This window comes from Perognathus longimembris, chromosome 8 (genome assembly GCF_023159225.1).
Source record: "Perognathus longimembris pacificus isolate PPM17 chromosome 8, ASM2315922v1, whole genome shotgun sequence".
Lineage (NCBI taxonomy): Eukaryota > Metazoa > Chordata > Mammalia > Rodentia > Heteromyidae > Perognathus > Perognathus longimembris.
Window position 1 is genome coordinate 9,265,568 of NC_063168.1, and position 144,179 is coordinate 9,409,746.

The window sequence follows — 144,179 nt, forward strand, 5'->3', positions numbered from 1 at the left end:
TGCTGACTTACACATTGATTTCTACAATTAAAGTAGAATTCCGATGTGGAGGGCTCTGTGAACTCATGAAATACATCTTGGGAAATACTGGTTGTAATTCTAATTTTAAAGATAAAGGACTGAGAGAGGTAAGTGGTTTATCAATAGATCTATTAATATTCCAAACCTTTAGTATGACTTCATTTTGTCATATAAGAACAAAACAATTTACAAGGCTTGAGATATTGGAAACTATCTATGTTTGCCACCAAAGGGGAAATGGCGGTAGAGGTGGGACAAAAATGAGAGAGGGGGTAACAAGTTTGACAAGAAATGTACTCACTACCTTATGTATGTAACTGTAACCCCTCTGTATATCACCTTGACAATAAAATTAAATTTAGAAAAAGATAATGTCATCATCTTAAATTTATATTTCAGAAATGATGGTTTGAGACAACTTAATGACATCGTGCTATATTTGTGCCTGAGGTGGCATTTTGGACAAGTATATATTTAGGAACAATAAAGTCAGAGTGAAATAAAAAGTGTAATGAAGAAGAAAATCTACCAATGCCTTTTTATGATGCCATCTTTCTCTTTTGTTCTCCTTTTCTACTTGTTTCCTTCTCCACCTCATTTTTCTTCTTTCTTCTCTTCTCGTGATTTTTATTTCTCCATTTGTTTTTCCTTATCGCTTCCAATGTTTGCGTGGGAATGTTATGATATTGGAAAAGAAACTAGAGACTCTGACTAAATGATTTCTCACTGTAGCATTCAGGACTTGGGAAGCTTCATTGGTAGGCACAGTGCTGGGGTGGTGGGTTCTATGGAAGGGTTTAGGAAAAGAGTACCACAGAGACAAGGTTCATGCTTCATCTAGAGATCCCAGACTAGTTTAATTTGTGCAAGGAAACGATACCAAGAGTAGACTAGCACCAAAAGGGCAGCACCACGTGAAGTACTGTAAAGTGATATAAAGGAGTAAACTGTGGCTAGGGTAGGCATTCAAGCAGGGAGTGGTCCCCAGTTCCTGGGCTGTGACTTGCTCTTATGTGATGAAAATGGAGCTGCCTATTTTTAGCACAGTTCTGAGGAACCAAGTTGCTAAGTCTGTTCTATCTGAATGCACAGAAGGCAGAAACCTCTTCGTTTGCTTAAAGCCAATAAAATAGTGAGAAGTAGTTATGCTTACAAGTAGATGTTAAATCTAAGGCACATTCTCGCCAAAAAACATAGGGCAGTTGGCAAGCTCAAGCTAGGGCCATTAAACATGAGAGCCTATTAGTGAGTATTTACGGTCAGTGCCGTTCACGAAATGGCATAATTTGAGTGTCCTTCAACAGTTTATGGCAGGTATTTCTGCACCAATCAGGAGCACACGGGTAAGTTTCGGCAACAAGGAAGTCAGCACTATTTTGAACTGACTGATTTTCATGTTCTGCCAGTTGCATGTGTATGCATTCCAAATGAGCGTAGAGCAGTATGGATTGCATAAGAATACTATTTTTTTTCCAACTTCAAGTAGTTTTACCTGGAATTAGCTTTTTCCTTTGAGGAATGTTCTACTTCTCTTTTTATTGGGCAGTAAGATAAACAATTAATCCTAGAAATAGGCCTCTTAACCATTTTTAGCTGTTCAGTTCTGTATTGTTGCGTAATCCATTCATATTGTGTGCAGACAGTCTTCAGAATGCTTGCTATACCATTTAAACAATAGCTTTCAGTTTCCAATCCCAGCCCAGGGAAGCCACCATTCCACTTCTGTGGCTTTGACTGCTCTGAGTAGTTCATGCAAGTAGATTCAGGCAGCTTCTGTCTTTCTGTTAACTGGCAAGTTTCACTTACCATAATTCTTTCAAGGCATATCCCTGTTATGGAATGCAAAGGACTCACATTCTTAATATTGTAAGACATATATGAATGCACACACAACACAATTTGCTTTTTCATGTATTCATCATTGGACATTTAGATTGCTTCTAACTCTGAGCAATTGTGAATAATGCTATTATGACTAGGATCTGAGAAGATCTCTTTGCAATTCTGATTTCAATTTCTTTGAACACACAGAATGAGATTGCTGGATTGTATGGTCATTGCATTTTGGGGGAACTACCATGTGGTAGTTATGGACCAATTATGGACTAATTATGGAAAATTGGTATAACATTCATATTGCCACTAACAGTGCATAAGAGTTTCAGTTTCCCTACATCTCCATCAACATTTGTTGTTGTCGGGATATGTTTTTTTGACATTGATAATCTTAATAGATAGAAGTTGTTGTAGAACTGTGGTTTTTATTTGCATTTCTATACTTAAATAGTGATGTTGAACATCTCAAAAGTGTATTTGATAATGGACATTCTTACTTGACGAACACATGATGTGTAGTGAACTTCATGTTATGGAAACAAGTGGTATATCATTGTTGTAATTATTTTCAACATGCCATGTGAAACAGTACCCGTTTTTCCCCCTTCTTTTCTCTCTTGTATTCCCTTCCCGTGGTTTTACCCCTGCTATCACTGTATTTCATTTTAGTACCCTGGATACTGTATATACGTGTATTAGAACTAGGGAAGGGAAAGGGAATGCCAAAATCAAAACGCAAAGGATAAGAAGACAAACCATTGGCAAAGCAACACTGATAAAACCATTGGGTGTAAACAACTGTACAACTCATGGGGGGGGAGAGGGAGGAGAGGGGGGAAGGGGAGAAGGGGGGAAATGAGGGAGGATGTAATAAGTTGGATAAGAAATGTCCTCACTGCCTTACATATGAAACTGTAACCCCTCTGTACTTCACTTTGACAATAAAATTTTTAAAAAGTGTATTTGAAACTGGTATATTGTCCCTGGAATACTGTCTCTTCAAGTCCCTTATCTAAATTTTAGTCTTTTCATTTTTTCCTGTTTTTGATGATGTTTTGTTTTTTACTTGTTAGACCTAATCTTGCTATGTAGTTTAAACTGGCCTTGAACAAAGCATGTTCATCCTGCCAAAGCCTACAGTGTGCTGGGATTACAGGTGTGTGCCACTCTATTTGGCTTTTTGTTTGTTGTAGAGTTGAAAAATTCTTGTATCTTTTGGCTACTAACCCATTATTAGATATATGACTTGATAACACTTTCTCCATTCTGTAGGTTGTCTTTGCTCTGCTGATCTCTTCTTTCAGCACACAGATGTTTTGAGGTGTGTGCTTTCCTTTCTTAGTCCTTTCCTACACTGTGTGTTTCATTGAGGCCCTAGCTATGTTAGTAGAGCCCTGTGCTTGGCATAAAGCTGTGCTATAACTATCTTGAACTTTGTAATGATGTTTGAACTGTGTGCCTTTCTGGTTTGTACTGGACTCCACAGATTAGGCCACCTGCCCTTCCTCCCACCATTTCGCCTGCATTCTTTACCATCTTCATGCTCTCTGGTGCTCTTGGTGGCTTCTATTTTTTAAGTCTCTACCCTTTCCTTGGATAGCTGCCAACCTTAGATGATTTTTTTAACCTTCTGATAAAGTTATCTGAGCACAGTATTTAATTCAGTTAAATCACTTTGGCTAATTTGTCATCAATGTGGTGATCATAACATTTAAACCTGTGAGGATGACAACAGGGATAATACAGATTTCAGTCTTCATCACAGATATCAGGAAATCATTCTGAAGTGTGAGACTATGCCTCCTATTTGGTTGCATTGTGGTTGAATTATACTCAGATACTATTTTGAGTCCTTTAAGCACATTAAGTACAGCTGGTGAAGCAGCCCTGCTCCGTTCAGGTTGCCTGCATATTGCATTTGCTATTGAGTGAACTGTCAAGTTAGTTTTGCTAGAAAATTAGCTCTTTTGTTCCTAGAACACAGGTAAAAAAATAAATGATAACGAAGCAAAGGGAATTGCTGAAGGGAGCAAGGAAACTGGATATTTTTTTTTGTGCTGCTTTCTTCTAACACTGTAATTTCCCCTAATTGTAGTGTGCAAGATTCTCTGGAGGAAAAGAGAAACAGAGAATATGTCAAGCTGTGTAACTTTTCTCAAATAAATAGCCAATGCTGTCACTGTCCACATTGAAGACAAAGTGCCAGGGAATACTAATGGCCAGGAGATTCGCATCATTGATCTTCATCAAGCAAGTGTATTACTTTTAGTGAAGTGTTTCTGTGCCTCCGCCTCTCTCTCTCTACACCCCGCTGCTTCCTCTTTCTCCTGCCTACAACTTTCATTTTAACCTTTAAGTCATTAATCAAGGGAGTGACCTTGAGTAGGAAAGTCTAAATTTGGTGGGTAAATGGAATGGAAATCTAAAGATGCACAGTCCCCCAGAAACAGGAGCCTGTACATGATTTCCTGCAGAGCTCTGAGAAGGAGCCCGAAAAGAGTAATAGGTACCATTTAGAGCAAGCTTCCTACACCTGTCAGAGCAAGAAGTTTTATGCTGCCTCCCAAGGATGGAGTTTAGAAAATTAGTGATAATTGTAAATGCCTTCTATTACCCTTATTTTAAGAAAAAAATGGTGATAGAATCTACAGATGAGCTTTTACATAAAAATGGTACATGACTGTCTTGTTTTCGTTGGTAATAGCAGATTTCTGCTTTACAAATTGCATGGATTTTGCATTCAGCCAGATATGGATTATAATCACAAGGATGCTGACAGGGACCAGGTGCTGTTGGATGGGGAAGAACTTGACTTTCTACTTTTGTCCTAATCTTGTAGGAAGTTGTTCCAAATGAAGAAACAGCAAGAATCCGTTTGCTATGTAAACATGACTTCTCAATAAATCTCTGACCTAACCTTCAACAAAATCACCCCCTAGCACCGTCTCATAGGGAAAGTCAGGAACCACCAGTAAAACAAACTCAATTTTTAACTCAACTAGGTTTCAATTTAACTTCTATAAATCTAGGGTCCGAAATTCCTATCTTAAGTATCCTGTGAAGATTAAATATAGGACATTCACATATGTGCTTGTACAATAACTGAGACAAGTGGAACACTATTTTCTATGTAATAAACTGGTTGTCAAGAAGCCAGGCACGCAAATGCTATGAAACCCTGTTATCTGGAACTGGTGTCCTTCTGAATGGGTGAATATTCTGTATAATCCACCATTATTCCTCTCTGCACCTAAAGATATTTTTAGGAAACTATTTTAAAGGTTTAACATATAGTTCTTGCCCCAGAAAAATACAGAGTGGAATGAATTGCCTCTGTGTAGTATGTGTTGAAGTACATGTGTTTGTGTGTCCAATATGACTCACGTGGGTGGCAGGATAAAATGTTCCAGCCTCCCAGTTACCCTGAAATATTCAGGAGCTTGAGATTCACAGGTGAAAATCACTTCAAGATGTCTCACAAAGTCTCACAAAGTTGGTATTTTAACAGGATTTATTTTTGTATAACAGGAGACATGGAAAAAGAGGGAGAAACATTGTCTGCTCCCCAAAAGAGGAAATGTGAGTAGAGGATGTAAAATGATGGCTATTCTCTTTGACTTTCATACTCTGAGCTTGGAGAATATACTGTGATCTTTAGACAATAGTTTGGGGATAAATAAACTAGATGTTGCTTAATATTCCTAAATGTGGCAATGTGTTACAGACCTTGAGGACAATGGAAGATTTTAAGACTTCCCTCTGTGAGACTTATTTTTCAATTCTCTGACTTGTTTTGGTATCCTGGGTATTAGGTAACACATTTATCCAAAATAGGGAAGGGAAGGGGAACATCAAAATGGAGAGACGAAGGATAAAAGGTGAACCAATGCAATAGCAATACTTACAAAACTATATGCTGTACAACTCAGTGGGAATTGGGGAAGGTAGGAGAAAAATGAGGGAGGAGGTAACAAGTTGGATAAGAAATATACTCACTGCCTTATATATGAAACTGTAAGCCCTCTGTATATCACCTTGACAATAAATAAATCAATTTAAAAAAAAAGTATGGCAGGATCACGGGTTCAATACCAGGCTAAGGAAAAAGAAGTTTTCGTGAGTCTATTGCTACCAGTGTGGGCATGGTGAATTGTGTCTTCTCTCCTAGCTAAATGGGAAGGACAGTGACTGGGAACACCAATACATTGTTCCTGTCTTGTCCATTGACAAGAGGAAGAATTTTTTGCTCAGTAGACCTCAGACTGTGTTCATTCTACTTCTACTTCCTGTGTACATGGAATTCCAGACATGCATCAGTATGCTTGGTCTTTCTTTGTGGGTTTATTTTGTATTTCTCAGATGGTCAGTGGCTTGAGAATAGATGCTTTTGAACACATGTATGTCATCTTTGAAAATTGTCTACTCAAAGGTTTGCCCAATTAAAATCAGAATAATATATATCTATGTATATATATATGTGTGTATATATGTATGTACATATTTATATATGTATATGTATGTAAAATATATATATATACATATATATGTTGCCACTCCTGGGGCTTGGACCCAAGCCCTGAGCACTGTCCCTGGCTTCTTTTTGTTCAAGGCTAGCATTCTACTTCTTGTGCCACCGCGCCACTTCCAACCTTTTCTGTGTATGTTGTACTGAGGAATCAAACCCAGGGCTTCGTGCATGCTAGGCAAGCACTCTGCCACTAAGCCACATTCCCAGCCCAGAGTATTTATTTTTTAACTTGTCACTTTTAAGGAGTAGTAATTTTCTATATATTCAGGATATTAATCTATAGGAAATATTGTTTGTAAATATTTTTCCATGGTATAGGTTTTCTTTTCTTTTATTGTTTCCTTTACCATACAGAATGTTAAGTTTGAAGCGGTTTCACCCATTTCTTTTTATTTCCATTGTCTTTGGTTATAGAATCATATCCAAGAAATCACTGCCAAAACCGTGAGGGATGTAGTTTATGTTTCCTTTGAGAATTTTCTAGTTTTGGGTTTTATGTTTAATTTTTTTATTGTCTCTTGAATTAATTTTAATATGTGATAGAAGGATCCACACCCATTCTCCTTTTGTGGAGAATTTTTCCAATGGCCTCTGTTGAAGAGACTATCATTCCATTGGTGGAAGAGTCTTTGACCATATATGTGAGGTGTTTTTACTGAGCCATCTATTCTGTTCTGAGTATATTTTTATGAGAATACCACATTATTTTGATTCTTTAGAAGTAAAAACACAGTGTAATAATCTTTTCATATTTGTTAATATTTTAATAATATTTAACATTTTTTATTCTTTTGAGATGCAGTTAAATTTTAGGGTATATTTCAATTATTCGAGAAAAAATACCATGGTGATTTTGATAGACTCTCACTTTAAATCTGTAGGTCATTTTGAATCCTATGGCTATTTTAACAATATCAACTTTTCTAATCCATGCTTACAGAATATCTTCTTTAATTTTTAGCAATATTTTGTAGTTCTTGATGTGTAAGTTACTGTGATTAAAGTTATTCCTTGGTATTTTCCTAAGTATTTTGTTCTTGTTGACACTACTTTTTGTTGTGCTCTTCCTTCTCCTTCTCCAGGGGCTTGAACTTGAACTTGAGGTTTTTTTGTTTGTTTGTTTGTTTTCTCAAGGCTGGTGCTCTAACACTGGATTTCTTTCCTAAATTAGAGATAAGAGTTTTACAGACATTACTGCCCAGGCTGGTGTTGAACCATAATCCTTAGACCTCAGCCTCTGGAATAGCTAGGATTACAGGTATGAGCTACTAGTGCCCAGCTTTCAGAAGTTCTTACTTACTTTTCTAAGTCATTCACTGTTAATGTGTAGAAACACAAGTAATTGCTCATGTAGATTTTGTATCTTGCTGCCTTGCTGAATTTGTTTAATGGTGTGGCAATATTTTCTGGAACATTTAGGATTTTTCTAGGTATAAAATCATTTTTTTCAGCACAATGATTTGATTTTTTTCCTTTGAAGTTTAGATGGCTCCTTTTTTTTCCATGCCCAATTGCTTTGCTAGAACATCTAGCACTATGTAAAACAAATGTAGCAAAAGGCAGCATGCTGAGGGGTGGGAAGAGCTCAGTGGTAGAGTACTTTTATGGGATGTTTGAGACCCTAGGAGTCCCAGCACTAGTTGAAGAAAGAAGAGTCATAATTTTCTTATTCCTGGTCATAAAGGAAGAGCTTTGAAGTCTTCACTATTGAGTACAACATTAGCTGTGGGCTTTTCACATACAGTTTGTGTGAGTCATGTCCTTGCTTCCTAGTTTATTAAGTATTATATGTCATAAAAGATGTTGAGTTTTTTCAGATAGTTTTATCTGTTTCATTTTTAGATAGCCATGGTGTATTGTATTGACTGCTTTTTGAACACTGAGCCATATTTTCATTTGAGGGTTTGATCTCATTTGGTCATGAGATCATGAGGTCATTTTATTCTTTAAGTATATCGAATTTGGTTTATTAGTATATTGTTGAGGATTTCTTCACTAATATTTATCTTTTGATTCTCATGGTGTCTTTGCTTGGTTCTGATGCTCAAGTAATGCTGACCTCCTACAATGGGTTTGCGTGTGCCCTCTTCTTTTTAACATTTTGGAGGAGACTGTTATAAGTTGGTGTTAATTCTTTTTAAAATGTTTGGCATAATTTTACAATGGAATCATCTGGTCCTGGCTTTTCTTTGTTGAAAATTTGTTAATGTTTTATTCAATCTCTTTTCCAAGTATGGGTCTGAATAGAACTTTTGTTTCGTCATGATTCAATCTTGGTGTTTCCTTGACTCTTGATAGCTGTAGACTATTTTATTTCAGCATTTAATCTGTTGTTTTTTTCTAGTTCTGGCTGCAAAGTTCATTAAATTATATAGGTGAGACAGGATCTCATTAGAAACTGCATCAAAAACAATATTTCCTGGTATAATGTAGCAGGCTGAGATTTAAATTCAATCTGTTTTTAATGATTGAGTTGTAAAAAAAAAAACCTTGAAAAGAAATGGCCTAAACATTCTAACTGTTCAATACTTACAATTATAATCATTCATTTTCACTTAATTGAGGGGAAACAAAAATAAGCAGACATAATATGGTATGGATCTAACATAACTTTTCTACTTTCAGATTGCAGAATGATTCAACAAAGTGGAGGTTTACCAAAGCCATAATCTATTGTTTTTAACACCCTTCATGATATTTCAGGCTCCAGTTTTCTTCACTGACATTGTGTGTGTGTGTGTGTGTGTGTGTGTGTGTGTGTGTGTGTGACAAAGAAAGAGAGAGAGCAAGGGAGAGAGGGAGGTAGAGAGGGAGTGAGAAAGGAGAGAGAGAGACAGAGAGAGAGAGAGTCTCGAGGCTTGAGCTCAGGACCTGGATTCTAAAGGTTCTTAAGGTTTTTAACTCAAGACTAGTGCTCTACCACTTGAGACACAGCTACAGTTTCAGCGTTATGGTGGTTAATTGGAGGTAACAGTCTTATGACCTGTGCGGGCTGGCTTCAAATCATTATCCTCAGATCTCAGCCTCCTGAGTAGCTAGGATTACATACATGAGCCAATGGCACCAGCTTTTCACTGACTTTGCTGTAATTCTGGAATCTACTCCACATTCATATATCACAGTAAATACTAGGGAGATCTTTATACGAGGGAGATTCTTTACCATTCTCACAAGTTATGTATGACTATTCTAACCACAAATCTCAAACTTATATGAATGTAAACTTGGTGTTTAAATAGACTAACCTGATTCTCAATTCCCCCCTCAGCACTGTTTTAAGCCTTAGTCACACTGAGATCACATATGTATGTCCTCAAAGGCCCGTAACACACAATAGCAAGACATATGCAAACAGCTCTCACCATCCACCGTAGCCACCGCAAATGACCTTTCTCGTACTCCTTCATTCTGGCATTTTGCAACTATCTGAAACTGTCTGACTCTTATCATACCACAGATAGTTGCAAAACTCCTAGAATGGTCCCAAGAACAGATCATGTTACTTCGCTAGTATCAGAATTTTGAAGACTGACAGAAACAGCTATGTCTGAGAATGTCAACATTAACATTGAAGATTAAATAATGCAACATGGATTCCTAATCAAGAACTTATCAATCCTTAAGTGTGTCTTGATATCATCTAATCTCATTCAAGCAAAACCCATAAGTCTTTAGAAGGTTGTTGTTTGGATTCTTTATCTGTTTCCACCAAACCCTTTTGTTGGGAGTATTCTCCTGAGAGATCCTATCCATTCATCACAGCTTCAGTTTATCTTCCTCCTGACCATATATGAGTTCTTATGTACCTGTCTTACCAGCTCTTTTGCAGATAATTAGCAACTAAGATGTCCATGTAAAGCATCACCCAAATTGAAGAAACATCTGAGGGTAAGACAGGTCACTATTAATAAAGAAGGCATGATGACAGATAAAATCCTGAGCTATTCTAAGCAAATGGAGACATATGGCCATTCTATACAAGATGAAGACTGATTATAGCCAAGGATTTATACACTTAAATTTTAACACCTTGTCTTCTAGTACATTTCCAATGGTGATGCATACAGGGAAAGGTCAAGGGTTATGACTATGTGAGCCAGGAGAATATTTCTGAACACTCCTTCAACCACACCAAATAGGCAATTACCAACCCCATTTGGGTTTACAACATTTTTCTTCCTTCCTTCCTCTCCATGTCTTTCTACCACATCTGGTAAAGGCTAGGCTTCTACTTGAAGCACTCAAGGACTCAAGAACCGGTACTTACAGAGGTACACAGCTTTTCAGCTCTGCTGCTCTTGTATGTGGTTTTCTGGATATAGGAATGAGAGGAGTGGATCACTCTATATGTCTTCACGTATACTTGTGTCTGATCTCTGTGATTGGAATCAAAGGGAAATTAAGCAGAGATCATAGAGAAGATGGATTAGTCTGGGATAGACCTGACATCCTGACAGTTTCTTCTCTTGACAACTACACTGTGAGTTTCTCAAGACTCATTAATCTCTTTTCAATTCTGAAAATCTCCTTAAAAATTTATTCTTCAACCAGATGATCATGGCTCACACCTATAATCCTAGCTACTCAGGAGGCTGAAATATAAGGACTATGATTTGAAGTCATTCTGGGCAGGAAAGTCCAAGAGAATCTTATCAAAACTAATCACACAATAATCCATAGTACTAGGACACACACACACACACACACACACACACACACACACACACACACAAAGCAACAAGTCACAAAACTTTATTCTCAGTCTCTCATCAAAATAAGTAAACATGTTCCTAAAACAGTAGATACTCAATAGATGATACCCAATGGTGATAGATCATTCCTATCTGACTAACCAAGCTTCTGATTTACCTAGACTTATCAACAGCCAATATACTAACTATGATAGTAGAAACAAAGCCTGCTTATTTCAAAGGTGATTTCCTTACACTGAGAAATGGCTTTGGAGGTGTCCTTTCTCTTGTTTTTTTATGTGCATTTAGAAACCATTATGACTAAAGATTAGTGTGTGTTTGTGGGCCTTTAAGACTGGATCGGAGAGAGGATAAAGCACTGGTTTCCTTGGTTTTTTTGAGTTTGCACAAAAGAAATCCTACCCAATAGGCACCTTCCCTCCTCCCCACCCAGTGGAGTGGACAGGGTTGGGGGGGGGCGGGGACAATGTCAATTGAAGGGGAGAGAGGGACTGTTTTGTTCCTGTGCCCTAGCTGCTGTCCTGTCACTTTTGGTTTTTACCGCCAAAGTTTAACCCAGTATATTTGTAACTTCCAGAGTGGGGTCACTGTGTCCCCAGTCCACGCCTCTCCCCTTTGGTGCTACCATTCAGAGGACTCTAAAGGCAAGGAAACCTCTCACAACATGAGGTTGGGTTTGGTTCCCAACCCATGCTTTCTCATGAGAGGCTTTTGACATTGGAACATGCTTAATCAGAGTGTCCATGCACATGCACACTCATCACACACACACACAGATAATCTATTGATTAACTGTAGATCCTTGTACTAATCATTGTTAGAGACTCTGAGCATTTTATGTGCTTCATAATGGTGCCTTTGTACCATTTATGTTTTGCATATGAGGAAACTGAGGCTCAGATGTGCCCAAGCTGCCTCAACTGGCTGCAATACCAGCTAAGGTGCCCACCCAAGTCTCTTGGCCTCTGGAGAATGTGTTCACAGCTACCAACCATTCATTACCTGTGGAATCTTTCTGAACATGTTGTTGTTTGTTTTTTAGGTACTCCACAGTTGGGAAAGAATCTAACTCACCCAGATGGAAGGAATCCCCAAAATCATGCAGAAGAAACTTTTAGAGTGTTGGAAACTCTTCTGATACAAGAAATTCAAAGTCATTGCATCTCAAGATATTGCGCTCACTTATTCACTTATTAGGCACCTACATTCACAGATTCTTTCAGTAGTCAATACATATCTTCTTCTTCTTTTGGTGGGGTAGTGTGTGTGTGTGTGTGTGTGTGTGTGTGTGTGTGTGTGTGTGAAATGTCCTAGACTTGCCCTCCTAAATAACACCACATCCTATTCTGCAGTGCTTTCTCCATAGTAGAGCTTCTCAACAGCTCTTGTATTTGGAATATATATTTTGAATGCATGCATTAAAACATTCTGTTCAATAACAACAGCAGTGAAGATGTCAGCTAAGATTGAGTGTGTATGTGTGTGCCAAGATCTGCTAATCATCTTTCATGCACTGACCACTTGAGTCCTTAACACACCTGTCTGATGACCTGACCACCGAGTGTGGGCTCTGTCATTGATGTCTCACACGTCAGTAGAGGTGAGGAAGAGTCAGTAAAGAATAGGGTCCATCCTCGCTAGTGCTGAACTCTAGAACTGGTCGCCCAACTAGGGACACACTGGCCTTCTTAAAGGCTTGTGCATACAATATGCATGCCTCCAGAAGCCAGTTTCTGCCCCACTCTCTGGCCAAGGGCATTTATTTGCAAGCACTGCACTGTGCTAACAGTACTTTCCATGTATTTTTACAAGTTTTAATTGAACAAATACATTTTTTAAAGACTCAGGAAAATGAAGGGCATAATTCAAGTTGATGGCCAGTTTCCTATGGCTGACAGCTGTAATTCTAGCTGCTCTAAAGGTTTTGGTTCAATACCAGCCCAGATAGAGAAGTTTGTAAGACTTTTTATCTTCAATTAACCAACCAACCAAACAAACAAACATAAAACAGAAGTAGAGCTGTGGCTCAAGTAGTAGTGTTGGAAGACAAGCAAGAGCAAGAGATCACAGTTCAAGCCCCAGTACTGATGCACAAATCCACATTTGTGTTTGTATGTGCGCTCATACACACACACACACACACACACACACACACACACACACTTAAGCTGATATAACTGGAAATAAATGAAAGTTTGACCTACCAGTCAGTCTAAAGAGCTTACCTCCTTCTCTGCTTAACATCAAGCTGTCAGGCTTAATAATGATATGCCTTTACTGGTGGTCTCACCATTTCCCGGATGCAGACATCTCTATAGACTCTCAAAGACTAATTTCCTCTCCTTGAAGAAAGTTCTTAAGATACATTCTGTTGTGTTACCCATAATCAACACAATGGTGACATGACACAAGGGCCCAAGAAACTTGTGTGGATTGGAGCTAAGGACATAGCACCCTGTCCAGCATTCTTTCATTGTTGGTACAGAGGAAAGATGTGGCTTCAACCTCTAGCTCCGAAATTCCTGCTCAGAGGAACAAAGTAAAATTTTTAACTAATTATTATTATGGGTCACTTTCTTCAGATTATGAGTGGCCTCTTTTTTTTCTGGTATTAATTGCTTGCTAGAATTTTAGAAGAAAAGAGAGGTGCTAATGAGGCACTAATCACCCCCACACATACCCTTTTAAGCAACTAATTATGACTAACAACTATGAATCTATATCAGTTTTAAAAACCTAATGAATTCAACCTTAAAAAGAGAAATGATTAATGAATGTGGTCTGTACGTAGCTTGACAAGAAAAGGTCGTGGTGACTATTGAGAGTAAGATGTTGAAAATGTTGCAAATTGCAGAAGGGTTCTATCCTAATCTGTTATTTGAAAGAAGGGAAGTCTGCCTGAAAGAAGGGAAGTCTGGAGACTGGGCCACACTCTTAACTCCTGGGGTCATGGGAGCCTTTGAAATTTTAAATAGTATCTCCTGGGAATGGTGAGTGGAAGACTTTTTCTCTTTGTGAGATTGGTACCTAATTTGCAAACTTTGAGAGAGCTTTGCCAGCTCAGGGGACTTGGGACTCCAGGGCAGTCATGAACCAGGCTCTCATACCCTGGTTCCCTCAAGATCTGGCTGCTGACAATCTGTGCCTGCTAACTGTCCTTTACTGTGACAAACAGCACACTTGCCCTGTGGCAAAGTATTCACTGCTTTTTCTACCTTACAATAAATATCTTCTAGTGTCAGCTGCAAACTTCTGTTTAAGTTTTTATGAGGTTCTTGAATGATAGCCTTAACAGAATACAAATATTAATAGAAAATTATCTCTTAAGAATTGAATGAAGAAGGTTGTTCTAATTTTAAGCCACGAGTTTTCTGATAGCTCTTCAATAATGCTAGTCTTGAGTGAAAATCCACCCAGTTAATACACATCGGTGCTCATGGCTTCCAACACAGAATATGTCCATTTTCTACCTCTCATCCAACCTAAAGCAATTTGAATTCCTCTTTATCTGTGACTAATGTTTATTCTCTTCCCTTCTCCCAGAGTGCTGGGTGACTTCATAGCGAGGTTCTTCTGGAAGTACAGCCCAGTGTGCCCAGAGATACGTGCTTTCCAGATCACACCTGAAGGGCTCAAGATGGCTCAGCGGTGCAGTTGCGTAGTCAATGGCTTCTGCTGGCATGGAAGACAACATCTCTGCTCTTGTGTGGCACTCTCTTGGGTGACTACAAAACCATCTTTCTTGGATCCCAATGTTATAAATATTTCCAAGTTTCTTTTCCTTTTGACTTACGTCCTCCTCACCCAAAGTTCTAAAAATAGAATCACAAAGTCGAATCAGGAGGGGCATAGTGAGACCAACATGGGAGAGAATGCAGTCAAGAATTCAGTATATGGCCTACGAAATTAAGGAAAGTGAGAGAAGGGGGTGGGATTGAAGGAATGGGTGAGAATGTTGAAAAGGGTGACATTGATCAAGGTATCTTATATTCAGAAACTGGCTTGTTACATGGAAACTCCTTTGTACAACTACTTAAAGACAATAAAATAAAATAAAAAGAGATGACTAGGTCTCTTCTAATGGTAATACCAGAGCTTTCCATGCTTGGATCTTCCTCTAAGTAAAGGAAGAGGGCATGCTGCACCAATAAAGCTAAGTTTGGCCTCAAACTGGCCACTCTTTCTTCTACCTTGTGAGTGCTAGGAATGCAAATGTGATTGTCTCTGTCCACGAGAGTTCCATGGGCACTCAGGGCACAAGCCTTAAGCTAATCTTATTATATCCCAGCGAAGAAGTTCTCATTAAAAATAATTCCCTTGGTAATTATGAAATCAACTCCAAATTCCACAATCTAATGGTATTAGCCATGTTTGAAAAATATCTTTTGCAGTCTTCAAAATCTGGTGGCTTTACTATATTTATAATAATAGGCTACTTCTACTTCATTTGTTTTGCTCACTCGTCTGGGAGAATTTATGAATGATTTGCCTATACTTAATATCTGGTCATCATTTAAACACACACCATGGCCAGTATTTATGTAAATATTGTCTTCATGGAGGCTAAATGTATTTTATGCAATTATGTTTCTTCTATCAGTATCATTGATGTCTACATTATGTGGATGTCTGAAATAACCAGCAAGTCTGGGAACTAATAATTTTGGACACTTTGCTAGATGTACTTTAATTGAGTGGGTGCTCATTATGTGTGCAATGTAAATTCAACATACCTTGTTTATGCAGTTATGGCATATCTTTTACCTCCAGGTTTTTTTTTTTTTGGCCAGTCCTGGGCCTTGGACTCAGGGGCCTGAGCACCGTCCCTGGCTTCTTCCCGCTCAAGGCTAGCACTCTGCCACTTGAGCCACAGCGCCGCTTCTGGCCGTTTTCCGTATATGTGGTGCTGGGGAATCGAACCTAGGGCCTCGTGTATCCGAGGCAGGCACTCTTACCACTAGGCTATATCCCCAGCCCTTACCTCCAGGTTTGAAATGTAGCTCTCTATAGTATTGTTAGACCCTTGAGGGTAGAAACTATTTGGAACCCTTTCAAATCTCTTCCCATATCACCCATTTCCCTGCTAGTACTAGAGACTGTTGTATAAAAAAGCTATCAGGTGACTTGTTTGGCTATCAAGTTACTAAACTATAATTTTGAAAAAAAATTCATTATGGCTTGAGCAAGGATATTTAAATCTATTATGAAAGCCATATCAACTGCATGGCCTTGAGAAAGGTCCAGTACCTCTTTGTGCTTCTATTTTCTCCTTTGTAAAATGAGGTAATAAAATTTTTTTATCAGAATTATAAAGATTGCATGAATGAAGTCAACATTTACACAGTATGCAGTTCAGTGTTTATATAAAATGAGCTCAGAAACGTAAGGTTTTATGGGCATATAGATGCATCCCTGTAATTTGATCTACATGGTAGGCAGAGGTAGGAGGATCACAAGGTCAAGACCAGCCAGGCAAAATTGGCGAGACTCTTTTTAAAAACAAACCATAAACAAAAGGATTGGGAGGTGTTGGATCAAGTGGTAGAGTGCACAAGGCCCTAGGTTCAATACTCATCAGTAACACACACACACACACACACACACACACACACACACAAAGTTGGCATCAGATTATTAGTCTCACTTTCTTGTGTTGCTCATTTCAAGAGAATTGTTTTTTTGTTTTGTTTTGTTGGTTTCAGAAATCAGAGTTCAATGTTCCACACATTTATTTTATTTTTAATTTATTTATTTTATTACATTTAATTTTATGTATTTACTTATTTATTTTATTGTTTATTTTAGTAAATAAATATGAAAAATAAGAAACATTGAACCAGCCTGGTGCCACTGGTTCATATCTGTATTCCTGGCTACTCAGGAGGCTGAGATCTGAGGATTGTGGTTCAAAGCCAACCCAAGCAGGAAAGTCCCTGAGACTCTAATCTCCAATTAACTACCAAAAAGCCAGAAGTGGAACTGTGGCTCAAGTGGAAGAGTGCTAGCTTTGAGCAAAAAAGCTGAGGGACACAGGCTTTGAGTTCAAGCCCCAGGACTTGTACACACACACATACACACACACACACACACACACACACACACACACACACACACACCCCAAAAAAGAAAAAAGATGAAAAAGGAATAGAAAAAAGAAACATTGAACAAAGCATGGGGAAGTACAATAGTAATGAGAAATCAGTATAACATCATAAATTAAGCAGCATGACCAAAAATTATAACACTGAATTAAGGATTTTCTATGATATTCCTGATTTCAGGTATTTTCACCACGCATTTCTGTTGTAAATAATCTTCAAAGTGTGTTCCCAAGAGTTCCTGCTACAAAACATTGCAAAGTCAACTGATCAACAGGAGCAGGAATTTTACTTAAGTAGACTACAATAAAGATGTCATATAATCCATTCCCTTAAAGTATTATAACTCTTCCAAGTCAACAGGAGGACACTGGCAGGTTGTGGTCAGTCCAATAGAGTTCTCTTTTCATCAGCCAGGTAGTTGCAAGGCAGCAAGTCACGTTCACTTTACTTGTCAAAAGTGGGACATTTATAAACCAGAGGGACCCTAACAGGCACACACGGATTGCCTCTTCCCTGCTAGAAATGATCCCACTGCTTCCTCGTATCTTATTAACATACATATTCTAGAAAATAAACATTGTAACAAACAAAAAACTTCAGCAGCCTAGCCAAGTGTGGCGGCTCACACCTACAGTCGCAACTACTGGAGAGGCAGAGATTGGGAGAACAGTGCTCGAGGCCAGCCCAGGTAAAAAGTTAATGAGATCCCTATCATGATATAAATAAAGGCACAGGGGTACATACCTGAAATTCTATCTACATAGCAGGCATAGGTAGGAGGATTGTTGTCTGTGATGGTACGACTCAAGCGGCAAAGCACCTGGCTAGCAAGTGTGATACCCTCATTTCAAGCACCAGCATAGCCAGAAACTAAAACTAAAAACTCCTGTGTATTTTCAAGTTAAAAACTGCCCTTCTTAATCTTGTAATTTATCAGGCAAAGAATGTTAGCTGTTTTCTTTCTACAATGTGCATTTTGCATCTGAGTCACTAATCTATAGGCCCGAAAGTCTGGGGGCGGAAAAAAAACTATTTTGATATGAGAAGATTAAAATAATCAACTTCTTTGGGAACAAAATCAGTGGAATGCAGGTTAATGCCTATTTTACATCTCAGCTTAATCTATCTACTGACATAAACCTTTAATCCTCAGTCTTCCTTTCTGGGTTTATGGAAAGTCATCCAGTCAGGATTATGCAGCCCAAAGTTAACAGCAGTTGGTGGATTCAAAGAAATGAGCTATTTGTATCATGAGGGAACTAGGCTTCACTAAATATTCAGTAAGTGAGCTTAGGGATGGGGCCACATGATTGGGGTGTTAGGCAGAAGATCAGTTCTCCCATTACTTGGAAGCTCCACTGGCAATTGTTTCAAAAAAGCTTTTATCTTCTGAGAATAAGCCTAACACTGTACAATATTTCAGGGTTTAACACTTCATCTTTCCACATTAAAGCAAATCATTAGGAGAGGCTCAGACTCGTGAACGTGCTGAGTTTCATAAGGTAGATGGATGTATCCACTGAGAGACCAAACTCAACACCTTCTCATTTCCCATCAATAGGAAGAGCTAATTTCACTGCACAGATTTGAATTGGTTTGGGCTCCTTTGTTTGGGATAATTCATCATGGAACATCTGGCCCATTTATAGGAGCTTTGCAGTTTCAAAGAACTTTCCAACCTAAATTGCTCTGGATGTATAAAAATTCCTTTCCATCATTAGTAGTATAGACAAGTTTTGGATTGTTCAGTGTCAATATTAGAGAGGTATTACAAAGGAAATTTGTTTGTAACCCTTCTCATGTTGCACACGAGTGAGGGGCTCTCTTCTCCTTAGGGCTGAATTTCCCTTTTTGGTGTACATGTCAAAGTGAATGTCTGGTCTTCATGATTGTGGAGACTGAGTGGAATTAACCAGCTCTTCACAGGGTTGTTTCAGGGTTGTTTTTTTCTTTTTCTTTTTTTATTTGAATGTTGGTTTCCATATATGTTATTGTTACTATTATTGTCCAGCCATAAAAATGGAATTTTGTGGTTGATTTCAGTTCAATAGAAAAGCAATAGATTTGAAATGCACCAATTTTGACATAATTTGATAAGCAAATCAATCTTCCATGAAGAAATGAGCTCTGCAGTTTGGGGACTGGCATCTATCAGAACGTAACCCACAAAGCTTATAAAAACATGCTTGATGTGGAATTTCCAAATGGTAAAAAGTACTTTGTTTCTTACAGATTTACCCACACTCTCAAAACTTTAGAGTCATTTAAAAGAACATTAAATTAGGATATTGAAATTGGAATATAGTGTGGGGAAATGAAGAAACCTAGAAAAGAAAATAAAGCACTTTGACTGCAATTATTAAACAGTATGTAGATTTGAGCAAAACTAATTTGGTCCCTTAAGCTAACTGAAAATCAGTAAAAGAGCACATATGGTTTCCTTTTTTCCCTCCTCCTCTTCCTCCTCTCTCTCCCCTTCCTCTCCCCCCTCCTTTGTCGAAATAATTTGGCCTCGAACTCTGGATTCTCCTGTCTCTCTCTACCTCTGGAATGCTGAGCCTATACACAATGCGCTACCACACTCACTGGGGCTTTCTTAATGGGACAAGTTTCCTTTTTCTAACTGAAAAAGAAATGGCTATTGGTATTCTTTTCTTGTTCCACACATTTAATGTTTCAACTATGACACAATTGAAAGCCTTAGCACTAGAGAATATCAGGTAAAGCAAAGCAAGCCAAGTTCTGAAGGACAAAGGTCAAATATGTTTTCTTTTATATGTGAGTGTCAGATATAAAAGATAAATGTATAGATAAACACACAGGATTCATTACACATATGATAGATATGATAAATATACATACTTATACATATATAGGTACATATAACGTACTCCCTTTCTCATGTATATATAATATACATCATATGTCATTTATATGCCAGTTGTTTAAAGGAGTTTCACACATATACGTACAGTGCTTTAGTCATATTGACTTCTTCCTTTCGACGTACTTTCTGCATCCTCACCAACACCTATTATCAACAGACTTCAGTGAGTTTCATTTTACTATCTTTATTTTACTATGGTCATCTATATCTATCTATCTCTCTTACTATATATCTACATGTGTATGTATGTATTTATCTATAAATCTATCTACCTCTCTATGTGAGGTAAAAATGTTAGAAAGTCAGCAATATTTTAATGTATTGCATTTATAGAAGATAATAAAAGGAAACTCACTGAAATCTGTTGATAATAGGGGCTTGGCAAGGATAGGGAAAGTAAAAGTAAGGAAGGGAGTTAGCATTATTAATGTACTTCTTATGTATTCATGAAGTACCACAGCTAAACCTCTTTGAACAATTGGTATATGCGAAAGCCACTCAATGACAGGATTGTAGAATTGGACCTGTCTAGAGTGTAGGTACCAGAGGAATGAGGAAGAGGGGGATAAGGAGAGTGAGTATTGTCAAAATACTGCATGGAGATGTGTGAAAACAAAGCAATGAAGCTTGCTGAAATTGATTTGGGAAAGGGAAGGAGGGATGATTGAGAATGATGGAGAGGATGAGTCTCATTGAAATATACCTTATGTATATATGCAGATGTCAGAACGAAATCCCCTATTACAGCTAATTGTTGGCAAAAATCTGTGGAAAATGGCTTTGCAGCCATTGAAATTTTAAAATATACACAAAGACATATACTTAACAAAGACATACACTTGTTGTAAATATGTGTATGTGATTCACATTTTCAGATTTATCCCTCAAACAATGATTGCCTCAACTGCAAATAGCAGTGCAGAGCCCAAGGTGCTTCTGAAGAACTAATTGAAAGAAATTGGCATATGATGTTTTGTTTCTGATCTTCCTTATGAGTTAAGTAGTAAGGGCTGTTAGTTATAACATCACCATCTAATTAAGACACACATGTTGTACAGTCATTATAATAAATATGTAAATATAATAACAATTGCAGCTCTAAGATCAGGTCATAAATGTAAGTATAAATTTATAGGGTGTGCCTAGAATAATTCACAGGAAAGTACCTCGATCAGATCTGAAGATGGCCATCGTTACTGAGACTTATTAATCTTTTTCATCATACATCAAAATGTGTAAGTCATAAACAATCTTTCATAGGTTAGACTAACCACCAACTCCAGTCTCACTTAAAAGAACAAATCAAGATTCCTGTCCCAAGGTCATCTTAACCCTTTCTCACCTGTGGATATCCCAAAATGTTGACCTCTCAGTTGGTTTGGCTTAGTGAGAATAGAAAGGGATTCATGAAGAAAATGTGGAGAGATTGAGTTTGTCCTTTTGGATTCTTTTGATTGACATGATTTTTTTTTTACCTCTGGTCATAGTTTCCATCAGGCTTTTGAGAGCTGAAAAAGAACTGAGCAAGATAATCGGCGTCAAGTCCTCTCTCCTGTAGAGATTCTACATTACTCATCGTAGCCTTGAGCAGTTCTATGTACAGGGCCCTAGGCTTCACACCACCCTGTCTGTGGGATGTCACACATGCGCGTCCCCATCCATCACATCATGGCTCAGAGCTTCTTGAAAGCTTGCACAATGGGATAAATCTACCCCCAAAGTATTGGGCTAGAATGTATATCCAGTCTAAAGGGCTAAACAAAGCACAGATAACTTGTGGAAGCTACATGGAGCCTCTGATTGGGTCTGAGGACTGATACGGTCCACTGGATGTTTGATAATAAGGTGTCTCTTAGACATACCTCAGTAACTGTCGCACAACCCAACTTGGGTAATGCCTTCCCTTGTGATCCTTGTTGCCTAGTGGGGACTCTGCTTTTCTTTTGTTTCTTGTTGTTGTTGTGTTTTAATAAATCTTTGCCATTTTCTTCTTCCTCTGTGTCTGTGAACTCATTCCTTGAGACCATAGAAACAAAGGGCCTGCTCCAGGTATCGTGGTTTTATAGTATCACTGTTCTCTCAAAGTATCTACTGGCTTCCTTTTCTTTTTTTTCCATTTAACTCATTTAATAATTTTACAAAGAAACTCTCCTGTAAACAATGTTTTCATAGGAACTCGGTATACAAGTACAGTTGAATACAGGCTTACACAAATACTTCCCCTATACAGGTGAAAGAAGTTTCCAATATACACACACAAAGCTACAACCTAACCACCTAGAGATAATTCTGTTGTATTTCGTTTTTCTCTTGTATCTGTACATGTAAAGTGGACAAAATAATAGTTTTGGTTATAATATTTTCATCCATGCATATAATGGACTTGGATGATAGTCACCCCTATATCTTTTCCCATCCCTTTACATTGATTCACATTCACTTTCATGCCCTTATTTTTTGATAAAAATATCAAAATTATCCATGTGAGAGAAAACATCTAATATTTATCTTTCTGAGTCTGGCTTATTTCACTTGACCTACAGTTTCATTCATTTTTCTGAAAAATATATTTCCTTCTCTTTTGTGGTTGAATAATGGTTCTCCATTGTATATCTAAGGTGTGTATTCTTTCTTGGAAAAAATTATACTAAGTGAAGTGAGCCAGACCCAAAGAAACATGGACTCTATGGTCTCCCTTATTGGGAATAATTAGCACAGGTTTACGCAAGTCATAGCAGAGGATCACAAGATGATGCTAAGTGAAATGAACTCCGTGTTATGGAAACAATTGTTATATCACTGTTGTAACTACTGTCAATGTGCTATCTGTAACCTAGCTTCTATTATTGATGATCTTCTTGTATCACCTTCCTGTGGTTGTATCTGCACTATCTCTGTATCTCATCTGAGTACATTGGAAACCGTGTATACTGGTATTAGAACTAGGAAACTGAAAGCAATACCAAAATGGAGAGATTCAGGGTAAAAAAAAAAGACAAACTACTACAAAAGCAATATTTGCAAAACTGTTTGGTGTAAATGAACTGAACAACTCATGGGGGGGAAGGGAAAGGGGGAGGGGGAGGGGGGAATGAGGGAGGAGGTAACAAACAGTACAAGAAATGTATCCAATGCCTAACATATGAAACTGTAACCTCTCTGTACATCAGTTTGTCAATAAAAATTTTAAAAGATAAATAAATAAAACACCACACACACACACACACACACAAAACTGTCTGAACAAATATGAGCGACAAAGCCACACAAAAGATACTGCTCCCCCATGCTTAGATATACACCGAAGGAATTCTGCATACAGCAAAGCTACCTGCACGCTCATCTTTATTAGATCACTGTTCCCCAATAGCTAAGTTTTGAAATCAGCCTACTGGCTTCCTTTTCTACCTGTCCCTCTCCTCATTCCTCGAGGTCTTGGGTCATGGCTCATGATTAATGCTAATCTTAGGGTCCTAAATGACTGTTGTTACTCTACACTTGGCTAATTTTGTACTAGATGTTATTAAATTCTTCTCCAATCGCCATCAACTTGAGTTACGAGATTTTTGTTCGTTTGTGTCTAGCTAGGATTCTGAATAAGGAAAGTTACTATTAACTATAGCTTTCATTTCCTGTTGAAATTGTCAGAAAATCTGAATTTTGCAAAGATGACTAAGATAATAAAAAAAAAATCAAAGAAATGATGAAGGTCACAAAGATTTCAGAAACATAAACCAGGTACTGTGCTGAGGACTTTACAGTCTTTTGCTGTAAACCTCGACAAGATCCTTCAAAGTATTCAGTGCTCTTATCGTCAGGAGCTCACTCCACTTAAGGGAGCTCACAAAGCCATGAGGAGTAAAGATGTACAGTAGACCCTTCATCTGCAGGATGGAGTGCACATGCTTACGCAGGAGAGAAAAGCAGTACCGGTGCCGGAAGACAGGCTGGCAAGAAGATGAAAAGGGAGGTGAAAGGTAAGAAGCACCCACAAGAAGCAATCATAGAGGAAAGGTTTTCTAAACAGAAGGTGCAGACAGAATGGATAAGAAATTAGACAGTGGAAAGCAAAAATGTCTGTGCTACCGAAAAAGCTAGAAGAGAGAAAATACCCGCAAGAGGTAAGTGTCATGCACCAAAGTTACTGAGGCTGGAACTCAGGGCCTGTGTTGTGACTTTTCCTTTTTTTTTTTTTTTTTTTTTTTTTTTTGCTCAGGACTAGCAATCTACCACTTGAGCAATAGCTTCACTTCCAGCTAGTTAATGGTTAATTGGGGATAAATGTCTCACAGACTGTCCTGACTGGGCTGGCTTTGAGCCAGGAATTTCAGATTACAACTCCTGAGTAGCTAGGATTACTGCTATGAACCACCGGTGCCAGCCACAGGGCTATTTTTCTTTTTTGTAATGGAAACATGCCAATTATTTAGTATCAGCTATGCCCTGAATATGAAATAATCTCCTACAGGTTTGTGTTTTGAACGCTTGGTCACAAGCTGGGAGGCTATGCTGTGAAAATATGGAAACCCTGGGAGGTGGAACCAAGCTGGAGGAGACAGGTCACTTGGGCCTTCACTTTGAAGGTTATCCCTCATTCTTAGCCTTTGCAATTCTCTGAAGAAAAAATAAGAAGCTTTTCCACTAGACATTAGTGGTCCCAAGGGAGGGAGGAGCCTGGGACAGATTGTGCAGGAATTAATTAGGTGTCTCTAGGAATCTGCTCTGTGACACTCAAGATTACTGGGTAGCCTAGAGGCCACATCAGTGCCCAGACCCGATCAGGCATGTAGCCTGTATGTACTCTTCACACGTGTTTTAGCCTCCCTGGCTGGATGCCCCTTGGGAGCACATCTCTGGAGCTTCATCAGTCCGTTCACATGCAAGTGTGCCTGAAGCAATGATAGGAAGCCTTGGGACCCAAACGGAAGGCTGTTTAAGGACATGGTGAAGAATGAGGGACTTTTTCCCAGTCTATCTAGGCAGGATCTGTTTTCTTGCTCTTACCATCATGTGCTGCTTAAGTTCTGGGGCTAATGACTCATGAACTGAATCCCCTCCTGAAGCTGTGAGAAAAATTAATATAGTGTAGTTTAACATTGTTTTTCTCAAGTGTTTGGATACAGTGACGGGACGCGAACTAGTTCAGCAAATAAAACGTAACAGGAAGACGTAGGCCTCAGTAGGAATTTATATGGGAGAAAGTTTCGGAAGTAGCTTCTGAGATGAAATATGCATCATCCCAAATGACAAACATCCACTTCTGAATTTGCATATTTCTCTTCGGAAAGTCTGGGTGAAAACAGGACCAGATTTCTGTGTTTTCCAGGTTTGAGCCAGATTGTATGGTATTTGACCTTCTTACTGGGGAAAGAAGTTTTATAAATACTCAACATCTGATGCTTAGAAAGTTTTTATTCCACTTTAATGTGGCTTGGGCATTGTTTTTATGCTTATTCTCTTGACTTTCACCCTTCGTTACTAAAAGTTTGCTCATTAAATATAACTGTCACACAATGATCCTTTGCAAAATGTGCCAGGTATTTTTGAGGCGAGCACTTTCCCACTAGGCCATATTCCCAGCCCTGCCAGGTATTTTTGTTAGAACCTTTTGGCAATCCTAATGCACATGTCATTTGGAATTTTCCCAGCCACTTATGATCACGACACATCGCTCACTTCCAGTGACTTCTTTCAAGTCTTTTCCTTCCCCATTTGGACACTTCCATTCACTCCTGCTTGCCTTCCCATCAACAGCCTTCTGGGTTGTTTGTGACTCACAACCTCTTTTTTCCACTGCTTGGGCATCCACTATTCAGATTTTTGTCTCTATCAGTGCATTGACGCCCTCCCCTCCAACCTTTTTCTTTTCCCCCCACCAAGCTAACCAATAACTTACCTTCCAGCCCACTCAAGAGCCATTTCCAGCACTATCTTACTAACGTTTTGGTTATTTGACACATGAATCACATCCTCCAGACTACATATAGCTATAGATCTCACATTTTCTTGATCCTTTTTGCCATTAAGTATATCTGGGCTGTTTCCATACTTGGGCTATGGTGAATAGTGCAGCAGTAACTATGGTTGTGCAAGTGTCCTCAATATACCCTGACTTGTAATTTCTTTTAATTTAGTTTTATTGGCAAGGTGATGTACACAGGGGTTAGAGTGACATACGTAAGGTAGTGAGTACAGTTCTTGTCATGCTATTGACTTGTAATATTTTGGATAAATGTGCAAGAATGATATCACTGGATCATAGGGTAGTTCTGTTTAGTTTCTTGAGGAATCTCTAAACTGACTTCCACAGTGACTTTACCAGTTTACATTCCCACCAAAAGTACATGATGTTCCTTTTCCCTATATTCTCACTAACATTTGTTCCTACTCTATAATCTCAGGCTTACTGGGGTCAAAGAAATCTCAGTGTTGTTTTCATTTGCATTTCCTTTATGGTTTAGTAACTATGCCCTTTGCTGTGAAAAAACTTTGTAGCTTGACGCAATCCCATTTGCCATTTCTCTCTTGGATTTTCTAAGTGCCTGAAACTCTACTCAAAAGTTTATGCCTGTACCAGCGAGTTTTAATATTTCTCCAAATCTTTTCTATTTTCAAGGTTTCGCCTCCTACATTGAAGTGTTTGACCCAATTTCAAATACTATTAGCACAAAGTGACAGACAGGGATCCAGTTTCAGTCTTCTGCATATGGGTATCAAAATTTCCCAACACTATTTGTTGTTAGTATGTATTTCTTGGCTCCTTGTAAAATATTAGATGGCTGTAGGTATACTGGCTTATTTTAGAATCTTCTCGTGTGTTCCCTTGGCCTTCAGGACTATTTTTGTGCTGGTACTTATCTATTTGGGATACTATAACTCTGTAGTAAAATTTGAAGTCTGAAATTGTGGTATCTCCAGCAATACTTTTCTTGCCCAGGATTGCTTTTGCAATTCGAAGCCTTTTGTGATTTCATATCAAGTTTTGGATTGTTTTGTCGACCTCATTGAAGAATGACATTAGGATTTCGATGGGTATTGCATTAAATTTGTAGTTTTCCTTAGCAATATGGGCATACTAGTTTCTAGTTCAGGAAGGTAGAAGAGCTTTTCATTTCTTGGTGTCTTCATTTCTTTTCTCAATGTTTTACAGACTTTGCTGTAGAGTTTCTTCACTTCCTGGGTGAAGTTTGTATTTCTTCTTCATTCTGACATCAAAGTGGTGGAGAGCCTGAGAGCTCAGTTCTTGAGTTCTCTATTGATTCTGGCAGCTCATTTCCGTGCCTTCAAATGGCAGCGCCACCCCAAAGCATCTCAAAATTTTGTCTCCTGTGACATCCTCTGCCCTTAGCTCCAGACTCACGTGTCCATCTTCTCCTTGCTGCATTTTTTTATCCCACCTGAAATTCAGAAGACTCCCAAACCAAAAAATTCTAGCTAATCCACAAATTAACTTCTTTCCGTGATCTCCCCTTCTCATAGAATCTGGGCATCATTTATTCTTTTTTTCATGCCTTTAACTAGTCCGTTAGAAAATGGTGATCATTTCACCTTCTAGACAATTCTGACTCCAGTCATTTCCCCTCAAAGTCACTGCTGCCTTCACCATTGCTTTACCATTGCTTGAACTATCACAGTTGCCATTGTCTTCATTGTCTCTTACGTTTCGATTCTTTTTAGTCAGTATCCAGTGAAGAAAGAATGCTTATGTCACTTCTTTTTTCAACATCATCCAATATCTTCTCTTCACAATGTGAGGAGGTAGTAAAGTCTGCATCATGACAAGGAATTCAAATGCATGGTCTTGCTTACTCTTCCTAACCCCCACCTTGGCCCCTTCCATTCCAATTGCGTGGCTTTTCCAGGTGCATTTGAAAGCACTAAGCCTGGTTCTGCCCTGGGTTTTTCCTTTTGTAGTTCTTTCTGCCTGATGTTGTCATGGTTGCTTCTTATACTTTATTCAAGACTTTTCTCAATTTCTCTCTACTCTGCCTACCTTTGTACAAAGAGGTTTTGTGCAAGAGCTAAAGGATAGTCCACAGGCCCCTAGTTCAAGCCCCAGTATCAGCAAAACAAATTAAATTTTAATAGTGATTTCTTTAAAAAAAATTACTTTACCAATGTAAATAATGTCATGCTACAATAAATAGAAATGTAGACCAGATGGAGGTTAGGTCCACAGGAGTTTCTCTAGCATGTGTTCTAATGCTGGGGTTATGAACTTGGGCTCTTGTCTGGGATAGCAGATTTCATTAGAGCATTCAAGAGATATCACACATAAATATTTTAAGAAACCCTATGCTAAAGTATTTTTCTAACTTCCACAATGAGCACAAGTGTAACACACTCATAGAAGTTATCTTTTAAAAACCCAGGGACCAAGACAAATATATCACCATCATAGAAATGGAAAAGAGAAATGGTAGGAGTCAGCACTATTCAGAGCTCCTGAGAATTTTGGTGCTTCGGTTTTGCTTTGAAGATAGTAATAAAAGAGCATGCATGTTACTGCATAGCTGACTACAGTAGTACTTGACAGTTAGTTTGCTAATTATCTAAGTTGAATTTGAGATCTGATTTTATTCACCAATTTCCTATGCATTTGGTTAAGTGATTCATTTCTCCTAGCCTTGATTGCTCATGGTGAAGCTGGCACATTAGCTCTGTGTATATGGTATGATGAAGACGCACCCTGATTGTTTGGTATTTCCAGGAGAGTAGGAACAGCTGTGCCGAATGTTGTTGCTGCCTGTGAAGTGACTAAAGCTGGATGTGAACTTAGGGAGCCTTGGGGACATCTCTATAACCTCAGGAAAGCAGCATCTGCCACACTAATTGTTCTACTAATTGCAAGTGATAAAAGAAACCTTCCCTTTCTGCTTGCCTCATGACTACCACCCCTTGAAATTCCCTAAGAACAGAACTGCGGCTCTACTTATTTATCAGCATCCCTGCCAGGACCTTAAGAATCCTTCATAACCTGTAGCAGACACAAGCTCGTGAAAATTGTTAGTTATTCCAGTAAAATTTCACTTATCATTGCATAACAAATGGACTGAAATCCACTTTTTCTTGTGGTCAGATTGAAGCGATTTAAAATACATATACATTTTTTCCCCTTGAAATCAGAGTTTCAGTTTCCTAGTTCTAATACCAGTGTACACGGTTTCCAATGTACTCAGATAAGATACAGAGATAGTGCAGGTACAACCACAGGAAGGGGGTACAAGAGGATTATCAATAATAGATTCTACGGTTTCACATGGCATGTTGAAAGTAATGACAACAGTGATATAACAGTCATTTCCATAACATGGAGTTCATTTCAGTTAGCATCATCTTATGTGTTCATAAGGGTATAGCTCTTGGGCTCTTGTGATCCTCTGCTTGAAATCAGAGGTTCAGAATGAAGTAGATGACCTAGATGTGTGCTGGCACTGGGTTTTGAACTCAGTGTCTGGAAAGTGCCTCTTAGCTTTCTTATTCAAGTATGGAACTCTTCCACTTAAGTCATCCCTCTACTTCTGGCTTTTTACTGGTTAGATGGAAATACAAGTCTCACAGACTTTCCTGCGTGGGCTGCCTTTGAACCACAGTCCTCAGATCTCAGCCTCCTGAGTAGCTACGATTAGAGGTGCGAGCCAGAGCCGCTGAAGCCTGGCACTATCAGGGTCTCTACAGTGATTACAACACAATGAAAGAAATGAGAAGCTTTAAAATCAACAAAAGGACTGGAAAGAGACTGTGTTTACCGAAGTATTCAATAATGAGACCAACCTATAATATGAGAAGCCTTTAGCATTGTGGTTTTAATGTATGTCTAAATCCTGATAAGAGTAATTTAGACTTTTGTCCACTAAATGCTTTTGAAAACATGCATGTAAGGCATAGATTATGTTGTAAAGATATGTCAGGCAACTCTCCCTAAATATTATTCCATGCTGTTAAAATAGCTGCTTTTAATTAGCAGTGGAAGAAAGACTAGCCATTGTTCGTTTTTCTTTGCTCCCATTTTAATAAATAGTGCTTATATTGAGGACAGAAAGAATTCTTAATAATCTTTATTTTCTTTGTTTGGTTATTTCCCGAGTTATTTTTGGTCCTTCATTTAAAAAAAGATGCATATGTATTTGTCTGACTCTAGGAGTTTTTTTCTTTGCATTATAAAGAAGGAGGAAAGGAGCAAATTACCAACACTTTGTAGTCTCAGAGCCAGCACTGGCACACAATGAGACACATCACTGCGTATAGCTGAAACGCTCAGCTTGCTAATGGCCACCAGCATGGGCTCCCTCCCCTCCCTGTAGTCCAGGCTTTCAAGGGCTAGGGCAACTGAGAAAATACATTTCCTCTCATGTCTTTGGTGCACATGTGCTAATCTTATATGCTAATGGTAGATCATTACAAAAATATCATCTGGCCAGATGCTCTGATGGCTCGTGCCCATAATCATAACTACTCAGGAGGCTGAGATGTAAGAATCACAGTTCAAAGGCAGCCTGGGAAGAAAACTCGGAGACAATTACCTCTAATTAACTAGCAAAATTCCAGAAGTGGAGCTGTGGCTCAAATGATAGAGTGCCAGCCTTGAGCAGTTAAAGCTAAGGGATAGCACCGAAGCCCAGAGTTCAACCCCCAGTACCAACACCAAAACAAGCAAATTAAAACAACACCCTCATCTAGTCCCCAGATTAACTTATCATATCTAATCCTTTCACACTTGTTCACCAAGTTAACTCCCAGCCTCCAATTGGTTATTTGACTGACACCGATTGTATCCCCTTTGGCTCCAGGGTATAACTCAAAGTCATCTCCAGTTCTCCACTCATTCAAAGACTTGACAAGTCTCACATGGATTCCCTTCTAACACTGGCTCCATCTTCCAGCTTCAATGATACATGGACCCAATTCAGGCTGCCCTCACCTCCAGAAGATCTACCGCTAGGCTCTTTGTCAGTATGTCTGTCATATAAAACTCCTTTACTCCAGCACCACACACCATTTTTGCTAACACAATCTAATGTAACCACACGTTGAGAGACCTCTGCTGGCTCCTACTTCTCTGTGGGACAGAGCTCAAGTCATTAGAGTCAAATCCAGGATTCGCCCAAGCAGTCCTCAAATACCCAATAGTTTAACTTTTGTGTCTAGCCACCAGATTCTGAGTATCCTAATTGAGGTTACTCTAGATTCCTGCTGCCTTTCTTATTTCTGTGTTCTAGTCTTTCCATTCCGTGAGAGTCAACCCAAATGTCAGCTCCTCCGTACTAAGTTTTCTTAAGCTTCCTTATAGAGACATAAAACATTCTCACCACCATTTTTCTGTGTGTTAAACACACATGGATATAATGCATCTTGCATTAATCTGAAAACTTGTGTTTGCACACCACCCCATATATGTAACACACACAGATTCTAATGTATGTACAGATAGACATTTATGTTGTTTGCATGTGTAGACCAGTGTAAATTGATGGTATACATTCTGACAAATGTCTCATTAGGTATGAACATTTGTGTACTCACAAGAACATAGAAGGTACAAATTACGATTATAAAACATCAATTTCTTTGCGTTTTGCTTTGTATTTTCATCTTGGCCATTTTCTTTGCCATGCGTAGACAACTTGTTCTTTAATGCTGGACATTTTAGGCAATAAGTAGAAACTGGATAATCTTACCTTAATCAAGAAAAGGGTCCTTTTTGGGAGCAGTTAGATTAGATGTGGATCATCTTAAACCAAACAGAAGTCAAGCAGATAGACTCAGTTATAGAGCTTAGAAACTGCAGTAACCTCTCATTCATCCTTACCCTAATCATGAGTGCCAATCACAATACTGTCTACTTTGATAGAGTTCTCCTTAGTGTGTGAAGATTAATAATAATAAAAAAGTAGGGAGCAAGTAGCTTAAGCCAGTAATTTTAGCTACTCAGGAGACTGAGATCTGAGGATCACAGTTCAGAGCCAGCCCAGGTAGGAAAGACCATGAGACTCTTATCTCCAATTAACTAGCAACAAACTGGAAGTGGAGGCATAGCTCAAGTGGTAGAGTGTCAGCCTTGAGAAAAAAAAGCTAAAGTACAGAATCTAGGCCCTGAGTTCGAGCCCAAGTACTACCACAGTAACAAATGAATAAACAAGCAGTCAAGAAAAGATCATCTTTTGCCCATACACCCTCCAACCATCCATTCTGTCTTTAACAGAGTCTTTCTAATTTTTAAAATTCTTTCTTTCTTCAGATGTGAGGAGGTATTCCATGGTATGACTCTATGTGGAGTCATTTCCCATACTTGCTTTGTCATCTACCTTTGGCATCCCAATTCTCGTTGCCTTAGCACTCTCAAAATCTTGTTTCTAGCACTATGAGATTGTCAAATGTTCAATACGTGCTCCTTATCTTCCAAACTAATCATGAGCCACTGCACTCTCAGAGTCCTCTCGCTGAAAGTTGGCAATGCCCCCCAAGGAATAACAAAGCCATGGCATTCCTTTCCACCTCTCCGAAGTTACTTCTCACAAGGACCTGGGGCGATCCACCCTTGGTTACCTCTTAGAATGACTGAAACTTTGCATAGATGTAACACATGTCTTTCTTCATCTGGGATTTCTATTTTTGCCAGGTATAAGGCTTGAATTCAAGACCTTACACATGTGCTGGTACTCTACCATTGAGCCATGTTTCCAGCTCTGTTTTTGACTGGTTCATTGGAGATAGAGTTTCTCGGACTTTTCTGCGCAAGTTGACTTCACATCAGGGCCTTCTGATCTTAGCCTGCTAAGTAACTAGAATTCAAGGTCTGAGCCTCTGGCACGTGACTCATATGATCTAGTGTGACTAGATGCTCTTTATAAGAGTGAAGGTATGTTGCCATTGCTTCATCATGGGTCATAGCCAGAAAAGAAATCAAAATTATTTCTTTGAAGCTATAGTATTTCAAACCAGAATGTGACCCATTTGAAGTTGTTTCAAGAGAACTCCTTACTTGGTTTTATAGACTAAATTTCTTCTCCACAAATCTGGATTGGGTGACTGCGTCAGAAACTACATAAATGGTCAAACTGTATTTTTGTTTGTACCAGTAGTAGGGCTAGAACTTAGGAGCTCCAGCCCTTGCTTTGCTTTCTGTTTTACTCACGGTTGGTGCTCTACCAGTATAGCCATACCTATACTTCCAAAACTATGTACTTTTCTATGCTGTGCTTGATTCAATATTTATCTGTAAGTTTATGAGTTTGCATATTGTTATACATTTCCCAGAAGTCACCGAGAAAAGTGACAAAAATAAAATTACTGAAATTGCTTGCATGTTGGAATCTGCTATATCTATCTCCCAGTATAAACCTCATGTCTATTAAAACTTACAGCAAGCTCACATGCACTCATATCAGCATGCAAAAATATATTGCTCTATATATAGTTGGAAATACGCTACTAAGGTAGAAAAAATGTGCTAGGAGTATAATTTTTGGGACTACAAGTTTAAAAATTCATGAGGAAAATGAGACAAAAGTATAATCAATCAATTTCAATTTTTCTCATTACTATGGCTTAAAGGAAGAAATACCTGTTTTTTGGGTTAAATTCTGAAGATCTGAATTAATATCCTTCCTACTCAGCCTTAAGCAAGTAGTATTTCTCTAGATCCATTTCACTCAATGTAAAATAGGCTGCTTTGATTTATAGTCTTCCCATCATGTGACTGTGTAGACCAGAAAAATCAGGATATATATATATATATATGCATATACATATATATGTGTGTGTGTATATATATATATATATATGCACAGATCACAATACATTAGGAAAAATAAATGCATTTATAAATGTGCCACATGCTTCCTATCTTGATGTGCTGGAAGCTTCACCACAGGTCCAGACGTTAGGGTACTGACCATGAACTGGAACCTTCAAACCTGTTACCCAAAGCAAACCTTCCCTTTCTTTAAGTTGGGTACTATCAGTTGATTTTTTTTCCTCATCAAAGATGTGTTACACAGATTGTACTTGGTGCCATCTTTTCTAGCGAGTGTTTTGCTTACATGACTTCATTTGATCTAGCAATATTTAGAACACGTGTCGAAGCCGAGATTGCTGGTGAAGTCTGTACGCTATGCTATGTTGGGGCAGCAGTGCTGGAACTTCAGCAAACCACAGGACATTGAGGATGCAGTTTGGGACTAGAGGAGGGACAAGCCATTACCAGAGTCTTTTCAACTCTTTTCTTGACCTTCCCATACATCTTCAGAGCACATTTCAAATTCAAAGGTCTAGTTTGGATAGATACTTCTAGCTAAGCTAAAAGAGGTTTCTCATCCTGATTACTGTATATATGCCTTGTGAACTGGCCTGAGTTGTGCTAATAATTCTCTTATTTTTCCTTTTAATTTCATTTCCTCACTTTGAAATTAGTAGAGGAGGTACACAAAGGTATCTTCTTAATCCTTTTGTAATCATTACTGCAAAAATTGGGCATGCACTTAAAACTTGTTTTTATTGTGATCTACTTAGTACTTTCTTAATTTACTCTAACAAAATTTCAACTAAAGGAATGAAAAACAATACTTATAAAAACCAATACTATTCATAATTATTCACTGTGCAAGCAACTAAAAATACATAACCTCATTTTATAAAAAAATATATAATGTGTATGCCAAACTTTGATCCTCTTCACCCCTCAGTTTCCTTCCAGTCCCACACATTAATTTGCACCTCCAACACTCCTCCTTCTCCTTCATATTCTGTTATTATTACCATCCTTTTCCTTCTCCTCCTCTTCGTCATCATCATCATTTTATGTCTACGCTCATGAAATGAGTGAGAGCATGAGATGGTTTGCTCTTGGACCCCTACCTCTCACCCGATATAAAAATCAATTGATTATGCATAAAATATCTTTCTGTAAGGCCTGAAACCATGAAATTATGTTGGGAAAACACCAGAAGATATAGGCATAGGTAATTATTTTCTCAATGGGACTCTAATATCCCAGTAATAAGAGCAAGAATTGACAAATGGGATTTCACCAAATTAAAAAGTCTCCGCACATCATGGTAGATGATTTCAACCAGGTTGTAGCACTGGGAGTCATTGACTTATTGTCATCTTTGTAATTCAGACTTGAGGCTCAAAGGAGCCCAAGGGCAATCCTGCCTCCGTCCTGGTGTTGCATGGGCACTCTGCACATCTGACTGGGCTCTGGGGGACTTTGCACAGATGACCAGAGATGGAAGTAGACAGGTGACTGACTGGATACTATAAAGAGCTTCCATGTTTCTTCCCCAATATGGACTCTCACAGGGATTTTGACCTGATATAGAAGCCCTGAATAATAAATTGTCCTTTAAGCTTTCCAACTTTGCATGATTCGTATCAAAGGGGACTTTGCTGGATCAGGGGTCTCCAGTTTCAGCTAAGGATGCTTCACCCAGCTATAGGGAGGAGGCACTTATCATTTGCTATCCTTGGCCTTTCTCCCTCTTCTCCCAGCCCCAGAAATGGAAAGAAATATCTTTCTGCAAAGAGCCATCCAAGTAAATGGATGATGTTGCTCTGTGTGAAATTTATGAGTCAATTACAATCAATCTTATGCAATCAACTCCCAGTGTCTGCATATAATTAATAGAAACATGGTAGAGAATCATCATTTGTGATGCCACCTGGGTTCTATGCTGGGAAAAATAGAATCAGTGCTTGCTTTATAAGAGATTGACTCTGGCGTGTGGTTTTCAATTGTCCAAGTACACATAGTAGTAAAGAAAATTGTCCCTTTGGGTGCCATTTCTTCCCCTGTTGTAGGTTTATAAGTGACATTTACCTTGCTTAAATGAACAGTTCAGAGTATCACTCTTGTCTTCACTCCCCACCGTTCCTCGTAGGGTAATTGGTCGAGAAAAATCAAACCTGTAGAGGTCAGCTTCTAAATATTCCACCTGCGATATGGAAAGACAACATAGTGACCAGGTAAGCTGGTATCATTTGGAGAATAAATCAAAGAGAATAATGAGGGCTGGGAACATGGCCTAGTGACAAGAGTGCTTGCCTCATATACATGAAGCCCTGGATTCGATTCCTCAGCACCACATATACAGAAAATGGCCAGAAGTGGCACTGTGGCTCAAGTGGCAGAGTGCTAGCCTTGAGCAAAAAGAAGCCAGAGACAGTGCTCAGGCCCTGAGTCCAAGCCCCAGGACTGGCCAAAAAACAACAACAAAAAAACCCAACAACAAAAAACAGTACTCATACCAAATAAAGGCTCACATTTAAAAAAAAAAAGAAAGAGAGAATAACGATTGGCTTCTTCGTAACCAGTGTTATTCTGTGCCAATATGAATTTAACCCAAAATTCTAGTTCATATCTATCATGACAAATCATTACAATGAAGCCTTATAATTTTGCCTCGTGTGTGTGTGTGTGTGTGTGTGTGTGTGTGTGTGTGTGTATTGATACTGGATCTTGAACTCAGGACCTTGCACTCTTGCTTAGTTTTTTGCTCAAGGGATTTTCCACTTCAGCCACACTTATACTTTGTGATTAATTGGAGATAAGAGTCTTTCAACTATGTCTGCCCAAGCTGGCTTCCAACTGTAATACTCAGATCTCAGTTTCTTGAGAAGCTAGGATTACAGGTGTGACCTACCAGCGCCTGGAAATATATGCCTTTTAAGCCAAAAATCAATAAAACACATTTCTATTATTATAAGAGGGCATCAATTAAAACAACATGAATGATACAAAGTGACTTTGTGGTATGTAGATACTTACAGCATCCCTAAATCATATGCCTAATTGGTTGCATAGTATGTGGTCTGTGGCACTCTAGGATTTGATGAAGATACTGGATGCTAACTTTGCACTGAAAAATTTACACATTCTTTTGTTTGACCAGATTATTATTATCTCCAGATTAATGTATTACACATGTTTAAGTCTTGGGAATATATTCACCTGCTTTGCAGAAATTTCAATATGTGTCCAAAGGATTATCACAGATCTGTTGAGGGTATTAATATGTGTATTTATGGGCTGACTTTGAAAGTTTAGCCTTACAGCAAATCTTTATATAAAAATAACAGAGCTGCTGTTTTTTGGCCAAGCCCTGGATTCACTGGTAATGGTGCTTCATTCTGAGAGTTCTCATGTGTGTCTCCTCAATTTAAATTGCTTATATATGTAGGTAGACCCAACTTGGGTTACTTTAAAGAATCACACAATTTAGTGACATAAAGTTAAATAATTTTTACTTTCAAGATGAAAATGGAAGTAATTTTTTAAATGGCATCAGATTGTAACATGTAAAGTCATATGCTTTTGTGTAAGATTTTCTATTTTTTAACGTTAGACCTTTTTTTTAGCTAGGTGTCAACAATTTCTTTTTTTCTGGCTGTGGAGATTAGGAAAGGTTTTTTTTTGTTGTAATTTACTTATTAATTACACAAAAATTTTTTGACAAGGTGTTGTGCAAAAAGGGTACAGTTACATAGTAGGGCAGTGTGTACAATTCTTGTGATAACTTACACCCTGTTTTCCTTTCCCTTCCCTTGGTCAGCTAGACATATATGCAATACCCAATGTACCAAGAACATATACAGTAGCCATGTGGCCTGTGCCAAAGAAAATTCGCCTAGGGCTTGAAATGTAATGTCGACAATAGACAATATGTTCAGTGAGTATACATTTATCACCGTGACGTCTTGATTCTGGATTTTTCCTTGTATTAAAATGTAGTGACCTTCTTTGTCTTTTTGAGTTGATTTTAATGCAAAGTCCAGCTTGTCTGAGATCAGGATGGCTACTCCTGCCATTTTGGTAGGTGCATTTGCTTGGAAGATCTTGCTCCATCCTTTCATTCAGAGCCTGATTTTATCCCTTGCTGTAAGGTGGGTCTCTTGTAGACAACAGATGGCAACTTTTTGTTTGCAGATCCATTCTACCAGTCTGCTCCTCTTTATCAGAGAGTTTAAACCGTTTATATTCAAAGAAATCAAGGATAAGGATGTTTTTTCCCCTTCCATTTTCCTGTTAGGCTGTTTTTCCTCTTTTCTTTCTTGTCTTTAGTGAGCTGCTCTTTCTGTTGGGCTCTGGCTATTGTAGTTTCTTTCTGTTTCTGTCTGTGTGTCCTGTACGATTTCTGTTGGGTGGGGTTCCCCTCTTAGAATTTGCTGTAGGGCTGGTTTTTTATTCACATAATCCTTTAGATCCTCTTTGCTGTGAAAAGATCTGGTTTTCTCCTTGAATATGAACTCCAGCTTCGCTGGATATTTTATTCTAGGTTGGCAATTGTTGGCCTGTAGGACTTGGATGGTGTTCTTCCATTCTCTTCGCGTGTGGTAGGTTTGTGTGGAGAGGTCTGCTGTTATTCGGATCGTCTTCCCATTGTAATAAATTTCTTTCTTCGCTTTGGCTGCATTCAGAATTTGCTCTTTATTCTTGAGATCTGAAGTCTTGATTGTTATGTGCCTGGGTGTGGCTTTTCCTGGGTCTGGTCTGCCAGGTGTTCTATAGGCTTCGGTTACCTGGGTGAGGTCCCTTGTGAGATTGGGGAAGTTTTCTGCAATCACTTTATGGAAAATATGTTGAAGCCCTCTGCTCTGATATTCGGCTCCTTCTTCTATTCCAATTATGTGTAGATTATATCTCTTGTCTTTGTCCACTAGCTCCTGGATTAGTCTGCCCTGCAGCTTTACCGTTTCTTGGATTGTGGTAATTTTCTGGTCCTTATCGGCTGCATCATCTTCCGAGAGAGATTCTGGCTTCAATATGGTCAATTATTTGTGCTGTGGATTCAAGTGTGGAGTTTATGGATGTCAGGGAGCTATTTATGGTTGCCAGATCAGCTCTGATCGTGGAAATTTCTTCCTTTAAAGAGTTGCATTTTAAATCTATTTTTTCATGCATTTCACTTCTCAGGACGTTAAGGTCTTCTTTAATGGAGGTTTGCACTGTATCCATTTTTGCTTCCATTTCTTTCTTGGCTTCCTAGAGGTCCTTCGAGACTTCCACTCTAAACTCCTGGAATTGTTTTCTGATTTTGTTTCTGACGCTTTCCATCATTTCTGTTAACATAGCCTCAGTTGTTTTTTTATTCTCCATCTCCTTTTCAATCGTACTGCTTTTTGGAGCTGGCGAGTTGGCTTGCCCTTTGATGAACTGTGTTATATTTCTTTGTGATTTGCGCATCTGGAGATCAGTGGGTAGCTTCCCTGGTTTGGCTTTGTGCTGGTTCCTGCTGGTCCATCAGTGGGAGACTTGGGTCCTGGCTCTGGGTTTGAGTTTGGCTATTGAACCTTGCTGCCCAATGGGTGAGCATGAACATCTCAGTTGTTGCCGAGGTGGTCACCCTAACTGCACTTGGGGATGGGTAGGTTCTGACCCTAGTGTGCCCCTGGTGGGGGTTTACTGGTCGCTGATTCAGCGTGGCGTGGAGGCTTTTCTCTTCTTTGGTTCTTTTTTCCACTCGGTATCTTGGTCAGAGGAGCTCACCTCTCAGGTGGTTCGCCCACCTGTGTGGATTGCTCCGGGGCCGGCATTGTTGAGGGGCTGCCCACCCACTTGTGCAAAATGCACCAATCTGGGTGGGCACTGCCGCTGGGGGGCTCTGCCCTCCTGTGCGGGTGTGCCTATCAGAGTGGGCACTGCCGCTGTTGGGACCTGCCAACCTACCAGAGTGGGCCCTGGGTTGTTGGGGTGTGCTTGTGCCCTCCTGTGAGTTTGCTGTGGGGGGCGTTATGTGTGGTCCCCAGTTGGATCAAGTGTCCGGGCGCGGGTTAACACTCACAGACTGCGCCTCTGCTGCGAGGGGGGCATGTGATCGGGCCCAGGTGTCCCTGCTGGGCTGGTATTGCCCACCAGCGTGTCTGTGGCTTTTGTTCAAAAAGTCCGAAAGGCCCAGGCACCTCAGGTGGGGCTTCCAATGCCTGCCATCCCCCAGCCCCTTTTGGGAAGGGGGTGGAGCCTGTGTGGCCAGTTCATGCTCCTCTGCTGCCTTGGAGCTGCTCCACCCCTGCTAGCTCCTTTGACCTCCCAGAGTCTGAAGGGACCTTTTGGGGCCTGATTTGGGGGTTCCCTCAGGGTGGGGAGGGGGAGGGAGGCAGCTCTAGCTTCTTTGTACGGTTTGGGTCTCTTGATAGCTGGTCTCCCATTGGGGGAGGGGGTAATGGGGAACTTACTGGTCTTGGATTGTGTGAGTGTCCCGCGCTGCTGTTGGTCCTTCAGGGCTGTGGTGCTGGGGTGTGGTGATCAGTCGTTTGGTGGTGGTGGCCCCGGCTCTCCCCTTCTGCATGGCCCAGTTCCCCCCGCCGCTCACGTCTGATCCCAGCCGTGTGGTCCCGCACCTCCCGTCCGCTGCAGTCTGTCTTGATCAGTCTGCGCTCCCCTGGGGTACGTGGAGCTCCTGCTGTCTGGACTCTGCACTCCGGGCTTGACTTTTCAGCAGTCGGTTTGTTGGAGCCAGGTCCCCTTTCCCAGCCTGGCCCTGTTCTGGCCAGGGTCGGCGGGTGGGGGAGGGTACCCCAGAGATTTTTCCAGCTCCGTGCAGGTTATAGGCTCTTCTTTTTTTATTTTTATTTTTTTTTCATTTCCTGCATTTCTCTGTTGCTTCTGGCTGCTGGGTTTGCTGGGTTCTTGATGGGGTGTTGGGTGCTGGAGTTCCCAGCTCACTATTCAGTTGGAGAGAGTTGGGATGCCTCCCTACCGTGGCGGCGCCATCTTCCTCCTCCCTGTACAAGATGTTTTAATAATGATACATGTCATAATTAGAAATTAGGCAAAAACAACCAGGTAATTTATAAACCCGGTGCAGAGACTAGCAAACATGAAGTAGTTACACTCATTAGTAACCAAGAAAAACCTTGAAGAATGTGGAAACCAAGTGAAAGGCTTAGGGGAAACCTCCTGCCCCCCTTTTATTGAGTCCCTAGAAATTGCTAGCTTAGAAAATGTAGTGGGCCTGGGGAAGGACAAACCTAAGCCAAATAACAGGAGCTAAAAGCAGCTTGAACTAGGGTTGCTGGACCTTTGCAAAAGAAAGGAATGAAGAAGACCACTCAGTTCACATGTTTTAGTTTAGGGGAAGTTCCAGAAAGAGAAAGATTTAAGGTTAAATAAGAAGTTAAATAGGCAAATACCAGTCACACTCAGAACCAAGAATTGTATTGCTTTGATTGCTTTGTTTACCTGAGTTTATTGAATTGTAGTCACTTGTTGGGGACAGCTGTGCCTTTAAGAGGCCACAGCTAGCTTTAGCTTGTCCCCTATCCCCTTCTGCCTTTAACAGGAAGAGAAGCCACCAGCTTCTGGGGCGTGCCATCATGGCAGGGACTTCTACAGAAACCCAGCTCTTGGGGGGCTGTAGCCCCCGCCCACAGAGGAAGTTTCATGACATCACCTGATGGGCAGCCCAGCTCAGCTAATCAGTTAGTTACCCCAAGTCCCTCCCCTTCCGCCTTTGTCACCGTAATAAATTCTTCTGAACGCCCTCTGGGAGGCTGAGGCACATGGACCATCAAATCGCCTCCCCGATGTCTCTCTCTCCGCTGCCGTTCCACACATAAGGGGACCGGGGAGGGGCGTCTTGGCATTTCTCCTCAACTTAGCGCAATCCATTAGAAAATGCTTTGCCTTCTTCTGGCAGAGGGACAAAGCCGAGTCTTCTTTCATAGTTTAGAATTCAAGCATCTCCCCTGGAGAAGTGGGGAGAGGGGTCCCAGAGAGACCCCGATAGTCACTAACAACAATTCTGCTTCTGTATGTCTGCTTGTTTGCTCTGTCTTTCTTGCCAGACCACCTACATGTGGTACATGTGATTTTTGCTTTAAAAACCCAGCCCTACTGAGGCCCAGTGCTGTTTGTCACCATCCTAGTGGTGATGATCAGGCACTGTGCACAGATAAATAAAAGACTACTAGCCCAATTGACTGAGTACTGGTGACTATTGTCATGGGTTCAAGGCCCACCTGGGTGTCTGGTGTACAACAAAGAATCCAGAATTTCCTCCTAAGACTGAAGAAGGAAATGAAAGGGGATCCTCCTGGGGGAAGAGGGGCGGGGGGCATGTGATTATATCACATGATCGTCACATCACATGATCTCCACCCTGCTGGAGAGCTGAGAATCGCAGAGAGTCCTTCCAGAGAGGGGTGCAAGCATTCACTTTAAGTTGTGAATGATCAAGATCACCAAATATATATATATATATATATATATATATATATATATATATATATATATATATATACAATTTTTCTACCATATAGTTTTTCTAGGAAAAGGAAATGAAAACAGCAACCTAAATCTTTAATGACAGGATACTGGTTAGGTATGTTACACTGTAGTCCTATAATAGGATAATAGGCAGCTACTAAACTAGCTTATAGAAATCTCTTTCTTTTTAAGTCTTTAGCCCACCTGTTTAGAGGGCTATTGGTTCTTTGTGGTTTTGTTTTGGAGGAAGGTAATTTTTTTAGTTCTGCATATATTTTAGATATGAGGCCTTTGTCCATTGTATGGCCAGTAAAGATCTTCTCCCAATCTGTGGGATTTCTGTTTATCTTGCGAGCTATGTCCTTTGTCCTGCAGAAGCTCTGCAGTTTAATGCAGTCCCATTGTCCATCGTTTCTTTGATTTGTAGCCTTTCTGGGTCTTTGTTAAGGAAGCTCCATCCTGTACCAAGAAGCCCAAGTGTTTCTCCTACTCCTTCCTTTAGTGTTTTCAGGGTATCTGTTTTAATTTCGAGGTCTTTGATCCATTTGGAATTGATTTTGGTGCAGGGTGCTTTATAAGGATCTAGTTTTAGTTTGTTGCATGTGTTGAACCAGTTTTGCCAGCACCATTTGTTAAAGAGGCTATCTTTCTTCCAGACTATTATTTTAGCTCCTTTATCAAAGACTAAGTAGGCATAGTTCTGTGGGTTTATTTCTGGGTCTTAAATTCTGTTCCATTGGTCTTCATGCCTGTTCCGGTGCCAATACCAAGCTGATTTTACTACTATGGCTTTATAATACAGCTTGAAGATTGGTATTGTAATTCTTCCAGCATTGTTCTTTCGGCTTAGGATTATTTTTGCTATTCTGGGTCTTTTATTGTTCCGTATGAATTTCTGGATTGCTTCGTCTATTTCATTAAAAAATGGTGTTGGGATATTAATGGGTATTGCATTCAATTTGTAGATTGCCTTTGGCAATATTCCCATTTTGATTATATTAATCCTCCCAATCCAGGAGCATGGGAGGTTTTTCCATTTCCTTAGTTCTGCGCTAATTTTATTTTTCATGTTTTTAAAGGTCTCATCATAGAGGTCTTTCACTTCTTTGGTTAAGGTTATTCCTAGGTATTTTATATTTTTTGAGGCTATTGCAAAATGAGTTGCTTTTCTGATTTCAGCCTCGGTGTTCAGGTCATTAGCATATAGAAATGCCATTGATTTTTGAGGGTTTATTTTATATCCTGCAACTTTGCCAAAGTTTTGGATCAGCTCTAGTAGCTTGAGGGTAGAGTCTATGGGGTTCTTCAGGTATAGGATCATGTCATCTGTGAAGAGAGAAAGTTTAACTTCATCTTTTCCTATTTGGATCCCCTTTATACTTTCTTCTTGCCTAATTGCTCTGGCTAGGAATTCTAGTACTGTCTTGAAGAGAAGGGGAGAGAGTGGACATCCCTGTCTTGCTCCTGATTTTAAAGGGAATGGCTTTAGTGTTTCACCATTTAGAATTATGATTGCTGTTGGTTTGTCATAAACTGCTTTTATCACATTCAGGAGTGTTCCCTGGAATCCCAGTTTTTCCGGGCTTTTAGCATAAATGGGTGCTGGATTTTATCGAATGCCTTTTCTGCATCCAGAGATATAACAATGTGGTTCTTTAGCTTGCTCCGGTTGATGTGGTGGATTACATTAATTGAACCAACTTTGCATCCCTGGGATGAATCCAGTTTGATCGTGGTGTATGATATTTTTGATGACCTGTTAAAGTCTATTGGCCAGAATTTTGTTGAGAATTTTTGCATCTATGTTCATCAGGGAAATCGGTCTAAAGTTCTCTTTCTGTGATGAGTCCTTGCCTGGTTTTGGGGTGAGGGTTCTACTGGCTTCATAGGATGTGTCTGGTAGTGAACTTTCCTTTTCGATTTCATTGAAGAGTTTGAGAAATATTGGTGTGAGTTTTGTTTTGAAGGCCTTGTAGAATTCTGCTGTGAATCTGTCTGGACCTGGGCTTTTCTTGGATGGGAGATCACTTATTGCCGTTTCTATTTCAAGCTGGATATGAGTCTGTTCAGAAGAAATGGGAATGGCCAAGAGACATATGAAAAAGTGCTCTACATCTGCAAATCAAAACAACATTGAGATTCCATCTCACCCCAGTAAGGATGTCCTATATCAAGAAAACTAACAATAACAAATGTTGAATGGGATGTGTCGAAAAGGGAACCCTACTGCATTGTTGGTGGGAATGTAGACTGGTTCAGCCACTCTGGAAAGCAGTATGGAGATTCCCCAGAAGGCTAAACATAGAACTCCCCTATGACCCAGCAGCCCCACTTTTGGGCATCTACCCAAAAGACCACAAACAAGAACACACTAAAGCCACCAGCACAACAATGTTCATCGCAGCACAATTTGTCATAGCTAAAACATGGAACCAACCCAGATGCCCCTCAGTAGACGAATGGATCAGGAAAATGTGGTACATATATACAATGTAATTTATGCCTCTATCAGAAAGAATGACATTGCCCCATTCGTAAGAAAATGGAAGGATTTGAAAAAAATTATACTAAGTGAAGTGAGCCAGACCCAAAGAAACATGGACTCTATGGTCTCCCTCATAGGGAATAATCAGGCAAGTCACAGCAGAAGATCACCAGAGCCCAATAGCTATACCCTTATGAACACATAAGATGATGCTAAGTGAAATGATCTCCACGTTATGGAAACGACTGTTATATCACTGTTGTAGTCACTTTCAACATGCGATGTGAAACTGTAGCTTCTATTATTTTATTTTTATTTTTTTGGCCAGTCCTGGGCCTTGGACTCAGGGCCTGAGCACTGTCCCTGGCTTCTTCGCGCTCAAGGCTAGCACTCTGCCACTTGAGCCACAGCGCCACTTCTGGCCGTTTTCTGCATATGTGGTGCTGGGGAATCGAACCTAGGGCCTCGTGTATCCGAGGCGGGCACTCTTGCCACTAGGCTATATCCCCAGCCCTGTAGCTTCTATTATTGATGATCCTCTTGTATCCCCTTCTTGTGGTTGTACCTGCACTATCTCTGTATCTTATCTGAGTACATTGGAAACCGTGTATACTGGTATTAGAACTAGGGAAGTTAAAGGGAATACCAAATTCGGGAGACATAGGGTAAAAAAGACAAATGACTACAAAAGCAATATTGCAAAACCATTTTGTGTAAACCAACTAAACAACTCATGGGGGGAGAGGAAAAGGGGGATTGAGGAGGGGGGAATGAGGGAGGAGGTAACAACCAGTACCAGAAATGTATCCAATGCCTCAGGTATGAAACTGTAACCTCTCTGTACCTCAGTTTGACAATAAAAATTTAATAATAATAATAAAAAAAGAAATCTCTTTCTTGACAGGGAAAGACATTGATTTCATATTCCACTGGGAAAAATTAAGTTGTAAAATAGCTCCATAGCATAAAACTATTTTAAAATAAACTATAGCATCAAGAATATTAAAATATCTAAAAATATACAATATGCCGGTAGCTGGCATAAGGAAATCCCCCGCCCTACTCCCATTTTGGCTTCTCTTCTGTCTGTCAGTCTCTCTCTATGTCTGTCTGTCTGTCTCTGTCTCTGTCTCTCTGTCTCTCTCTCTCTCATACACACACACACATACATACAGATTGGTGGAACAAATACTAGTTTGCAACAAAAAAGTTGAAGTAATGTCTTTTATAGTAGAATGTTTTCATCTAAATTAGCATTATCCTTTAGTGTTTCTCTGGGAAACAGTACAAAACTGCTGACTGAGGTGAAATAACTTTTGTTCCTCTTCACTGCAATTTTTTGCCAGTCCTGGGGCTTGAACTCAGGGCCTGTGCACAATCATTGGCCTTCTTTTGCTTAAGGCTAGCACTCTACCACTACAGCCACAGCGCCACTTCCAACCTTTTCTGTTTATATGGTGCTGAGGAATCGAACCCAGGGCTTCATGCATGCGAGGCCTGGGTGTCTACTTGCTCAAATGAAAACAACTTCATGAAATTCTGTAATCTTATCAGAAATTATCAAGTTAAGTATGTCATGATGAAACCTAGTAAAATTCTTTTGATAAAATTGACATATTTTTGAGTTCACATATTGATTTTCTTATAAATGAAAGCATGTTCGCATTTAAGGTTCATTATAAAAGTATTATCTAAGAACACACACACACACACACACGCACACACACTGCATGCATCATACGTTTCATTCTTTTTTCTCCACACACACAGTATGTTTCTTTTTCTGTGTGTGTGCTAGTACGGGACTTGAACTCACAGCCTTACATTCTCTCTAAGTTGGTTGGCTCAAGACTGAAGCTTTAGCACTTGAACCATACCCACTTTTAGATTTTGCTAGTTAATTGGAGATTTTTTTTCATTTTATTTACTTTTTTCTTATCTATTGTTAAAGTGATGTACAGGGAGTTTACAGTTTCATGTGTTCGGCCTTGGGTACATTTCTTGTACTGTTTTTTACCTCCTCCCTCATTTCCCCCTCTCCAATCCCCCTTTTCCTCTCCCCCCATGAGTTGTTCAGTTGGTTTACACAAATGGTTTTGCTTTTGGAGTCGTTTGTATTTTTATCCTTTGTCTCTTGATTTTGGTATTCCCTTTCACTTCCCTAGTTCTAATACCAGTATATACAGTATCCAGTGTACTCAGATGAGATATAGTGATAGTGTGGGTACAACCACAGACAGGGGTTACAAGAGGATCATCAACAATAGAAGCTACAGTTTCACTTGGCATGTTGAAAGTGATTACAACAGTGATATAACAGTTGTTTCCATAACATGGAGTTCATTTCACTTAGCATCATCTTATGGGCTGTTGTGATCCTCTGCTTTGACTTGCCTAAACCTGTGCTAATTATTCCCTATGAGGGAGACCATAGAGTCCATGTTTCTTTGGGTCTGGCTCACTTCACTTAGTATAATTTTTTTCAAATCCTTCCATTTTCTTACAAATGGGGCAATGTCATTCTTTCTGATAGAGGCATAAATTACATTGTATATATGTACCACATTTTCCTGATCCATTCGTCTACTGAGGGGCATCTGGGTTGGTTCCATGTTTTAGCTATGACAAATTGTGCTGCGATGAACATTGTTGTGCTGGTGGCTTTAGTGTGTTCTTGTTTGTGGTCTTTTGGGTAGATGCCCAAAAGTGGGGCTGCTGGGTCATAGGGGAGTTCTATGTTTAGCCTTCTGAGAAATCTCCATACTGCTTTCCAGAGTGGCTGAACCAGTCTACATTTCCACCAACAATGAAAGTCTGGCTTTGGACTCAGATCCTCAGGTCCTCGGGCCATGGCCTCCTATGGAGCTAGTATTATAGATAATAATCTGATGTTTCACTCTGAGCTATGTTTTAAATTGTTGATGCTTAATAAAACAAAATGATGCCATGCAAGCTGTTCTGAAGCAGTTATTATAGTTCAATATCAGATAACTGGGAATATAATAATCCAAACCAGAGTACATCTGTCTTGGATAAAATGCAAACATTTTAGCATTAGCTACCATCTATTTTCCATATGCTCCATACCATACATTTTACTTCCATTATCTCTCTTAATGCCTAGGACAATCCTGAGGGATAAAGAGTGTTGTCCTCAGAGCTGAGGCTTGGAGAAACTCAGTGTCTTGCTCAATTTCACATTCTATTAAGCAGCAGATCCCAGAAAGGCCTGACTCCAGTGTTCTTGCTCTTCACACTCCAATGAATTGGTAGAGATGAGAAGACATAGCCTGTTCCATTTCTCACCTCTCTTGGTATCTCAGTTAGAGAGTAAAAGTCTTTTCAGGGAAAATGTTCGGATTTCCTTAACATTAATGACATCATGAGCCAATGCTGAGAAGGCATATTTGACACATATGTTTACATTTGAGATGTAAAATTGTCCCTACAGAGACCCAGAATAACCACTTGTTAGTTTTCTATATGTTCTATTGATACCTATAATCAAAAGATTTTGCATGAAGAAATGCTCAACATCTCTGGCCATAAAGGAAGTACAGATCAAAACAATACTGAGATTCTATCTGAGTTCACACAATATGGTCCTCATCAAGAACACAAACAACAACAAATGTTTGCAAGGATGAAGGGAAAAAGAGCCTGAATGCCCTAGTTGTAGGCTGTAAACTATGTCAACTATTCTAGAAAGTTTGGAGGTTCTTCAAAAAAAAAAAAAAACAACTAAAAAATAAACCAGGCACTGATGGCTCCTGCCTGTAATCATAATTAATCAGGAGGTGGAGACCTAAAGTTTTCAGTTCAAAACCAGCCTAGAAAGGAAAATCCACAAGACTCTCATCCCTAGTTAATGACCAGAATAGCTAAAAGTGGACCTGTGGCTCAAGTAGTAGAAAGCCAACTTTGAATGGAAAAGCTCTGTGCATTTTTATATTTGTTTTTGGTGAAACTAAATTACCTTAACTTGCTCTAATTATAAATATATACACATATTTGTATGTATAATATATAGTATATAGCATACGATATATTACTATATAATATAACATATATTATATATAATATTATATTACACACACATATACATGTATGTATATGTTTGTAACTAGCATTGTCTTGTACCCCAGGTACTAATTATTGTCTTTTCTGAAGAAGTTTTGAAGAAGTTCTGTAGTTATTTCTAAAGGCTGTTTTCCACCCTTGAGATTAATGTCCACAGACTTTCTGGTTTAATAGAGTATATGGTATGAAGTAATTGATATTAATAGATTTTCCCATACAAACATCTAAGTAAACATCTTAGAACCATCCTCCTTCTCCTATTGTCCTGTAGAGTCACCACTATTAATAGTGGCATGTTGGCAGCATACACACGCACACACACACACCTTAAAATATAAAATATAATGACTATACAATCGAGCAATAACCTTTCTTGGATATTTATCTTAAAGAATATAAGTCATAAGAGAATGACACTTGCACACCCATGTTTATTCCAGCACTATTCACAATAGCCAATCTATGGAAGCATCACAAATGCCTTAAACTGATGAATGATCAAGTAAATTTGTTATCTCTATATACTGGAATGTCACTCAGTCATAAAAAAGAATGAAATCATGTCATTTGCACAGAAATGCATGGATCTGGAAACTGTCAAATTAAGTGACGTAAGCCAGGGTCAGGATAAAAAGTCTCATGCTTTTTCTCACATGTGAATATAAAATATAAACGTATACCGTATACATAAACACATGTGAGACCTTATGTGTATGTGTCATAGCATATTATTTATATATACACGTATGTGTGACTAAAACCACATTTTATGAGATACCATGATGAAACCGCTCTGAACAATTAAAACGTTGTTTAACCAAAGTAACTACCAAGGGGCTGAAATATGTCTTCTATGGATTGTAGGTACTCGCAAGAATGAGGAAGTAGAATGGAGAGTGGGGGCTCATACAGTCCCAATACCTCATATACAGTGTACAAACAAAACAAGAAACTTTCATGAGACTCATTTGGGATAAGGGAAGAAGAGAGAAGGAGAATAATGGAGTAATAGACTGTGATCTATCATTATCTATCTCTCTGTATGTATATATATGTATGCATACACACATATATAGTGTACTAAATAGACATGTTAAAATGAACGCTCCTTATAAAACTAATTCATGCTAATAAAAAGAGATTTTATACACATAAAATTATACTGCTACATAATCAAGACAAAGAATTCTAGCAAGCTGATAAGTGATTATAATTTGTAATAAGAAAATCCTCTGGGACCCTGAAGAACACTCCTTAACTGCCCCTCTGATATCTTACTTAAAAATAGTCTAGATTGTGAAGATGGCTGTGAGTATCACTGCAGTTGTTTATGAACTTTATGATGCTAAGACTCACAGTTTGCTCACTTTATATACCTTAGAGCATTTCCTCTCTTTCTGTTCCCAGGAGGTTGAGAATTGAGATGGCTGCAGACAGTTAAGCGTTTCACAGTAGGTGGACTGATGGAAGGATATGTCTCGAGTACAGACTGCTGAGAACCAAGCCTACTTTGGGAAGCTAAAAGTTTTTGGCAGGGAAGTGTGGGCACACCTTTCTGATAAAAACTGAGAGTATGTCACTTGGGATAGTTGAAGATCTTATGGTCACAATCTACAGTGCTCATAATATATATTATATATGGAAATAAGCAAAGGCAGCTTCTGAGAAAGCAATTGGTACTTCAGTGAAAGGTTGGGCAGGAAAATATACTCAATAGCTCTTCTCATTGGGAGAGCCCCAACTCAAATCATGGTAGGTTGTTTTTTTTTAATCAAGTCTTCCTCATCGCTCTCAACAACAACAAAAAAACAAACCTTGGCTTTGTGGAAGGTAGAAGTCAGCATCCTGCGGTAATGTGGTATGAACCTTTTATAGTAATTATCAAAACAGTAAGGTGGGAAGTACAGATGAATCAGTTAGAGGTATGTGACAAAACAGTGGATGGACGTAAAAGTATAAGTGACTATCCTTGTGTATCACCATGAAAGCACATGTGCTGCCTCATATGCAGAAAACTGCTACAGAGCTGAGGAGGGGCTGTGGCTCAGCGATGCTAACCTGCCCTGAGCAGTGGCTCTAGACTCATTTTTCCTTTTCAAGAGGTGTATGGATACTGCTCTAGTCTCGATCTATAATTTCATTTAACTGTTAATGTGCGGAATGTTTAGTCCTCAGCATGGCCCTGTTGGGAGGTCATGGGACCTTTAGGAGGTGGAGTCCAGGTCTTTGGGTGTTGGGGCTGTGATTTTGAAGGCAACTGTGGGACTCAGTCCTTTTCTGTTCCTCTCTTTTGATTCTCAACCTTGAGGCAAAGAGTCTTCCTTGACCACAATCTTCTGCAATGTAATTATTCTGCTGCCACAGGCCAATCAATCATGAACAAAAACCTCTAAAACCATGAATAAAAATAACCTTTTCCTTTCTGTAACTTGATTTATCTCTGCTATTTGGTACAGTAATGGAAAGTTGACTAAAGCAATCACTTAAAGCCTTTTAGTTCTAACATGATCATTATAAACACATTGATTTACTCTTTGACTTAGCTGATGTTTATTGAAATGACTGACCTAAGCCACAGTGAAGGGATTTCTTGGTCCCTCCTCACTCTTACCTTTGCAGGGACTTATTTACTTCTTCCACAGGAAAGTGTAAAAATTCTACAACTGTGTTGGTATTAAGGTGAATACGAGCCAGGATAAATTCAATATTCTATATACATTACTATTATATTCATTATTTTCTCTCATTATTTTAAAGAAATTATAACATAAGTATTTTCTTAGCCCTTAAAATATGGCGGACTCTACACACTGTACCTCTGGTGTCGGAGAATCCAGGACCAACCACACCTTCTTTTATTTCCTGCTTATATGTATAGATATTGGACTCCTATCTACTCAGAGAGCGAATAGAAATTTCAAAATACAGACATATTAGTGCTTATGGTTAATAAATATTCAATTTAGCGACCAGATTGTTTTAACTTACAATCTACTCCTTCCCTGTGTTTTGGAGATGGGTTGCACTGGCTTATCCTCTTTTATAGAAAGCAAATTTTTGCAAATGTAAAACCAGAGTCAGGATTGAGCCACTGACTCCAGCTTCTCTGGAGGAGATGTTCATAGTTCTCAGGAGGTGGATTCATAAACCAGGCAAATGAAGCCTCTAACACACTGCTCTCGCATACCTGTATAATGACACTCATTTTGCTGGAAATCCACATACTTACTTATGTATTATTTCACGTTTCTTCCACATATTTAGCCTTCTCAAGGATCTTGTCTTCAAGACATCTAAAAGAATACTGCATGTACAGTAGGTTTTTTTTAAAAAAAATATTTCTTTTTTGTCAAAGTGATGTACAGAGGGGTTACAGTTTCATACAAAAGGCAGCATGTATATTTCTTATCCAACTTGTTACCTTCTCCCTAATTTGTTAATAATTGCAGCTTAGACTATCTGATTCAGATATTAAAACCTGAAAACAACTTAGTGAAAGGTTATAAAGTAACTGGTACAGATCATTCTGTGTTAATCCCAGCTTTGAGAACACAGCTGTGCTTCTGGAATCTTTGCGAGGCCATCTTTGTAAATCTCTGTGAAGTTTCATAAGCTCCAGCTGTTTCCAGCTGTGGTTTCATGATCATCATGTGTCTTGATAGGTGATGATTGTTGGGGTTCTCCAAACAACATAAGCTAAAATGAGTATCCTCAAGGTTGGATAACAGTGACACACAAACTATTATATTTTAAGAGAAAAACGGTAATTTCATGCACTGTAGAAGAACATGGTTTAGAATACTTTGAATCAGATTTGTGGTCCTTAGAAAAATGTCCCCTTCCTTCAGGGTTTTCTTTTGAAGACCAACACATCTCAGAAGCTGGACTGGCTAAGCTGCTCAGAAGGTCAGAAGGACATGAGAAGCTGTTCAAGCCTCTCTGAGGTGGAAAAACTCTGAAAATCCAGGACCCTTGGGAGATTCTAGAAAGATACCACCTGAACCAAAAGAAACCACATGTAAAAAATGGAATCTGAGGCTGGGAATGTGACCTAGTGGTAAGTGCTCGCCTTGTATACATGAAGCCCTGGGTTTGACTCCTCAGCACCACATATGTAGAAAAAGCCATGAAAGGGCACTGTGGGCTCAAGTGGTAGAGTGCTAGCCTTGAGCAAAAAGAAGCCAGGAAAGGTGCTCAGGCCCTGAGTTCAAGCCCCAGGACTGGCAACAACAACAAAAATGGAATCTGTTTGAATAGGAAGAAAACTCATCAAAAATAATGCAGCATAAAGAGAGATAGACAGGTACAGGATAAATATGCTAGGATTGGAGAGGTCAAACAGGTATTAAGACTGAAGTTCATTTTACAGGACATAACATCAAATGAGGAAAACAAAAGCAATAAGCAGACATACTAACAAGGAATACGAGAGCATCTCTAGCAGTGCCACATTTTCTGTCTAATGTGTAATTGTCCATCCCACACTGCATGGATCGAGAGCACAGTCACTTCTGTGGACAGAATTTCACACATATAGCAAGCCCATCTCCTTAAACAGTCCATGTTTGTGGGGTCCTCTGCCTGGCTTCCTAACTTCCTCTCATCACTGCATTTACTGGAGGACACTCTGGTGCATTGTAGTGTTGGGAGCAGCTGCAGACTTGTGTGTTCCAGCATCCAGCACAGTCACAGTGTCTTCAGGATGCCTGAACATCTGCAGTAAGAATGAAACATTTCTCCCAGTGTCTCAAGGGTTTGATCTTCTGTAGCAGTGCCAGCTGTGAGCCTGTCAGCTTGCTTCCTGGTGCTTCCCGACCTTCCCTACCATACTTATGCCTCTGATAACAGCAGTTTAACCAAGTTACCCATTTGCCTGCCATTCAGGCCCTACAAATTAATTCATGAATACCTTTCAGTTTTTACCTTCAACCTGTTTTCCATATTGCAGGAAGCAGCCCAGAAGGAGAATAATATTGAACCTCACACTGAAGCAAGCCTACTGTGAATACTGGTTGGGCCCTACAGTGGTATTAACTTTCACAGAGTGACTTCTCATCTCTAAACTTCAGATCCAGGTCAGTGAAGGGCACTGGTAACCCACTGTGGGGCATTATGACGAGGAGCAAATGAAAGAGTAAAGGTGAACCTTGCCTTCTTCATTGTCTAAGCTCACCAAACACTCCAGACCTTCTCCTCCTCCATCATCATCTACCTACCCTAGCACAACAGTCCATATAAATATTTATCTCTACATAGATAGTTAAGTCATTTTCAAAGGATGGAGAATAAAGAAGCAATCTATGGAAACATGTCTCAAATATCTAAGAGTGACTTTCAAGTAGGCAGTATACAAACTTTATGTAGAGGTAGAGCCATTAGAACAAAGGGCACATCACTTCCAAGTAACCCTGGAGGATGGAACTTCTCTGCTATGAAAACTTAAATATATTCATTAAAAAATCAAGACAGCAAAAAGCCAAGGAAAGAAAATTAGGAAGAAGAAAAGGAAGGAAGGGAGAAATGTAAAGAGAGAGAAAGGGAGAAAGGAAAGTTATGAGGGAGAGAGAGAGGGAGAAAGGAGAAGGGATAGAAAAAAACTAGTTTTTGTATCTCATACTTTGTATATTTTTCAAACCACACACGTAGTAGTAATCTCATTTCCAACTATTGTTATTATTACATAGTGGTACAAAGGAGTTATGATTCCCCACATCAGTTTATGAGTGTAATGCTTCTTGATCAATGTTACCGCTTCAATAGTTTCTTTGAAGTTCTCCAAAATGGTTTAGATTCAAATACTACATGTGTAATGTAATCCAGTTTTCTTCTACAATAAATAACTTGCTTTCAATATATACTGGGTGACAGTGGATATTCTGCTGTTCAGTGTCTGAGTGAAGTCCAGGGGGAAAATAATAATTGTCTTTTCCTTTCATATCATAAAGTCAAAGAAACTTCTTAAAGTCTAAAACACATGAGAAACACCAGACAGACATGAAGCTGTATCCTTAAAGAGACTGGCTTACATGATTTTGAGCCCCAAAATTCATAGAGGGGAAGAGGATGAAAGCCCCTTCCCTATTCTCCTATGTTCCTTCCCTGTCCAATTCCCTTGAGTCTCAGAAGAGATTTTGGACTTAGATTTTTGAGCAATGTTGGAACTGTTAAGACTTTGAAGATTCTTGAAGCTAACCTAAATAAATATTACATCATTAGATTTTGGGGGTCAGAAGCAGAATATTATATTTTGAAATACTGCCTATAGGCTCATGTTTTGGACACTTGGTCCCCAGTTAGTAATGCTGTATTTGGCATTTCTGAAAACTTTAAGAGGTAGGACCTAGCTAGAAACAAAAGGCCAAAGGATCTTATCTAAGCCTTTCCTCTCTCTCTCTCTCTCTCTCTCTCTCTCTCTCTCTCTCTCTCTCTCTCTCTCTCTCTCTCTCTCTCTCTCTCTCTCTCTCTTCCATCTGTCTACCAGGAAGTAAGGAAAATTCATCATCATCTGTTTCTGCTACCATGATGTCCAATCCTAATGCCCAAGTGAAAATGGATTGGACCCTTTGGAATTATAATCCAGAATATTTTTCTTCTTCTTATAAAAATATCTCTTTATCAGAATAGGGTACTTTTCAGCAAGAGAAAACCAGTAAGGGCATAATTTAACTTAATGACATCACCAATCATGTAGATTTTAAATGATATCGGTCCCACTATAGACAAATTTATCCAGTAACACCACAGTACACATGATTTTTAAACTCACAGGGAATAGTCATTATGAGAGATGGCATTCTAGGTCATAAAATGCATCTTAACAAATTTAAAAGGGTAGAAGTCATAGGTTTTTACACCCAGAATGAGACTGAAATCTATAATAGGATGTGAACTAGATACAACCAAAGTATTTTAAGAAACCTTAAATTAAATAAAAAATGATCAAAGAAGAAATCTCAATAAAAATATTTTGAACTGAATGCAATGAAAATGTAATCTTCTGAAATTACAGAATTTCAGACAGAAACCTGCAAAAGTGAATATATACACCAGAAAAAAAAGAATATATAAAATTAAATATCTAGCTTCCACTCTAGGAAATTATGAAAACAAATAATGTGTACCGAAAGCAATCATAAAATATAATAATTACAAGAGAAATCAATGAAATTGAAAACAGGAAGTTAGAGAAAATCAACATAACTGAGGGTTGTTTATCTTAAGTGGTCAATACAATTGATAAACTTGTAGCCTAAGAATAAGGGAGACAGATACAAATTTGTAATATGAGTAATGAAAGAAGGACCATAGACAAAAATTCTTATAATAAATAATATGAGTAGTTTTATTCCCACAAAATTGATAGCTTACATCAAATAAATGAGTTCAATTAAAGACAAAAACCTAACAGAATTTACACAAAGTAAAGGAGAAATCTCATAGGGCTATAACTATCTTTAAAATGGAATCAATGGTAAATTATCATCCCAAGGAAATCACTAGGTGTACTCAGAAATTCTCACTGATACAATCCACCAAGCATTTATAGAGGAAAGGACACTAACTCCCTATGATCTCTAGTAAAGAAATTAGCAGGGAGAACATATTAATTCTAAACTTTTTTTGCATATACTCTGAGTTTTCAATGAAAGCAACAGCCAAGTGAATTAAGAGGTTAATACTTTGTCTTGTTTGGAATTTCATTGAGTTGTGGTTAACATTTGGGAAAATCAAACCTCAAAAGGCAAAGATCCTTGCAGTGTGTAAGTCACCAGATTTCTTGGCTCTCACAGTTCTGATCACACAGATTTATGTACACCCAAAGGTACTTATTTATTTTTTTGTTTTGTTTTAATTTTTGCCAGTCCTGGGGCTTGAACTCAGGGCCTGAGCACTGTTCCTGGCTTCTTTTTGTTCAAGGCTAGCTCTCTACCACTTGAGCCACAGCACCACTTCCAGTTTTTTCTATATATGTGGTGCTAAGGAATCGAACCCAGGGCTTCATGTATATGAGGCGAGCACTTTACCACTAGGCTATATTCCCAACCCCAAAGGTGCTTATTTATCTATCCCTTTTATTGCGATATCAAGCATAAAGAAAAGTGTTAACAATATCCACTTGAATATTTTGTCTTATTTCATTTTTAATGTATCATAATTAGGTAGTTGCCTAGGAATATTAATATTTCATTTTATCTTCTAATAGAATTATATCCAAACATTCACATATAGAATATAAACCATTTAAAAATTAATCACATTAACATTTATTTGTAACTTTCATTACTTTATGAGCATTAGTACTAATGGAACTCTTCCTTGGGCTTTTGTGTGGAGATTATTTTATTCCAGGATAGAAAAGTTAGCCACTCATACAGCACCCTGGTGTTATGCTTGGCTTTAATAGGGTCTTTTCCTACATTTCCCCACTAGTCTTAGGTAACTTTGGCATGATGTAGGTGCATTGCATTTATAATATTGAATACAATCTTTAAAATTCAGAAAATAAACAGTTTTTGACATTTATGGAGACGATAGCATAATGTTTTCTTTTATCCCTCTTTTTGTGGTGCTGTAAATCAAACACAGGTTCTTGGGGGTTCTAGGCAAGTGATTCACCACTGAGCTGCACCCTAGCCCATAATTTTCCTTTAGCCCCAACCAAATACACTATTGTATTAGTAGATTTCCTACTTTGAACCATACTTGTTTTTCTGGTGTATATGCACTTAGGCATCTTCATTTCTAGGAAATGCTTCACAGGAGAAATCTAAAGCAGAGGTAGAACCTGGGTTATTGAAGAGCTAGTGATTTCAGCTGAGACTATTCTCTGCTTATGGCCCTTATTCCTTCACGCAAGCCTGTGGGTCAAGTCACAGTGGTGCTTGATAAAGTTGCAAATTTGATAGTCCCAACACTTGGATATATAACTGCAAATGTTCTAGGAGTAGTTCATATCTTCTAGGATTTTTATCAGGGGGTGAATATGTCTCTATTTCCTGAGGTCATTGTTCCCACCATGGTAAGTGGACAAGATTCACACTTCTTCCTGTCTTTCTCCCATTGCTTCTTCTGTGCACCAGTATCCTTCCTGCTCTCTAATTGTCTGCTGTCCCAGAAGAAGCTAATTCTAATCCAACTCTCTCTTCACTACAACCTCTTCTCTCTATTTCAGTCAGATAGAATCATCTTTCCCTGTTGCCACTTGATTGTGTGTGTGTGAGTGTTTCTCTGTGTGTGTGTGTGTGTGTGTGTGTGTGTGTGTGTGTTGGTCCTGGGGCTTGAACTCAGGCTTGAGTGCTCTCCCTGACATTTTTTTGCACAAAGCTAGCACTCTATCTCTTGAGCCATAGCTCTACTTCCATTGATTGCCTTTCTTAATTCCTATGTTTATCTTGCCTATTCATTCTTTGAGGGTAAGAAATATGTATAGTTCAGCTTTGTCATTTCAATCAACAATGCTTAAGCAATGAATGAATGAATGTATAAACAATGGGCAATGAGGAACTTCATCATATGGCTTAGGCCAGATTTCCTTTGTTTAATATGGGTGGGTGAGAAGGGGATGAATCACCCTGATAGGTTACCATTTTGCCTAAAAGAAGCGATCACCAAGAGTCAGATCAGCTACACCAGTCAAGATTGCTGGCGTTAACACTTACTGCTCTTAAATTATTCCATGGTTTCAATTGTCACATGTTGGGTAAGACAGTTTTTTTTATCTTTCTAAGAAAGATAATCACACATGCAGTGTTAACATTCCCCTCTGGAAATATTCTTGTATTCCCACTTCATTGTTAAGAAATGTAACCCAGAATGTAGCAAGCCCGTATTCTAATACACAGCAACTCGAGTATTTAAAGAATGAGGAAGCATTCCTTCACAGAAAAGGGACAAAACTAGCTCTGGTGTTTAAATTTGGCATTTCTCTTCCCTTTTTCTTCTAGCTAGCATTACACCCTCTCATGATATGTGCGACTCCTGTGTCAGACATTCATGAATTCTAGGGCATAGACCTTACTGATAGCAAGACTAATTTTCAAATGTCTAGAATGTCCAAAACTAGTAAAGTGGATGCCCTTGACATGGTTTTTATTTTGGCCAAATATGGTTTATTTCATCTTTTCAAGTACAATGGCAGTTTATTCACTCCAATAGCCATTTGTTCAGGACTAATTAGGACCAACGTGCTGGGTACTGGGACATGCTCCAGAGACAGAAACTTCCCTTCCAGCTTGTATTGAAAGAGAAATTTATGTAAACCAAACACTTGCTTATCACATTCCAGCAGTTATTTTGTTTATCCAGAGCTTAGCCTAATTAGACTGCCCCATCTCTTCACCAAAGCACCCACCATTTGGCAAACACTTACACTACTGGCTAGTTGTATCTGCTTGGATCAAGACTGCTTTGATGTACTGTTTCCCTGATCTAGTTGGCTTTCCTACCTTGTTCTCTGGCTTACTGTTCAGTGCTATCTGTTTATTTTCCCTTTCCCATCCTATATAAAGAGCAATGTCAGAAGTAAATCATTCTTTTTAATTTCTCATTCCTAGGGGGGAGGAGAGCACATTAGTACAATAAATATTTGTTGGATGAATGGATGATGTTGAGGAAGGATGGAAGAGAAAAAAACAATGCCTGGAGAATATCAGCCAAGAACTCAGAGATAAACATTGTATTAATGAATGCTTGACTGGAAGCATTCAGACGCTGCATTCTTTGAGTAAAGACTAATATCCTTCTTCCCCATAACTTGCCATATTTATTTATGTTTTATTTTTTAAAGTTTTATGGTAAAGGTCATGTACAGAGGGATTACAGTTATGCAAGTCAGGTAACAGTACATTTCCTTTGGAATGGTGTTGATCCCTCCTTTGTTCTCTCTCAGTAGGTCCCCTCAAGTCTCCCCCCGACCCACCCTGCCCCCTGCCACAAGCTGTAGAGCTCATTTCAAACATAATGTCTAATGAGTATCACTGCTGAAGTGGGTCACCCTTTGTCCCACAGTGCCTGTGCTTCCCATTCCTCTAACCAAATCAGATAAACTTATATGTAAGACAAAGAGCACAAAAATCAAATAGAGTGACAAAAGGAAGTAAACCAAAGAAAGAAGGAAAGAATGACTATAGACAGTACAATAAGAAACCTCTTGTTTCTATTTTTATTTCAATAAGCATTTTATATGATCATATGCACATAGCTATTGAGCCTTTGTGATCGTCTCCTAAGAATATCCTCCTTTTGTCTCACTGTGTGAATGTTTAGACTACTGTTTAATTAGTTATGTCCAAGTAATCATTTGTATTTTACTCTACATTGGGTTTATTGTCGATTTATAGACACATTCTAATTATTACAAATGAGGGAAACAATGCAGCCTATGTTTCTTTAGGTCTGGATTACTTCGCTTAGTATATATTTTTTTTCTAGGTTTCTCTATTTCCTTACAAATGGGTCATTCAAAGGAGAATTTACTCCAATACTTTCAAACTCTAATGAAATTGAAAGGGAAAGATCACTACCAAACTCATTTTATGAAACCAGCATAACCCTTATTCCAAAACCAGATACAGACACATCAAAGAGGAGAACTATAGACCCATCTCTTTGATGAATATCGATGCAAAACTTTTCAGTAAAATTCCGGCCAATCAAATTCAACAGCTAACCAAATAAATCATACACTATGATCAAATGGGATTCATTCCACGGATGCAAAGCTGGTTCAGTATATACAAGTCAATTAATGTAATTTAACAGTTCAACAGGAGCAAGGGCAAAACCACATAATCATCCCAATAGGTGAAAAAACAGCATTTGACAAGATCCAACAACACTTTATGATAAAAGCTCTGGAGAAGCTAGGAGTCCATGAAACATTCCTCAGTATAATAAAGGCTGTGTATTACAAACCGACAGCCAAAATTATACTTAATGATGAAAAGTTAATACCATTTCCTCTAAAATCAGGAATGAGACAAAGGTGTCTGCTCCCTCTACTCCTCTTCAATATAGTACTAAAATTCCTAGCTAGAACAATACAGCAAGAGCCAATCTCTTTTCCAAATAGGGAAAGAAGGAGTAAAACACTCCCTCGTTGCAAATGACATGATTCTGTATTTAAAGAACCCCATAGGTTCCTCTCCAAAGTTACTTGAGCTGATCCAAAACTTTGGAAACATAGCAGGGTTCAAAATTAGCCGACAAAATCAGTAGCTTTCCTGTATGCCAACAATGAATGAGAAGAGCAAGTCTGAAGTCAGAAAAGCAACTCCTTTTGTAATAGCCTTAAAATACCTAGGAATTAGCTTAACCAAAGAGATGAAGGACATGTATGATGAAACTTTAAAAACCTGAAAAAGGAAGTTAAAGTAGATTTAAGGAAAGGAAGAACCTCCCATTCTGGATTGGAAGGATTAACATTAATCACACCAATCAACCCTCTCCATTCAATTTTTGGGATTCCCATCACTCCCCTCCCTGAACCCTGCACGCGCACGCACACACACACACGCACACACACACACACACACACACCTCTTTCCCCTTTCTTCTTTTTCTTTAAAACTAAAACCATTATATCTGAACCATTTCTCCTATCACTAAATACTCTATTAAGTTTTCAACCCTTCTCAAGCCCACTCCTCCTTACCTATAGTAGTGAATTCCCTATTTACATGCCTCTAGCCACTGTTCCCTTATTACCTAACTTTTCTCAATACCCCAAAACTACCCAGTAACTAGACTACTCAAATTACAGTAGTTCATTTTTTGTATCATTTGCTTGTAGTGTGCTTTGTTCTTGTCTTCTGATTCCTGTCCCATTAATCGGTTTACCTGTTCATCTTTCTTCTAATTACCCAAATCTTTCTTTTATTTTCCTCTTCACTTCCTCTTCCTCCTTCACCATTAGTTGCAGCTTCCCTGAACTCACCTTTGTGGATATATATATATATATTTTTTTTTTCTCCAAATCTCACCCTCACAGAACCCAGCCCCCCAAAACTTTAGTCACCTTTTTCCCCCTCACCTGAATATCTCACTCTATCTTCCCGTTAACTTCTCCTGAAAGTTCTAACCCCCACTCTTCCCCTTCCTATACAAGATAACATCTAGGATTATTCCCAACAGCACAAGAATAGTCCCTCAATCTCCCAACCACCTCTACTTTGGTAAAGGAAGACTGCCTAGAACACATAGATACTCCTCAGTCTCTACCCTAAGTTCAACTAAAAGCTGGAATGGTGACAGTGATCATCTCTTGTTTTGAACCCAATAAAGGCATAAAATGATGATTTATTATCTACAAAAATCTTTAAGTCCAAGCCTTCTCAATCCAAAGAGGAAAAAATTTCACACAGAGATTACAGCATTGAAATTGACAAATGCTGACTGAAATCCACTCTCTCTCTATATATAGCACCACCTCATCTTAACAAAGCCTCAAGTAATCACTTACTGAAAACATCCAGGAGACCAAAGCCTCCACAAACACTGAACCCACAAGTGTCATCACAGAAAAAAATCGTGCAATTCATGAATAAATATGTTACCCTCCCAAACCAACAATGAGGGTGAAAAACTGAAGTGAGTAAAGAAGAATAAAGGCCAAACGATGAACGCACTAACTGCTTAAGTGGAGTCAGATGACTGTCCTTCTGTGGGAATGTAAACTTGCGCAATCACACTGGAAGACAGTTTGGAGATTCTTCAAAAAGCTAAGCATAGAATTATCTTATGATCCAGTGATACTCTTGGAAATCTACCCAGAATATTACAAGTTATTTTAGAGTGCAGACATTTGTACATATATGTTCACTGCAACACCGTTTACAATAGCCAACTTATGGAAGCAGCTTAGAAGCCCTACAATGGATGAGTGGACCAAGAAAAAATGGTGTGTACATTTTATGTGTATATATATATATACATATATAAATATCTATATCCTTCACATATCTATATATCCTATACATATCTATATCATTCACATCACTTGTCTGTCATTCTTAACCCATTTTTTCTGCTAGTTCCAGACCCACAAAAGCCCTGTCATCTCATGTTCTGTCCACACCTGTGGTCTCAGCTCTTGATACTCTTCAAGCTGTTATCCCTGCCAACTGAATCACCCCACCTTGTTGTAACTATAAAGTTCATGGCTCATCTTTTTCATCTCTAATGTTTGATGCATTTATTTCTTTTGTCAGCATTCTGATTGGCATCTTTTGAGCAATTGTCTCTATGCCAGTCCTTAAAACTCTCTCAAGGTACAACTGTATGTAGCAGAAGCAAATGGAAAATCCAGCAGCATTAGTTACTTTAGCATCGCCTTCCCTTAAAGCAGCTATCTATTGGTAGATATAGAAACTGCAACCTACCAAGGCCCTTCATTTTTAATGTGCCAGTTCAGCATCATGGGCTGGATTGGGATAGTTTAGGGAAAACAAAAACAGAAACAAGATTCCAGGAAAGGAGGGAAGAAGATGTGGTCTAACTAGCAAGATTGGGAGTGGTAGAGATTAATGACATGACCTGTTGTACGGTGTCCAGTAGGTCTCACATGGTGACACTGAAGATGATATTTCATTCCTATGAAGTGTTAAAGATAAATTATAGAAGGCCATGATTCATTTTTTTCAACTAAATTCCCACATAGGTCTAACAGATCAAGCTTAAAATTATAATGGAGTCATTCACGCTAAAGTGTTAAAACACAACACTAAAACCAGCCTGGTTATCCAATTTTCTAACAGCTCAAGATTCAAGCGGGAGCCAAATTCCCAAGCAGATCAGGTAGTTTCCATCAATATGATAACAAAGTTGCCTTTGTTTTGCTTCTGATTTCTTGTTTGCAATTTTCTTTTCATTATAAGAGTTCTTGTTAGGCAGGCCCACTACTACTTGCACCACTTCCCTAGTTATTTATTCCTTTAGTTACTTTTATATGTAGATCCTCATATTTTTGCCTTCCAAAGGAGATTTTCCAATCGATGCTACCCTCATAGATAGAATTACAAGCAAATACCACTGTTTTCATCCTCCTGATTTACTTCTTATTCAAAGGAAATGACTTGAAATAACTTAATATTAACTAATCCATTTTTTAGTGGCTATCTCTCAGCTCTCCGGTAACAAGAATGGTAACTTAAAAATGACTAATATGTCTGCTCTTTTTTGTCTCTGCTTTCATTAAGCCTTTCTCTTCTCTTTCTACGAAACCATTTTTGCTTGTTCAACTCATTCAAAGATTTATGTAATGGATATGGACTGAAATTTTGCCTGGTAACACAAAATAAATCTAATTAAGATCAATGGCTTCATTTGTACTTTTGTTATGTAACAAAAGTTATCCCTTTTCTCTAAAAATAACATAGTAAGGAATGTTTTTTAATTAATTATTTATTGTCAAGGTGATGTTCAGAGGGGTTACAGTTTCATATGTAAGGCAGTGAGTGCATTTCTTATCCAACTTGTTACCTCCTCCCTCATTTTTTCTCCCACCTTCCCCACTCCAGAATCCCCCTGTACCCCAATTGTACAGTTGGTTTATAGCACGTTGTCTTCAAAGTATTGCTTGTTGCACTGGTTCACCTTTTACCCTTTGTCTGTACATTTTGATGTTCCCCTTCCCATCCCTGCTTCTTATAAACATATATACAATACCCAGGGTACCAACACCAGTTACGATGACATCAGGGGTAAAACCATGAGGAATAATGATAAAAGAAAAAGGCATAATTTCATATGATATGTTGAAAACAACAACAATGATAAACCACTTATTTCCATAGCTTGGATTTCATTTTGCTTAGCATCATCTTATGTGTTCATTTGTACATAGCTACTGAGCTATTGTAATTGTCTGCTAGAATTATCCCAGATATGTATTAATTCTTACCAATAGCAACTCTGAATGGATGGTCTTGAAGCAGATGCACTGTTGAGGGGAGAGGAAAGGATAGGTTCTACAACCATTAATTCATAATCTGTTATCTACTGAAGTAAAAACAAAAAAACAAAACAAAACAAAACAAAAAAACTCCCTTGACTGTCTTTTCCCTCCTATTCTCATTCTGTGTGTGTGTTACAGTATTAGTGAGTAGGAGCTTTGAACACAAGGCCTGAAGCTTGTTTAGCTTGTGTTCCACCACTTACATCATGCACCCAGCCCTGCTTTTTGCTGGTTAATTGGAGATGAAATCTCTTAGACTTTTTTCTCTCCACTTGGCTTTAAACCACAATCCTCTGATCTCAGCCTCTTCAGTATCTAGCTCCCTCTGTTCATTTCTTTGTTTCTTCCTGTGCATGTACTAGAGTTTGAACTAAGTACTTGGGTTCTGTCCTTTAGCTTTTCCATTCAATGATGAGGCTCTACCACGTGAGCTACACCTCCACTTCTGGCTTTCTTTGTTAATCAATTGGAAATAAGAGTCTCACAGACTTTTCTCCCTGGGCTAATTCTAACAGTATTCCTCATATTTCAGCCTCCTGAGTAGAATCACAGGCATGAGCTGCCCACTCCTGAATCCTCCTACTCTTAGTACGAAAGCAAAACCAACTAGGTAGAGGGTGGCACCAAAAACATATGGACACTGATCTATATTTTAAATGTGAAAGAAATTTCTTTCAAAATTCTAGTCACAAAATAAAATAAATAAAAAAAGAAAATGCCATTTCTTCCCTGTGGTTTCACCCCGACTATCACTGTATCTGATCTTAGTACCCTGGATACTGTATATACTGGTATTAGAACTAGGGAAGGGAAAGGGAATTCCAAAATTGAGAGACAAACGATAAAAAGACAAACGATTCCAAAAGCAATACTTACAAAACCATTTTGTGTAAACCAACTGTACAACTGGGGTCAGGGGGGAGGGGGAGGGGTGGGGGAAGGGGAACTGAGGGAGGAGGTAACAAGTTGAACAAGAAGTGTACTCAGTGCCTTACATATGAAACCATAACCCCTCTGTAATTCACTTGGACAGCAAAGGGAAAAAAAGAATACAAAAGAAAAGAAAAGAAAATGCCATTCACATGACAAACACACTATCACTGACCCTGGATCATTCCAGTGATTGCTCCTTTGTTTAGTAGGAAAATTGATCTCTCTACCACCACTGTCCCCCGTAAATCTTCCCTTACCCAGTTTTCAAGCTCTTTTAATCCCTCCTCCCTTCTCTTTCAGCAAGAGCTTTCATGAAAGCTTCTGCCCCAACATTCATTCTCTTAAGATCTCAATTCCTAATTCTATTATTATGTCACAGAAGTCCCCTGATATACCATAGCAATTTGGGGAAAACACTGCCTACACATTCTAGGCTGTTTTCAGAAAGTAAGCATGCAGGGGTTTACAAAGATAACAGCAGGACAAGTATGACTCTTCTAAGGCTCAGAATAGGTTGAAGGTGGGAGGATGATCAAAACTAATGAGATCTAAATGTATAAGCAAGGCTAGCTAGCTTCAGCCACCAGATAGGCAACACAATTTGACTTACTTAATATTCAGGGATTTGAGTCCTCCCACACTACCAGCAATATTTAGTGTGTGGTGGAGGGTTACGTGTGGCTTTCTGTATGTTAAAATAGAGCCTAGGATAGATTTTTGAAGAAATATTGTGGTCCTTTAAAATCATGATTTTGTCATGCGTTTCTGCCCCAGAATCAGGTTACTTTACTTTCCCAGAACTGAACTGAAGCAGCAAAACATGGCTGTGCACCAAGTTAACAGGGAAGGACTCTCTCTCTCTCTCTCTCTCTCTCTGTCTCTCCTTTTCTTCCTTCCTTTACCCTTACTTCCTTTACCCCTCCTTCCATTTCTTCTGTCTCTCCCTCTCCTTTATTCTCCTCTCCTCTATCTCTTCTTCCCCTCCCTCCCTCCCTCCTTCCCTTCCTTCCTTCCTATTGCTTGTTCACCTATCTGATCAGCTTGTTTCAAACCTTGACCCTCTGTATCTCAGATCCTCGAGTAGCTAGAATTAGTCATGATGCACAGTGCCTGGCCAGAGAGAAACTTTCATTCTTAAACAAGAGTAGAAGTGGGAGATGTACTTGCAATCAACTTCTCCCTTTCCTGGGAGTCAGGAAGATACAGATACATGATAAAGTGTCAGAGATAAATTTACGGGAAGGAATATTCACATATTTGGAGGGAATGGGCAGATATTTTATGGAGTATGCTGTTTTTTTCCATTTTATGATTCTTTCTAGCCTCCATGGTAATTGACTGCTATCAGGCACTGGAGGATATACCATTTAGTACCAAGATAGTGCCTACTCTGGCAGCCATCCTAGATCCAAATGATTTTTGTTCAATACTAGTAACGAGGGAATTATGACCCATAAGCCACTCTGTCATCAAAAATAAACAAGATTAATAGGAGATAGAAACTCAGCTTGGTAACCTAGATTATGTAAAACAATCTTGATGGCCATTTAAACAAGTAGAATAAAATACTAAAGGTTATTAATCACACACAATAAGATTAAACAATATGGGCTGGGGATATAGCCTAGTGGCAAGAGTGCCTGCCTCGGATACACGAGGCCCTAGGTTCGATTCCCCAGCACCACATATACAGAAAACGGGCAGAAGCGGCGCTGTGGCTCAAGTGGCAGAGTGCTAGCCTTGAGCGGGAAGAAGCCAGGGACAGTGCTCAGGCCCTGAGTCCAAGGCCCAGGACTGGCAAAAAAAAAAAAAGATTAAACAATATGTTTCTTTTATGTGCCTGTTTGTATGAGTATGCATATATGGCATATATAGATGCATGTGATATATATGTATATATATGCATATTTTTAAGAATTAATATTTAGCTGCAGAGATGATAAGGTTTAACAATACTCTGAGAAACAAAATGGTTTGATTATAAGTGTATTGTAAGAGTAAATATGGCTAGTTGCAAGTAGTTCTCATCTTTAATCCTAGTTACTCAGGAGCCTGAGATCTGATTGTGGTATGAGTCCAATCTGTGCAGGAAAGTTCATGACCCACATACTTAGCTTCAGCTAACAAGCAAAAAGCCTGACATGGAGTTGTGGCTCAAGTGGTAGAGCACTAGCTTTGGGCAACAAAGGGACAGTGACCAGGCCCTGATTCAAGCCTCTGCATTCACACACACACACACACACACACACACACACACACACACACACACAGGTGAATTTAATAATAGAGCATTCTTACTTTTAAACATTTACTAGCATTTTTGAAGGTGAGCCTCACAAGACATGAAGGACCACAGTGGAGCAACTCCATGGGCCCCTGTGAGACTGCACACTGTGCCACTCAAAAATATATTTCTTTGCCATGTTTTAGGACAGCGCTATTCTGAGAAACTGCAGATGGGATCAATTCTGAAATAAAACAAATTTGTGTTTGTTCGGGAAATTTACATAAATGAAATTTAAAAAAAAACTCGGCCAATATAAGCAGGATCTTTCTCTTTTTAAGATCCCATCTCAGCCTAGAAAGACCTTTGCACTTGGGCAGAGGGTGGGCATCTCACACCTGCCCCACACAAAGCTTCCTGGACCACGTCAGGAGGCAATCCTAGTCTGCTTTGTACCTTCTTTCCTCAGTCTCCCCATACCTGCCCTAGACCTTCCCCCAGGAGCCCCGGTGTCTGTTTTACCCCACTTCTCACGTCCACGGGACCATTACTGTCTTGCTCTTCTTGAGTCTCCTACTACGTGTTTGAATCCTTTGTTCCTAAATATGTTACGCGTTGCTCTTCCTATTGATCTGTGTATTTTCATCTTATTTCGTAGCTAAATTTGTTGAGACTTCAGTGGGAAAAGAAAATGTAAAAGTTCTCTACATTAGTCTGCTCCTGAATTCCTTGCACTGAATGGTTGCAGACTTTAATTGAATTTGGTAAGGGCATTGTATTTTGAACTGTTATCATTTTCTCTACTATTCTCTTTCTTCATTCTTTATATTATTGGTGTTATCTGTACACTTCAGGTAGCTGATAACATGTCTTAATCTCAAAAACAAAGTCACAATCACTGAGCTAGGGCATAGCTCTGGAATACAAATTAATTACACCGCAGGGTTTACCCCAGCTTAGAATGAAGCATTTTAAACGTTGTATCCCTGTGCCATTCATCCTGGGCAGAGGCTGGTCCCTAGATGGGGAGAGGAAAGGAGAGACAAGAGGCTGGTGAGTAGTTGGGCGGCTTTCTGGGTCGAGGATTCCTGTTTGGCAAGTGTACATCTTCTATCAAAGGGGAAAGGAGGAGCGGTGGTCCCTTAGCAGCCAGTACTTTATGTAGCATAGGTATCGTGGTCAGGGAAAAAGGGGGATGGGGGAGGGGTGGCCAGAGGCATCTTGTAACATCCCCATCTTCGATTCATTTGATCACAACACGAGAATTTTCCTTCCTTCCTGTTTACTTGCCTCTGCTCCAGCTCCACATTTTCCTGCCAGGCACAATCCACACTGAGTAGCGAGTGAGAGCTTTCTAATCATGTGCAGGATGATGGTGTCTGTTGATGAGGTGTTATATTTTAATTAATTCAGTCCATAAGCTCATTATCTTTTTGGCAATCACACCTCACCAGTGATTTGTGTTATGAACACAAATTTTGTTCCTGTGTGCTGTAGCAAAGCAATATTTGTTCCATTTACCATTTCTAACATTTTTTTTTGTACCCACCAGCAGGGCATGTCATTCTTTTCTATTAAATTTCATCTTGTCAGAGTCTGCCTATCATATTAATCAGGAATTGATTCAATCAGCCAATGCATTCTTATCTTGTTGTGCTTTTTAAAACCTAGCAACATGATGATTTTTGTCTTTAAATTTTAATGCAAGCCCTTCTGCTTATCTATAGAAAGTTCTTTCCAGATTGACACCAGTCCCTTAATCGCTTCCATCATTTTTATGGTTGCAAAGCCAACCGAATTTCATCCAATACTGTCACCCAACTCATGTACCTGGGTCTGCTGGTAAAACTGCACAAAAGATGGCTGCATACTGAACATTTAAATAAGCCATATACAATGTCCACAGCATTTCTACAATCTGGGACTTGAGAAATCTTATTAAGATAAAATAATGAAGTGAGGTAGTTATGATATGGCTTGATCTGGATGCTCACAAGATTCTTCCCTTGTATATTAAATACTTATACAATACCTTGAACAAAATCTAACATAGTTATTCAATGTCTTCTCTCCCTGCTACCCCTCAAATATAGAGTGATTCTATCAGGGCTTGATCTCAAGGCCTTGTGCTCTTGCCTGACTTTCTCACTCAATGCTGGAGCTCACTTGAGCCACATACATCTTTGGGTTTTTACTGGTTAATTAGAGATAAAAGTCTCACAGATGGGGAGGGCTTTGAAACACAATCCTCAGATCTCAGCCTCTTGAGTAGCTAAGATTACAAACATGGCGATTTCATTCAGTTTCCTCCAGGAGTGCAATAGGATGTTGTGTGACAGAAGCAAAGGCATTTTAAGAGTAGCTGTCTTCTCCTAAATTGATACAGAACCTATGATTTGGAGAAAAGCAGTGTGCTCTTTTGGTCAACTTTATAAAGTGTTCTTAAAGCCAAATTAATTGAGCCCCATCCTGTTATGGACAAAGAGTTGTTTCTCTAGCCAATTTCTGCTTTGGTCCAATGTTCTGCTCCTGGGTGATTGATAGGTAAACTCTTGACCTCATTTCAAGCTAGATAATCACATAGGACTGCAATCAATCAGAACAAGGAAAGCAATGCATTAAGGATAAAGTGTACTGACCACCTAGTGTGCTGGCTGGCTAATCTGTGGCTTGTAATTTGCACACCCCTCAGTAGAAGTAAAATTCGACTTGCTGTGTAATTTCTGAGTCCTGAGTCAGGTCTCACTCCATTGTGTCTCTCCAAATTTATTGAATGATACTTTGTGTTATCGTCCCCCACATACACAGACATCACTGCCACCAGTAATCAGCTTGCACTTCAGTCCTTTCATGAATTATAGGCTTCATTCTCTTTGTAGAGGAGGAAAAAGTTACCCTTCTATCTTTCTAAGCTTGGGTACTAGTAGCAAAAGGCAGTTTAACAAAACAAAAACTTAGCATGTAGATCTTACATATTTACACACAGAAGAGAGAGACACACACACAGACATGGTAACAGAGAGACATTCACAAGAGACAGGAGGAGATCTTTACAAATGGTATAGTCCCCATATACAAAGAACAAAATCGGTCTTTTCAGAGCTTCTTCCATGTCTGCTGAAAAGTAATCATGTAAAATAAACCTTTTAGGAAAGAGCCTTTGTTTGTTGTTGTTGGTTGTGAGGCTTGAACTCTGGACCTGAGGACTGTCCTGGAGCTCTTTAGTTCAAGGCTAGTGCTCTACTACTTGACCCACAGTGCCACTTTGGGTTTTCTGGTGGTGAATGGAGGTGAGAGTCTCATGGACCTTCCTGCCTGGGCTGGCTTTGAACCACAATCCTCAGACCTCATCCTCATGAGTAGCTAGGATTACGGGCATGAGCCACCAATATCTAAAGAGGCATATTTTAATGTTGCTTAAATTATCATCTCCAACACCTTCACCCTCAAATTTGTATTCAGCAATGAAGCTTGTAATCAAGTAGCAAAATCCAGCTTTCCCCAGTCATCAACCAGATTGTCTAACAACGAGAAAATCATGCCTTTGGTACGTTTGATGATATCTAGCAAGTTATGACTGCCCAGCCACACAGAGACATTAACAGTATGGCATCATGTTTTGTGAAAGAGAAAGAAATTTACTATGAAGTTAGGTAGCAGAGAAGCCAAAATCTAGGTAGGGAAGAAAAAACAACAAATGTGACCCTTCAACCATTTGGTGTTGGGGGAAGATGCTTATCGCTTCAAAATTGGGGGGGTTCTTTTGCACATGTGCAGATGATCATCTTTCCTCTTGAGGTTACATAACTTTCCCTAGGTGGAATCATAATAATGTTCATGGAAATGACCAGAGGTCACTGACTGGTTAAAGTGGTTTCTATGCATGTCCATTCATGAGTAGCTGGTTTCTAGAGGCATTTCCTGAAAAAAAAATGCAAATATTTTATTTTTTAAGGAATTTCTGTGTATCAATACCCCCTTTCCAGTTCAGCTATTTTAAAATTTATCTTCCTGAGCCATCGGTCAGGATCTAGCCCTAGTCACATTCTGTCATTCAGTCCTTCACATCCTGAATCACCCATATTCCAGCTCGTATCTTTTTTTAACTGGTTTTTCTTTCTCACTCCCCATCTCTTTTCTATCCCCTTTCCCCTTCTTCACCGCTCTCCTCTCCTCCCCTTCTTCCTCTCCCTCTCCCTTCCTCCTCTCTTCACCTTTTTATAGTTCTGATTCCCTTTCAACTTATCTTCTTCAACCAGCCATTATGTTCCCATGTAGTTGGCTTTCCACATCCCAAAGAAATCTTGCCGTTCTGGGTATAGATACAGCAGCTTCTGGAGAAGTGGACCCCCAAATTACATGGCATCTTCTCCCTGTGCAGTTGCCACTCAAAAGGCACCGTCTTTTCCCAGGTTGAGTAGTGCATCCCTTGTCTCCGAGGTGCTGGTGATAGGGCTCATTTTCTCTGATGATTGTTTTCCCCAAATTATGAATTATAGCTTTTATATTATTCCTGCAATGATTCTTCATAAATATGCTTTATTGATAAGGTAAAATGTATGTCTTTGGGTAATATTTTTGCATCTATTGCTTTCTTTGTATGTAGACTATTCCTTTGTCCTAAGGTCAGAATTAATTGAGAGTCATGCAGTAAAGCCAGGTATAACAAATATGAAACTCAGTAATTTGAGTTATGTTTACATTATTACTGTCAATTTTATTTGAACTGAATGTTTTTAAGTTTAACATAATTCTTAAAGATTCTCATTAAGAAATAATATTGCTGAACTTTTGACTATAGGTGAACAAAAGCAATTTTCATTTCTAATGGGAGATTTAACTGAATAAAGCACATAGAGTAATCCCTGACCCATGGCCATGTTCAACAGGACCTACTCATAGCACTTATTATAATAGTAATAATACTTTTCTTCGCACTTTTTCAGTATTTTCACATTCTGAGGGGAAGTATCAGGATTTTTTTGTTGTTGTTGTCGGTTGTGTGGCTTGAACTCTGGGCCTGGGTGTTGTCCCTGAGTCTTTGGCTCAAGGCTAGTGCTCTACCACTTGAGCCCCCGTGCCACTTGCAGTTTTCTGGTGGTTAATTGGAGATAAGAGTCTCATGGACTTTCCTATCCAGGCTGGATTTGCACCATGATCCTCAGATCTGAGCCTCTTGAGTAGCTTGGATTACAGGCGTGAGCCATTAGCACATGGCCTTGGGAATTTTTTTTAAAAAGAAAGCTTATGGTTATGTTAACAAAAATAGAGCAAGGTTACTTAATGGATTTGATGGCTAACAATCTGTTTTCTATTACGTTACTTACTTTATTATAATGTATTTATGACCAACAATAAGGATTGAGTATACTTTACAATAGCAGTTGATTGTTACAGATCTATCCTTGCTTATGAAGTCTTATTACTAAATCCAGTAACAGAATATGCTTAACTGTCTACACAAAGACATTCTGTCCATGGAAAATTTACCACTGAGTTCCTCTCACGAACCATGTCTGGTGGAACAGCAGCCAATCCCTGAAGTTTTTGATGCTTGTTCATTTGTAGATAAGGAGCTGGAGTGAAAATTAGAATCAATGTGTTGTTTTCTTCATTGAGAAAGTCTAACTGAAGAAAGTCAACTAAGTGACAAAGAGTCTAGTGTTGCGGTTGATGTGCATTTTGACCCTATTGTTTCAATCGCAGTTGTCAGTGGCAAATGCTTAGGAATTAAAAAAGGTCTCTAAAACACACTTTTGAGTAGCATTTCACTAGATTAGTTACTACAATGTTTAAAATAACTGACTTATTTTGCTTCTTCAGTAAGTCAACCTATGAGTAAATATGATTTGGATGGTACCAATAGTTTGCCCTAATCAGCACAAATAGGGTCTAACATTTTTTTAGTTACTTGTATACAACTAGCTAATATGGATTTCATTATCACAATTCTGGAATTTCATATGATTATCACAAAGAGACTGTTGCCAGATACATCAAATAAAATATCAAGTACCCTGTTACATCTGAATTTCAGCTTAAAATACTGGTATATCCAAACTAAACTAAGAGGGTCTAAACCAACAAAATAAATCTATATCAAGAACTGAAATAGAAACTCTAATCAAATACCTCCCATCCCAAGAAAAGCCCAGGACCAGACAGATTCACAGGTGAATTCTAAATGGCTTTTAAAGAAGAACTCACTCCAATATTCCTCAAACTCTTCTATGAAATTGAAAGCAAAAATCACTACCAAACTTGTTCTATGAGGCCAGCATAACCCTCATTCCAAAACCAGATAGGGTCTCATCAAAGAAAGAGAACTATAGACCCATTTCTTTGATGAAACATTGGTGCAAAAATTTTTTGTTAAAATTCTGGCCAACTTCACCTAGGTTTATCTGATTTGGGGAAGCAAAGATGAATAACAAAATGGTTAGACAAAGTACAAAGCATGAACCCATGCAACAGTGATACTCACACGACACTATGTTAAAAATGAACTTTAAAACTTGGGGGGGGGTGGGGAGTCTCTGGGGAAGGAATGTGGGAGAAAAATGAAGGAGGGGGTAACACACTGGTTGACAAGAAATGTACTCATTACACTTACTGTAACCCCTCTCTGTACATCACCTTTACAATAAAATAAAATAAGTTTCAGCTTAGCAAGAAATATTGTTTGGTGTAGGTAACCAATACATTGAACCAGAAGTTGAAGAATTTCCAAGAGTATGTCTTTCTCCCCACAACTATCTGACTTTTAGTTTTCTGGATGGATAGGAATGTTCAGTTAATTGATACTGGGAATCAAAAGTGATGGTAAAATTTGAAAATATCCCTCAGAAGAATTTTTGCAATATGGACCCATTTTTTTTGTTGCAGGTAACTTTCGAGAGCATTTATAAATATTATTTAAGCACAGAATGGCAAAGCTTTTAGACAATTGAAGCAAATTATTTTTGACTACATAATAAGTTTGAGTATATTATTAATCATTTCACCCACATTAGTTACCGATATAAAGCCTTCTTTCTTCTTCTTAATTTCAAAATAGAAAATACGCTTTAAGATTTTCTCCCAATTGAAAAATTAATTGGAGGAAATACAGAACACAGAAATTTAGGTTAATGATTTAACCTAATGTCAATCTGTTAATCATAATAAGAGCAAGTAAAAATGAAATGAGATCATCTTAGCTAAATTATTTATAATTTTGGAAATATCTTTCCCAAGCCTAGCCATCTCATAGTAATGTTTTATGTAAATCTTAGGATGTGTGGAATATAAATGGCCACTCTTTGGATGGAAGCCAGGCATGGCAGCTGCGGGCACTGCATTGTGAGCCATGCTGCCTCCTTCCAGTCTCATATCCTTGCTCAGGGCAGAGGAGGATACCTTTTCCCTAGGCCAGCTGGTTGGGTGTTACTATTGGCAAAGCCAGCAGTCTTCATCTCTTTCCTCATTTCTCTATGTTTATAGCTAAATGATATCCTACAACACATTCTGTACTCCTGTGTTCCACATTCCTCTCTGCCTCCACAGTCCAAATTAGACGTCTCTTGGCTAACAAATTCCCCTAGCAATCTTACAGAAGAATCATCTGGGGCCAAGTGACCAGTCTGCAGTATCAAGAGAAATTCAGGCCCTGTTCACCTAACTCTAGTAAAGCGATGACATTATACCTAGTACATTGTGTTTACTTTTTATTTCAAACACATTCTTGTGTATGTAACAGTACTAGGTATTGAACTCAGGGTCTGGGCAGGCACTGTCCTTTAGGTTTTTTTTTTTTTTTTTGCTCAAGGCTGGTGCTCCACCGTTTCAGTCATAATTCTGCTTCTGGCTTTTTGGTGATTACCTGGAGATAAGAGTCTCATGGAATGTCTTGCCTGGATTGGCTTCAAACTGAGATCCTCAGAACTCAGCTTGAGAAAAAGTAAATACTTTTGTATTATAGAGAAATGGGTACTGTCGATGTGAGAACACTCATCATCCCCTGTTGTCACTGTTCTTTATTTTGGTACCCTGTGTCTTGTATATAGGTTTATCTGGTTTGGGGAAGGGAAGGGAAATCAAAACTGGTGAGACAAAGGACAAAGGGTGAACCAATGCAACAAATTTACATCACGAAACAAAAGAAGCCCGGTGGGATGGTGCATTGCTGTATTCCCACTGCACCCAAAACAGAGGTAGGAGGAATCAAAGTTCAAGGCCACCCTGAGTTACATTGTGAGGCCCTGCACCATCTCTCCCCAGAAAAGAAAGCAAATCTCAAGAATGATAGATTCTTCGATATACCCTGCTGATTTCTAGCCACTCAGCTTCTCTACAAATAAAAAAATCCTGGTGTAACTCCATAGATGTTGCTCTTGATTTTGAAATTTTTATAAGTAGAAACATTTTATATTTTTGTAATAGTTAAATCAGGTCTTAAAATAGAGTACCGCAGACTGATTGACATCATACACACACACACATATATAATATATATACACACACATATAGATAGATATAGACATCTATCTATATGTGTATGTGTATATCTATACAGGCGTATATACATATATGCATACATACACACACATATATACACATGTACATATATGTGTGTATACATAGAGATACATAGTGCAAATTTATTTCCTATAGTTTTGGAGGCTAGAAGTCTAAAATCAAGGTACTGACAAATTCCTTTCCTGGTAAGGACCAACTTCCTGGTGAACAGGTGACTACTTCTTGTAGTGTTCCTACATGGTGCAAGAAGTACAACACAGCTCTGCACCCCTTTTGTTTTTAAATTACTTTCCCTTGTGTTAGGAACCAAACCTACACCTCATGCCTACCTGCCCAGCATTCTACCATTCAAATGTGCCTAGCAGCATGGGACTCTCATAAACGCACTTATAGGACTTATGGAGGTTCCATTCCAGTGAGCCATCACATCCCTGGAGGAGAGTTATGAATATTTATTCACCTATAGATAATAGTAACCCATTCACCTAGATTGCTGTGTAGTGTCCTTCTTGTAGCAGTACTCTACTTTCAGTAACTCTATGATGCTCTGGTCAATTCTTACTAGGTACATACATTGTGGCTACCAGTATTCTTTGTCGACTTTGCAGGCCATAAATTTACACACTGATATTGACTTTATATTTAGGAATCTAATTGTAGGGTGATTGGGAAGATGAATTAAGGTTCTTCAAGAAAAGAGAAGGCACAGACAGATGTACTGGTTCACAACTATAATCTCAGTGAACTGGGAGGAATGCAGTTTAGTTAGTAGGTAGGGGATGGGAAGCTAATGAGACTCTATCTAAATGAACAAGACAGGAAGTGCAGTAAATATCGATAATCCTATATATGTAGGAGTATAGGGAGGAGAGTCTCTGAGGCCAGTTGGATGCAAAAAGAGCAAGATCTTACTGGAGAAATAACTGAAGAAAAAAGGCCCAACCCGTCAGTGTCTGACAAGTAAATATACAGGCTTGCTCAAATCCCAGTAATGACAAGCTAATAACTGACAAATAGAGAGAGAAGAAAATAAAGAGAGCAGAGCAACATTTCTTGGCTTTTTCCTATCCATCCAGATTTCCAGTTTCATTTGTCAAAAAATAATTCCCTGATGGTGTTATCAGTAGAAGGAAGGGGAGTTACAGATTAATTGCAGATAACTGATCATTTATAACATTTAATTTCCCCATAGATAAACAAGGATTATATCTTACAATTACTAACTTATTAGATAATGCTTTAGGATTCTTGTTTAGACCTTATATATGACTAATTGGACTTCTTCCTGGTCATTTACAGTTTGTGATCTTATTATATATTTTATATTAAACACTTCTGTTTAATAATTGATTCTCTCTAGCATATTACAACAGAGTTACAGTTGGTATACTTACCTCATATGAGGTAATATTCTTGTTTAATTTACGAATTTATAATAACTCAAGCAAGGTCTTTAGTCCTAGCATTTAAGAGGCTGAAGTAGGATAATCATAAGTTTAAGGCCAATATAGGGGGAATAGTGACAAGCTGTCTAAACATTCATTAACTGTTAACTAATAATTAAAACTTACAAATGTTTTGAAATTTCTGTGTGTGTGTGTATATATATATGTATATATACATAGAATCACATTTGATCTTTTTACATATCTTTTCTTGTAAATGACATTTCATTTTCTTTCCTTACTGCAATATTCACAACCACCCAGGTAATGTTAAAGAGCTGCCAACAAGGCAAGCAATCTTGCTTCATTCCTCACCCTAGTGGTGAAAATTTCAACATATTACCATCGGGTGTCAGGCTTGCTAGGGTTCTATACGTGCCCTTTATCAAATTCAGAAAATTCCCTGTATTGGTTTTGTTTTTCTTCACCTACTACAATAGTTATATTGTTTTTCATTTCATTTAACCATGGAAATAGTGAGTAATCAATTTAGACTTCTGAACATACATTTGAGGAAAACATATGTGACATAAAATTAGAGGAGACAGTGTTTCAAGCTAAACTCCTTCATCAAGTCCCAACAAACCAGAACATGATCAGAATTGTCACTCACCTCAAGCACCGTGTCATATGACTGAAACGAAGCTGTTGCCTGACCTTCTGAGAAGTCAGCATCAAAGACATAATAGCATAGCGTCTCAAGTTCCAAATGCATGGTAATTAAGCTCCTCTGCTTTAATCCTTACACAAAGCAAGTAACCCAGACTAATCTCACATTATTCAATGCATCATTTCTCTATTTTTTTCTGTGCCCCTGTTGCTGCCTTACAAGGAAAATAACTCCAAAATAACCAACTCACTTTTTACTTTTTTTCTGTGCTTTCTTCATCTCTCTGTCTATTAATCCAAAATTTTCTGCCAGCTCATTATGCTAGGTGTATTCTTTTTCTTTTCCATAAATTTCAGATAGTTACAAATAGAACATTCATCAAGGAAAGAAACTACTAAGGAGAAGAAGGAGAATGTATTCAATTTTGGGTAATGAAGCATTGCTCAATTCTGGAATCACAAATAAAGCCGATTAAGTTGCAATTTTGGCTTGTGACACATCTAACTTAGTTATAATGTACTTAGGTTTTTCATGCATTTTTACTGTTATTGTAACGGTGGTATACAGAGGAGTTACAGTTACATAATTCAGATCAAGAGTGTATTTCTTTTTGAACATGGTCAGCCTTTCCTGTCCTCTCTCCCAGTTTTTCTCTCCCACCCAAAGCCACAAGTTGTATAGTTCATTTTCAACACAGTGTCTAGTAAGTACCATTTGTCCACCCTTTCTCCATCATTTCCCACCAACAGAAAGATAAACAAGCAAGAGAAAAGGAAAAGAAAATGCAAAGAGCAACAAAGAAAAAACATCTTGTTTCCATTTCATGAAGCTCATTTCCATAAATATTACTTTATGTAATTATTGTTCTTTGGATACCACATGTTTTCATCTAGGTTTTCTCCTTGTAGTACTTGAAATAGTGGGCTTGATTTAAAAGACACTTTATATGATGCTCTATTCAAATAATTCATACCAAGTTTATGCTGGATTTTTCCCCAAGTTGAGAAATACAGTGCTATATTTTATTGATAAGATTGGATAACTTATTGTCTAAATGGGTAATTTTCTATATCTACCTATCTATTCCGTTTCCCTTTATTTGTGTGTATATGTATATATATGTACATATATGTATGTGTATATATACACATACATATATATATACACATGTGTGTTTCTTTATGTATCTGTGTGCAGTGTTGATACAATTTGTCAACAAAACCAAATGTGCTATAGGTTTTTTGTGATAATATTTAATAGTTCAAAAACCTTTGCTATATTGATAAATGATTTTTTCCCCATTCTATTTTAAAATTCATTATATCAGGGTCTGGAGTTCATTACATCTTTTAAGGTCTAGGTGTTTGATAACATATATTGAGAGTGAAAAGGAGATAGTTTATAGGACTGATTCCTGATCTTAGAAAGTTTGTACTCTCTCATGGGTTATAAAAAATATTTTGATTGTAGGGCTCACCTGTTAGTTTATTGCCTTATCAGGCCTACCTGTTTTATTAGGCTATACAAATAACTAACTTTACCCTCCTTTCTTTTTTTCCTCTCTCAGTGGTCTTTACACTTCCTAGGCAAGTATACCATGACTTGCGCCATTCATTTTTATATATTTGGGGCTTTTGTTCTTTTGTTATAATCTGATTTCTTCATTGTTTCATTTCTTCCACTATCTTTAGCGTTCCAGTAAAATGTTTTGATTTCTTTAGTTTGCTTTGTTTTGGCAGCTTTCAAGATCTAATTAAGGTCATTGATGGCCTGTTATCTTTATTATTTATGTCTTGAAAGGCAAGCAATTCTCTCAAAGCACAACTTTAGGAGTATCTATCACATTTTGACATCATATGCTCTAAGATATTTTTTAATTTATATTCTGATGTTTTTGCCTAGTGAATTGTCTAAGGCTGCTGTGATTTATCTTCCAAAACAGAATTTTTCTCATCAGTGCATTATCATTAATGTTTTCTTGCTAATTTTATAAAAGTTTTATTGTGGTAGCCAGTGATTTTATGTGCTATGATACAGGGCTTTAAAATTTGATGAGGCTTGCTTTATGACTCAGCATATAGTCAATTTCAATGAATTTTAGTTTTTGTTGACATTGAAAAAAATGTGTGTTTTGTAGTAGCCACTACACTTTTATCCATTAGGTCAAGTTGGTTAACGGCACAGTTCAAATCTGTTATGTGTTCATTTCCTTTCTGCTTGTTCTATTATGTACTAAGAGATGTATACTGAAATTTCTCACTGTAATTGCTGATTAATTTCATCCTGTGAATATATTTTGGATATACTTTAAGGCTGTATAGCTAGATGCCTACAATTTTATAAATTTCTTATATTTTTCTAACAATTCAAAGAGTTTATCACTATAAATTTTCCTTTTTTCTGGGAATACCTCTTCGTTTCGTATTTGATTCATTTCAAATTCTTAATAGACATGCTGATTTCCCTTCTTTTTTCCTTGCATCTCTCTGGAGTCTTTATAGAATTTAAAATGCATAGGTGAAAGTTTCAAATGCTGTCTTTTTGTGTTTGAACGTTTTAAACTTGGTCTGACAACTTATTTTTTTGTTTGCTTGTTCCATTGAAATATAATATATACAAGAACACTTCCATTAGTGTATGTCATGGTGAATATGCCTAAAGGGCACACATCTATGTTATCAGCACTTAGATGAAGAAACAACATGTCACCAACACTTAGCTGCCCTTCTGGAGTCCTGATTCTCCCAGTCATGGTCCTTCTAAGGCACCAGGTTTAGTTTCCTCCCCATTTCTTTGCAGGATCTGCATTTCCCACTGAGCCCCATGGAGGTCACTTAAATCCCCAGCACTGGGAAACTGCTGTAATCACCACCCCTGTCTACTATGGGGTTTCTTCTTTTGCTCCCAAGTTCACATAGTTACATCAGTAGTCCTGCTGGAGTAAGTGGCTCATGGGTTCTCCTTTTGTTATTCCAGGATTTCACAAATGCTCAAGTACCACTGGCTTATTTCTCTCCTGCAGTAACCCTTTAAAAAAAAGAACAAAACATTTAGCTGTTGTTGGGATTACTCTAGTCATTCTTCTTTCTATCTCTATTGATTTGATTGCTAATTATGTTTTTACTATTTACATACTGTTCTTCTAAAGATTGCCACATGTCATTTTAGTACATTTTGAACCAAACAACCTATATAAACTTCATGACATCCATCCATTTCTACAACTTATTATTTCAGTGCTTTAATACTTTCATAATTTAAACCCTTCTGTGTTATTGTTCTATTGGCTAATGTGTAAATAGCCCTACACATAATTTATCATCTCCAAGGCTTGTCATTGTATTTCTGAGCTACCAAATGTGGGAACATTTGCCTTCAGTCCAAATGCCATCATTAATAAATCCATTAGTGCTGGTCTGTTGCTGACAAATAATCTTACACTTGGCTTTTCTAAAAATACTCTTATTCCATTTTCGAAATATGTTTTCACTACATGTAGGCGTTTACGTTTAGATCTATATTTGAGAAGTGTGACGATATCGTTTCCTTTCCTTTTTGGCTTTCTTAAGAGAAGTTAGACATCAGTTTCTGGTAGCACCTTTTATGTGGCTGTTGTTGGCTGGGGTGGCTGAACTTTGATTCTTCCACTTTCTAGACAAGCACTCGTGTGGCTGAGTAATCCCTGTAGCCCTGATTTTTCCTTGTTACTTCTTTGAAGTAGGATCTTTCTGAGATGAATCCATTCATATTTGTTTTCCAACTTGAAAAGGACTTTCAAGAATGGATTTTGTTTGCGTTTGCCTTGAGCCATGATCCTTCCAACCTCAGCCTTCCACGTAGCTAGGTTAAAGGTGTAGGCACTGCACCAGGCAGAGTGATGTCAATGTCTATTTCATGAGATAGTTTCCATTTTTCTTTATATGTATGTCTCGTGTGTGTGTGTGTGTGTGTGTGTGTGTGTGTGTGTGTGTGTGTGTGTGTGTTTTCCTGGGCCTGAGCCCAGGCCTGCACCTGAACTCATAGCTCTCTACTTTTGAACCATACCTCCTGATGAGCGTTTTGCAAGTTAATCAGAGATAGAGTCTTGCAAACTTTTTGGCCTGGGCTTTCTTCAGCCACAATCCTCCGATCTCAACCTTCTGAGTACCTAGAAATACAGGCGCAAGCTGCTGGCACTAAACCTATTTTTATTTAGTTGGTTTTGGGCAGTACTGGGGTTTGAACTCAAGGCTTTTTCTTTGCTACACAGGTACTTTATTATCTGAGCCATATCCTGGCCCCTTATATTTTCTTGTCTTTGCTTTTCAATAATTTTCTAGGAGATAGATAGAGAGATTTTGATTTGGACGGGTTTGGGCTGCTAATATGTGTATGTGAATGTGTATGTTTGCATGTATGTAGATTTCTCTCACTTAGGTTAAGTAGAACTTGTAAACTTTATTGATTTATATCTTGATCAATTTCAGAAAACCTCTGCTAATTCTTGTATATCTTTAACTCTTGAACTTTATTTTACAGTTTACATTACCTGTATAAGTACTTATTCAGTGTTTAATTCATTGACTGTTCTAATACTGTCATGGTCTATGGACAATTTGAGCTTCTGAACTACCTTGCTTCCTTTAGACAGCCTAGGCCTCTGTTACCTCAAAAACCATTTATTTACCTGTGTTTCTACCACACTGAAAGTTGAGTACTGAAGCCTCCTACTATTTTGTTTCTGCCTATTTCCCAATTAATTCTGTGAGTTTCCTTCCTAGACTCTCACAATTAGTGAACATATATCCATCAAATAGACAAAAGATTTAAACCATAGTGTAAACAGATTAAGAATAGTCTGACTGGATCTCATAGTCCCATACAGAACACTATATGTATACAATAACAATAGAATAAATATTCTTCTCACATGTGGAACATTTTCCTGGACAGGCCACATTAGGTCAAAAGACACAAAAGTTGAAATTGTAATATGTTAGAATTTTACATGTGGTTACAAAACACCACAGAAAAATCAACCCATAAGAAGAAAAGAGGGTTATCTGGATCACAGTTTGGGAGGCTCTAACCTTGGATTGGTCACAGTACTTTAGTTCTGTGATAAGGCAGAACATTTTGGTGGGGAGAAAGTGTCTCACCTCAGAGTATCCAAGAAGCAAGAAGAGAACAAGACAAGGGAATGGGTTTCAATAGCACATTCAAGCACACACCTAATTCCCCCTCCCTAGGCCCTACCTTTTAAAGATTTCTTAACTTCCTAGTGAGCACATGGGCTGGGGACCAAGCCTTTACCATAAGACATTAGGGGACATTTAAGGTTCCAAGGGTAACAAATAGAGCACCTTTTCTACTCAAAATGGAGTGAAAGTAGGAATAAATAGCACAGGAACATTGGAAAGTTCACATATTCATGGAAATCAGACAATAGATTTTTATCTTGTAAGAGACCACAAAAAAGTTAGAAAATATCTTGAGGCAAATGAAAAGCATACCAAATGTTACGAATGAATTAACATCAGTTGCAAGAAGAGAGTTTTCCTTGTTACATACTTACATTAAAAAAGATGAAAGATCTTAGATAAGCTCCTAGATCAACAACCTAATTTTGTATATCAAGGACATAGAAATAGAAGAAAGTAAAACCAACACTAGCCAGAAGAAATCTATCATGAAAAGTACAGCAAATAAAAACAAATACTAAGTAGAAAAATATTTTTGAAAGTAAGATTTTCTTTAAAAAGATCAACAAAAGTGTCAAGCCCTTAGCTAGACGAATTATAGAATAAAAAATCACAAAAATAAATGTAGAAGGGAATATTACAGAAGTGGGATTATATGAAAGTACAATAAGCCAACAAACTGGGTAACGTGAAAGAATGAATATACTCCAAGAAACATCTAACCTAAGTTAAAATTTTCAAGAAACAGGAAATATGAACAGATATATAAGGAGTAATGAGGTTCAGTTACAATGTCCCTCAAAGGACAAGCTTGTAACTGCATGGCTTCACTGGAGAATGGTGTCAACATTTAAAGAAGAACAATGCCCATCATCTCCAGACTCTTCCAGTTATCAGAATAGAAAAGATACTCAAACTCACTCTATAAGGCCAATGTTACCTAGTGCCAGAGGAAAACAGACAGTAGATGAACAGAAAATGGAAAGTCAACAAATCCAGGTGGATACGTATGCAAAAATCTTAGCCAGGCAGCCCTGGCTCACACCTGAAAACCTAGCTACTCTGCAGGCTCAGATCTGAGGATCACAGTTCAAAGCGAGCCTGAGCAGGAAAGTCTGTGAGGCTCTTACCTCCAGTTAACCACCCAGAAAAAGTTGGAAGTTGCACCATGGCTCAAGTGGTAGAGTACTAGCCTTGAGTACCAGAGGGCTCAGAGAGAGCACCCAGACCTAGAGTTCAAGCCCCAGGACCAGCCAAAGGAAAAAAACAAACACAATCTTAAACAAAATATTTGCATATCAAATTCAGCAATGTATTTACAGAAGTATATACCACATCCAAGTGTAGTTCATTACCATAATGCAAGGTAATACATTACGTGATTAGGACAGTAGACAAACCCACATGACCATCTCAAGTGGAGCAGAAAATCATATGACAAAACTCAACACCTTTCCTGATTTAATAAAAACAAACCACTAAACATATTTCTTTTTTTTTTTTTTTTTTTTTTTTTTTTGGCCAGTCCTGGGCCTTGGACTCAGGGCCTGAGCACTGTCCCTGGCTTCTTCCTGCTCAAGGCCAGCACTCTGCCACTTGAGCCACAGCGCCGCTTCTGGCCGTTTTCTGTATATGTGGTGCTGGGGAATTGAACCTAGGGCCTCGTGTATCCGAGGCAGGCACTCTTGCCACTAGGCTATATCCCCAGCCCACTAAACATATTTCTAAGGAAGATATCCCAACATAATAATGTCTATAAGAGAAAGTCTGTCACTTACTTCGTAACAATGGTGAAAGATGGAAAGACATGTCTTTGAATAAGAGGAGGCTGACACCTCTGTTGTTGCAATTCAATATGATAACAGAAACCCTAACAAAGCAACTAAGCAAAACTAAGCTCATTTAAATTGGTGATGAAGAAGTAATGGCATCTCTCCTCATATATGAAAGGGCCTGATAAGTAAAAGACCAAAAAATCCACAAAAAGGATTTTAAGATGAATAAATCTACTTAGTAGATGGATCCAAAACCAATGTCCAAATTAGTTCAACTTCTTTACACTAGTAGTAAACAATTTAGAAATGAAATTAAGAAAACAGTCCCACCCACAATAGCATCAAAAATACCCACAGTTAAGAGTAAACTTTTCAAGTCATTTTTAAGTATATGTAACGGACTTAGAGCCGCAGAATGGTCCAGTGCAGGTTTGCTAGGCAAAGCCCGTCACCTCTGAGATGGAGTTGCCAGCACTCTTTCCCCTGTAGCACAGCACATTACACCTTGATAATTACTCCTCAGTCCTTTACAACTGTTATGGTTCATCTGATAATAACTCCTTGGTCCTTTTCAGCTCTTAGAGCTCATCTGATGGTGGATGTCACAAAGCTGGCTCTCTCTCCCCTTTGATCACTGGAAGTTGAATTTTTTAGTGATTATGATTTTTAAGACCGTTTCCTTGATGGAAGAGTAGAGAAGGTGGCAGCCTCTGTTCGGTCCATTAACAGGGTACAAAAGCCTTGACTTAAAAGCGGGAAACAGTCACTGGGAAATTGGGGCACCAGCTTATAGCCTCTAATGGACATTATTTCTGGAAAATGGTTGAGTTCTCTCTGACCTCAATCTTCCCCTTTCAATCTGGTCTCGTGGGCCATGCCGACTTCTTTTCCCAAAGTTAAAATCCCAGCAGCGACTGCTTTAGTAATTCCTACCATCTTCTGCTTTTCGCCCCCACACAATCATTCTTTCTTCCACAGTCCCTGTCTTCCTTCTTCTCTTTCCTTGTCACCTTCCTCTCTCCCTTTCTCCCTCCCTTCCCTCCTATCCCCTTCTCTCTCTGTCTCTGTCCCTTCCCCATAACACTTCGTTCCTCCCTCACTATGTGAGCACATTTGCTGTGTCCATCCTCAAAGTCTGCCACACCTCCACAAATATACATAGCACACCTTTCATTCATTGTACGCGAATCTTCTTTTGATGCTGTTAATGCAATATGTGTACAAAGCACCCAGTATTCAACTCTCAGGACCATCCTGGGTTCATTTCTTTCTACAAGCTTTTTCCCTGTTAAAACTGACAGCTACTTCAGCGAGGGCAGGAAGGGGGAGATGCCTGAACTACATGGCAGCTACACACTTCTGTGTACTGTGTACATCTAATCTATTAATAAAAAAAATGCCAGTGAGCTCAAAATGAAGAGCCCACAATTCTACACATTGGTATTCTGGTTGGTGGCACTTCCCATTACTTACAGTTAGGAAGTTAATGATTTTCCTGAGCAGTTTTGCAGTTGCATTTATTGTGATAGCTTGTCTTGGCACCATCAGACACATACAATCATGACCACAGACAAAGGAAAAAAACAATCTCTTTAAATATTAATACTGTCAGCTCCCGTTCAAGACCTTAATCGCAACTTTAAAGCAGTTTCCCAGTTATGTAGAAATGTTTCCTTGTTCTTGGTGCTTCAAAGCATTGTTCTTTCTTGAAAATCTTACTGAAATGTAAACGTCTTGAACATGCTGAGACTACTACCTGCCTGAGGGTGAAAAGTTTCTAAAACTGTAATTAGTAGATCCTATTGTGAACACTACTGACATCTCAGAGAAGGCTCAGACTATGGGAAACTTCAACCTCAGTTACAAGTTAGGTGAAGCGATCTAGGAGAAAAATATCTTAAGAAGAAGATCTCTCTCTCTCTCTCTCTCTCTCTCTCTCTCTCTCTCTCTCTTTCCTTCTGAAAAGGTAATCCTGCTTTAGACAGGGAAATTGACACTGAAAACAAAGATGTAAAGTTTGTGTGTCCTTAAGAAAGTCAGATATTATACTTAGCCCCAGCAAGGTCACTTTCATTTTCATATTTTATAGGGTTCATCTCAAACATACTCATAAATAGTCATCTGTATAATCAGAGAATAACATTTGTCCTGTCATCTCATTGGGATTTTGCTACTTCTTTAAAGTAGCAGAGCCATTGTGTGCTAGGAAAGAATGTCACTTTAATCACAGTGTGATGATGATTAATCACCCCTGCGAGTCCAAAACATTAGGTGGAAGATGATGCCATCCCCAGCATCTGGGAGCTTGATTCAAGGAGGTCCTGAGCTCAGAATTCTCTGTCTGTGCAGGGACGGCCTGATGAAAACCCCAGGTCTAAGCCTTGGGAACAATCTCCAGAGCAGGTATTTCTCACCATGGGAGCCTGGAAACTATGCCAAGCACTGACGGAATTTTTACTGAAGCTACGGGGCTCTGCCTTGGCATCTCATCGGTGTCTATTAATGGCTGCATGGACACAATCCAGGCCTGGCTTTGAAGTCTTTCACTTTACCTTTCATGATTCTGCTGTGGTCTTGGGCGGTGGTGAGAAGGCACCGTCACACACTAGTGCTCGTGGGGTGTATGAAGGGGACCGGGAGGGCCCCCTGGTTGTCTCTGTGCAGAGGCTTCCCCATCCAGGCCGGATGCAGAGCCTTTGCTACTTAGAACCTTTACTTTGCAATCGAGCAGCAAAGCACATCAAAGGGAAAAATCTAAGCTTAAGAAAAGCACGACTACGATTATCCTTTTGTTTTTGAAGAGAATTAACGAGGGACATATAACCTAGACCAAATGATTTTCAGCATTTATCACCCACCCTAGGAATGAGACGATTTTACAGAAACCTGAAGACCAGAAAACATACACCTGTAAAGAAAATGTCAGTGGCTAATTCCATTAGCGAACCCCTGATGGAGCTGGGAACCAAACCACAGTGTGTACAGCTGAGACAGAGGACTTTAGGCCTGTCTCTGGGATCATGGGCAGTGTTGCCTCCTGTCAAGTCCCTAAGCAGGCAATAGCAGCACAACCACCACGCACAGCTGGAGTACTTGAAAGACAGCAGTTAGTCTGCAGGTGCACTGATGGCTGCATCTGCTTGGGTTACCCATCATTCTCAGCTCAGAGGGTCAGGATAAGATTCAAGGAAGCTTTTGGATTCACTTTGGGTCTTGGGTGTTCAATGGGCATCTCTCTCCAGGTCCCTGTATAAGCAGGACCCATTCTGGGATATAGCTAAGAGAGCGACAGGGGTGTTTTAGGGTCTTCAGCTGGGACTGGTTTTAGTGGCCCATCTTACAAGGTACAGCATGTGGGACCACTCTTGGGTGCCCGGGCACATGATTGTGACAGTAGTACCAGGTTCAAAGTGGTATTCACAGAGGCTGCTGGAGTGGTAGCTAATTTCAGGCTGGGAATGCCCATCTCCATCAGCCTGAGGGGCTCTTCTCCACCCTCTAGCTACAAGTACAGGTCTCAGGATCCACCGGGATTCGATTCTCCCTGAATCCAAGGCTCCCACACAGATACTTTTTCCATGATTGTTAAACAATGATGGGTGCTGCAGGGAAATTTGAGGTGAAGGATCCCAGCATTATCATCTTGCCAGTGATACAGCAGTAGTCCCATATGTTTGTCCCCCATGATTTGTAGTGGGATTGATTCTATGGATAACAATGAGTGCAGAGAGTAAAGAAGTAAAAGAGCTGTTCTTAATAATGTCTTCAACTGAAAAATCTTTTATATTTTTGGTCAGTTGTGGGGCTTGAACACTGGGCCTGGGCACTGTCCCAGACCGCTTCAGCTCAAGGGTAGTGCTCTACCACTTGAGCCACAGCACCGCTTCCTGTTTTCTGGTGGTTAACTGGAGATGAGTCTCACAGATTTTCCTGCCCTGGCTGGCTTTGAACCACGATCCTCAGATCTCAGCCTCCTGAGTAGCTAGGATTACAGGTGTGAGCCAATGATGCCTTGGTAAAAAAAAAGTCATATTTTTAAGAGCATAATAGTTAATTAGCTGAAAATTCTGTTAAGGTGGGTCTGCCCTCTGAAGAACAACCCAGCCTCAAGATGACTTGTTTCTCTCTTTTACTGCTTAAAACCTTTTTGTGCTTGTATTTTTTAAGGTCTTGTAGTCTTGCATGTCTGTTCATGTGTATATATGCTAGCCCAGTGGCTCAGGGCCTGGGCACTGTCCGGAGCATTTTCCTTCAAGGCTAGTACTTGAACCACTCTACCAGTTGAAGCTACAGTGGGTTCAAACTGTGATCCTCAGATCTCAGCCTCCTGAGTACATCGGGTTACAGACACTAGCCACCAGTGCCCAGACAAGGTCTTGATTTTTAGAGGAGTTTTAGGTTCATAGAAAAATTGAAAGAAAGATGTAAGTATTAACAACCACCAGAATATCCCCTTGCATTCACAAACATCACCAGACTGGGGGTTTCTGTAATTCTAGCTACTTAGGAGGCTTGGATCTGGAGGATCAAGGTTCAAAGCCAGCTGGGCAGAAAAGTTTGTGAGCTCTCATCTTCTAAATAACAACAACAACAACAACAACAACAACAACAACAAAAAGCAATTCTGGAGGTGTGAGTCCAGTGGTAGAGCATCAGACAAGTCAGTCCATGAAAGGCAAGATACTGAATACAAACTCCAGTACTGCCAAAACAACAACAGCAAAAGTGGAAGTTACCATATGAAGTCCATAGTGATTATCAATGTGCTCTCTTTTGTGGGCTTGAATGTGATCAAGTAAATATATAGACACCCATATCCATTTATCTATCACTGTAATCCTGTAAGGAACCATTTCCTTGCCCTAAACAGATCCTCTGTGCTCTGCCTGTTTATCTCTTCCTCCCATTCCTGTCTTCTTGCAATCATTGATTTTTTTTTTTTAGCTATCTCCATAGTTCTGTTATTTCCAGAATGACTTGTAGCTGGGCATATGACAAAGGAGCTGAGGAAATGTCCATATATATGCTGCTTTATAGATGGGCTTCTTTTGTGTAGTCACGTTCATTTAATTTTCCTCCATGGTAGCTCATTTTTAGACACAGAATAATCTTCCATTGTCTGGATGGACCAGTTTCCTCTTCCACTGACTGAAAAAACATCTTTGTTACTTCTCACTTACTGTATGCATAAACTTGCAATATATGCAAGTGCGCTTTGTGCAAGGCCCTAACTTTTCAACTTCCTTGATTAAGTACACTATTAAGGAGTGCAGTGGCCAAGTTGTAGGATGTTTAGTTTTGTGAAAACTGTAAGCTGTCTTCCAAAGTAGCTGTACCATTTTACATTCCCAACAGCATAAGGAGACTTCCTAATGCCACCAAACATCGTGACAGCATTCAACTGTCAGTGGCCATTTGACCATTGGACCACTGGTCACTTTGACCATTCTGGTCGTGTGCCATGTTTGCTCCTTGATGTTTGAATTTGCATTTCCCTGAGGACACTACTAGTAGCATTTTCATAGGGTGATTTGCTATCTGTATATCTCAAGAGAGATATGCTTTGAAGTCTAGTACATCTTACAATTGGATTATTTTCTTTTTTTTTCTTTTTTTTTGTTAAATTTTTATTTCAAACTTCGGTACAGAGAGGTTACACTTTCATATGTTAGGCATTGGATATATTTCTTGTACTGTTTGTTACCTCCTCCCTCTTTCCCCCCTTCCCTCTCCCCCTTTCCCTTTTACCCCCAAGAGTTGTTCAGTTCATTTATACCAAAGGGTTTTTCAAGTATTGATTTTGTAGTCATTTGTCTTTTTTTACCCTGTGTCTCTCAATTTTGGTATTCCCTTTCACTTTCCTAGTTCTAGTATCAGTACATATGGTTTCCAATGTACTCAGATAAGATACACAGATAGTGCAGATACAACCATAGGAAGGGGATACAGGAGAATCATCAATAACAGAAGCTACGGTTTCACATCGCATGTTGAAAGTAATTACAAGAGTGATATAACAGTCATTACCATAACATGGAGTTCATTTCACTTAGCATCATCTTATGTGTTCATAAGGGCTATTGGGCTGTTGTGATTCTCTGCTGTGACTAGCCTAAAACTGTGCTAATTATTCCCTATGAGGGAGACCATAGAGTCCATGTTTCTTTGGGTCTGGCTCACTTCACTTAGTATAATGTTTTCCAAGTCCTTCCATTTCCTTACGAATGGGGCAATGTCATTCTTTCTGATAGAGGCATAAAATTCCATGTGGATATGTACCACATTTTCCTGATCCATTCGTCTACTGAGGGGCATCTGGGTTGATTCCATGTTTTAGCTATGACAAATTGTGCTGCGATGAACATTGTTGTGCTGGTGGCTTTAGTGTGTTCTTGTTTGTGGTCTTTTGGGTAGACGCCCAAAAGTGGGGCTGCTGGGTCATAGGGAGCTCTATGTTTAGCCTTCTGAGCAATCTCCATACCGCTTGCCAGAGTGGCTGAACCAGTTTACATTCCCACCAACAATGAAATAGGGTTCCTTTTTGGCCACATCCCCTCCAACAGTTGTTATTGTTAGTTTTCTTGATATAGGACATTCTTACTGGGGTGAGATGGAATCTCAATGTTGTTTTGATTTGCATTTCTTTTATGGCCAGTGATGTAGAGCACTTTTTCATATGTCTCTTGGCCATTCTCTTTTCCTCATCAGAGAAGTCTCTTTTTAAGACAATTGGATTATTTTCTTATTGATGAGTTTTAAGTGTGTGTGTGTGTGTGTGTGTGTGTGTGTGTGTGTGTGCACGTACTTCAGATAAGAATCCTTTGGTAGCTGTGTCTTTTGCAAATTTTTTCCTTTAGTATGTGACTTATCTTTTCCTTTCTTTAATTTGTCTTTGGCAGTAGAAGTTTCTAATTTTAATGAAGTCCCATTTATCAAATCTTTCCTACAGGAATAATGCCTTTCTCACTGATTTTATGAAATCACTGCCACACTCAAGGTCATCTAGAATTTCTCCCGTGTTGTCTCTGGAGTCTCTTAGCTTTGCTCTTGCCATTGTGGACTGGGATAGTTTTTAGTTAGATTTCGTAAGGGCTATAAGACCTACTTCCAGATTCTGGGTTTTAAGCAGTTATTGATTTAAGTATTTGTTTATTTAATTTCTTTAGGATATTTGTGAAATTGAGCTCAGGGCCAAACGACCTTACTAGGCTAGTGCTCTATCAGTTGAGCCATACTGTAGTTTTTTATCTTTAGTTATTTTTTTCAGAACATTCCTTGCATTCTACCACTGTTCTACCTTTGGATCACAGTCCCCTCCCATTTACACGTCCGGTGTATCTAGGACCAGGCTGATATGCCACAGTGCTGAGATTCTTTGTGGCAATGTGTCTCACCAACTTTTTGCCATGGCAACCCCATTCCTCTAGACCTCTGTTTTCTCAGTAGTTGTGATGATAGGCATGAGTTACCATATCTGGTCATGGTGTGTGTGTGTGTCTGTGTGTGTGTGTGTCTGTGTGTGTGTGTGTGTGTGTGTGTGGTGTATGAATGCTATTTGTTGAAAAGACTTTCTTTGCTCAATTGCAATTGCCTCTGCTCCTTTGTTAAAGATACCTTGCTTATATTTATCTGGGTCTGTTTTGGTGTTTTCTATGCAAAACCATTGATCTATTTGTTTATTGTTTTGCTAGTATTACACAGATTACTGTAGCTTTATAGTGAGTCTTAAAGTCATATAGCAGCAGTCCAACAGCTTTCTTTTTTTTTCCTTAGTATTGTGTTGACTTGTGTTGACTAAGACTTTTGATTATATATGGAAGATTTATAATTAATTTGTCTGTTCCACAAAATAACTCACTGGGATTTTTATTGGGTTTTATTGACTGTATCAATTAAGTTACAGTGTTCTGGAAGTTGAAATCCTCCTACCTCAGCATCCCATCTCATACGTAATTTCATGCTAGAGTTCCGGGCAGGTATCAATGTACCAAAATAGCCATAATTTGCTGACAGCTTTTACCAAGAATAGGCATTAGAGTCTCTCATGTTTTTTTTTTCCCCCTTCTTCACATAATAGAGTAAACGTATGTGACCTTTTCTCTTCTTTAGCTTATTGATGTGATGGATTTTATTGATGGTGTTTCGAATGTTGAATTAACCTTGTACAGCTGTTGTAATCTCTTTTGGTCCAGATAAATAGATATATAGGTAGATAGATAGGTAGATAGGTAGGTAGGTTGGTAGATAGACTGATTGATAGATAGACCGATAGATGTGTTTGCGTTCTATTATTTTGTTACATCTATGATTATAGGATATATTGGTTTGTGTTTTTCCTTTCTGGTCATGTCTTTGATTTTGAAACTAGAGTGGATTGGATTTACCCAAAAGTAAAAAAAAAAAAAAAATCCATCTTCTATCATGTGATGGAATTGATCATTTGTTCTGTAAATGGCTAGTAGAATTCTTCAGTGGATTTGACCTAGATATTATGCTTCTTGTTAGGAAGATTATTTATTTAGTAGATACAAGTTGATTCAGATAAACTACTTCTTCTATAAGTTTTGGCAGATTTTATCTTTCAAATAGTTCATTTCTTTCAGGCTAGTGAATTTATGAGAACTGAGGTTTTCATAGTACTATCATATTGCCTGTTAATGTTCATTGACCTATAATGATGCCCAATCTTTATATCTGGTATTAGTAATTTGCATTCTATCTTTAAATAGATTTTAATTTCATTGATTATCTTGATTAATTTCCTATATCCAGCTTCATAAATTTGGCTCTAATTCTTAGTGGTCTTTTTTTACTGCTTACTTTATACTTAATTTGTACTTTTATTTTGTTGTTTTTAAGATGGAGAGCTATGTTCCCAATTTTTTAACTTAGAATTTTTAATTCCAATTATTATTGGTATCTAGTTAAACTTCATTTTGATCTATTTGTACTTACCTTAAGAAGTCTACTTACTGGGTGTTATTGTTGAGAATGAAGCTTTATTTAGTGCTCTTGTTGAAAATATGTTTCATTTCACTCAGTGAAATGTGGTTTTTCATTAAGATCAAAAATACAGTTTAAATTATAAAATAGTTGTGCATATACAGTGATGCTTGAGTTATTGATATATTCTTGAACTTTCCGTTAATGGAACTTGATATGTTTTTTTTTTTCCTTTAGTACTACCAGAGATTGAACTCAGAGCTTTGCACTTGGAAGATAAATGTTCTTCCACTGAAGCCAGGTCCCCAGCCCTTGTGCGTTAGTATAGTTTTCAGATTAGTTATTTTACTTTTACCAGGGCCAGCCTAGAACCATGATCCCCTTATCTCCTCATTGTGAGTGGTTTGGGTTACAAGTGTAAGTGACCAAACCAGGCCCCAAGTAATTCTACTTTGAAGCGCTCAGATCACCTGCTGCAAATATCAAATTAAGTGAATGAAATTATTTAATTTCAGACACATTTATGAATCTAGAAAATATTTGTATTTTTTCTTATAAAAGGTTATCATGTCTGAATGCTTTTGTAAGTTAAGGTCCAGCATTAAAGATAAATTCTTGTGTGGGTAGATGATAAATATGAATATTTTATTGAAATACAGTGGAAAGGAATTCCAACAGTGAGACCCACAAAGCATAAATGTATTTTAGAATTAGTTATCGAATTAAGTAAAAGGTACTGTTATATCTAATTAAAACATGATATGGTAATTCTATCAGTTGGAACAAAATATGTAATTGCTCAAACTTATAAACACATTTAACTGCAACATATTTAGCCACAACATTATTTTCTTGATGAAGCTGATATTGCATAAACAAACAACCACCTTGAATTTTCATACCTTGAATTTTCTTTACCACTCATTATGTACCAATTTTTAGAAAATATGTGAGCATTTACAAAGGATTACTTTTGAAAAAAATCAAATGATTCCTTTACATCAACTTAAAGGCCCTATGTGTCACTGAACATCTTTTAGAAACAAGTCCTTTACATTTTTGATTGTTCTATATTCAAAACTAGCTGAAGAATCTTTAATTAAATAATTCAGCACATGAAATGGTAAAAAAAAAAAAAAGCTCATTCTAAAAGAGCTTTTGGTTGCCTAATATCCAATATATACAAGGAGCTCAAGAAACTAATCCTACCAAACCACATAAATCACTAAATGGCCAGGAAAGCTAAGGAGACACTTCTCAGAAGAAGAGTCAAGAATGGCAAAGAAACACATGAGGAAATGTTCATCATCCCTGGCCACAAAGGAAATGCAAATCAAAACAACTCTGAGATTCCATCTCACCTCACTTAGATTGGCCAAGGTTGTGAATTCAAACAACAAATGTTCCCAAGGAAGTGGGGGAAAGGAACCTTACTGCATTGTTGGTGGGAATGTAGACTAGTACAACCACTCTGGAGAGCAGCCTGAAAGGTTCCTCAAAAAACTAAACATAGATATTACCTGTGACCCAGCCGTACCACTCATGGGAATCTACCCTGAACATCATGAGCCAAGATATGATCAAGACATCTGAAAATCCATGTTCATTGCCACACTATTCACAATAGCCAAGATAAGGAAACAACCCAGATGTACCACAATAGATGAGTGGGTCAAAAAAAAAATGTAGTACCTGAACACAGTGGAATTTTACAAAGCCATTATAATAAATAATATGATTCCATTTTCAGGGAAATGGATCTACAACAAATCGTGTTAAGTGAGGTAAGACAAGCTCAGAGAGACAAATAGTGCATGTTCTCTCTGATATTCAGAAATTAGAGCTAAAATGGACTGGAATATGATAAATTATACAAGATTCTAGACACTCACAGACAGGGAGACCAAATGAGGATATTCTTAGGAGAGAAACACAAAGGCACAATCCCTACATGCCTCTCTTCTCTCTCTCTCTCTCTCTCTCTGTATGTATGTATGTATGTATGCATATGTGTGTGTGTGTGTATAAAATGAACTCCAAGATATGGAAAGAAGAGTTCACTTTTTTAAAATTTATTTTTTGAGTATTCTGTCTTCTTTCCTTTATGTGTAGTATATTCAAAAAAGTGTATATCTTCAGGAGGTAGGGAAAGGATACAGATCTAGAGGGAAAATGGATATAAATGTTCAGCAGTGGAGCTCACTGGACAGTGATGAAAATGAACTATACAACTCATGGATGGAGACTGGAGGGAGGGACTGGGAGAGACAGAAGGAAGGGGAAACACTGTTAAAAGGAAACGTACTCATCGGACTCATGTAGTTGTAATCCCTCTGTACATCACCATTAAAATAACAATAAAGTAAAATTTTAAAAATCCACCAGAAAAAAATAAAATAAAATGAAAAGTCTTTGGTAAATTGTCATGATTAAAAATAAAATTTGCTGACAGGGAAAGTAGTATACTTTGTTCTTAACAAAGCACATAGAAAGCAAACAAATGAAATGATGAGAGACAAGATAGTATAGAGAAATAATTTTGACATTTTTGTGTTCTTTGGAATATCTTGTCTTAGAATATCGTGATGATGCTCCTATTTTTAATAAGAATGATTACATTCAGAACCAGTATATAATGAATGAAAATTCTACCAATTTGCATTGTCTGAATTGAGCACACATTCCAAGGGAATAATACACATAACCCCTTACGATATTTTTTCTTACAAAGTTTACTGAAGAAATATTCAGAATTTAGTACTCTTTTTGGTAGTGAAATTATTTTAAGACTACCATTCATTTCGCAGAATGTGATTAGAATTCATCAGGTAGCATAGCACTGGGAGAAAATTGATCAACTCCATCAACCATTTCAGATACATTTACTATAAATCTACACAAATTGCAAGTAAATTTATGTAAAACATCTTAAATAATATTATACCAACATTATTAACTCCAGGAAAGTATCAATGCATGATGAAAGAGAAAAATAATTAAAGCATATGAATGTGTCCCAAGGATTGCTTATACACACACAGACACACGCTTTTTTCATCCAGCACTTTGCACATGGTAAATACATGCTATATCTGTGAGCTACATTCTGTGAGCAGTAGTCTGTAGTGAGCTACATATAGTCTGAGTCAAATGAAATTACAGTCTGGTTGCTTGTCTGTCAGCCTTTTGACAGGGATAGGGGGAACTTGAGACTTTGTGTTTAAGGTGCAAAAAACTTTTGTGTCGGTTTCCTTAGAGCCCTAATCCAGCATCCTTGCTGAGATCTTTACATGTGTTCATCCAGAGGTGCAGCTGGTAGACTGCTGAAAGATCTGGATAAAGACTTCTACATAAGCTCTGCGACTGTGTGCAGTTTCTGCAGCCTCTTACATAGGCCCAAAGGAGAACTATTCAGGTTGTAGGTTGAGACAATCTAGTGACGATGTAGGGGCTTCCTCCTTCATTGTTTTACAGATAGTCTGTAGACCCCTTGAAGAGGGAAAATTACAGTCTCAATCCTCAAAATGTGATACTATCCAGAAGACAGGCTGGAGAATGGAGGAACCCCCTTCGAAGGCTGAGGTCAGCCTTAACTCTCTCAGGATGTTGCCTATGATCAAAGCTGGCTGAAGATGTCTCTACCTGTGCACAGATGTAAAAGGTCTGTGGCACAAACTTGTGGGAGTCTGGCTTGGCTTGATACTCTGTGGCCAGTATGTTTGCCTTGGTGCTCAGCTCGCTAACGCAGGTGAGCATACAGCAAGCAGTGGATGAAAAGAGCCCACCTACTACATCTGGAAGTAATTGGAGCACAATGTTCATTTGGTACCTAGTGGGACCATTCTGCTTTTTTTTTGTTGTTGTTTTCAAGTTAATGAAAACAAGTCTTTATTAAGTAACTTTTCATATCAGAAAAATAAAACTCTTATAATTCTCTTTACAGCAAATATATCAGTGCTTTGGCCATCTTAAGTTAAATGCCCTTTATCATAAAAATCTGTGGTTTTAAACTTTATGCACATTGAGTTTATAATCCCTATGACTTCCTTACATATACATAACAAAAGAGTGTAGTAAAATTAGCAAATACTAAACTATATTGATAATTTATCATTCTTAGTTTGTGGCACCTAATCTATGTCAATTCCTTGGCCTATTAGTTGCAGTATACAATGCAACAAAATACAAAATATATGCTTGGTGAACATTTGTTCATATCTCCAACATGGCAGCTAGAGATTAGGTTTCAATACTGACATATTTACCTACCCTACAAGCAATTATCATTACAACATAATATGCCATCAAGGCAACTTTTTTGAAAAAAATCAAAATAAAAACCATTATTTGTAAACTTTTATATTAAATGTAACTCTTCAAGTGGAAATAAAAAATAAAATTTTGTCTATATACTAATGAATACACACAGAATTTTTATTTTTGCTATACTGAGAAAAGAAAATGCTCTTTTGTGTTGGTAAAAATGACACTTCAAAAAAAACAATTAGTAGAAAACACCACTGGTATAATGTTTTGTCCTTTCAATGCCAGTGGGACCATTCTAATCTGGATTTCCAGATTGAGTCTGCAGTTCTCTCTCAGGAGAAATCCAGTTCCATCTACAGCAGCATTACAGTAGTGAATTTGTTTACACTCATCCATCAGGAACATGGAAAAGTCCAGTTGAATACATTAGATCAGAGCATCATCTGTCCAGGGCTACTCTGCTGACATTCACACAGCATTATGCTGCAAGTGAAGGACTCATGTTGACACTGGACAAAACTATGCCCCGGTAAGCCAGATTTTCTGGTTCATGATGTCCAGGCATCTACTGGGCCTGTCACCTGTGGAAATGACACAAATGAAAACCATGGGCATGCAAATATCCAAGGTCTTAAACCCACCTGGGGAGGGGAAGGGAAAAGTTCATTGATGGGAAAAATCTTCTTCTTCCTTCCTTTTCCAGAAAGTGTTCCCTGAGTATATAGAAAGGCTGAGGAAATTGAAAATCTTCTCTGTGAATGAGTGGAGTCAACTGAACATAAGCCTTTAATTTGGGGAAGTTTTATCTTCTAAAGAGAAAAGAAAAGAAGACATTGGAGAAGTGGAAGTAAGCAGTAAAGATAAATGTTAAGTCTGCAGATTTTAAGATGTAAACAGTAGTTCAGATTTAGATGTGTACATCTCAGAAGTAGCACTCTTATCCCTCATGATATAAAAACTCTTGAGCAACTGCAATACTGACATTCCTGTCTTACTCTTTTCCTACACTTTATTGAAAAGTCTCTCCACTGTACAGATCTTCGAAATAATAGTTACAGACAGTGACTCAACAGTGATCAAATTGATAGCTGTGGTGACATTTCTGTGATAAAATTACTAATGACTATATTGAGACTATTGAAGACATTTCCTTAATGGCCTCAAAGATTTTAATCAGACTCCAGACATAAAAACTTTGCTACTAAAAGCATAGCATGAATAAATTAGCACATACATAATAAATGTATCCACAAGAAACAATTTCTCAATTATTTGTTTTGCTACTTTCCATTCGATTTGATATTCCACACATTTACATGTTAATAAATGTAAATCTACAGGCTTCTCACTGGAAGAGACAGGTAATTCACTTTAGGAGAGGTGTAATACATTCTGATTTAGTGACCCTTGCTTCAGAGAGAGTGGGCTGCTAAAAGTATGCTCTTGTGATTCATTTACATTTTGGTTGCGCATGTCATGAAAGGAACTCAGATCTCAATGTGAAGACACTCACTGAGTATTGGAGAATGAGGTTTCGAGTTTGGGTGGTGTCAATATATATGGCCCGTGTGCCCCATGTGTGTACTATGATCCCTGTGCACTCCAGTCTCTTTTCTCTAGATTCCAGTAGCATGCTGGATGCCAGTGACTCACACTTGGAAATCTAGTTTCGCAGGAGGCTGGGATCTAGGAGATCATAGTTTGATGCCATCCCATACAGAAAAGTCTATGAGACTCTGTGTCCAAAATAACCAGCAAAGTATTTGGATGGAGATGTGCTGTTCTTTAAGTGGTAGAGGACCAACCAAGCAAGAAAACTGAGTGTGAAGCCCTTAGTTCAAATCTGATAACAAATAAACAGATACCAGTAGCAGCCTCCTATTTCCATGGCCAGAGGTAGCAATTTAGAAAGTTTCTGCAGAAATAGCTGTTATACCTGGATATAAAACTCCACCTCATGAATAACCACAAACTGTGACTCCCCTCTTTCACTGAGAAAGCCAGCATTTTCCTCTTGACTTACATAAATGATTCAGCACTTGTTGATGGGACGTCATGAGTAGTCCAGTTACATGGCATCTACCCAGGAATCAGCCTTTTCTAGACATGCATAACTAATAAATATCTCATGTGTTTTGGGTGACACCAGGCATGTTCATTTCCCTCACCTGGGATTTAGGCTAAAAGTGATAGATGTCTTATTGGCTCTACCTAACTAAAGAGGTTACGAATTCTTCTTCCATTAGTTCCTTTCCCATTCACTTAAAGAAATGTGTGTGTGTGTGTGTGTGTGTGTGTGTGTGTGTGTGTGTGTGTATTCTTTTTTTCTATTTTTGTGCTGGTCCTGGGTCTTGAACTCAGAGCATGAGCACTGTGCTCAAGGACATTGAGCTTTTGTGGTAGGATCACATGCATGAGTGGTTGGTGTCTAGCAAAACAGAATTTTTTTAAGGCATCTTCTAAGCCAGGCGCAAGTGGCTCAAACCTGTAATTCTAGCTACTTTGGAGGTTGAGATCTGGAGGATTATGATTCATAGCCATTTTCAGGAGAAAACAGCATTTGAGACAGTTATTTGAAGAAAGCTTATTGAAGGAAAATCAACCTCCACTCCACTCTGGTTCCCATGTTCATCTCATCACGATGGTGGTCATCTCTTGTTTGCTGTCACCTTCATACCGCTGGGGGTCCAGCCATCTTAATTTATGGACATTTGCTTAACTTCATACTGACATCTTGGCTCTTAGATGTTCTGAGACCTCTGACCTCAGAGAAGTCCTGCGCTCCCAAGGGTGTCTTGTTTTCCTGGCTCATTAAAACCACAGCTGCTCTGCTTAGACAAACAGTTTGGGAGTTGAAGTCGAATATACAGGTCTTGACAATTAAGCAGCAGATTTTAGAGTGCATGTAATGCCTGGATTCTGCTAATGTATTAACTGTCATGTACAAAACATAAGCATTCAGACTTCATTTCCAAAGAGCTGTCCGAGTCATTCTCTAATAAATGTGTCATTGCTGGAGGGTCCAGATGGTTGCTTATTTTATTTAATTGCTAAGCAAGAATAAAATGTCTAGTCTATGTATATCTGAAACTAACAAATCTCAATTTAGGAAGCAGATTTGCCCCATTGAAAATATTGCGCGTGTGGTGATGGGTGTAGTGAGACCAGTGCATACTGAAATCATCTAGAACAGGTAGTTTTGCCTAGCATATGGCTAGTGTGGAGTATCAAAGGGTTCATATGTGCTTGAAGAATAATTATAGACTTTTTGCAGCCATGCATGGGGAAACCTACACATGGGAAGCGCTGTTTCTCATGGATTCAAGAGGCCTGTGGAAATCTGGTGTCTACTTAGTGAATTTACTTCTCCGGCTATGATAGGAACTGGAGTAGATAACTTCTACATTCCCTTCCTAGTCTATAATACTTTACTCTTCTGACCATAGTGAGGACTATTACCTCATTTATATACTTAGCAATTTATCTTCTAAAGTGAGAAATAGAGCTGGGCCTCTGTGGCTCACTCTTGTAATACTAGCTATTTAGGAGGTTGAGATATGAGGATCTTGGTTCAAAGTCATCCTCAGCAGAAGAGTCTATGAGATTCTTATCTCCAGTTAACCACCAAAAGCTGGAAGTAGAGCTGTGGCTCAAGTACTAAAATAATAACCTTGGACAAAAAAGCTCAAGGAGAATACCTACCCAGGCTCTGAGTTCAAGCTACAGGACTGACATATACAAAAGAATGAGAAATAGAAGTGATACTTCTCCATAGCGTTGATCACTAAAATAACTTGTTCGGCATGCGCACGTGCACGTGCGGGTGTGTGTGTGTGTGTGTGTGTGTGTTTTGGGCCTTGAACTCTGTCACTGGACACAGGGACTGAGCTCTTTTGCTCAAGGATAGTACTCTACCACTTTAAGCCACAGTGATTCTCTGGTATTTATTTGGAAATAAGAGTCTCATGGATTTTCCTGCCCAGGCTGGCTTTGAACTACAATCCTCACATCTCAGACTTCTGAGTAGCTGTGATTACAGGCAAAAGCCACCAGCACCCAGCCAACTTGCTGTCTTTGCAGACATACCACAGCATTTTCAACAGGGAAGTAGAGAGTATGGGAGAAGGATGAGATGGAAATCCTTAAGCCAAAAGGTAACATAATTTTAATCCATTATATGAGATGAAACTCCTCGGACTTTAGACACATGAAACCTATTAGAAGTATCAAGCAAGAAACGACAAGATAAAATGAAGATTGATTAAGGTTTTTAAGATTGATTAGCACTTTGGGACCAGGGGAGCAATCTGTGTGGTGTTTTCCCTTTACTGGGTGCTGGAATTGATTAGCACTTCTGGGAAAGATATAGCAAATTGCCATAGTCATCAAGGTAAATTAAATCACGAAACAGCTTAATCACTAAACTCTGCACTCCATGCACAAGGCCTCACACAGCCAATTTGGAAAACCATCTTTCACCTGAACAGCAGATAAAGTTCTGGATTTTCTGTCATTTCTTTTTTGATTTGGAGATTTGAGATACTGGAGGATATATGTGCTATAATGATTCCTCATTCTTTCAGAAAAATAAATGTTAGTTGAGATGATGTAAGTTTCTGTAGTGCTCTTCCTCAAAAACAATTAGTGTTTGCATTTTACCTGTCTGATGTGGAGTTGCTTTCACTAGGCAAGGATATTTAGCTGTCCTCTATCACCTGAGACAACAGTATAATTGGTGGGACACAATCTGGAGTTGTTGAGTGTATCTCTTCCCTATTAGCCTGGACTCTTGGTGGTTTTTAAAAAGCTCACGACAGTTTGCACTTGGCCTAGATAGGATTTTGTGTTAAAAAGAGGCAATGAGCATTCTCTGCCTTGCTGATTTAGTTCCATGCCCTCAGGATGTTTCATACAGTTCATGAAATAGTAAGAGTATATCTCCACTTTACATCCATCATATAACAAGCAATTTACTATAGTGTTGCATCTAGTTCTGTATTCCATTCAAACCAAGTCAGTAAAGAGCATGTAGCTTGCATTCATTTGAGTTTATGATTGAGTTTAAGCTTAGATTCCTTTTGTTTCCCGACTGCTGTGGGCTACAGAAATATCATTCATTTCTCAGACATGCAATCTCAGTCTTCTCTTCCGTTGTACCCTGTCATTTTCTATGGAATCTGGATTCATTATTATTGGTATGGATATTAGAAATCTGTCCTGTTGGTGAATGTCCCATGTCTGATGGACTTATCTCCAAAATTGAAAACTGATGATTCCAATCTTCCAAGCTGTAACGGACTAAACTGAAAACCTTTAATGTCCCCAAAGGTAAAGGTCAAAGTATAAGGAAGGTTGGTGATACATCTTTGTGAACATCCTAAATATTGAGAAACTCTTCTCAGAAACTTTACAGAGAAGGTGATACATAAAGGTTGGCCAGGCCAATAAGCATATGAAAAAATGTTCACTATCACTAGTCTTCAGGGAAAGCAAAAATCAAAGCCACTGTAAGATGCTACCTCACTGCAGTAAGCATGACTATCTTCAAATATAAAACAAAACACAATAACTATGACTGAGAAGGAAAAGCAAACGGAGCTCTTTCACACTGTGGTGATAATGGCACAATTCATTACATGGAAAGCAAGATGGAGATTCCAATAAAAACTAAAAACAAGACTAACATAAAACTTACGGAACAAAATTATCCAGCAGTCCCCACACAGAGCACATACCTGAAGGAGACAAAGGCCTTATACTAGAGAGATAGTTGCACTACTTTGTTTACTGCAGCATTATTTGTAATAGCTAATGAATAGAAATAACTTAGAAGTCCAGCAAATGAATGGATAAAGGAGATTTGGTACATGTACACAACTAAATAGTATTCACTAAAAAAAAAAAAAAAAGGAATGAAAGTTTGTCTTTTCAGTAGCACCATGAGTGAAAATAGAAGGAATTATGTTGAGTGAAATAAGTCAAACACAGAAAATTAAATACCACATTTTACTGATTTGTGGACTCTAAATGGTCCATCTCATAAAAAAAGGGAAAATAATGGTCACGAGGGTCTGGGAAGGGGACTGGGATGTAGGACAAGATGAAGTTAAATAAGAGCACAACACAGTAACAGAGGGAGAACTAGTTCTAGTTTTTGTAGTATATAGGACAAGTCATAGCTAAAGACATTTATGATGTATTTAAAAATTGATGAGTGACTGGGAATGTGGCTTAGTGGTTGAGCGCTTGCCTAGCATGCATGAAGCCCTGGGTTCGATTCCTGTGTACCACATAAACAGAAAAAACAAGAAGTGACTCTGTGTCTCAAATGGTAGAGTGTTAGGAGCAAAAGAAGCTCAGGGACAGTGCCCAGGCCCAGAGTTCAGTCCCCCAGGACTGGCAAAAAACAACAAATGACTGGAGCAGGGCACCACTGATTCATGCTTATGATCTTGAATACTCAAGAGGCTGGGATCTAAGGATCACAGTTTGACATCACCCTGCAGGAGAGTCTGTGAGACTTTTAGCTCCAATTAGCCAACAAAGAGCTGGCTCAAGTAATAGAGCTGTAGCTTTGAGAAGAAAAAACAAACAAAAAAAAGAAAAACATTCAGAGACAGCACCCAGGCCCCAAGACTAGAACAACAACGGAAACAAAAAGATGGGAAGAATGTGAAATTCTTTCAAAGGATGCACATTTAAAAATATGGATGTATGGGGCTGGGGATATAGCCTAGTGGCAAGAGTGCCTGCCTCGGATACACGAGGCCCTAGGTTCGATTCCCCAGCACCACATATACAGAAAACGGCCAGAAGCGGCGCTGTGGCTCAAGTGGCAGAGTGCTAGCCTTGAGCGGAAAGAAGCCAGGGACAGTGCTCAGGCCCTGAGTCCAAGGCCCAGGACTGGCCAAAAAAAAAAAAAAAAAAAAATATATGGATGTATGTATCACCCTGATTTGCTCATTACACATTGTATACATGCACAGAATTATGACAGAGTTCTCCACAATTATGTACATATGCTAAATCTCAACAAAAAGTTGAAGTCAGCATTGAAATTGAAAAGAGGATTCAGAAATATCTGCTGATTTAAAGAGGAACTGTATTGAGAGGCAGGTACTCAGAGATGAAGAAAGAAACCAAGGGTTTATTGTAAATTCAGGAAATGAGAATGTGTTCACAGAGTTGGAGGAGCGATGAAAAAACTATGTTGTTGAAGATGACTATGAGAATGTGAGCCATGGGAAAAATATAGGAAGCCACTATGCGAAGATCAGGTTTTAAATGTTGCCAGAGGCATTAGCATTTGAATTTAAAACTATGAAATATGGAAAGAAAAGGGACTTGCTGTTGTTGAAGATATTTCTGATGTTGGACAGCAGGAACAGAAGGTTCTGATGGGTCCCTATCCTCTCATGAATACCAGATGCACTTCAACACCTGAACTAAGGAGCTTACAGTGGAATTCTTGTGTGGCTTGGGAACAGATCATTAGGAATTGTTTGAAGTGTGCTTTCAACATTAGGACCAGACTAGAGGCCTAAGTATGGTCAGGGAGAAATTCCGAATGATGGAGAATGGGGAAATTGCTAACCTTGACATGACAGTATAACTGCCTGCCTACCACCAACACAATTCAGACAAGATGTAGAACGTTGCCTCAACTCTCTAGGTAGCTTTGTGTCCCTTAAATCCATTAAAGTTAACTATTTTGCTTATATAGTACCAAAAGCTCATCGAGTTTCATAGTGATATGACTTGTAACTTCTAGTGGCCCTAGAATCAATAAACTTGCTGTGTGCACATCCAGGGAACATGAGACAAAAACGTCACTCTCCTGTGTATTTTAAAAGCATGGAATTGTTTGCATGCTGTGGCATATATTCTTGTGTTGGATTGATGAGGGTGGTGGTGGTATTACTCAGTCTAGGAGCCAGGGACTTCCAGAAGCTATATCCATTGTGGGTCTAGAACCCGTGGGTGCTGGAGCTTATAAGGAAGATCCACCCACTGCTTAATATCCAATCCGAAGTGGAAGGAGGGGATTTCTTCTCCGTTGTTCTAGTCAGTAGGTTCTTCCTAGTCCCTATCTTTGGCAAAAGCCAGCTGGATAGCTGTTGAGAAATGAGCATGACACGTGTGTCAGAATCGCAGCCCTCCCCTCCGCCCAGCCTGAGCAAAGTATAGAAAGTGGGGAGGGAAACTTGACACAAAAATCAGAGTAAGACTTAGCACAAGAATGTCTCATCTTGGGTTAGAATAGGTCTAATACTTGTATATCATGTATTTCACATATATTATATAATTCCTTCAGTTCCAGAGTACTTTTTACAGTGAGTACAAGACTTTCATGAAATATGTGTTCAGAAAATAATAATAAAATTATTGACCTGGATTATGATGGGGTGATTTTCATTAAATATATATGCCATGCAAGTCCTTGTACTCTTCAGCCTATACACTCTTATACAGGTAAAAACATTTCTTGAAGGAATCTCACCCTAACTGTCCAACCAAGCACATTCTCTTCTGTTTAGTCCCATGAGACATCTGGAACTGTTATGCAAATTAAGCACAGCTCATTGAGTTTTACTAAGCTCTGTTCTTTTATTTTTTCTCCTGTTTTTTTTGTTATGACTAACTGCACAATGGTCTTGAATGCACAATGGTCAGAGTAAGTCAATTTATGCTGATACTTTTATGGGAAGAAATTATCTGGTACATAGTCAGAATGGAGTCTATAACAGATGAGGGTCTTTCTACACCTAAGGTGCAGTCTTTTTTCAGGCCAATCAAGAAGTGTTCCATAGCAGAGCCTTAGCAACAGAACACTTCTGTCCACCTCCTTTGGGATTTTCTTTGGTCCAGTATGGGTAGAGCAAACCTTCATCACTAGTAGCTTTTTGTCTTTATCCTGATGAATTAACTAGTGACTTTCCTGGGAAAAGGTGCCTTAATTTGAACTGGCTCACTATTAATGTGCAAGGTAAATTAAAGTTTGATTACTTGCATAGTAAAAGAGCTCTTGGCTTAATAAAGGGGCTCCCACGAGAGCATTCTTTAGTTCTTTAAATATTTATTGAGTTTTCTCCATGTACTAGGGACTCTCTAAGGTATAAGAAGACAGTGGTAGGGAAATTAATGAAATCTTTATTCTCTTGGGGTTTATAGTCTGGTGGAGAAAGCCACAATGATCTAATAAACACACACATTCTGAGTTTGTAAGTAATGTCAAATGATTTTTTTAAGCAGGAAGTTAGGTGCTAGCGGCTCATGCCTATGATTCTAGTTGCTCAGAGACTGAGATCTGAGAGCTGGAGGCTTTAAGCCAGCTTACTGGAGAAGAGTTTATTGGACTCAATCTCCGAAATAACCAGCAAAAATCCAGATAGAAGATGTGACTCAGATGGCAAGCTCTAGCCAAGAAAGAATAAATCTTTTAATTCGAGCCACAAAAGACCAAGACAACAACCAACCCAGACATAATTTCAGTAGTGTTGCAATAATGTGAATGGGGTGTGAAACTCTAGGAACTTGTGTGCTTCAAGAGAAAATGAATAGAATAAAGCAACCCGAGTCCTCAAAATGCATGAGCTGAGCCTCCAGAAAGAGCTTTCACAAGTTTACAGGGAGCTGAGGCTGAATGTTAGCCAATTCAGAGCCAATCATGATCAACAAGAGAAGTAAATATTTCACCTTCAGGGGGACATGAGTAAAACAGTTTTCAATAGAAAATAACTGAAGACTAAGACACTCAAATTACTTCCAGTGAAATAATTTGTCGTTGAATATTTACTGGATATTCAATAATGAACCTATTTCTTTACTTGAGACCAAAAGCAAATGATTCTGTTCAAGATACACATGCCACTCAATGGTGGGAAGAAACAAAGCTAGAGTGAATTATTTTTATCTTTAGATATGATATGGATGTATGAGCTCTTTCCCATATATTTTCATCCATTTATTCACTCAACTTATTTATTCATTCACTTATTCATTTGGAAGAAATTTGTAGCCATGAATCAGAATGAATTGGAGGCAGCTTATATGATATCCTTGAGTCAATTGCCATTAAGACAGATAGGCAACAAAAGCCGAGCACATCCATCCATCTGGTTGCCTGATGAAACAGCTATATAGCAAACAAGGCTGTTAGAGATAAAGTCTTCTCTATAGAAGCATCACTGAGAGGTCCCCTGCTACCCCTAGTCTTTAGCTCAGGAGCTATTCACCTATAGGATGCTCACTGATTTACATAATAGATTCTAACACATGTTGCTTATGTTGTCCAATATGCAGGAGGAAGAACTATCTCCAGTGGGCTTCCTGTCTTCCAGGACAAATCTGAACTCAGCCTCTCATACGGTCCTCATCTTGCCTTTCCCCTGCCAATCCCATCACAGTGCTCTTGTTCAGTGCTCTACTTGGTGCATCCCTTAACACTTCCACCTGCGGCAAGTGTCCCTCTCCTCTTCATCCTGCTGTTAGAGATCCAGCCCTGTGCAGGAAATCAGCAGAGATGACTGTCTTAATATTTTGATAAAAAGTTTCCCTCTTTAGATTACTGTTTGCTCAATGGAAAGAAGAGATTAGGCAGTAGGATAAAAAGGACTCAGGATCGAGTCAGATTCTCTCTCTTCCAGTGATGCACATCTAACTTAAAGAAGAGTTATTGCCACCCAACTTAAAGAGTTGTTGCCACCTCCAGAATTGCATCTTTTCATTGTCTTTGAAGTTTGTTTTGCAATTGAGCACAGTGAGGGACAATGTCTCCCTTTTTTTTTCCAAACTAGCTGTGTCTGCGCTAAGCAGGTGGATTTCTATCACTGGCCTTGGCAGCCACCAACTAAAAGGTTCCAAGCCTTGCGGAGCCAAGAAATAAGCCTTCATCCTGTAATGTTCGACTTTTCTCATCAGCCACTATCACTTCTCGTAGATAATTGGCCAGGGTGATTAACACTTGATAAGATCTCAGCCAGCGAGGCTACAATAATTATCTACTGAGTCATAAAGCATAAGAACCTATCTAAACAAACAGAGAGTGTGGCTCAAGTGTTAGAGCAGTTGCCTAGCAAGGCCCTGAGTTCAGACCATAGTACAGTCAAAATAAAGAACTGTACCAGGCATATACACAATGGAATTTTATGCCTCTATCAGAAAGAATGACATTGCCCCATTTGTAAGGAAATGGAAGGACTTGGAAAAAATTATACTAAGTGAAGTGAGCCAGACCCAAAGAAACATGGACTCTATGGTCTCCCTTATTGGGAATAATTAGTACAGGTTTAGGCAAGTCACAGCAGAGCATCACAAGAGCCCAATAGCTATACCCTTATGATCACATAAGATGATGCTAAGTGAAATGAACTCCATGTTATAAAAACGATTGTTATATCACAGATGTAACTACTTTCAACGTCCCATCTGTATCTGTAGCTTCTATTATTGATGATCTTCTTGTATCACCTTCCTGTGGTTGTACCTACACTATCTCTGTAATCTTATCTGAGTATATTGGAAACCGTGTATACTGGTATTAGAAGTAGGAAATTGAAAGGGAATACCAAAATTGAGAGACACAGGGTAAAAAAAGACAACTACAAAAGCAATACTTGCAAAACTGTTTGGTGTAAGTGAACCGAACACCTCAGGGGGGGAAAGGGAAAGTGGGAGGAGGTAGGGGGGTATGAGGGACAAGGTAACAAACAGTACAAGAAATGTATCCAATGCCTAATGTATGAAACTGTAACCTCTCTGTACATCAGTTTGATAATAAAAATTTGAAAAAAAAAACTGTACCAGGTGCTTATGGCTCATGTTTATATTCCTAACTACTCAGGAGGCTGAGATCTCAGGATCACAGCTAAAAGCGAGCCTAGGAAGGAAAGTCCCCAAGATTCACATCTCCAGTTGATCACATACAGATGCACAAGAAGGTGAAAGTAGAGCTATGGTTCAAGTGGCACAATGTGAGCCTTGAGCAGAAAAGCTAAAGGACAGTGCCTAGGCCCTGAGTTCAAGCCCCAGCACTGACACATTAATTAATTAAAATTTCTAGTCCTGTCTCAGAATACCCTTTTCCCTTCCTCCTCCTAAGGCAGCAGAGTATTGTCAGATCAATCTCCAGACTTTCACACTGAGCTGAGAGCTTGCTGGGGATCTCTACTCTCCTCAATCTAGAACCCTAGAATTTTTTATTCTATTCCTCCCATCATCCATTGTGTGCCCTGTTGGTGTCCTTCGAGTACAGGCCCTATCCACTGTTTCTGCTCCCACTTAAGCAGTGCTTCTCTGTCTGTCTGTCCCTCCTCGTGTTGGATGTGGGTTGGCAGTGGCCTACATTCTCGGATGGACCTGTCTGTTCAGTAACGCATGAAGGAGGGAGAGGGGCAGGGATGAGGGCAATGAAGCACAATGTGGCAGGCTGGAAATGGTAAATCCCGGATGTTTTGTCTCTATGAACATGTCTAGACATCTTCTAACAACAGTGCATGCACACAGCTCTACATTTCAACCTTGACTGTGTGTTGTTCTCACTGAAAAGTTTTAGAAAGAAGTAATGCTTTGTTCCCACACAGAATTCTGACATGAATGGGCTAGGCTGAGGTGTGTAATGAATATGAGATATTTCGAAGCTTCAGGATTATGCCAGAATTGAGAAATTCTGGCGTAGAATGAGTGTGCCAATGGTATTCTGGTCAGTACTGTTCAGTATGTAATTTTCTGTTTAAATAAGAAAAATGAGGCAGCTTCTATGCTGAGAGATCGAGGACCGTATCCTGGTCACTCACGCCTAGCTTGGCCCTCCGGATATTCTTTTAGTTTATGATTACCCCATGTTTTTGCTAAACATGATAAGATGTCTGAGTGGTGGTTAAGATATAGACACATCCTTATTTCTTAATCTGTTCCCCTTCCCCCTGCTGGGGGACTTAACTTCTGGTTAGTTATTAGGGAAAGTTGATCCTCCTTTGATGTTTTTGCTTTTGTTGTCATTGTTATTGTTGTTTTCCTCTTTTGTTTCCCCTTTGTAGAGCTGTGGCCCCCAAATTCTTTAGAGAATATTACAAGACAAATTTCTCTTTGACTTGAGTATTTTATCTGTATTGTCCTCTTAACTGAATATGTACTTTTCCATTTGTTGTGGTCAAATTTGCAATGTGAAAAGGTATCTGAGATAAATCAGTGAATAAGAAGGAAAGATTTACTTTGGCTCACCATTTCTGAGTTTCCAGTTCTCATTGGTTGGTCCCATGTCTCTTGGGCCAGTGGAAGAGCAGCAGCATATCAGAGTGGGAGCAGGAAGCAAGTGGCAGGGAAGTGTGTTCATCTCACAGACAGCAGCTGGGAAGCAACAGGGAAGAGAGGGAGGAGCTGAGGTCTCCACTTTACTTTCACATGCATCATCCCATTAACCTAACTTCCTCCCGTGAGGTCCCACATCCTAAAGGCTTCATCACCTCCCAGTAACATCCCACTCTCCTCATCAGTTCTGAGGACAAGGGTCTTTAGGGACCATGTATGACCCAACACATAGCATGATTTTTCAGGAGCCAAGACTTCCATCATTATTTTTGCAGAACACCATGAAAATGTCTGAATCAGTGAATAACCTTACCAGGCTGGCAACAGAAACTCACGTAACCACAGGCTCATCATACATGAATTAATTTTGTTTTTATGAATATCTTAGTTATGGTGCAGAGATCATGGCTTTTTTTTTTTTTCATCTCTGATCATCATTCCTACAACGATGGCCCACGTTTGCATAGCACAATGTAATAGCCATTGACCCCTATGCCTATGAAGCACTTGGAATGTCCCAAGTGTAGATAAGCAAAGCAATCATTCATTCTCTTAAAATAAAAAGGTAATATATAGCTAGGAGTTGACACATAGGACAGGACAAAGATACATGCAGAGTAGAGGTGGTCATATTTGTCCTTAGTCTCCAGTGTTCCAAAATGTTTTTTTTTTTTGTTTCTGTTCACTGTCTCACTGTCTCTCTCTCTCCCATCTCTTCTTACTTCTCTTGTCTTCTCTTTCTTTCTGTCTTTATCCCTCTGTCTTTATCCTCCTCTCTCTGTGTACTGATTTCTTGTTTTGCTTTGCATTCAAATACTTGAGGCCTGGGCACTTGTGGCTGTCTTTACCAATGTTCTGTTTGCTTCCTATCTTTCTAGAGGTTCTTATGCCAATTTTAATCTGTGTGGACATAAACTCTCTCTATCTCTTGTTTCATTTTTTTATAATTCCTAAAGATGTGAATATTCAACAGCATGTTATTTATTTATATCTAGAGCTGACAGGTCTCCTAAACAAAAATACTAGATGCAGTTACAAGCATTTACCAGACCATTAGGCAAACATACCTAATAGTAGAGAAAATGAATGGCAGTTTATTTTATGTCCTGTACTTTATATTAATACAGCTTTTATAATGCTACATAGTTGAACTGTTGAAGAATTGACAAAGTTCACTTCCACTTGAATTTGTATTTAACATGTTATGATCATCAGCCTCAAATCACCTATGATACTAAATTCCCTTTTGCATCAAAATTTGGCATAAGGCTTGAGATCAAGCATTGATCAGTTAAAAAAAAATGTTTGTGACACTGTGTTTTATGCTAACATTATCAACAGGAGACTGTGTTTGGGGAATATGGACACCACCTTCACATTCATTTTCCCATAAAGAAAACTGGATTTGAAAAGTATCCTTAATTTTAAGATGACATTTTCCAGCTTTGACCTCTCTTAAGTTTAGCCAAACAAAGCACAGACTATCAACAAATCTGATAGTGTTACAGTGGTGAGAATACCCAGACCCAACACGGTAGGAACAAAGCATAATCCTGAGACAGATCATCTGTTATGCCCAAGGAATGTCAGAACTAAGTTCTAGTCAATAATATTTATCTAATTTGGCCTGTCTTTGTTAAAATCAACACAGGTTCCACCATTAGGAGTTTAAGTGTGTGCTGGTTGGGTCATTGTGCTATTCAAAACAAATCAGTTCAGTGTTGTACAAGTAAAACTCGTGCAATTGTACCCAAATGTTAAGCTGGCAAAGCATCCAGTGCTGCCAGAGAGTGAATTAAGATCCTTTTCCCGAAGTCACACTGAATCCTACTAATGATATTCCACGCTGTGGTTCAGAACTGGACCCCTGGATATCATTTAATGTTTCATTTGAAAAGAGAACAAAAGAACCCCAAGTTTGCCATATAGGCCAACCCACATAGATAGTAAACAACCATTTCTGGTACCCTGAATTTTGGCTTATACCTGTAAAGAAGAATTTGAAAAATTCAAGCCAGGTTGGGGATTTGCTGGGTGGAAGAGATTTGGAATACAGACGACTACCTATAGATTAGCACTTGAAAGTCTTCAAACTTCTACTAGATTGAGATCTGAAAAAAACTCGGCCATGTGTGTCCTCCTACTCTATCACCCTCAGTGTCCCAAACATTTTCTTACAGAAATAAAAAAAAAATCAGACTTTAACAACAAGCAGCTCCCCACCAATAGTTACCTCATCCTCCTCTTCTCCCTTCTCTGGACGTTAGTCAATCCATCCTTTGAACTGGGCCCCCTGCTTTCTCCACTGTTCTGGGAACTTCCTGAAGGCAGGAGGATTCTGACTTATCTTTGTATTTTGCAACAGCTGGACAAGAGTGGTCAGGTTGGGACACTTGATGCAAATCAATTGCTTAAAGAGAGCATATGTTCAGATGCTTGGAATCCCAACATCTGGAACAGTACATTAAAATATGTGCAGTTCCTTTTGAGTCTGTATATACTACTTGGGCAGATTCAAGCAAAATATTTAAAAAAATAACTTTGGCTCCCTAATAATAATTTAATAATCATAATAATAATACTTTTTGACTCCCTAAACAACACACTATAATATTTATCATCAATATTTTCAAGATGATTTAAAGTACATAAATTATATGCAAAGACTATGCTATTTTTAATAAGGTACTTGGCCACAGGTCATTTTGTTATTGGTAAGGTCCTGGAGAAAGTAAAGAGAAACTGCATTTTGCTCTCTAAATGCACTGTGTCATGAGTGGCTTGTGCAACCAGTTTGGTGGCTCTGTACAGTATTTATAATATGTCCAGGAATTGTTAGTAGAGTATAAAACACAGCTATTATTAAAAATAAGACTATAATGTACACATCCACAGCCAACTGACTTTCAGCAAAAGTGATAAAACACACAGTGGAGAAATGATAGTTCTTTCATAAATGGTGCTGGGAAGATTGGGCATCCACATGTAGAGGAAAGAGACTAGACCCCTTTCTTTCACCAGTCACAAAACTCACCTGAATGGACTAAAGTCATAAGTATGAGACTTGAAACTATGAAACCACTAGAAGAAAGTAGTAGAATTACTTAAGGATATCAGAATGGACAGGAATTTTTTGTTATTTTATTTTGACAAAAATCTCCAAAATAGTGGGGGCACCAGGATTGTGGTTTGAAGCCAACTTAGTTAGGAAAGCTCATGTGATTCTTATCTCCAATTTATTAGCAAAATGCTGGCACTGGAGCTGTGGATCAAGTGATAGAGTGCCAGCCCAGAGTGAAAAGTTAGAGGTCATCATGTCCTGAGTTCAAAGCCCAGTACTGGTATGTGCACACACATGGACCCAGACACACACAGGCACATACAAACACACACACACACACACACACACACACACACACACACACACACACACACACACATACACGCTTTCCAAAATAGAACAAAAGAAAATAGGTATATGAATTTATATAAAACTTAAAGACTTCGGTTCGGCTAACAAATGATTAGAACAGAAAGAAATGGGAGTATACATCTACAGACTATAAATTTGACGAATGATGTACATGCTATATAAAACCTCAAAAAACTCACTTTTAAAAGCAGACACTAGACTCTGTACATCACTTTGACAATAAATAAGAGAAAACAGACACTAGATCTAAATGGACATTTCAAAAAAGAAGATGTACAAATATGTAATAAGCATATGAAAAAATATTCAATCTTACTAATCATCAATGAAATGCAAATCAAAACCATAATGAGATGTTACCTTATCCCAGTCAGAATGGCTGCTTTCAAAAAGACAAAAGGTAACAGGTTTTGGTAAGAATGTGGAGCCAAGGGAACAAATGTTTGCACACTGTTGGAAGGAATGCAAAGTAGTACTGTCAGTAGACAATCCTATGATGCGTCCTTAAAAAAAATGAATAATGGATGAAAGGAGTGACACTGATCAAGATGCATTATACTCATAAGTGGACAGGCTAAATTGAAAACCGCTTGTACAGCTACTTGAAGATAATAAAATAATGAACAATGGAAATATCATGTGACCCAGCAACCCCTCTACTGGATAAACATCCAAAGGAAGAAACATCCACACTCCCGGGTTCTACTTGGCAGTATTCACAGCAGCAAAGGAATGAGAGGAATCTAAGTGCCTATGGCTGATGAATGGATGAAGAAGATATGGCAAACACTGGAATATTATTCAGCCTTTATTTGTGACCCTGGCATGGAACTGGAGATCATTGTGTTGCACAAAACAAGGCAGTCACAGAAAGACGAGTAGCATGTGATCTCCCTATAGATGCAAATTATTTTAAAGGCTGATCTTATTGAAGATGAGAGTAGAAAGAAGGTTCCCAACCCTACTTCATTGTTGGTGGGAATGTAAGCTTATTCAGCCACTCTGGAAAGCAGTATGGAGATTCCTCAGAAGGCTAAACATAGAGCTCCCCTGTGACCCAGCAGCCCCACTTTTGGGCATCTACCCAAAAGACCACAAACAAGAACACACTAAAGCCACCAGCACAACAATGTTCATTGCAGCACAATTTGTCATAGCTAGAATATGGAACCAACCCAGATCCCCCTCAGTAGACGAATGGATCAAGAAAATGTGGTACATATCCACATGGAATTTTATGCCTCTATCAGAAAGAATGACATTGCCCCATTTGTTTTTGTTTTTTTTTTTTTTTTTTTTTTGGCCAGTCCTGGGCCTTGGACTCAGGGCCTGAGCACTGTCCCTGGCTTCTTCCCGCTCAAGGCTAGCACTCTGCCACTTGAGCCACAGCGCAGCTTCTGGCCGTTTTCTGTATATGTGGTGCTGGGGAATCGAACCTAGGGCCTCGTGTATCTGAGGCAGGCACTCTTGCCACTAGGCTATATCCCCAGCCCACATTGCCCCATTTGTAAGGAAATGGAAGGACTTGGAAAAAATTATACTAAATGAAGTGAGCCAGACCCAAAGAAACATGGACTCTGTGGTTTCCCTCATAGGGAATAATTAGCACAGGTTTAGGCAAGTCACAGCAGAGGATCACAAGAGCCCAATAGCTATACCCTTATGAACACATAAGATGATGCTAAGTGAAATGAACTCCATGTTGATTGTTATATCACAGTTGTAACTACTTTCAACGTGCTATGTGTAACCATAGCTTCTATTTTTTTTTTTTTTTTTTGCCAGTCCTGGGCCTTGGACTCAGGGCCTGAGCACTGTCCCTGGCTTCTTCCCGCTCAAGGCTAGCACTCTGCCACTTGAGCCACAGCGCCGCTTCTGGCCATTTTCTGTATATGTGGTGCTGAGGAATCGAACCTAGGGCCTCGTGTATCCGAGGCAGGCACTCTTGCCACTAGGCCATATCCCCAGCCCCATAGCTTCTATTATTGATGATCTTCTTGTATCCCCTTCCTGTGGTTGTACCTGCACTATCTCTGTACCTTATCTGAGTACATCGGAAACCATGTATACAGGTATTAGAACTAGGAAACTGAAAGGGAATACTAAAATTGGGAGACACAGGGTAAAAAAAAGACAAACGACTACAAAAGCAATACTTGCAAAACTGTTTGGTGTAAATGAACTGAACAACTCTTGGGGGGGGGAGGGAAAAGAGAGGGGGAAGGGGGGAATGAGGGAGGAGGTAACAAACAGTAAAAGAAATGTATCGAATGCCTAATGTATGAAACTAACCTCTTTGTACATCAGTTTGACAAAAAAAAAAAAGAAAGAAAGAAGGTTTCCAGAGGCTGGAGGAGTGGAGGAGAATAAGGAGAGCACGGTGGTCACTGAGTACTAAGTGACAGTTAGGACTAAGTAGTTTTTGTGTGGATTTTTAAGGTGGGATAATTCTGCTGCATATGTCAAAAAACTAGGCAAACAAGATTTTAAAATTTTTACTCTAAGGAAAAGAAAATGTACTTGGCACTAGTGGCTAACAGCTTTAATCTTAGCTATTCAGCAGGCTGATATTCAGAGGATCAAGATTCAAAGCCAGGTCAGGCAGAAAAATCTTCAAGACTCAATCTCCACAATAATCAGTAAAAAGAAAAAAGGAGGGCCAGAGGCATGGTTTAAGTAGTAGAGTACCAGTTTAGCAAACAAGGCAAGTGATCATGAGGCCTTAAGTTCAAACCAGAAAAAAAATAAATCAAAACTGTTTGGGATTTGTATATCATATGTATGCAGCTATGAACATATAGTACTTCATAAAAAGTGCATTTTTTTCATTGCTAATCATTTATCTCAAGGGGTCATACTGTAAGTGTATATCGAATTTGTATGTCATCCCTAGTTTCGGTAAGAGTTATTAAAATAGGTCGCGATGAATGAGAACACCACATGCTATTCAGGCAGGAGAGAAAGTTTATTCCAGAACTGCTGGACTATGGCCGAGATCAAACATGGCTGAGAAGTTTAGAACCATCCCCCAGCCCTGCCTTATCTAGGGCAGGGGCTGGGAGGTGTGGTCAGGTGGATTCTGATGTGACCTCAGAGAAGGGGGAGGAACTGCTTCCTGTGTGCCAGTTACCTAGGTAATGCAGGCCCTGGGAGGAGACTTAAAGAGGCAGGAGGCATCTACAGGGAGCCCTCCTGGGAGTGGACCTTACAATTTCCAACTATTTTTAATATCTGTAGTATTTGTGTATTTAAATCCACCTTTTTGTTGTTGTTTTTAACTTAATTTTGTTGTCAAAGTAATGTACAAGGGGTTATAGTTACATATGTAAAGTAGTGAGTACCTTTCTTGTCATACTTGTTACCCTCCCTCCTCTTTCTCTCAGGTTCCCTCCCCTCCCCCAGTCATCCCCTCTCCTAAGTTGTACACTTAATTTCCAACTGTTGCATTGGCTCACCCTTTATCCTTTGTCTCACCATTTCGATGTTCCCCTCCCTTCCCTCATTCAAATAAATAGCATTTTTTATATGTATCTATAAAAAATTAAAATTTAAAAATCTAAAAATTAAGGAGTGTGAACTTACTGTGAAATGTATTTTTCTTAGAGTTAGCACTTCCTATTTCATGTCTGTTTGTGTCGTGTGTGTGTGTGTGTTTTGTGCCAGTTCTGGGGTTTAAGCTCAGGGCCTAGGTGCTGTCCCAGAACTTTTTTCCTCAAGGCTAATCTTCTACTACTTGAACTACCGTTCTGCATCCACCTTTTCTTGGTAGATAATGGGAGATAAGAGTCTCACAGGCTTCCCTGCCCAGGCTGACTTCCAGCTGGGATCCTCAGAGCTCAGCCTTCTGAGTAGCTAAGGACTGTGAGCCATTTTGTGTTTTATGATACTGCCTGTACTCTTGAGACTATCTGTATCTATTGGATATGGTGATGGACAGGCTATGGACCCTGGGGCAGTGCCGGCTGCTGGCATGATGTCTACTGTGGATGGAGTATGTGACCTACTAACACTGACAAGACTACACATGAGAGACTCTCCACCTGAGCCACCAGCACCTGTCAGCTACTTCATTTTCAAATCTACTAATTAACTAAGTTTTACCACACGCAAAAAATAAACCTTTCTGCTTTCAGGTGGTTGAGTCCAAATATTAAAAACATGCAAAATGCATGGCAGAAACCAGCTATGCCCTGCACCCAGGAGGCAGAAGCAGAATAATTTTACGTTCGAGACCAGCTTGGGCTTTGTAAGAAGATTCTGTCTTTAAAACAAAACTTCACGTTAGAACTAAAAGGACACTGAATGCCATCATCTTTTTGTACTGATTGAAAAGTGGGAATCCTACCTTGCAATCTCACAAGGTCGTGACAATGTCTTTAATCATGACTACACAGTCTGAAAAACTAATCTCAGACCTTTGAGCTCTCAGGTTCTTCAGATTTGAAAAAGGTAGGTTCTCCAGATTTTTCCATCTGAGTATAAAATAGACAGCCTGTCAGCTGAATCACCATACTGAATACTTAAATCTTACATTTGACAGTTGAATATGAAATCAAGATGAAGCAATGAAATGTCAATACACCACCTTCCTTGTCCTGAATTACCTCCTCACTCCTCTGCTTTCCCACACCCTCCTGTTTCTTCTCTGATGTTTCAGGCATCCTATCCAGCAGTCGAGCAGACAGGGTTTGAAGAAAAGCAGAGTGTCTGCTCTAAGGCACTTGAAATGTTTGTGTGGGTTTAATTTTGGATGAAGGGAGGTGTGGATCACTTGGAATGCTGAAAGCACTGCCCTTGAATCTGAAGGTAATGTCTGCAATAAGAAAGATAGCAAAAACAAAAAGGAAAGGAAAGTGTAGGGGGGTGGTAAGGGAGCAATTTTTCCTGAAAGTGGAAAGAAATATAAGATTCCATTAGTTGCCATGGCCTATGGCCATGTTGGGTCATTTTCTGTTCCCCCACTAATTAATTCCCACTTCTGCTCTACCTTCAACAACACCTCTCATTCTTAAAGCATCTGGGTGCACTTTATACATATTGTTTAAAAAGTGGAGTGAGGTATACGTTTTGTATAACTTTTGTTTTTGTTTTTTTAATACGTAAAGAAAAGACCAAATCATTCTGTTAGAGAGATGTCTGGTTAACCTCAGGATTTTTTTTGGCCATTCCTGGGCCTTGAACTCAGGGCCTGAGCACTGTCCCTGGCTTCTTTTTTCTCAAGGCTAGCACTCTACCTCTTGAGCCACAGTGCCACTTCCAGCTTTTTCTGTTTATGCGGTGCTGAGGAATCGAACCCAGGGCTTTGTGCATGCTAGGCAAGCACTCTATGACTAGGCCACGTTCCCAGCCCCATAACCTCAGGATTTTTAACAAAAGTTTTGAGCTAGTCCTGGAGCTTGAAATCAGGGGTTGGGCACTGTCCCTGAGGTTTTGTGCTCAAGACTAGAACTCTACCACTTGGCACCTAGCTAGGAACATTTTAATAAAAAGAAAACATATGGTGATCAAATGTTTTTCTTCCTCTTAGAACAAGGAGGAGAACTGGGATAAGTGGTTTGATTTGATCTGGACCCTTCCACCTTGCTGTTGAGCAGTTCAAGGTGTATTGTTTCATGAAATTGTCTTTTTTTTTTGGCCAGTCCTGGGCCTTGGACTCAGGGCCTGAGCACTGTCCCTGGCTTCTTCCCGCTCAAGGCTAGCACTCTGCCACTTGAGCCACAGCGCCGCTTCTGGCCGTTTTCTGTATATGTGGTGCTGGGGAATCGAACCTAGGGCCTCGTGTATCCGAGGCAGGCACTCTTGCCACTAGGCTATATCCCCAGCCCCCATAAAATTGTCTTTTGATCACATTTGGAGTGACATTATTTTTGTGCTAGTACCCTTGAACTCAGGGCCTCTTGCTCTCTCTTAGTTTTTTCTGCTCAAGGCAGGTGCTCTACCATTGACCCACACCTCCACTTTCTAGCTTTTTTTCTGATTAAAGATAAGAGACTCTTGGACTTGCCTTCCCAGGCTGGCTTTGAACAGTGATCCTCAAATGTCAGACTATGAAGTAGCTGGAATTACAAGTATGAACCATTGGTTGCTCAGCTAGAGGGACATTTCTGCATATGTCCAACACAAAAGGCAATTGAAGGAGTTGTCCCACTCTGTCCAAAGGGGACAGAACTCAAGCAGAACACATGCTCTGGAAGCGTTGGAATCCTCTGGAAGAGAAGCCAGCTGAGCAAGCCTCTCATACAAAACTGATTTCCCAGGCCTGTGTCTTAGGAAGAGGAGCTCTGTGGTAGTTTCTGGGATCCAATGCTTCCTTGGAAGCTAGACACAAGGACAGGGAATCTCACCTTTCCAAGAGCCATTTGGCATTCATATTATCATTCAAGGACCATGCAGAATTATTGCATACCAGATACCCAGGTGGGCCTCGAACATACAAAAATAGTCACCAGCACTCAGTCAATCGGGCTAGGAGTCTTTTATTTAGCTGTGTCACTGGGATGGTGACAAACAGCACCGGGGCCAAATAGGGCTGTGCTTTTAAGGGCAAGTATCACATGTACCACTGGCAGGCAGTCATGGGGTAAGAATCACATTCACCACACACAGGTGGTCTGACAAGTTAGGCAAAGCAAGCAGGCAGACATACTGAAGCAGAATTTTTGTTAGTGATTACAATTCCAGTAAACTCCATAAACAAAGCAATCAAAGCAATACAATTCTTGGTTCTGGGTGTAACTGGTCTTAAGTAGCCTTAAATCTTTCTCTTCCTGGAAGTTCCCCTATGCAGAGTGGTCTTCCTCATTCCTTTCTTTTGTCAAGGTCAAGCAGCTCTAGGTCAAGCTGCTTTGGGCTCCTGTTATTTGGCTTAGGTTTGCCCTCTCCCCAAGCCCGCTACTTTTTCTAAGCCTGCTGTTTCTAGGGACTCAAAGAAGGAGGTTCCCCTACACCTTTCACTTAATTTCCACAGAATCATCAGTGCAAACAAAACTATCTTGCCAGTAGAGAACTGAAAGATAAAATAGGAAGCATATGAATCTATGCTATCGTGTATCAAGTGATTTGTTTTTCTTTTAATTTTACTGTAAAGGTGATGTACAAAGGGGTTACAGTTACATGATTCAGGAAATGAGTACATTTCCTTTTGAACAGTGTCACCACCCTCTCTCATTCTCTCCTAGTTTTTTCCCTCCTGACTTTCCTCCTCCAAAGTTATATGGTTCATTTCCAACATAGCATCTAGCGGGTTTCACTCTTCCCTTTCTCCTCCTCAAATCAGATAAACTTATATACAAAATAAAGGGTACAGAAATCAAATCAGCAACAGAAAGGAAATAGCAAGGAAATGGGGGGTGGGGAAGCACTGAAAACAGTATAATGAAAACCCTCTTACTTCCATTTCTTGGAGTTCATTTTGATATGCATCATTTTATATGCTCTTATAGCTATTAAGCCCTTGTGATCTTCTGCTAAGAATATCCTCCTTTGTTTTCAGTGTGTGAATTTAGACTGTTGTTTAATTAATCATATCCGGGTGTAATTATTTGTCTTTTACTGTTTATCGGGTTTACTTGTAGGTTTATAGGCACCTACTAGTCACTACAAATGAGGGAAACCATGAAGCCTATGTTTCCTTGCATCTGGTTTACTTCATTTAGTATAATTTTTTCCAGGGTTTTCCATTTCCTTATGATTTCTCTGAAGAGGAAATAAACACTGAGATTCTACCTCAACCCAGTTAGAATGACCACATTCAATAAAAATAACAATAACAGGTATCTGTAATGGGGTCTGGGCGATCCTCGATCCCTCCAAGAGTCCACCACTCAGAGACAGTCTCAAGCAAAAAGGTGATTAAAGGATGGATTTATTGGGGAAGTAAAAAGAAAACTGACTGGCCAGGGCTGCAGCCCAGACTCGGGAGCTGGGACCCCATGCCCCCGGCCACCCTCAGGGTTGAGTTTTAAAGGCAAATACCACATGGTCAAGCTGGCCACACAAAGGTGGCCAATGAGGTTACAACACTTACAGAGCATGCCAGGTCACATGCAGGTGGCCAATGGAGTTACAGTCTGTCTCATAGGAACCGTTTGAACCAACTTATCATTTTAGTTAGAATTAATGCATGGATTTGGAGGGGCTCACATGATGCAGGCCCATATACCTACTCATGGGAGGGCACAGGATTAACCTTGAACGTTCTACTACTCAGGTGGTCAAGCAGTTTACACAATCTCATCACAGCGAAGGGGAACTTCCCTGGACAGGGCGGGGGAGAACTTAGTGAAGATGGAATCAGCTTCTGCTCTCTTTAACTAACCTGAGATGAAGTCAATCTAACACCCCTCAACAGCCACTGATGGCAGTGGCCAGATCTGACCTCCATATTACAATATTGACAGGAATGTGGGCAAAAGCTACTACACAACTGGTGGGAATGGAAACTGGTTCATGTACTCTGGAAATCAGTATGGAGGTTCCTCAAAAGATTAAGCCTAGAGCTTCACTATGACCCAGCAGCCCACTTCTGGGCTTCTATCCAAATGACCACAAACCAGGCTATCCTAAAGCCATCAGCACAACCATGCTCATTGCAGCATTGTTTACCATAGCCAAGATATGGAATCAACTTAGATGTCCCTCAGTGGATGAATGGATCAAGAAAATGCAGAATATACACAATGGAATTCTATGATTCTGTCAGAAAGAATGAAATACCAAGTGATTTCTAAGGCAAGGTCTTCCTCATCTTGTGAAGACAGTATGAGAAGACGAATCAATTTTTTTAATTGGTGTAATATACAGAAGCACACAGAGAAAAGTACAATGATGCTTAAAAATACATGCTTTACAAAAGCTGGAGAAGGGAGCCACATAGAATCTTAAATACTCCTATCCAGGTGAGACAATGGAGAAATAGGTGCAATGGCCAGAGGATTAAGAGGAAAACAGCCAATGTTTTTGTATCAACTGTTCACCCACTGGTGTGAGCCAAACTGCTCTATAGCAAACAAAACACCAGAGTCCCAGTCCTAAGTCTGCTGTGGGTTTGGGCTCTTCCATGTGACCTTCAACAAATCCCATCCACTTGATAAGCCTCAGTTCAGCTTCTGCAAAGAGGAGATAACAGCTCCATTACCTGTGCCGGAAGCCAGATGAGAGGAAGTGCCGGGAATTCTTTGTAAAGTGCCCTTAAATCACAAGGTGTTATCAATAGTTTGGAATCCGTCTCCTACAGGCATATTAGTGAGGGGAAAAAATGAAATTGATTTTCAAGAGTGTGGAGAAATATTACAATCCCTAAATGACTTCTTCCTGGTGACAGGTTACCTTTGGGAGTGACAATTTTAATGACACAGACCAACCAGAAAGTGTTCAGGAGCTTAGCAAACTCAACAGTGACTAAAACAAGGTTTTTCTGGGAATGTAGCTCAATGGTAGCAGATATGCTTTGCAAATATGGTGTCCTGGGTTCATCACTTAGTAGGCTTCATTCCACAGACACAAGGATGGTTCAACATCCGTAAATCAATCAATGTAATTCACCACATAAACAGAACTAAAATCAAGAATCACATTGTTATCTCAGTCGATGCAAAAAGCCTTTGACAAAATACAACATCCATACTTATTAAAAGCTCTGGAGAGAACAGGAATAGATGGAACATTCCTCAAAACAATAAAAGCCATATACAACAGACCAACTGCTAACATCGTATTAAATGGGGAGAAACTAAAATCATTCCCCTTAAACTCAGGAACAAGACAAGGATGCCCTCTCTTCCCACTTCTTTTCAATACAGTGCTGGAATCCCTAGCCATAGCAATAAGACAAGAGGAGGACATCAAAGGAATCCACATCAGCAAGGAAGAAATCAAGCTATCCCTATTCGCAGATGACATGATCTTATATCTGAAGGACCCAAAAAACTCAGTCCCCCAAATCCTACACCTAATAAACCATTTTGGCAAAGTAGCAGGATACAAAATCAATCCACAAAAGTCAGCAGCTTTTCTGTACACCAGCAATATGCAAGCAGAAAAGGAAATTATGGAAATAATTCCTTTCACAGTAGCCAAAAAAAGAATAAAGTACCTAGGGATCAACCTACCCAAAGACGTGATGGACCTATTTAATGAGAACTACAAAAATCTAATAAGGGAAATCAAAGAAGACACAGGAGATGGAAAGACCTCCCATGCTCATGGGTAGGCAGAATCAATATAGTGAAAATGGCCATACTGCCCAAATTGTTATACAAATTCAATGCAATCCCCATAAAAATCCCAGCTAAATTCTTCACTGAAATAGAGAAAGCAACCCATAAATTCATATGGAACAGCTAAAGACCTAGAATAGCCAAAGCAATTCTAGGCAAAAAAAGCAATGCAGGAGGTATCACAATACCAGACTTCAAGCTCCACTATAGAGCCATCATAACAAAAACAGCCTGGTATTGGTATAAAAACAGAGCTGAAGACCAATGGATTAGAACTGAAGATCCAGAAATAAAACCACACTCTTACAGTCAGCTGATATTCGACAAAGGAGCTAAAGACATACAATGGAATAAACATAGCCTCTTCTACTACTGGTGCTGGGAAAACTGGGCAGCCGTATGCAGAAAACTCAAAGTGGACCCTAGTCTATCACCATGCACCAAGATCAACTCAAAATGGATCAAGCACCTCAACATCAGACCTGAATCCTTGAAACTACTGAAGGACAGACTAGGAAAGACACTAGAACTTATAGGCACAGGAAGGAACTTCCTGAATAGAGTCCCAGGGGCACAACAGTTAGGGGAGAGACTCGACAAATGGGAATACTACCAAATAAAAAGTTTCTGCACAGCTAAGGATATATGGGAAAGGATCTTTACCAGCACAGCAACAGACAAAGGCCCAATATCTGTCATCTACAGAGAACTCAAAAAACTAAGCCCCTCCAAGCCCAGTAAACCAATTAGGAAATGGGAAAGGAGCTAAAGAGAGACTTCACAAGAGAAGAGATAAAAATGGCAAAGAAACATATAAGGAAATGTTCAACATCCCTGGTAGTAAAGGAAATGCTAATAAAAACAACCCTGAGACACCACCTCACTCCAGTTAGAATGGCTTATACTCTGAACTCAGGCAACAACAAATGCTGGAGGGGGTGCGGGGAAAGAGGAACCCTTCTCCATTGTTGGTGGGAGTGCAAATTAGTACAACCACTTTGGAGAACAATATGGAGGTTTCTCAAAAAGCTCAATATAGACCTACCCTATGACCCAGCCATACCACTCCTAGGCATTTATCCTGAACAGCAGGTCCCAAGATATCAAAAAGACATTTGCACTTCCATGTTTATCGCTGCACAATTCACAAAAGCCAAAATATAGAAACAACCCAGATGCCCCTCCACAGATGAATGGATCCAAAAAATATGGTACCTATACACAATGGAATATTACATAGCGATTAGAAATGGTGAAATACTGGTATTTGCATGGAAATGGTCAGAACTTGAAACAAACAATGTTGAATGAGACAAGCCTAGAACACAGAAAGCAAAGGGGCATGATCTCCCTGGTATATGACTGTTAAGGTGGGGGGACGGGGAGACAATAGAGACCAGGTCTGCGAAACCAAAAACTCCTTGTCAAATGGTATTTCCCACAGGTGTAGTTCAGCGACCCTACATTACGTATCCAAAACCAAACAACTACTCAACATATAAAGGTCAAAAATAGACCTCTCAGTGGATCACAATAGCTCAAAAGCTATGTATGTACGTTCGTATAAGAGTATTGTTGACATATTGTATACAGTCAACATTACATTTAAAGCCCTAGGCGAATGTTCTTGGGTGTAGGCCACGTAGCTACTGTATATGTTCTTGGTACACTGTGTATTATATATATGTCTACCTGACCTAGGGAAACAGAATGTAAGATATCACAAGAAATGTACACACTGCCCTACTATGTAACTGTACCCCTGTGTATAACACCTTGTCAAAAATTTTTGTTTAATAAGTAAAGTATAAAAAAAGAAAAATAAAACAAACAAAAAAAACAGACAGGAATTTAAAAAACAATGTTGTTCCTCTTCTCTGGACTGTGTCAGGGGAAGGCGGAAACCTTGGGGAGAAAAATGAAAGATCTGAACCCGTCTGGGAACCCAATGTTTGTCTATCCAGGGGCCAGTGACTCATGCTTGGCACCCTAGCTACTGAGGAGGCTGAGATGCGTGGATCATGGTTTAAAACCATCTCAGGCAGGACAGTCCCTGAGATTCTTAACTTCAATTAACAACTGAAAAGCTGGAAGTGGAGTTGTGTCTCCAGTGATAGAGCACTAGCCTTGAGAAAGAAAAAAATAAACCTCAGGAAATACAACTCAGAAAAAAAAAATAAACTCAGGAAAAAAAAATAAAACTCAGTACCCAGGCCCATAGTTCCAGTCCCAGGATCCAGGATTCAAGTCCAAGATAGATAGATAGATGCCGGAGCCTGCGGGAAGTGAAAGGGAATCCTGATTGAGGGGGCGAGGATAAAAGAAAAAGAAAAGCACAAAACTAAAGACAAAAGACAAAGGATGGGGTTTGGGAGGTCTGCAGCTCAAGACTGCAGCTCCGTTTATTTTTAACTTTCAGCTTAAATGCAGTTTAGGAACCAGGGAATAGCATAGGGTTACTAAAGTTCAAGAAAACAAGAAAGCCTTGAAGTCAGCAATAACAGGTGGCAGTAAAGACAAAATAAGGTTGGATAGTTAACATAAACCAGACTCTTGTGTTGTCTTTTAAGTAAGCCATATCCTTGCACATTTCTTGAGATAACAACATAGCCAGAGGTGAGGATGAACTTTGCTGTTGGCTCCCTACAGATAGATAGATAGATAGATAGATAGATAGATAGATAGATAGATAGATAGATTAACAAATACATAGATGTTTGTCCAAAGTAACATTGGATTGAAAAATATTCCATACAGTAAGGAGGGTGTTTTGATGTCCAAGAATCTTTCAGGTCTGATCTGTGGATGCTAAAGAGTCTGAAAGGTTCATGTCAGGATAGTTGTTGGCATTTACAACAAGAAATGAGTGGCACATCCAAAAGCAGGGCTGTTCCATCACATGACATCCCTTGTATGGACTAGGAGAGCTCAGGAGGGCAATCTCTAGTAGGGGCATTTCACCAGCACCCAGAGCTGGGGAAAATTATTTTTCTATGTTTAACATTTTAAGCTCCAAACCACACTTGTCTTCTCTCTCCCAACTAAGATTTGTGTGTGTGTGTGTGTGTGTGTGTGTGTACTAGGAGCTTGAACTTAGGTTCTCAAGTTCTAAATTAGCTTCTGAATGAATACTAGTACTCTCTCACTTGAGCCATACCTTCACTTCCAGCTTTTTGCTGGTGAATTGGAGATACGGTTGTCTCAGATTGGTCTGCATGGGATGGTTTCAAACCATGAACTCATATGTGAGCCTCCTGAGTAGATAGGGTTGCGGGAGTGAGCCACTGGCACCAGAACCAAGCTATGTTTCATAAAGTATTGATTCTGGTGATTATTCTGACAAAGTTCACCTCAACAATCACAGGCCATGGCCACCACCAGGAGCTAAGCTATCACGACATTCTGCCTGCCTGTTATTTCTGCTATGAAAAGTAATCTCAGCATGTGTGCGCGCACACACACACACACATCTGTTTTATACACAATCACAATTCTTAAAATTTCAAATTTAACATTGCAATAAAGAGTTGGAGCATACCAACCCTAATGTATTTAGTAGAGTATTTAGGCCAACTCAATTTCTATAGTAAACTATTTTGTGGGGGGATTTTGTGTGTTCATTGTTGTTGTTATGTTGACAGACAAGGTTTTGCTGTGTAGCCTCTGCTAACTTTGCATCCCAGATTCCCCTACCTCAGCCTCCAAGTGATCAGATCTGGTCCAGTTTAATTTTTGTTTATTTTCCTTATTTTTAAAACATAATTTTGTGGTTTCTATTCGATTGTATTATATTTTATTCTTCCATAGGAAAATGTTTGTAAGCAGTTAAGCTGCCTGCTTAATTTCCTGCTTTCAAGCTTTTCTCTGTGAAACTGCCTTTCTGATATGTGTCCTTCAAGTGACCTTTCAAACCACAATTAAAAGCGTTTGCTGGAGCTCTGAAGGTAGAGAGGAGGCAGACTTGAAGCTCATGGCCACCATCTCCCTTCCTTTTACTCCTTTCTTCCTTCCTTCCAGAACTAATACCACCGAAATTGCAGTAACATTTCATGCTAAATGAGTTTTCAGAAATCAAATTCCAACTATTTTAAGGGCCATTGCATTTTAACCTTGTATTGAAGTATACTGTATATGGAAAAACTGTATATATTATAAATAGAGTTTTGCAATGCAATGTCCCTAGATAAGCAGGACTTCAATCAGGGAAATGAAAACTACCAGAAGTCCCAGATCTCCCTCTGGCCCTTCTAGTCACCACTTCTCCCAAGATTCTTGACATCAAACAGCTTACTGTATCTTTATCCCTTTTATGATTTTTGTGAGTGCATGTGGTTAGCTGTTGCTCCTTTCTTTTATAACTCTGTAAGCTTCATCTGTGCCATTCTCACTGCCTTTGCCAGTTGTGTTCTTGTCCAAATGTATTCATGAAACAGGTGCACAGCATATGACGCTCTTAACCCTACCAGGTGAGTTGCTGAGTTGTTAGAGCATACACATGCTCAGCCCTAGTTGATATCAATTAATAGATTTGGAATGAGTAGTTTACACTGGTGCTACCACTGTCAGTATTCCAGTTCCAGTTGTATCCTGCTGTAGCTGGCACCTGCTAATGAGACAATTCCCAGGTCATGTCACATTGAGGGGTAGAGGAACCATTAGAGGGTGGGGCTTAGTGGCAGGAAGTTAAGTCCTTAGTGGCGTGGCTTTAAGGGGGAATGCTGCTCCCCCCTCACTCACCTTTCTCATTTGGTTCCTAGATGAGCGTATTTGCTCTACCAGGCACCTAAAGTAATGATACCCACAAACCATGGAATGACACCTCAAAACTGTGAGCCAAAATAAAATGTTCCTCCACTTAAGTTGGTTTTTCTCAGTTTCCTTGTTGTCGTAGCAGAAAGCTAACACACATCTTTAACAATATACTCTTCATTTGCCTTTTACATTTCAGTAAAGTCATATTCTAGGTTCAATACCCCTTTTACTAGTGACTCGTGAAACTGAGTATCTTTGTAAACATTTAGTGGCTAAATAAGTTCATTTGGACTTTCTATTTCCTATTGATTTTAGAAGACCTTTATGTATTCTGGTTATAAAGCCTTTGCCAAATACATGTGTCTTCTCAGGGTTTTTATATGGCTATTTGGTGAAACCAAATTACCTTAACTTGCTCTGAATATAAGTATATATGTGTATATATATCTACTATATAGTATATTATGTATATGTAATAAAATATAATATATAATAATATAATATGTAATATATTATATACTATAATATATTATATGTAATATAATATATATTACACACACTTATACCTGTATGTATATGTTTGTAACTAGCATTGTCTTGTACCCCAGGTAGTAATTATTGTCTTTTCTGAAGAAGTTTTGTAGAAGTTTTCTAGTTATTTCTAAAGGCTATTTTCCACCCCCTAGATTTATGTCCACAGACTTTCTGGTTTGATAGAGCGTATGGTATGAAGTAATTGATACTACTATATTTTTCCATACAAACATCTAAGTAAACATCTTAGAACCATCCTCCTTCTCCTATTGTCCTGTAGAGTCACCACTATTAATAGTGACACGTTAGCAACACACACACACACACACACACACACACACACACACACACATTTTCAGGTTCTGGAGCTTGAACTCAGGCCCTTGAGCTCTTACTTGACTTTTCAACCTGAGACTGGCCCTTTACCACTTTGAGCCATATCTCTACTCATGGCTTTTGATATTTATTTGGAGATAAGTGTCACACAGACCTTTCCTTCAAGGGCCAGCTTCAAACTATGACCTTCAGATCTCTGTCTCCTGGGCAGCTAGAATTACAGGTGGGAGCCAACAGTGCATGGCTTGCCTTTTTTTTTTTTTTTTTGCCAGTCCTGGGCTTGAACTCTGAGGCCCAGTGCTGTCCCTGAGCTCCTTTTTGCTCAAGGCTAGTGCTCTACCACTTGAGTCACAGATCCACTTCCATCTTTTACTGTGTTTAATTAGAGATAAGAGTCTCATGGCTTTCCCTGCATAGGCTGGCTTTGAACCGCGATCCTGAGATCTCAGCTTCCTGAGTAGCTAGAGTTATAGGCATTAGCCACCGGCTCCAGGTGTCAAATTATTTTTAAAGATAATATAAAAACAGTAAATAGTTCCTTGATTTTTGAAATATAAACAACTGAACATCTGAACATGTTTTTATTCTTTTGTCCCCCCATTTTCTTCCTCTTGTCCCTATCCTCAAGTTATATAGTAAATTATTTTTATATTTTCCAGAATTAGTGTCTATTGTCAGTGAAAGTTTATAGCTTCTTGGGGATATTGAGGTATGTAAAGACTCTACTATAATGTATTTTTTGTTTGACACAAACATCTTTCATGGTTCTTGCTAAACATATTCTTGCTCTTTGCCATCGAGATCATAGGTGACAATGACCTACAATCACCTACTGCTCAGTCATCCAGAGTCCACAAAGGCCCTCGAAGCAGAGGGTGAGTGGCAGGCTTGCATTTGAGGAGTGTGCTGTGCAGTGTGTTTAGGTCAGCCACTCTGGGAGAAAGAAGGCTTCTTTTCTGTCTATGGAGGAATGGAGACAGACGCTGTGTGTGCTTATAGACACACCAAGGCCCTTGGGAAAATCCTGCAGTAAGTCCCAGCACAGTATGGGTTTCAGGGTTACCTGCAGTTGTGTTGGGTACATGGCCTTCATGTCATCTCCTCCTCAGCGCTTCACGGATGCAGAGGTGGTAGGGTGGTTCAGTGGAATACTTCCAGCTTCGAATAAAAATGCTAAGGTAGAGCACCCTGGCTCTGGGTTTAAGCACCAGTCGTGTGTGTGTGTGTGTGTGTGTGTGTGTGTGTGTGTGTGTGTGTGTGTGTGTTTTCTGGAAAGGATGACAAGAGAATAGCGGAAGAGAAGAATAAGGAACAGAGGCTCAAACGCATTCGGACTTGGTATATTGCTTACTGATAAATAAATCCCCAGACAAATCCTCATCTGTAAAATCACAATTACTATACTTATTAAGAAAATATTTTAGAGGCTCTGATATGATGCCCAGTCACAGAGCAGTTCTATGTGGATGTCTCAGTTATTTTCCTGTATTTGTTTATCAGCTTATTTCCTTATTTTTATAGCACTAAAGATCAAATCAAGAACTTGTCAAATCCTCACCAAATTCTCTCTCACCAAGCTACATCATCAGCCTTGACATGGGAATTACTTTAATTAGGAGAAGCCAGGAACGGGCTAGTATCCAAATCTCTCTGTGTTGGCTAGCTCCAAGGTATCTGCAGAACCACTGCCCCCTTTCCAACTCTTTCCCACCTGGTTCTCCTTCCCTCCTGGCACCCAACACCTTGAAAAAATTTTTTGTGATTGTCATTTTTTCATGCTATCATTGTCTGTAGAGAGACCAGAGCCATGACACTGTTGGCCTTAGGGTTTGGTGGAAGAGAGTGATAGAAACAAGGACAAGGACAAAGAAGGCTCTGGAACCTCCTAAGGAAGAGCTCCTGAAGATTCCACAGTTGTATGCGAAACAAGCTCAGAGGTGAGACACCGAAGGCCCTGGGAGCTTGTAGGATCACAGGACATTAAGAATGGACTAGGCAGATGCTGGTGGCTCACGCCTGTAATCCTATGAAGGAGGGTGAAATCTGAAGATCAGAGTTCTAAGCCAGCCCAGGCAGAAAAGTCTGTGAGACTCTTATTGCCAATTAACCGCCAGAAAACTGGAAGTGGTACTGTGGCTCAAAGTGGTAGAGCGCTAGCCTTGAGCTGAAAAGCTTGAGGATAGGACTCATGTCCAGATTTCAAGCCCCACAACCGACCCCCCAAAATGGACTTAACACCTGAAAGAGGCTTCTGTGTCAATGAATGAAACACTCTAATTAATCAATATATTTAAGCCACATGAACCAAAGTCTAATAAATGGAGTACAATCTTGTTTTTTAGACATTGATATCTGAGTAATCCTCCATTTTCGTGTTATAGCTACATTACCCAAACATTAATCCTCAAAACACATGGCTAATACCTGGAGTTTGTATGCACAAGAACAATTTCAACTCCAAGTAGGTTAAAAAATGCTTCCACCAAGTTCTCAAATCTATGATGGATTATACCATTATGTCTGTGCATGCAGTATACCACGAACTCTCATGCAAGATACCGCAGACAGAAATGTGTTATTGTGTGAAGGGGCTTCCCGATGGGCTGCTGGTGACCTCCAGGGTGAAGCTTTCCTAGCTTTGCCACATCTGGTTACCCTCTTCAGGGTCAGGCCCCCTTCTCAAGGCGTAGCCATGAAGCATGAAAGCAGGGATAATTGAGGAAACCATACAAAGGCCATGTACTCAACACAGTTACAGGTAACTCCAAAACCCATACTGTGCTGGGACTTTCTGCAGGATTTTCCCAAGGGCCTTTGCGTGTCCATAAGCACACACAGCGTCTGTCTCCATTCCTCCACAGAAAGAAGGAAGCCTTCTTTCTCCCAGAGATGTTGACCTAACCACACGGCTCAGCACGCTCCTCAAATGCAAGCCGGCCCTCCACCCTCTGCTTTCTGGGCCACTGTGGACTCCCAATGGCTAGGCAGTAGGTGATTATAGGTCACACAATGTCACCTACAATCAGAGGCAAGGTAGAGGCAAGAGAATTGAGAGTTCTAGGCCAGCCTGAGCTATAGATTGAGAAGTTGTCTCAAAATTCCAAAGGCGAAGGATGCAGCTCAAAAGGATACAGGACAGGACACTGAATTTTATCCTCAGCAGAAAGAAACAGAAAAAGAAAGAAAACATTGTTTAAGGAAAATGATGCAGCATTTCTAGTTAGTGCAGCAACAATAACTATAAAATATTTTAAGCTGCTGAGAGAAAAACAAAGAAATATAATAATATAATGATCCTTTAGCCAAGTCTCTTAGCCTCAGGCTCAGGAAAGTTTCTGTCTTTCCAGATAGAGGAAAACATCGAAGCAAGACTCCTGAAAGTTATTCTCCTGTTTTGCGGCTGAGGAGGAAGTGTGTGAAGTCTTTCAGAAGGGGTGAGGGCAAGCTTCTCATGCAGGAAATTCTTAATTAACTTCTTACTTTTGAACAACATAGGCTGCATCACCACGGCCACGCGACACGGCTCAGCTCATCCTCTCTAAGCAAGAAAGGATAAGGAGCACCCAACAGGCAAATCTTCTCAGAATATTGAGGGTGTGTCCTCCTGAATTCTGGAGCACACTCATCACTATTATCATCACCACAACCCATCACCACCACCACCACCATCATCATCACTATCATCATCATCATCATCGTCATCGTCATCATCATCATCATCGTCATCATCATCACAATCCTTTGTTCCACGTATACTGGTCGGCTTGTCCATGTGAGGAAACACTTATGTTATAGAAGCTATCTGGGGCTCATCCTGTCCCTTGACCAAAGGAGATAGACACATACACACATATATATGTGTATGTATGTACATATATATGTGTGTGTATGTATATGTATATATGTATGTACATATATGCTTTATATATGTATGTGTGATATGTGTGATATCTGTGTGTGTTTATGTGCTTATCTATACATATATGTGTGCATGTAACCAAATTCAGCTGTGTTCTTCCATTGGTCTGGCAGGGTTCAATTTTATGGATCTGATAAAATTTGAGGTGGGGATAAATTCAGGTCTTGCCACACCCCAATGCTTCCTCTTACGTTGAGAAGAGCATCCCGATGTGTGCGCTGTATCATCATGTGAATTCTGCCTGGCTTGATAAATTCATTCAGCGCAGAGTGTATAAAACCAGTATGAGCAAGAGGCAAACATTTCAGAAACTACTTGACATTTTATTCCACACTTGCCTAACTCTTATCTAGCAAATAGTTGGTTTAAGAATCGTAGCATAGCCAGAAAACTCTAAACAATAGAATGCTCTGAACACACAGGCTAGTAGGAAGTGGTTCTGTTTCGAATGATGAAGACAATCAGAAGGCATAGCATTGGTGTTAAGTTAGGGGTTCCACAGCATTCTAGGTGCTTCACAAATGTTGATAGAGCTAGAAATCTAATTAGAATGTATTTAGTTATTAGTATTCCGCCTAATGGATCTGAACCCAGCAGGTAGGTTTCAGACAGTCCTTCTCAAGGAATGGGCCCACAGAACCCTCCATTATAGAGACACAGAGTGAACAGGTAGAGGAGATGGTTTGCTGGTTACTGGTACCTGAGTCTCCTCTGAAGACCCTGCATCTGAGGAAGTGAGCTCACCTCAGGCACAGGCAAGACCTGGAAAGCAGGTAGTTCCAATTATGCATCCTAGCTCGAGAGCACTGTGGTCACCAGGAAGGAGCTCGGGCATCCTGAAGGCTCCTTCCCTATAAGCGTGGCCATGGCAACCAAGGGCACCACCCAGGGCCCAGTCATCCCCACCAATACTGCAGAAACTCACACACCTCCACTGCCTGCTTCTCGACTTCCTCTTGTGGTCTTTATTCCAAATCACGCAGCCAAAGTGCAGCTATTCTTGCCCACCAACAGAAAGCTCTAGGTATGTCATGTTTCACACTAGAAACACATATGAGAGATTGGGAAATCGCTTGTCCTAGACTTCTTCCCACCTGCAAACTCTACCTAATCATTTCCACATACTCAAAATCATAGTCTGATTTGAACCTCCTGAACTTATCTGCTCCTTTCTCTCCTCTTCCCCTTCCTTTCTCTCCTCTCCTTTTCCCTTCCCTTCTTTTTCCTCCTCTCCGTCTCTCCGTTTCTCCCTTTCCTTTCTCTTTCCCATTCTCTCCCCTTTTCCCGCTTCTTCTCTTCTTCTCTCTCTCTCTCTCCCTAGCCCTGGCCTTCTTTCCTTCCATTCTCTTCTCCTCCCTCTCCTCCCTCCCTCCCCTCAGCTTGACAAAGCCATACTATAGTTTACAATTTCCTAATCACTGGTTCTTTGAAATTGGTTTTCTTCCAACTGCAACTCATAGAACTATGTAATTAAAAAAATAGAGACAACAAAACTATGTTTGTGTCAAGCTATACTAGGTGGCATGTTATCAATAAAGAAGAGATTGCTGGGTACCCAAAAGACAAAAAATGAAAAGAATAAGGGAGGAAATGTTTTCAAATTAGCTAATACAAATTCAAAATGAATTACATTGGCAGGGAAACTGGGCAAAGTTAAGCCACAAATTCATCTACTTAGTTTCTTTGTCAGGAAGATGAAGCATAAATAATTAACATTCAGGAATAGAAAACATCACACCAGAGGACTGTCCCTGAAATAATTTGTTACAGGATAGGAGAGACATATATAACTCCCCCCCCCCCCCTTGCCTGTGGCTATCTTGTTAAAATTTTGTAAGGCCTGTGAATGGCATTACAAATATCCAAATGGCCCTTGGCAGAAAGAAGGTCTGTATTCCTGCCAGTGTACATTGTGTAAGTATTAGGAACAGTCCCCAGGACAACTACAAATGTGGTTCTGTCAGCCATAGTTTCTGATACCAGCTGTGGCCCAGAGCTATTTAGACAGACAGCAAATGATGAGCCAACCAGGCTCCTGGAGGGCAGATTTGTTCTTCTCTTTTGACTGAGGCTAACGATCGCTGATCATTATTTTCCACAATGTGATTATCCCCCCTCAGCAACCTGTCTTAGGATCCTCATTAGCTCCCAGCTCCAAATTGACAAAAGGCTAGGTAAATAACTTGATAGACACAGCATCCAACTCTGTTATAGAAAGGCGCTTCCAGAGGCCTTTCAGTGGCCTTTGCATGGAAGAGAATTCTTGAAGCAGCCAGCAACACACAGAATTTCAGGGGAGGTAAAGTTGGGTTGGTGCTGTGCACTCCAGATGTGCTCTACTTATCTGGAAGTTTGAGAGGACCCCGAAACCCTTAGCCAGCCTCCCTGTGTCTCTTCTCGTGGCCAGACTCCCTGTGTCTCTTCTTGTGGCCAGACTCCCTGTGTCTCTTCTCGTGGCCAGACTCCCTGTGTCTCTTCTTGTGGCCAGACTCCCTGTTTCTCTTCTCGCTAGAATCCCATGCGAAGCCAAAGAGATTATTTAAGAGTAAGCACCTGAAATACACTCCCCAGTCTTTAACACAATCCTTCCTTCCTTCCTTCCTTTCTTCCTTCCTTCTTTTCTTCTTTCCTTCCTTCTTCTCTCCCTCCTTCCTTTCTTCTTTGCTACCTTCTTTCCTCACTTTCTTCCTCCATCCCTTCATTCCTTTTTCTTTCTTTCCCTTTTTCCTTCCTTCCTTCCTTCCTTCCTTCTTTCCTTCCTTCCTTCCTTCCTTCCTTCCTTCCTTCCTTCCTTCCTTCCTTCCTTTTGCTTTCTTTCATTCTTGCTTGCTTTGTTTTCCTCCTTTTCTTCCTCCCCCTTTCTCCCTTCTTCTCTTCCCTCCCTTCCCTCCCTCCTTCCTTTCCTCCCACCCTTCCTTCCTTCCTCCATTTCTTTCTTCCTTCTTTTTATTTTGTGCTAGTACCGGAGCTTGAACTCAGAGACCTGCTTACGTTTTTCTCTCAAGGCTGGAGCTGTACCACTTGAGACACAGCTTCACCTACTGCTTCTTGCTGTTCCTCTTGCTGTTTCCAGTCTGTGCCTGGGAGAGAATACAGGTTCCCAGACCTGAGAGGCTGATGTGCCACCACCTGGTGGTGGTCAAACTTCCTTAGCTTTGTTCCCAGTAAATATAATACAGTCAAGTGACCTTCTCATGGCTACAAGTCAGCAAAGAAGCAGAAGCTATAGCTGGTCAAAATTGACATTTCATTGGCAAAAAGAAGCATCTGGCTCCTTTAATTTTCCTTTGGGAAGTCAATAGCAAAGCCAGGACAGAGGCTTGTTGGGGCAGCTTTCCTGCTCTTGGCAAGAAAGGACAGGTGTATTGTTAAAACCGGGAAGGAATGGAGGTTCTGTGGCTTTTCCTCCTGGTCTGTGTAGAGGTCTATGCCATTTCTCCTGAGCTTTGCACACCTTCACATATGTACCCAAGCCCCAGAGCAACACTCTTCCCAGAAACATGACAGTACCCAGAGCACACATCACAATGTGTAACTGAGAAAACAATTTGAATATTGTTGGCTAAGTCCACACCTTGTTTCAATAATGCTTATAATTGCCTACTAAGACCCAACCTTCAGAAAGCAATCTGTTTACCAACAAACCTAAGTTATTTCAGGAAAACACAATAAGAATAAACATTAACATAGTGACCTTTTTCCTTAAAGCTGGGAACAGACAACACTCACTCTTATGAAGGAAGTGACTGATGTACATAATGGAAGGTTATTCTTTTGTGAAATGGGATTTAGGAAAGAGCTTTACTAAGACCTAAGAGCAGAAAGTTAAGGGACAGTCATTTTTAATGTGTGTGTGTGTGTGTGTGTGTGTGTGTGTGTGTGTGTGTGTGTGTGTGTTGTGGGGCTTGAACTCATGGCTTGGGCTCTGTCCCTGAGCTCTTTTGCTCAAGGATCGTGCTCTACCACTTTGAGCCACAGTTCTACTTCGGGTTTTCTGGTGGTTAATTGGAGATAGGAGTTTCACAGACCTTCTTGCCCAGGCTGGGTTTGGACCACCATCCTCAGATCTGAGCCTCCTGGGTAGCTAAGATTACAGGAGTGAGGCACCATTGCCTGTTGTGGGCATTTTACCTGGGCTCCAGTCTCTTGACATGAGAGTTCAGGACAGGGGTGGCATACTCATAATCTTCCACTTGCAATAAAGCACACAGAAATGTATTTGCCAATTCAGGAGCCAATGATTTAATGAGCACACAAGTGTTCTTTAAAAATATTGGTATATGAGATGAAGTGCTCAGCGTAATTTTTATGAGAAATCAGAGTACAGCATTTGGACTAAAATATAACGAGAAATTAAAAGTATCTTTATGGATATATAGGTGTTAGCTGAAATCCCAGAGAAAGCATCACGTTTGAGATTTGTGTGAAATAAAATAAAACAGTATTGGAAAATGACATCATGTCTTTTATTTGATGGATTTTTGGAGATTTTAAACAATATTAAATCTGCTAAAACTACCCTTTACTTATTCAAAGATTATCCCTGCCAGATGCTGGTGGCTTACAGCTGTATGTACTCTTACCTAATTAGGAGGGGTAGCTCCATAGCCTCAACAGTGCTTGGGCAGAAAAGTCTACAAGACTCCATCTTCAATATAATCGTCACACACAGAGCTAGAGGCCTGGGTCAAGTGGTAAAATGTCATCCAGACAAGAATGCGGCCCTGAGTTCAAAACCACCGTAATCTCAAGAAAAGATTTTACATCTGCCACCTTTTGAAAACCCCAGGAATAGATGTATTCTTTAAAGGTGTTCAGGCTGTGTCTAAACCAAATGTGCGAGTGCTTGCTTGGTTTTTATATCTTCAACAGCCAGCTCAGCCCTTTGTTCAGGATACATGCAGGATCTCTGTGATACAGCACTGCATGGAAGTGTGTGTCCCGTGGGGAGATGAGTTATAGAATGCCCATCTTAAGATGGCCATGCAAATGACAAGGCTGACCGACTGTGTGGCTATCTGTCTTGGGGTTCCGTGCAAACTTCTGTATGCCCGTATCTTCTTCAGAGAAGAGGTTTTACAGTTCTCCCTAGATCGTTAAGAGCATCCAAATTCTCCCTGCAAGGTAAGACAAGACAAGGCTTGATATTTGAGGATGTGACTATGGTAATAACAGAGATTATATTTTATTTGTCGTTGTATCTTTGTGCCTGACACAAATAGGACCACATTCATTGCCCTGATAGTTGATCAAACATTTTCATAGATATTTCTATAAGGGTATTTATTTTTAGACAATACTAATATTAATTTGGTAAAGTTTGAGTAGAGTCCAACGTGTGAGGACCTTACCCCATCAGTTGAAGGCCCAAATGAGACAAGAGGCTGAATTTCCTAAATTGGAACTTGAACCACAACATTGAGTCTTATAGATGGATGGATGGATGGATGGATGGATGGATGGATGGAAGGATGGATGGTTGGATGATGGATGGATGGATGCTGTTGCATCCCAAGGACCCTACTTTCTGAGTGAGTGATCAATGTAATTAAGCTAAGCAGTTTGAGTCGGCTGACATTGGTCAAATCAGTTTTTTAAAAGTATGTGTTAGGAGCTGCCTAGCTTTTGAGATGTGATCCCATATTCCCTAATGTAAATTTATAACCAACTTTGGTGGGTCTAAGTAACTTTTTGTTTAAGTAACAGTTATAATCGCTTCACCTTTAGCAAAAAGAGATACACCATCATTGATGCCATTTCAGCTAGCCTTGCAAGCTCTGTGGACAAAGGAGGTTTTATGGTTACAACCAGAAGGGCTCTTAAGGATGCTAAAAGGAGATTCTAAAGTGTTTTGAAGCAGAGATGCTGTCTTTTGAATAGGTAATTTATTTCCTAATTCAAAATAGTTAAAGAGACAGTAATGAAATGAATTCAGTATTATTATTGTATGCCTTCCCCAAACTGCTTTTACTAAATGTATAAATGAATACTGTGAACTCTTGAATGATCTAGTCTAGCTATTTTGAAAAAATGGAGGCTCAGTAAATACAAAGGGATTCACTGTAATGACAACTAGAATTCACTGAACAATAGCAATGTCATAGATGGTTCTATCCTTTTTATATGGTGTGATTCATGACCAGGCAGAGGTTTCTGTAACCCCCCACCAGTAAATATTTTGCCTTGCAGGCAACATATGTGTTATGTTGCTGTTCCTCCTCTTTTTCTATTATATCTTCCTCCTAGCTCCCATTCTCCTTTACCACTCTATCCTTTCCCAGTGCTGCCTCTTCCCCTTCTTCTCTACCTCTTTCCATTCATCTTCTGCCTCCTCGTCTTCCTTCTCCTCCCTCTCCCTCCTCTTCTTCCTCACAGTCCATTAAATCATCCATATTTTACAGATGAGTTAAAAAACAATCAGTAAACCAGATTTGATCTGTGAGCCATAGCTCATATAATTTTCTGGCCCCTATTTTGAAACACTTGGCCATTATATCAAATGAATAGCTTAGACCCTATTTCCCCACATTTTCCAATAATAAAATTAAAATTTAGACGTAGATGCCTGTGGATCATACTTGTAACCCTAGCTGCTCAGAAGGCTGAGATCTGAGGCTCATAGTTCAATGCCAGCCCTGGCAGGAGCATCCGTGAAATACTTATCTCCAAATATCCAGCAAAAAAACCTGGCAGTGGAGCTATGGCTCAAATAGTAGAGCACCATCTTGAGAGGAAAAGTGGAGGGACATTACCCAGGCTCTGAGTTCAAGCCCCTGTGTCAGCACAAGAAAACAAAATAAATTAAGACCTAGAGATGTTAAATAGCTCACCAGTAATGTTCCCAATTTGACTGATGAAGAATGAGACACAGTAACTCTCTGTATCCCTTTCAATATATGGTTCCTACACTAGGAGCATGTCAACAACTATTGGAAATGCAATTTATGGACTCCATTGTCAGATCTACCGGGCCAAAGATTACAGAGTTGGAACCAGCAACCCGCATTCTAGCAAATGCTAAGGCAAATGGGTGCCCTGGCTACCTGGCTGACTACTACAATGTATATGTCAGGGGATAGATGAGCTGTATACATCTGTGGTCCACCTTGAGCTCAGGTGAATGCAGCCATCCATGACTAGGAACGTAGACATCTTCAGAGTAAGATCCAGCCCTGTGTCACTTGATGAGTGAGGAAGAAGGGAAGAGAAGAGAGGAGATGAGAAGAGAAAAGAGGAGAGGAATAGAGAAGAGAGGAGAGGAGGGAGATGAGGGGATGGGAGAGGAGAGGAGAATTCAGATATTTTGAATTCTGAAATATTTACATACACTGAATGTAATATTAATATAAAATTAATACAAAATTCAGTTATACCTCATATATATATATATATATAATTCACATACCCAGAAGGAAATAGTATGCAGTAATTTTAATATACTTGTGTTTTGACTTGCCACATAAACTCTGTCCAGGAGTTTTCTACCTGTGGCATCCTATTATGTTGTCACTCTTCTATTCCAGGTATTTGAATTAGAAATGTTTGATCCACATGTATGTGTGCAGGTGCAGGTACATATGTGTGGTTGTGACATACAAGCATGTGTCTCTCTATATTTTTCTCTATTCTAATATATGTTATTTTAATTCATGTTTCTTAACTAGCACATCTTGGATTTAATTATTGCATATGATGACACTGCACACAAATTAAACAGGAAATTATTACTCGTTATTTATTTCTGTAATTTTATTCTTGAATCAGCAAAGTTATAAATTGGTCCAGTGTTTGCTAATTTTCTTTCTCTTTATAAGTAGATCTTCAGGGTCTGATAACATGAACCTGGCTTTTGGGTTCTCTTCAAGTTGATAGAAGTAGACTGTAAGGAAAGAATATTCTGAATAAGAAAAGAGAAAGTAATGCTGTAGGCTAAAGAAATGTACTCATTATGTGATGACTGTAACTGTAACCCCTTTGTATATTATCTTTACAATAAAAATCAATCCGTCGATCAAAAAAAAACAACCACCAAAAACCAACAGATGAAATGTCACTAATGGTGGTGGGAACCATGGTCTCTGAGAGAATTTAAATCACGTGTCACTAAATGACTTTTTAGTTAGCAAGTTAAACACTACATCTCAGCTCACACCACGATCTGGTGGCCTTAACCACTTTCAACAAGGAGATTTTTCTGGATCATTATACTCTGCATGTAATTGAAAACCCTTTTATCATGAGCCAGAGGCAAACATTTACTTTCTTGCACATTTCAAAGCAGTTCTTGAGGTTTCTAGGAAAGAACAAATGAGTTCGAGTTGAATCTATGCCCCTTCTCCTTGAACCACTGTAGATTTTCTGGGATTTTCCAAGGTTCCCAGCGGAACTCACTAGCTTACCCCTAAGGAAACAATCCATTCCATCTTTTTCTTACTTCTGCCCATAATCTGCTTCGAATGAGAGAACAAATTGGACAGTGTTGACATTCTGCTAACTGCGCCTGCTTAAAGTATATTGTACATCCACCCCATCTGTCATTTGCCATCCTAAATCCAGCACCAAAGCACGATGATTTCCGTTTAAATTATGCAAAGCCATCTGTCAGATCTAGCCAATCTCTCGTTCTCTACTAGTACATCTTTAGCCCAGATCCTTACGCAGTCTCCATGCCCCACATCTCATATCCACCTTCCAGATTATCTTCTGGAATACAGCTGCTACTATGCAAGATCAATAACATCCCTTACTGTTAACCTGTTTCCAGTTTAAACCTGCTCAGCCTCTTCCATTTATTTGCCCTAACATGAGTCGTAAGTTTTCCACTTTTAAAAAGCAAGCATAAATCATCTCAATTCTCTAGTTTATTCTCAAGTTGCATTCATGTTAAGGGACATTTAACTTTTCTAAACTGTAGGTCTTGGGACACATTACAGGTCTTCTGCCTGACTAAATACTTCCCTGACACATCTAGTATCATTTAG